Here is a 122,767-nt window from a genome sequence, read left to right on the forward strand (position 1 = left end):
AAACAGCAGAGAGGCTTGTTGATAGGGGAAAACCCCATCCCCACACACCCCAACAAAGCTCTGATGGAATGGGACACCAGCAAGCTTGAGTTTTATTTAGTTCAGCAGGGTTGCTCCCCCTCTCTGCTAAGACATTCTCAGGTTGTTTTGCTGGACCAGGGCTTTAGTGAGGACTCCATTAGGACTATGACCACTCCATGAAAAATACACCTGCCAAGCATATGTAAAGAAGATCCTGTAAGATTGTTTCATGCACTGTGTGATTTGCATATCATTTCTGGTTTATATGGTGCCATGCTGTTTGATCTTGCTGCCTGTTCCACCAGAGCAGTGGTAGTGCAGCTTCCCTGTAACTGGAACAAAATCCAGCTTCAAATCAGTGGGATTAGGATTGTCCCTCGCACTTTTTAGCAACACCACTGAAAAATACCAATTTATTATATTCAATTACACAATGAAACAAAGTTAACTTTTGTTTTCCTGGTGCACTGGAATGTGCTGCATAACTACCAGGTTTTGTACCTTGAAAGCAAGGGTTACTTTCAAGCGGGCAATCTGCATTTAAGAAGGAACATAGGAATTAACGTACCAGATGAGACCTCTGGTTCAAGCATGCTGTATCCCATCAGCACCAAATTCTGCAGGGGAATGTTGGAGAAGCCTCGCAAGAGGCAAATATGAGATATTGAACACCTTACACTTCTGATGTCTTACAAGTAAAATATGTCAACCAGTTCTTTATGATGTGCTTCAAAATTCTGTTTGATTACAGAGGTACAGTTTTCATCAACAGAAACCAATTCAGTAAGATTGTAACAGCATGACCATGCATGCATTCCCTTACTCTGTGAAGATTTTTAAAAATAATTTTTGACCTATTTCTTGGCGTGGCACTCACTGCACAGTAGTTCTTCCTCAGCGGTCTCTTGCATGAGAGCTGCATAAAAAGTGAAATTACTTTTATGTAAGTCCCTACTGATGACAAGTTTTGGTGTATTTGCTTTGTTTTACTGCTTTTTGAGCCCCGCTGAACAGTTCATCCTCCATGTATCCACGGAGCGTAACATCCCTAACAGACATGCTACATTAACTTCAGATTGCCTTATTCTCAAGGAAAAGCTGAAGGAAAGGAAAACTATCTCTGCAGGTAATCTTTAAATAATATTATTTAGATACGCTATGATTTTGATAACGCAAATCTTCCTCTAGAAGAGACATTAACTTGTAGACAAAAAATACCTGACTGCCAAGTGACCAAGGCTAAGGCATGCTGAGTTTCCCTACTATCTTCATCAGAATCCATGGCAGTTTTTCCAACTCAGTCTGAAGCAGCCTTCATTTTATTCCATCAACATCCTTACTAGACTGGCCATGAATAAAAGACTGTGATATTATCATATAAAATGCCTGTCCCCAAGTCACAGCACATGCACCCTTTCAGAACACGTTTCTTTTATTACCTGAAAGAATTGTTAGCACCCAACAGGTCCTGAGTTATGCCAGCTTGGCTGACAAGTCTTAAGTCACTTTGCTGCAGAAAACACAGTGTAAACAAAAACACATCCTCCAACAATTACAATACCAAATTCAGGGCTATTTTGCAGCTTTTTAATTTATCTCTTTTCAGATTGTGCTTTCCAACTTTACTTACAAATAAAATTAGATTAGACTTAAGAGATCAAAGAGAACCTTGTTGCTGGACAGATGTAGGCTAATTGGCAAGGCCTTGACCCCCACAGGGGTCTGCAGTCAGTGTGGTACATAAAGAGCTATTACAGTTAATGGGTTAGTTCTAATTGCACCTTCTTTCCCCCAACAGCACATTAAAAATATGCCCCATGGAGACAGAATTTGCTGCTTGGTCATTCACGCAAGAGTCAGGCACTCAGGAGAACTTGCCGAGTGTTTATAGTAGGGACCAACGTGTACAACTGTGACACTATCTGTTAAAACTGAACGGTAGCAAATACAGGGAAGGGAGCACGATACAAAGGAGCTGACTTAGCTTCTTCCTCTAAACGTTTGCCTTCACAGATGCCACAGATTTCTGGATGGAACCCACCTCCATACAGACAATCACTTTCCCATCATCTCTTTGCTACCATAAAATATTAATTTCCAGAAACTGCATTAAGGAAGTCATCTATTCATAAAAACATCTGAAATGCCAACATCCCTACTTACACCCCTTCTTGCTGCAGTCAGTCATAAGCCAGAGCATGAACTAACCACTAAACACACGGGATGTGAAAACCATTGTCCTTCCCATCACACCAGTCACCACCGCTAGTTGCTTCAATCTTTCCCTGGATCATAAAGTACCAATCAGTGGCAGAAACAGGATTTCACAGGATGAACCACTAGGTTCATCTTGAGGAGGACTCGTTTATTCCTTGTAGATGGACGTGAAGTACCGCAAGAGCAGAACCAAGAGCCCAGATTTATCCCTAATGTAATAAGGCCATGTTTCATACAATTTTCAGCCTGGTCAGAGTACTGGCCTTTTTACAGGCTGCAGAGCAGATGTATTTCTGTTGTGACTTTTTCTAGTGCAAATTTATTTTAAAAGAACTAGAACACAGTCCACTAGCAGGTTGAGGGAGGGGATTCTCCCCCTCTACTCTGCTCCCGTGAGACCCCCCCTGCAGTGCTGTGCTCTGCTCCAGGGCCCCCAACAGAACAAGGACACGGAGCTGCTCGAGCGGGGCCAGAGGAGGCCACAGAGATGCTGGGGGGGCTGGAGCAGCTCCCCTGGGGGGCCGGGCTGAGAGAGTTGGGGGGGTTCAGCCTGGAGAAGAGGCGGCTCCGGGGAGCCCTTCGAGTGGCCTCCCAGGGCTTAAAGGGGGGGACAGGGAAGGTGGGGAGGAACTCTGGGTCAGGGGGTGTAGTATAGGACAAGGGGTAATGGTTTTAAATTGAAAAAGTGTAGATTTAGATGAGCTCCTCTAAGGCAGAAATTGTTCCCTGTGCAGGGGGTGAGGCGCTGGCCCAGGGTGCCCAGAGCAGCTGTGGGTGCCCCCTCCCTGCAAGGGTTCAAGGCCAGGTTGGACGGGGCTGGGAGCCCCCTGGGCTGGGGGAAGGGGGCCCTGCCCGGGGCAGGGGAGTTGGAACTAGTTGATCTTTAAAGTTTCTTCCAACCCAAACCAGTCTGTGATTTCTGACAGCTGTATCAGCCCTAAAGTAACTATCAGAAGTCAGATAGCACAATGCTGTCAAACACTAGGTGTTTACAGCTTGGAGCTAGGAACAAGATTTAGCCTTAAAAATGAAAATTTTCAGGTTATTGGTGATATACTAAAGCACTTTGCACAGATTTTGGGTGTTGTAGGTATTTTCTATGGCAACAAAGCAAGATAAGCAGCTAGCAACCCAAGGACTAGCAAAAATTGAAATATCTAGAAATGCAAAAAATTTTCCTTCCACCAAGTATATCTTTGCCCCTTTAGAGGATGCATATGAACTACTCAAAGTAGTCAATACGGCTGAGAGGGAGGTAATGAGATTAAAATAGATTAGCTTCTTCAGTTTGCACAAGAATACTCAGGGTAGGGTAGCAAGACTTGGACCTTGCCTCTAATTTTCTGCTGAAGTTAAAATACCACAGAACACAACTTTCTCTGACAATATTTTGGCATTCAGACTGTGCTAAAAGTCCTGACATTTGAATACACAGCAACTGGGTTTTTCAGTCAACTTGCTTAGGCAATGAGAAGAGCACATCTTTTTCGCACACCTCCCTATATATTTCTTTTTCAGCAGCAAAAATGCCATATTTCCCTACAACCATAATTTTGCACTTCAAGCTAAAACCTGTTGTAAACAGCTCAAACCCAGAGGCAAAAATTGATACTAAATTTGAAATCTGGTAGCTAAGCTCCTACCATGGGCCCATCCATCTTCCATGATCAAGAGACGCTTCCTACCAGTTTCTCTGTGGGTGGCTGTGAGACAGTATAGGATAGTGACAAGACACGCTATTCTTTTTTCCTCAGGCTTATTTCTGCCATGATTTCAAAAGCAGAAAGCAATCATCCTGTAGGACTCTTCATTAGAAAAAAGCTGACATTTATGTCACATTGCAGATGCTACAGGGCTTTCCCCTCCCCCTACAATAAAAATAAGAAGAATCCCATGAAATTCTATAACATGAATATAGAACTTTTTTCCCCCCATGGCAATTTTAGATTAGCAAATTGCCTTTAATGAAAAAAATGTGAGAGCTATGCACATGTTCCTTTGCAGTTTAACCCCTACAGGCTCCCTGTATCGCATGGGAAGACCAGGTTAAAAACTCAGGGCTGAGGATTCTATTAAGTGAGAGACTAAAAGCGATGACGATCCATTCAGTGAAGTCCCTGTGAACTGTGGCTCTGTTTGCTCCATAAGAAATATCACCTGTGACAATGGTACCGCACCAGGGAAATCCCAGGGCTCACAGAAAACCCAGTTACTACCCGAAACAGTGACAAACGCCACGGCCCTTCTCTGGCATATCTGAGGGAATTCCAAAAAAACAAGCACAACGCTTGGGCACAGCACAGGCAAATGTTTCATCCGCACCAGGCTCAGTTTGAAGGGAGAGGTCCTAAAGAAACACCCGTCCCCAGCAACACGTGCCTTAGGTGACATTTAAAATACAGCTGTTAAATCACTACCTAAAGCAGACATATGTCCAGACACCTCCCCAGAGAGGTTGCTTCCTCCTCTGCAATGCCCACTGCAGGAGGTGGGAATGCAAAGGTGGAACTGCTGCTGCGGGGCGAGGCAGCCAGCACTGCTCCCTACCCCAGCGGGGCTCGCAGCTCTGCGCCCCCCTCGCCAGCCTTGTGCTGCTCCACACACCCACCCAGCTTTTGCTCAAGTCTGTGACAGTCCTCAGGTGTGGAAAGTCAGGTTGCTTTACTCAACGGCTCTATGGCCTTACCTGGCCAAACCATTTTATACAATCCTTAGAAGCCGAAATAACAACTTGTACATGCTAACTTCATAGCAATAAGCCGATCCCAGGCTAAGGCTCAGTGTCTAAAGAGCATAAAGCTTAAAAAATTAGCAATCCTCTGTCACTTTATAACTCCAGAACCAGCTTGACAAATCTGAATCATTTTATATTAAAAAAAAAAAAAAAAAAAAAAAAAAATTTGCACATTTAGCCTGACAACCTGGATATTAAGTTTTATCACTGTGGGATTGCAAATGACTGAACATAAATCTCTCAAATCGGGCAACACAGAAGATGATGGACCCCATCACCACCAACCATTTAGCAGGTCCAATTCCTTGCTGAAGTACCAGAAGAGCACTCAAAGATGGCATGCTTATTGAACAATGCATTTTCTTACTCAACATGCAAGGTTATTCTTAGCAAGTAAAAAATGAAGCAAAATGAACATAATCAGCATAACGTCTTGCCTTTTAAAATATGTAAAATTACAATAGCACTGGAAGGCCATAGTGTGGCAAAACCTCAAAGTCATTAATTGGAATTCAGTACTAGGCAGCTACCTTGCTTAATGATCTGTTTAATACAAACTATAGTTCTTGTCAGGAATGTTCTATTTCATTTATTTGTTTAAATCATAAATCAGACAGAGTGACTGAGGTGATGGCAGCTCTGTAGATAATGTCTTAGCCTCTTGCTCCAGTTTTGCTCCCATCTCCTGCCTTAGAATACAAAAGCTCACAAGAGTAGCTTGTGTTTTAGTTAAATAACAACTGTAATTAGTCAAGATGATATTCTGGGAGCTTGACATGAAACAACTGAAAAAGTTACCTCTTTTTTATTTATTTCCTGTTTGTGATTCCTGGATAAGAGCCATCCCTATCAAACAGATGGGCTGCTGACCTCCTGGATGGATTTCACTAACATGAAAGATCCAGGGTTTTAAATAACTTCCCGGTCCCAAACCTTCATTACAGCCGAGCTGGTGTGAACACACTTAGTGAATAAGTATCTCTTATTTAGAAGAGACTACATGCAAACAAAACATACACAGATATGCAGATGCACACAAGATCATCCTACGTGTTTGGGAACAAAATTCCAGAAGAGTAATGCCAAGGCTAAATTTGGCCCAGAGTCTCCACATACAGTGCTGGAGCCTTCTTCCTTCTTCTGCTAGTAGTTCATTCAAACCTTCCAAGGCTTTATTTTACCGCTGGTATTCAGGGTTCTAAATCAGTCCAGAATAAGTCTTGTGGGTGAGAATTGATCAATACAAGCAAAATGCTGATCTTGTCTTCAGAGCTACCTGTAGAGGAAATGGGTTGTTGCTGGTCATGCAGGTATTTCACTGAGCTGAAAAAATCCTCTGTGAGCCTCTGACTTAACAACCTTTCTCACCTTGCAGTTTCAAAGGAACTAATTTGGCACACCATAAAATGTTAATTTTCCAGGTGTTTCCTTAGAGGGAAGACATGACTCTTCTCTTAATAAAAAAAATTCTCAGGCTCCAAATTGTAACCTTTCCTTTTTTTTTTTTTTTTTTTATAGCAAGCCAGGAGGAAGGGAGGTGTCACTTACAATTAGGCAGCAAAGCCAAAGTCACAGATGGGTGACCTCCACTGTACTAAAACCCTAACACTCACACCAAGCAATAAATGATCGGAGCCCTATGAACTCAGGAAACAGCAATGAAACTGAAGCACAACACCATTTTTCTCACAGCCTCAAGGGTTACAGCAGATTCCTTGCAAATCTGGTATTACACCCTCGGTTGTGCTTCCTTGTTCTGTGATGGCACAACAGCCTCAAGAAGGGCACAGATGCATGGTGAGCCTTCCTACTACAGCCCTGCTCAGTAGCAAAGGCCAATTTATGCCCCTGCTTCATCCCGTGCACATATCAGCTGCAGGCTGGCAGGGGCGAGCCAGCTGTAGGACAGCCTGAGCTTCACCCTTCCAACCCATTTCCCTGTCCCAGCCACAAAAAAGCACACATTCAAAAGGTCCTTCAAATTAAACAAACACAGGTTTCAAACAAACCTCTCCCAAGCATACTTGAGTCGCCACAATCTCCCATCCCACTAACATGTTTCATGTCAAACACCTCCCAAGGGAGTAACGCCTACAGAAATAGCCTGGACACACTCAAAAACTGGAGATTGGACTTTCAGCAGTATGTCCTTGGCACGCGTAAGTCAGTATGGTTCCTTTGGGTCTGTGCCATTTGCCTCAGAAAACAATAAGCTATGTCCAATTTCTACTGTTATTCCTTGTTTTTTAAAAAATAATCACCCCCCAAAAGTCTGGTCTTTAGATTTCAAGGCTGATGTGGCAGGACGAAGCATGCACAAAAATTAAGTTGGAGAGAAGACAGAATAATATGCAGGAGGGAGGGAAAGACTAGTGAAAGAGCATGAAAATCAGCTACTTGATTATGCTTCTGGAGAAACTGCCTGAGTAAGCACAACAGCTCGATGGTACCTATTTGTATCTTATCACATCCATGTCAGCATTGCCTAATTTATTATCTACTTCAATAGCCATATGTGTATTAGTCCCTGCTCCACACTATCAACATTGCTTGCAAAACGCAGGCTACAGCAATTCTCCCATACATCAGCACCACCAATAGCCAGAAAAGAGAAAACAAATTCTGGTTCTGGAGCATACAGTAGGGCTAACAATTTATATACAGTGGAACAAAGACAGCTGGAGTTCACTTCTATTACCTTTCAAGACAAAACGGCAGACCTGGCTTTGTTATTCATCTGGATATGATGGCAGGGATATCACTAAGGAAACAGGAGGAGAATGCTACGAGACACTATCTTACCCTGTTGACTTCTTCCAGGAGGAAACAAAATGAATTGTACTTGCAAAGAGCACAAGCACTTGGATTTGTGCAAAAAGCCTCAGAGTTAGAGGACCTGCTCCCATGCCTCCTGCGCAGCATGGCCAACAAACACTGCAGACACCACACAAAACAGAATCAGGTCCTGAAAGAAATGCCAGCACTGCTGAAAATGAGACACCGGTGAAGGAGAAAGGAAGAGAGAAGTTAAAATCATTGCCACAGCAGGCCTCCAGGTACTAAAGCGTGGCCCAAATGGTAAGCTTAACATAACTGCTCAGCTGGTTGCACCCCACAGAGGAGGCTGGGGGGATCCTAGGCCTCACAGGTTGACAGTCCCCCGTCAAAAACTGACACCAATGAAAAATACCACAAACTGAAGACATTTATTTTTCCGTAAAGATCTAGAGTAGTCTCCAGGTCGTTCCTTTTCTGTTCCACTTAGTTACTAGACAGGCATCCCTGAATCACCAATGCAACATTTAATCTTAATGGTTAATTTTAAATGCTTCAATTATGGATGTGAGTCACTCCCTCAGCTTCTACACAGGAACACTCTCTGGTTTTACGTGGTACTGCTAGAACAAAGATCCAAGAGACACTTAACAAATGCTAACACTGCCTTTGTGGCAGAAAAGGTTGCAAGTGGTCAGGGTTCGGAGACTTGTTCCAGTGGGGCAAGCAATTTCAGGGAGAACTAGATTTTGTAAGTGACCAAGGCTACACTAAGAAGTAATGGGAATGTACAGTCCTTCCTCTAAATTCAACAGAAATGCACAGTAGGCTGCTCTCTCACTCAGAGAAATCCCAGGCCAGCCCCAAGCCAGCCATTTCTGTAAACTCTTGACCCAAAAATCAGTCATCGTGCTTCCCCTCAAGGCCTTACAGAAGCGCCTGTGCTGTCTCTAGCTCCTGGGCTTCCAAGCACTCTTCACTTCTAGATGTGCAAAGAGGGAGGCCCTGCATTTCTTAGACATTCAAAAGTCTCCTTAACCCTGAGGCACTAGCTCCACAACTCCTACCTGTCTTGAAGAACATAAAAGAATTTTTTTTTTTTTTTCTACTGAGCTGAAAAAACTGTTTGATATAATCCCTCTCCAGAGGCTCACTTGCTGGTGGTCATTATCAGCTTTTAACACTGAGCCTCTTGATGTCCCCAGGCAACTGCAGTCACATTAGCTTCATTTTATAGATGGAGAGCAGAGGCAAAGATGCTTACCTCAACATGCGCGGGGAGTCTGACTGAAACAGCCAAGGCACAACATAAATCTCTTGACACCTACCCACACGCTGCTCCCTTCCATGACCACAACCTAATCCCTCTTCATTACAGAGCCATGGAGGGAACAAAATACCACAACACTTTTAAGCCTCTACAGAGGTAAAGGACAAAGACCACTGTGGTTTACTGTGCAATAGTAATCAGTATTGTTTTCCACAGTCCACTTGCAAGAAACCACTTCTGCAACAAATTTAATGTCTCAGATCTGCCTCTGCATTTAAATCAATCACAGAAGCCTGGTTCATGCTGGGAGAATCAGATGATGTTCTCAATTTCACTGCTAATGAGCACTGAGGAAAGGAACAGAGTTTTCAGTGGGTACAAGTGAAAGTGTTAGGCACTGTTTGTGTTCAGTGAAGAACAGTTGCATATTCTTCCCTCCAAGGCAGACACCTGTGTCCAGGAATTACAACACAGGTATCAGCAGGTCTGCTGAATGTTATGATTTCCTGGAGCCAGTTCAGCCATCCCTCCAAATCAGGAGAAGCACCACTGCTGCCAAAGCAGGTACGCTGTTGTAAAAACTACATAGGCAAGATCTAAATGTGAATACTAGGGCTGCCCCAGAATAAAAGCTTTGTGAGGTGAGATGAGAATTAAGCTTCGAAGTGAAGTCAACCACCTTGGGGCATTTGATTCAGCAATGTGCAACTGCAAGATAAAAGTAAGACTTTAAGAACATGTTGGCTTCCTGCTTTTGAAGTGTATTTGTGCATTCAGCTGGCAAAGGTAACGGTAGGCGATTTTAGAAGGTTGCACTTTAATTCCTACTCACGTTTCAAATGCAATTCATTCTAGAAAATATTTTTTCTTAATTTTAACAGGCTCAGAAGGCTTGATCCCAGTCCCATTGATGTCTGAGGAAATTTTGCCAGTCATGTCACAAGAGATTGACTGGAGAGGGGATGGCGGGAAGTTAGACATCTGTAATCCTGACACCTTCCCATGCGACACTGCCCAAGGAAGCACACGGTCTGCAACGTGTAACAGGACACTGTGATACAGCATCCCCTTCACTAGGAAGGGGGCTGCATCCATCAGAGGCAGCGGCGGGTAGCTCCAAAGCCACCACTGATCTGCCTTCACTAGTAGGTTTGTGGGTATAATCTACATGGAGTCACTCCCCAACTAGAAAATTCAGAAAAGCTTGATGCATCCTGGGATATTCTCCTAGACAGCCCATATGTAATTGTATCCTCTCATGTGAGATAGTATGTGAGATATCTGCCCACAGAAAGGGGTCATCTTCGGAACAGAAAGCCAGGACAACTGTGGTCCTTCTTCTATCAAAAGGAAGCCAAGATGCAGGGATGAAGAAACCCATCTGGTCACACAGCAAGCCCATGGAAGATCACAGAGCTGAAAACACGTTTCTTTTGTCCCTCCTAATACCTTAACTTAAAAGCAGCTCAATGGCAGTTTTCAGGAAGAAGGGAAAAAAAATAATCAGACCTGATATCTGTGTCAATTAACACCCATTACTTTTCTTTCTGAAGGTACCAGAAGAAAAATCTTGCTTATAAGAATCTACACCATCTACATCCTTTCCAGTGTAAAATACTATGCACTTTCTTACTCAAAACAGGGAAATGTTCTCTATTCTCGTATGATCGCACAGGCTGAGGGGAAATGCACCATTTGATGTAAATCTTCAGAAGGAAACACAAACGGTCCCCATGGAGAGATAACCCCTTCTTCTATCTGCATCTGTCAAGTCTGACTCATGACAGAATTATGACCCCAAAATAACATTTTAATAAGTGTTTACATGCTACCACTCCCCAAAGACTAGCCTGATAAAATTCTTCCTCAGAACTAATTATGCTTCAAGACAAGGCTACCCTCGGCGGATGCAGCAGTGATAAACAGGACAGAGCTAGACCCTTCTTTGGCAAGCACGGAGCTCCTCCCTGTGGATGTCTCCACAAAACAGAAAAAAGATGAAAGAAACTGAAGTCATGTATCGACATGCCTGGAATTTCCACTACCTACCTTAGCTACATTAAAAATATGTAAACATATTAGCATGTCTTCCCTTCTTTTTCTGCCCTTCTCCCCCGTGGGACAAGGCAGGACACGTCAGCTGGCTGATCTCTGTGGAATTTTTCCTTTCTGGGGGGTTTAGGATTAGAACATGGGAAAAGTAACACCACAGCGGCTGTTTGGCATTGCCATCTTGTGCTATACAGACTGTGAAGTGGACAAGACTAGACGTTGCCTTTTCAGGTGTACAGGTGAGACGAGAAAACACGTGGAGACACAAACCTGAAGATCTGAGGGAGATATAACGTCTTGGCATTCTACATTCCATCCTATGCATTTCAGAGCAGTTTATATCTGCCCCGGACCATAGGAGCAGCAATGAAGCAGCATGAAAATGAATGGATATTTAAAATCTTGCTCTTTTCATCTTAATGTCCAAAAAATAAGAAGGCTTCTACTGCTGACAAAAGCTCTTCAGCTTGGCAGAGGTAAGAGGCAAGATTGAGTCCATGCTGGTATCAATAGAGGTGCAGTTCAACTTTTGAAATCCCCGTACCGAGACTCAGACAATTGCTACCAGTCAATATTCCCACAGCAATCCAGAAAACAGTGGGTGTCTCAAGCACTTCTCTTTGAGCTAGCCAGCACACAACCTTTCCCAAAGCAGTGTGGTTTAGAGCCACAGTATTGTCCACTGTTGCATGATTATTCACTGGACCATCAAAGACTTCAGTTGTATATGTGTTCGAGGAATTAAAAGAGCTGAAGAGATCAGTCCCCCCACAGTCAACCAAGCCATAGAATTAATTCAATAAAAGCATCAGTTAGGTTTCTCCTGCCTGCACTGTGCCTGTCAGAAGTTCATGCAGACCTCCCTGTTATGATGGCAAGACACACTTCCCAGACAGAATGTATGCCTAATGTATGTCCACTTACTTTTTTGCTACCATGGTTCTTCAGCTTCTCCCTCCCTATCTCTCCCTGTCATTGTCAGCCCTTAAATGCTCAGCACCCCAGCCTTCATTTTGCTAGTTAAACAAGAAAAGTTGTCATAGTCTGTTCTTGTACCTTATGGCTCAATAGACCTTGGGCTGTGCTCACACCTGTCCCAGTCTGAGTTTATCTTCCTTAAACATTGGATGACCAGAACACTATCAGAGATATATATATATATCAGGATCAGAGTTTAACTTCTCCAGAGCACTAATTCTTCTCTGTCTTCAGTGGGAATACCCTATCAGAAACATCCTACACTTACTTTTGATACCAGGATGTCATGGCTACATAGATACTGATACATATGTGGTCTTTCCCCAGTCTGCAGTTTCCAATTTGCAAAAGAAGTTCTTGTGCAATATGGTGAATCTGGAACAAACAGCTTCATGTCTCTGGAGCCTGTCCTCACGCAAGTTATGAAATCATTATTTTACAATGTTCATCTGCTACTGTATCAGCAGAAAATTGTTTCTCTTCTGCCATAGGTGAGGTTTATTATTCTGGTTAGCCTTCAACATTCATACTGCATTTAAAGGAATATATTTATTTAACTCACAAATGATCAATCTCATTTTGATCTGTTATAATTAAGAAATAATATTCCCTAACTTCACTAGAAATTTCTGAAATCTACATCACTAATAGTATATTTATGCACTCCAAAGAGATTCTATGTCCTCACCTCTGGAAACTGCCTTGGTAGGATCTGAAGAAACCTCAGGGACAGACTATTGGCCTCAGCAAGCTCCCTTCTGGTACCACCTGTGACATCCACCAGAAGCTCTGACCAGTGTGCCCAGAAATCCATGACAAAGAGATTTCAGTGCAGGCCTGGCCTCTTATTCTTCCAGCTCACACCTTCCAGGAAATCCATATTGTCTGCTTTCAGCACAAGGCCTGGGCTGTAAGACAACGTTTACACTTTCTGGCACATACAATATATCACATTACCATGCCAGAGTTTGAGTATTGGTCTGAAGTGCCTGCCGTTCGTGTTTAGTTCATTTACTTGAACAGAACCAAGACAGTGCTTTGCTCTAAAAAAGCCATGTGAAAAATCATACATCAACCACAGAATGGGCAAAACTGCAACAGTGCTCAGCACAAGGTCACTGTCTCAAACTAAGTTTATGGCTTTAGGGCTGTCAGAGATCATTAGAACTTCAAAAGCGTATTTTCATTAAGAAAGAAAAAAAAAAAAAAAAAGCAGTAACGGTCCTTTTTTTTTTTTAGGATCTTTATTCAAAATTGAAGTCATTACCCTAAGGAACAGTAAGTATAACAGCTGTTCATTGGTGCAGAATGGCCTGTCCTTAGGCCACCTGAGAATGATTAACACGAGCTCTCTAAATAGTTACTTCGTTTCTGAGATGGCTGTATAATCTGCAGTGATAACTTACCTCATCCTACAGGCTCATGAAAATCTTCCACCCTGGCTAAATAACCTGAGCTAAAAAAGACCATTTCATCTGATGATTATAACAAATAAATAAAAAGTTTGCAATAGGAAGGTGAGATCAGGCCTTTCCCCTATGTAATGTTGCCATCTAGTGATCATCTCTAGATGCTACGCAAGAGAAGGACCACCTGGCTGGGCTTAAATCTCTTGGCCTTATCTTGATTCACCAGGAAACTTCACACCTGCAACTCTGTCCTGGCTAAGTCAGTCAAACCGATTTGTAACACTGTTGGAGAGACATATTTTCTATATATGCAGCGTATCTATATCCTGAGGACAAATTGATACAGACCAAATATTGGCTCTCCATTGACCAAAACAAATTCTGTTTAACCTACTTAAGTCTCTAAGTTAATGGTGATCTATAAAGAGAAGGAAGAAATTGCTTGCAAGTCAACAGTGAGGGTAACTACTGGAAAGAGTACTGGAAAGATAAAATCTTCAACAAACACTTATTCCACATCCAGGTTGAAATCTCAGCAGATAATCACTCACTGTGATTAACCTTGGCAGTATTCCACAACAGGAAAAATACAGATACCAAAGACATTAAAGGCGGGGAGGCGGGGGGAAGTGGGCAACAATAGAAGCAATTACTGAGTGGAGAAAAACAACCAGGGAAAGATCTTTAAGTATGAAAGCACAGCAGAATCCACTCAACATGGAGAGCTTTGAAAATTCTGGCAGTGCCAGAACGGGGCAGCCTGAGAAGCAGCAATTGTGTGGTCCTGGCTGTGCGTCTGCATCGCAGGGTATTTTCAGAGTTAGATGATAATGATGATTTTTACCCCCTGGCCTGACAATGTCTGATTCAGATGGTGGCCAATGGAAAAGATCGCTGGCGTTTGGGAGACTCCAAATAGGCCACTCAAAAAATCTGCTGCTAATATAAAACTCTGCTGTACCAGGGCAAACAGCAGGTCTAAACAGATTCACAGGGAGAAAACAAAAGGAATATACCAACTTACATACTGCTCCCTGCCAAACCCTGGGTTGCTGGCACACAGCACTTTCTTTCAACAAAAATAAAATAAAATAAAATAAAATAAAATAAAATAAAATAAAATAAAATAAAATAAAATAAAATAAAATAAAATAAAATAAAATTTAAAAAAAAAAAAAAAGCACATTAGAAGTCATTCAAAAAGTGGAGCGAGAGAAATTTGGACAGTAATGTTTTACTTTTGACCTTTAAACATAGTTTAAAATATGCTGGAAGGAGTCAGAACTAAAAAGGCCAAATCATCAAAAGAACAAAATTAGTGGCAAGTCCAAGTCATCAAAATAAAAAGACTGAGAGAAAAAGGCAGCAAGTGAGCATGATAGTACAGTGACGTAGATAAAACAATGAAAAGTTGTTCACCTGATGTCTCGTTATTCTTGACTATTTGACAAGGCAATTACTGTCAACATTTAGCACTTTCCTATGTGTTCCAGGAGACAAGGTCTATTTTTTCTCCCTTTTGAGGAAGGTCATCACACCAAAATGTCAAGAATAACTAATGAGCTTTTTGTATACACCTGGCAGAAAATCCATTTATAGGGTCAGTTGTGTGTGCATACAGCTCCTTCTATGCAGGCTTCTAATTTGCTATCCTCCCTCCCCATAATTTGAGCACTTACAGTGAGAGCACAAGTATTTGTCAGAAATAAATAAATATAAACAAAAAGCAGAATAACCTGTGGAAGAAAAATGATCATCTGTCTGCCTTTTTAACAAAGATGTACCAAAGAAATCTATAATTATCACCTGAGAAGATGCACGCTGCCTGCAGAAGTCAAGTATTCTGAAGACGACAGCAGAGCAACAGCTGCAGATATTTATGTTTCTCTCTCTTTTCATTCTAAGTATAGATTTCTCACGAAAAATCTTACCCAAGCACAGACCATGAGCTGATGAAAGTGTATTGTCTATTCCCCTAACCTGGGGAAAGAAGTTAATCTAGAACAGACTTAATGAGTTATCCCCCCTTCATACTTTTTTCTGCTCCTCTGAATACCATTCTGTTGCTAGCATTTTGAGTTCAACTTTTTGACGCATTTTGGTGCTATAAGAGAAAGATTCAGAAAACTAGCTAGGGCTATTGGCTGATGGACTAACTCAATATATATTACAAACACTGACTGTATTGTTTCTTACAGCTTATTGTTTCTGAGCACAGAACATAGTAGAACTGTTTTTCAACTGTACTTTAATCATTATTTACTTCCTTTTTAATCCTCATAGCTGAGCGGGCTCTTTCTTTCAAGCTGATTTTTGAGACAAACCAAGTTCATGTTTTGGATTCAACGCTGACTAAAATGCAACCAGAAAATAAAGACCAGAACTTGAGTCTACCTCCTCCCAGCTACATACTTTAACCACTAAAACACAAACACACGCTCTTGGGACAGAACTTTAAAGCTAACATACCATGCTAGGCAGCAACATTACCCCATCTCTAAGTGAGATTAAAAATAAATCAGTCACACGAAACTATTTTGTAGGGAGCCTCCTAGCATAGACCCACTCTGTGAGTACTTGCAGAACCAAGCAACCCATGAGCCAGAGGCAGAAGAACAATTTCATTTTCATTTCTGTGCCTGCAGAGGGTTCAGATGGCATTTAGTACCTGAGCTGCTTTGCTTGTCAAGACAAGGGTAATCTCTAACATGTACAGAGGGACAGTGCAGACGCTTGGGGAACTTCAGTCAAGTAAAGATGCCCCTGTGTAAGTCAAAAACCTTCAGGGTTTAAAACAGTAGCTACACATAGCTCTTTGGGTGGTAATTTAGGATCCTGATTTTACCCTAAATCCAATCTCAAGCACATAAATGCCAATTTGCGCTTGGCCTTGTCCCTACCATCTCTCCGTACAACGAGCCTCGAGCTGTAAGTGTGGTTCCTAAACTCTGCAGGACCACTGACACAGTAACCACCGTCAAAAGTTGCAGTAGGATCAACTCAGAAGGAGATGAAACTGGAACAACCCTGCAGCAACAGGAAAACAAAACCATTCACATGCCAAAGGTACTAATCTACAGCCAAGTCTGCAAAACTGTATGCCTCAAAATTGCCTTTTTTGCTCTAACAAGCCTGCTATGGAGATAGATTGATAGAGAACCTCTGAGCCATCTTATTCTGTATCTGTGGTAGTGCTTTGCAGATTTTATGGCCATCCAACAATACCCTTTTCTTTCTATAATTGGCTCTGCTCAATACTCCACAACCATTTTTGTTCTCTGTCTCTCCAGAGAGTTAAAAGGATTTAGACTTTAACTCAGTAGAGAAATTAAACCACTAATTAGATCAGGTGTGTCTAGGATCGCATTCCCCAGGAAGCCTAAATAATTCCATTTTCATTTTACAAATCTATAAATCATTAGAATGCAAAACCTGTAAATAAGAATCAGTCAGAAGCTTGAAACTGTACTGAAACACCAGGAATGAGCGCATGCTTCTCATGCTGAAAACATCCCATGAAGCATTAAATTCCTGATCCAAAGCTCAGTGGAATTAGTGAAAAGAGACCAATAGGGGTTTGGATCAAACCTGAAACCCTGCAGGCACACAGTGTTTAACCAGATAGAGCTGCCCTGGCTTGACAGAAACAGCCCAAGAGCCGCAGATTAGCTTCCCCAATGAGCTATATGAGCTTCCCAAGGCCTGTGTAGAGGCTTTGCCTAAAGGATGAGAGCATGAATAAAGCTGGACCTGTGGTGCTAAGTGCTTCTGAACAAGAAACAGTCTGCCTGCAGCTCAGAGAAAATTAAAGTGCAAAAGAAGAAACAATTTGCTTAAGGTCACATAGGAGAATCAGAATTACTAGACATGTCATCTGCATCCAGTCCTTGTGGCTCATTTCCTAACCCCAAGCTCTGCCTGCTACATTGGAATGTTTTACGCTTCACCCAGCCTCCCTGGCTAACACTAATGGTGTAGGGAAAAGCAGGTCTTCCCGAGATAAACACACATCAGGCTCACTCTTTGCAAGAAAGAAAAGGTTATCCTGATAGCTCTCCTGAGCAGACAGGTCTGTGGAGAAAGGTTACCCACATGCAAATGAAAAGCCCTCAAAGGACAGGGCCACTCATATCTCAAAGGGTATTTCTGCACTGTTAGTTGAATTGCTTGACTGTCCAAGAAAAAACACCTGCAGAAATCAAGCAAATGGCATTTATGGTTTATCCATGCTAATCTATAAGCATGAAACCTGCTCACGTTGGTCAGTTAAGCATCCACTAATTTTCTCAATCATGGAACAAACGCTGGCATGCCAGTAATTAAAAAAAAAAAAAAAAAAAAGGCCTTTTGAGGCATTCATCAACCTGAACATCTGCCAGGGAATTCAGAAAAGTAATGGCCCATATTAAGGTTATTATACAAGTTGTTTAAAAGGGATACTGTCTCCGTGTTATAGTAGATCTACTAAAAGTTACACACAGACAATAATTACATACAATATACACCTTCAAAAGGGAATTAACTTTTCTAACATTGGTTCGGAGTGTATACAATTTTCCCTAGGACTTGTCTCTACTCAACTTAGTCATAAATCTTCTCCATGGAAAAAGCAGACAGAGCTAGCAGGCATGAAAAACATCAAAGCAAAGAAATACTAAAGAAAGGTGACTTTGAGAATCACGTGGCAGCTAAGGACAAAGCAAATGAGACTTATAATAACCAAAGGAATAGAGTTGAGTAAAATGAGACTTGGATACTAGTATTTTGGACATACTTTGACATATACAAGAAAGAAAATATTGTTAAAAGCCAGTTTTCAGAGTCTATTTCATATTTTGCTACTAATTCAAACAAACGGGAAAACAAATCTCTCATTAAAGACAGATTCCACTTTTCAAGTCTGTAGTAGCCCTCAGCTCTTCTTTATGTGGTAGCTTTAGCTAGTGATACTACATTACCTCAATTTACCTAGTTTTTATTAAATGATACTCAGCATGGAGTCCAAGACTGTAGTCATGATGCAATTCTAAAATTTATTTTTTAGAAAACAGTAATGACTGAAAATTGATAAAAGGTTTTTTATCTGGTTCAATTTTGAAAACAACTCGAAGCAGATATGTTCATTACTATCCACCATCTTCTATGTTAGCCACTGAGATTAGTGCAGATGAAGTACAGCCTCTAGTCCACCTTTCTAGTTTATTATTCACAGGACAGAACCTATTTAATTGAAATTAACAAATTTTTTACCTTTTCGTAAGATAAGAGTAAGACAGTGGTCCGGTTGTATCTAATTATTTTTTTCCTCTCCAGATTACAAATTAAGATTCTGTAATTCAATTCTATCAAACAGGTGTGGGATCCCCCATAAAAGGGGTTCTCAAGACATTTTATATACATATATATGAAGATTTTGCTTTCTAGCAAGAATCTAATTAGAATATTCCACTGCAATTCCAGGCACACACATTTGTAAAGTTAAGATAGACCTTGGGCTGCCTGATCCCCTGAGTCAGAGGACCACGAGGGTGGGAACAGTGACTTTCTGTCTGTGGACACCAAAATTTTAAGGGACCAGCTGTATCAGCAGAATGTTCACAAGTCTGTGAGGCCTGATGGATTCATCCCAGAGTACTGAAAGAGCTGGTGGATGTTACAGCAGGACCTCTCTCAATCATCTGCCAAAGGTCTTGGGAGTATGGGGAGGTCCCTGCTGACTGGAAGCTAGCCAACATCATTCCAATTTACAAGGGTGTGAGGGAAGGACCAGGGAACTACAGACCTGTTAGTCTAAGCTCAGTTCCTAGAAAAATTAAGGAGAAGGTTATACTGGGTACTACTGGAAGTAGCAATCGTCAGGCATGGTCAACGTGGGTTCACAAAGGAAAGTCCTGTTTAATTTGATATCCTTCTATGATAAGGTTACCTGCCTGGTGGTAAGTTTTTCTGGATTCTAGCAAGGCTTTTGATACCATCCCTCACAGCATCCTTCCTGACAACTTGTCCAACTGTGGGATGAACGGGTTCACGGTGCGCTGGGTGAAGAACTGACCAAAGGGCAGAGCTCAAAAGGCTGCAGTGAACAGGGCTACACCCGGTCACCAACGGTGTTCCTCAGGGTTCAATTCTAGGGCCAGTTCTGTTCAGTGTATTTATCAATGATCTGGATGCAGGAGCTGAATGCACCATTAGCAAATTTGCTGTGATGTAAACTGCGAGGTGCCGTTGACAATCTTGAGAGACAAGATGCTCATCGCAGAGGGATCTAGACAGATTGGAGCACTGGGCAATGATCAGTGGGATGAAATTTAGCAAGTCAGAATGTCAGATTCTGCACACAGGATGGAGTAACGCCAGGCACGAGTATAAATTGGGAGAGGAGTGGCCGGTGAGCAGCCCTGCAGAAAGGGGCCTGGGGGTGCTGGTGACAGCAGGCTCAGGGCGAGCCAGCGGTGTGCCCCAGAGGGAAACCGGCGTCCCGGGGCGCATCAAACGCAGCATCAACCAGCCAGGAAAAAGAGGGGATCATCCCGCTGTGTTCAGCGGTGGCGCGGCCTCACCTTGCGTATTGTGTGCAGTTCTGGGCCCCGCGATCTAAAAAGGATACGAAAGGTCCTTGAATGTGTGCCGAGGCAGGCAACAAAGCTGGGGAAGGGGCTGGCGGGTCTGTGCAGTGAGGAGCAGCGGAGGACTCGGGGTTTGTCTAGTTTGGAGCAGAGGAGGCTGAGGGGCGACCTCACTGCTCTCTGCAGCTTCCTGAGGAGGGGACGTGGAGAGGGAGGTGCTGAGCTCTCCTCCCTGGGATCCAGGGACAGGACGCGTGGGAACGGTTCAGATCTGCACCAGGGGAGGGTTAGATTGGACACGAGGAAGCATTTCTTTCCCAAGAGGCGGGTCAAACTCTGGCACAGGCTTCCTGGAGAGGTGGTCGATGCCCCAAGCCTGTCAGTGTTTAAGAGGCATTTGGACAATACCCTCAGTAACATGCTTTAACTTTTGGTCAGCCCTGAACTGGTCAGGCAGCTGGATTAGATGACCACTCTAGTTTTCTTCCAACTGAAATGTTCTGTTCTATTCTAAGATGTCTGCAACACAGGTGCATCATTTTTATTTACAAAATAAATTGATTAATATCTCTATGCAAGCCTGAGATTGTCTGAGGTTATGTGGTGTGGGGTTATGGAACTGGCCCTGTATCTGCCAAGCTCCATCCCAGTGGCCTGCTGAAGTTCCAGTGCAGGACAGCATCACCAAAACTTGGTGTGATATAAACTGAAAGTGTTTCCAATACCAGCATTCCTTAAATTATCTAAATAAAATCACGTACCTATGAAAAAAATAAGTGAGGTGAAAAAGAGAGAAGGTCCGTAGTTTCTTTTCTGGTATTAGCATCTTACAGTATTATTACTGAAGCTCAAACCCATTTGAAGATTTCTATAAATATTTAAGATAGTCATCTAATACCATGAGAGGCAACATCAAAGTCATGATAAAACTGCAGTAACACTAATACAAAGAAAACTCTTTCAAGAATTGACTAGTTGTAACGTACAGCTGCTCATGTAGTATATGTGCTGTTCTTGCATACCACACAAAGCCTCTGGGGAGTACCACGAACACAGCACAAGTGAAGAATTTCAGAGAAGTCACATGGCAGAGCTGTAAGGAGCATCCATAAACCAGCTGCACACCTGAGAAGGGCAGCCACTGGTTTTAAGACTGCTGGCAGCATGCAATATGGTGGATTTTCCACAGAAGGCTGGCAGAGGGTGAACATGTCCTCAAGATATATTCAAGAAAACATATAGAAGAAGTGTTACAACCTACTTGGATCAGGAACACAGCTTGACAAAGTCATGAGGCCAACTTAGCAGGGGCCCACTGGTGGTTCTGTGGCTCTTTGTGTGAAGGTACCTTTAAAAAAAAAACAAAACAAAAACCTCCTTTTACTGTTACAGGCCATTGTGAACTGCCTAGAAAAACTGAACTTTAATATGAATCTATAATCCTTGAATAACTGAGTACTTAAGAAGAAAAATATTCCAAATTCAACCTCCTACACCATTTCACTGTACCACAGAGATGTGACACTCATTTTTTCGATGGTCAGACATCTCTGAGGACTCAGTCGTGTAATGTGCTGATGTAGAAGACACACCACCCACTTCATCTTGCTCAGCACAGTGTATACAAGGAAATAACTATGAATTTGACAGCCTTCTACTAGCACCCCTGTACTGCTGTGTCTTCAAATTACAGTCCACACTGCAGGTAAATAGAGGGAAAGCAAGGACTGACCCTGCAATCAAAATGAAGTTTGCAGCCTGGCATTAGCACTGTGAGAGTTCATTACATCCCACAGAATCCAGAGAAGTATATATTCATATATTCCCCATTCTGTCACAGATATCTTTAAAGGCATAACCAAAATACTTGCTGGTGCTCAATATTTCACATGATGCCAAAAGACAGGAGTACTTCACAAAGCATTTTGAGGTATTTAGAAGTTTTTATGCAGTTCAATAAATACTGGAGTTCAGGTACACTTAATTTCAAAAGGTCACCAAGACTTTTACATTGCTCCAGCAAATTAACTGATCTTTATCTTGTCTGAAAAAAAACATACATCATTCTATGCATGTGACAAAACAAGGTTTCTGTAATCCTTGACATTTGGCAGTACACGTGAAGGCTACGTCAAAACTACATTTGAGTCCCATGCAGTAGGTATCCCTTTAAGCCACAGGAATAGCAAATACTTTCACAAACTTACAAAGCAATTGCATTAGCATTCTGAAGAACCACCTGTATTTGACTTAAGGAAGGACAATTAGAATTATAGAAACAAAAGTAACTGTATCTGATCTTTAGTTCGGCAAACTGTTAGAGGTTAGACTGAAACTTTTATCAGGATGAATGCTCTCCCATAACTCTTGTAAATTCCCCAAAACCTAGAGTAACCTGATCCCAGGTGTAACCATGTAGGGGAAATTCCTATATTTCTGAATGACAGCAAAATAAAAGGTATCTTCTGAAGATAAACGGCAGAAATAGAAGGTTCTGACACCAGGAACATTAAGTCTCATACAGTATTAGATCTCAAGCCAATTTCTTGATAAGATCTGCAGTCAGGAGATAGTTTGTCCTAAATTTCAGCCTGAAATATACTGTACTTTGTGTATTTGGAAGCAGGGTCTTCACTAAAAAAAAAAAAAAAAAAAAAAAAAAAAACAGTATAAGTTGAACTTATTTTATGAGTAGCTAACACAGGGATGATATAATGTAGGGCATGAACTTCTGCTTCCCACTGTGGCATGTAAGTAAGTATGAAAAATCTCACAGAAGGTACATCTTGGCATTTTGTACAGCAGACTGGAGAAAAATATTTTAGAATGATCCTGTTGAAGAAGAAGGAAAGAATGAAGTTGGGTTTGCATGGCAAGGTTTTGGTAGCAGGGGGGCTACAGTGTTGGCTCCTGTGGGAAGCTGCTAGAACCTTCCCCTGTGTATGACAGAGCCAAGACGGACCCATTGCTGGCCAAGGTCGAGCCCATCAGCAACAGTGGCAGCACCTCTGCAATAATATATTTAAGAAGAGGGCGGGGAACACACTGCATAATTGCAGCCAGAGAGAGGAATGAGAATATGTGAGAGAAACAACTCTGCAGACACCAAGGTCGGTGAAGAAGGAGGAGGAAGAGGTGCTCCTGGCACCAGAGTAGAGGTTCCCCTGCAGCCCGCGATGAAGACCATGGTGAGGCAGGCTGTGCCCTGCAGCCCAGGGAGGTCCATGCTGGAGCAGATCTCCACCTGCAGCCCAGGGAGGTCCATGCTGGAGCAGATCTCCACCTGCAGCCCAGGGAGGACCCCAGGCCAGAGCGGGTGGGTGCCCGAAGGAGGTTGTGACTCTGTGGAGAGAGGAGCCCACACTGGAGCGGGTTGGCTGGCAGGACTTGTGACCCTGTGGGGGACCCAAACTGGAGCAGTCAGTTCCTGAAGGACAGCACCCCGTGGAAAGGACCCACGCTGGAGCAGTACGTGAAGAACTGCAGCCCGTGGGAAGGACTCAGGTTGGAGAAGTTCAAGGAGGACTGTCTCCCGTGGGAGGGACCCCACGCTCAAGCCAGGGAAGAGTGTGAGGAGTCCTCTCCCTGAGGAGGAAGGAGCAGCAGAAACAGTGGGTGATGAACTGACCACAATCCTCATTGCCTGCCCCCCTGCGCTGCTGCGAGGGGCAGGAGGTAGAGAAATTGGGAGCGAAGTTAAGCCTGAGAAGAAGTGAAGGGTGGGAGGAAAGCGGTTTTAAGGTTTGGGTTTATTTCTCATTACCTTACTCTGATTTGATTGGTAATAAATTAAACTAAAATCGCCAAGTTGAGCCTGCTTTGCCCGTGACAGCAATTGGTGACTGATCTCTCCCCCATCCTTATGTCGACCCACGAGCCTTTCACTGTATTCTCCCTCCCCTGCCCAGCTGAGGAGGGGAGTGATGGAGCGGCTCCGGTGGGCACCTGGTGTCCAGCCAGGGTCAACCCACCTCATAGTTACCTTGTAGTTTCACCTACAGATCCGAGAGGAGAGCTGACAACTGCTATGCTAAACACTCTGCTGCTGCGGATGTACCTCAGCCTGTGAAACTGGGGGGTGTCCCTCCTCCAGTCACTCTCATTAGTATTCTGTGATGTTCGGTATGAAAGATGCTTATATGAAAATACATATTATTTTACTGTCTTCATGTTTATCAAGTAAGAGAAATTATCAGCCTAGCAATAACCTGCACCAGCAGAGTGGCTCTTGCCAAACCGGGGCCCGAATCTGAACCCTCACTACCAACATGCTTGCTTAGAGTGAGCAATGTTAAAATTCTGGATCTACGTTTCTCAGTTGGTCACATTATCTAAAACAGGACAGACCAATCCCAGATATAAACGTACTCACATTTTAAGGAATTCAACATTTCAACTCTTTTCCTAATCAGGCATCCAGGGCATTGTAATTCAGGTAACATTAAATTACAGGCAAAATGTGCATTTAAAAAACAATGGTATGACTTTGTTTCAATAGCTCAGCAATGTGTGCAGAACATGCAATATTTTCACAGGATATTGCGACGAACAAGAGGCATTCCTCAGCAACAAACCTGCGGCCTTCATCCTGCTGTGGAACACCATCACCGGACCATGAGCAGCAGTGACCACTTCCATCCTGACCCTGCCAGGACAGCTGCAGCCCTCAGGGACAAAGGAGCCCAGAGCAAAGGTGGGAAGGAGAAAAGGCAGTCTCAGCTTTAAAGAGCGCAATCTGTGCGACAATCTCCTGGAGAACTTTGAGGTTCACCCACCTTAGAACCACTCATCTATCTGGAGGGGAATATTTTATCACCATTTGAGACTGAAGAAAGTAGTGGATGAAGGGTGAGACTGATGGACTTCACCCAAACAGTCTCATTATGCAGGGAGAACTCCCATGTGATCTACAGATGACCTTAAATTAAGCCTGTTCTCACATGTTTTTCTGAATAAGTATTGATGTAAACAAGTGTTTTGTCTTAAAGCAGGGGCTTAAGTAGTAGAGAAATCGATAGAAGTGCTTATCAGGAAAAGGTAAAAATCAGTTACTTTTGATTCAGAATGAACACTGTGGGCAAACTAGGTTCAGAGTACATCTTTCTACACAAGCAGCATTAGAATTTGTAGTGAAAAGCTGTGTATTATGACTTTACTTGCTACATCACACCCACTCCCCCACACTCCCCTTTTGTTCTCTCACCTGCCATCTCCTTTTCCTCTTGCTACTCCCTTTAGTTATCCCTTCTGAAGTAGCTGGCTTAAGGTGATTAACAAATCTTTGACACCTGCACATCGCAGCTGTAGGCACATCTCTTCAGCAGGCCTTCCCCAGAGGATCAGAGGCAAGTGGGGTTTGTGGTGTCGAATACATTTCCTGGAAACAACAGTGGGAACAAAATTACATTTTAGAAGCCAAGAGCGTGACATTGATGTTCCCAGGGCTGTTGCATGCCAAGATTTCACATCTGTCACATCTTGGAGCTCTTTAATCTCTTCTCTCCAGAAGAGCTGCAAAGACAGCGCAGGCTAGAAATGACACTGCAAACTAGAGATTACCCACCCATTCTCCTATGCACCAGTGGCAAAGTGCCATCAAAAGCCAACAAACCACCTCTTTTCTTTTCCTGTATTTTCTGTGCTGCTTCACGTGTGTCCAAGTTGACACAGAGCAGGTGGGACAAGGCAGTAGTAAAGCTATACTGTTCTGTCTTACACACGCCAAGAACAGGTATCTTCAGGCAAGGGTTGGGATAGAGCATAGGCAAGTCACACTGGAGGCTGAGAACTACAGGAGGACAGTGGGTTGTACAAGATTTTTTAGCAACTCTCGGATACCTTTTCCAACCGTTCATCTGTCGGAAACTTCACTTTTTCAAACTGCTCCAGCCTCCCTTCTTTGTCATTTATTTCCCAGCAGTCCTGTTGCTTGTTGGAGTTGATGGAGATAGGGTACTGCTGTCATATCCAGCACATGTAGGACAGACAGGCAGAGGAGTTTGCCCAGATGAATGTTACTCTCAGGGCAGAAATTTCCATTTGACCTGGGGATCATATTATTTTCATGCCCATGTATTTTCATTCTCCCTTGTCTAAACCTACCAGAATCAGCAGATGGACATTCCCCAGCCTCCGTGAGGATCTCTGACCTCGTGTCCCTGCCTGACATGCACCCATAGGATTGCTCTCTGCACCAGGCACAGCAGCAGCAGCAGCCATTTCTGTTCAAGAAATACAACACAATGCAGAGTTCAGTAATTAACATACTATTGCAGAATACAAGAGACCAGTAATTTTCTTCCCTCCTCCTCAAGTTTCAGCCCCTCACTTCCCATCTCCCAACAGCACGTACGTTGGCCCAGTCAATGTCATGTTCCCTCTGCCTTGCCCAATTAATTTGGATTGTTTTAAGCCAAGTGCAACAGCTTCAATGGGAGAGTGGCTGAAGTGTCCTTTTAGCACAGTACCCTACAACTTGGCACTTCCATTCTGTCTTGGGAGAAACAGGTTTGATCCCTCCAGCTGCAGAAGGAATTAAAGTTACCATCTCACCATAAGGTTGTCCCATACAGATAAGAAGGGGACACTGGCATCATTGCTCTAGTTAAACAAGCACAGAAAGCCAGTCCCTGCTCCTTTTTTGTTTTGCAGGGTGGGGCGGGGATCAGGGAAGGGGAGGAATCAATGTCTGACCTCAGGGCACCAACACAGAGAAATCCCCTGGGGATCTAACTGAAGGAATCTGATCCAATATTTTAGGGAAAGCAGTGTAAAGAACAAATGAGAAGTCCAGCACATCCTCATACCCTGTAACCACTGACAGTACTTAGATGCTAATGAATTAATTCCCAGGACTATTGCCTTGAGAAAAGTGACAAAATTACATACAGCTAAAGAGGCTTTACTGTCCCTGAGGATTTTCCATGTAACTCAGCATCTCTCTCCTGTAATTGTGCAAAAATACATTGGGCTTTTTGTTTTCAGTGCACAGAGAAATGGGTTGTCATAATACAAACAGTAATCTGACATTTACAGGGCAGGATCATGCCATGTTTTGCTGAAGGGCATTTTGATAGGTCTTTTCATATATTACTTTTGACTGAACCTGGTAAGCAAACAGATAGAATGAAACTAATACTAATGACCAAACCAGTGCCAGCCCCTCGGCAACCCAGCTGCATTCCCATGGCACAAAACAAGAGCACAATATGAATTCCCTCCTGCTCCCCTCAACAGAAAGGGACTTGGAGCATTTTCCAGTACACATGGGAGAGCATTTAAAAGGTCAGACTCATCCCCAGTAGACTGATGCCAATGCCACGACCGCAGCTGTTTCTAAGGACAGCATTTATCTGAGAGCAGAATGTGGCAGTGCTCTTCTCTTATATTTCATTTCAGATAACATTTATGGTCCAAGGAAAGAGAAAATAAGGGCTTTTTCTTTGCTGTAACAATCCCCACCATCCAGCTACACTCTCCAAAGGTAAATACAAGTCTAAACTTTCTCCCCATCCCCAAATTAACTCCTCATTAGAGAATTAATTGTATGATACTTTAATATAAAAACTTTATGGGATAAGCCAGAAAAAGACAGCTATAAAGATGTCAAACATGTATTCCCATAAAATGGTTCACTCATATTTAAGGGGTCAAAAAACCAAATTAATTTTACTGAATATATGGGCAATTATTCACAGCATCAGAATTAACATAATTCAAGTTATAATGGATTTCTTCAAATGGGGACTGTTGTAGTAATTACATAAGGCATTCTAAATGTGAAAGAAGGCCAGTTGCAAACTTCAGATGTTATTTTATGCAAATACTGTAGCTGTAGTGTTCTGAAGACTTTCACAGTGAGCTGAATTGTTCTTTTCTGATGCTATGAATAATTATGTACCCATTTATTTCTAATAACCTATTATTTATGTGCAATTTCTTTTGTCCTTCTAAATGCTATGAAGCCATTTAGAGAAACCACCTACGTGACAACTTACCAATTACCCTCATAAAACCTTGTATTGCTTTGGATTAGTTACACACATAATTAAGTGCCAACTAACTATTTTGTTCATATAAGTTAGCATAAGACTCTGAACCCCAGCAATATAATATTTCATTTAATTCTAAACAACCATTTCTAAAGGGAAGTGATTTATATATAATCACCCCAAAACACAATCAAATTACACTCAGTTTTACCATTAAAAAGATTAGTGAGTGCATGTATCAATATTTAAATGTGCAAATAACAGCCACCATCCCCAAAACAAACTCATTCACTGCTTTGCTTTTGCAGTGCACTGATATTGCAGCCACTTACACACGTGCCCAGCAGTAAGCCCACGAGCAGCCCTGTGGCACCACGCATTTACCCACCATGTTCACCTCGGGATACACTGACATTGCATTTGGCCACTGGGCCACAATTTGGCTCGGGGTTGGCAAGATGGATTATTCAAGCCTGTTACATCCACACTGCAGGACCTGGCTCTCCTCTGGGTGTCGTGGATCAAAGTATTAGCACAGTGATGATTTAACAACAAATCAAAACTTATTAATAACTAATAGTACTTGATCATTAACCAGTTTAAATACATACAAAATAATTCAGGAAAATGTTGTAATTAAAATAGCGACTTATCTACAGATTCTATGATGACAAGACTCACTCTAACTTACTATATGGTATCCTAAATCAATACATATATATATATATATATGTGCACTCATACACAAAGACAAAAACATGCAAACACACAGACACACACAACAAAGTATTTGGATCCAGTAAAATAAATGATATACCCACACACCAATAGGCAGAGAAAGAGGATGAGGAAGAGAAACTAGCTCAAAGTAAAAGTTCCCTCATGGAGTTTAGAGCAAATACTCACAATGCTTTGGCATTCCTCAACAGGTGATAATTGAGACTCAGGTGGGTTGACTTGGCCCTGGCCTTTCGTCAGCTCTGAGAGCAGCCGACACCTTCAGGTTTTTGAAAGTTGAGAGGCGTCCCAGCTCAGGGGAGCTGCTGGTCACAGGCCTGCTGCAATCCAGGAGAGCTCAAAGGGTCTCCCTTGGAGTCACAATTTATAGGGTCTAAGATAACTGACTTCTGTCATTTGTTTTTGCTCGAGCCCAGCTTGAACAATGAACTACTCTGGTATCTTCCAGCGGTTGCACAAGAATTTGATGCAGGTGCAACTGTTCTTGTTCTCATTTGATCCCATCACGGGTACAGGTGTGCCCAGCTTGAACAATGAACTACTCTGGTATCTTCCAGCGGTTGCACAAGAATTTGATGCAGGTGCAACTGTTCTTGTTCTCATTTGATCCCATCACGGGTACAGGTGTGCCAGACCAGACCGTTAGGAGCTGATGGACTGTGATAACCCCTTCCGAGGGAGGGGCAGGGGCCAGGCTCCTTAACGTTCTGATTCATTGCCATTAGCAGTCCTTATCTCTCTAGGTGGGCACACCTCCCGGGGGGGAGATGGGTGGAATCACACTTAGCACCCAGCTGCCCAGGGGGTGAGGATTGCACCACCACACCGGGTCACACTGCTGAGCACCGGTGCTGCTCAAAGGGGCCGGGCTGGGGCTCTGGGCTGGCACACAGGTCTGGGTCCCAGCACGTTCAGCAGCAGTGGGGGAATGGCCGTTCCTCCCGGCACCGTCACGCGAGCCAAGAGGCTGCCACTGTGCCACATACGCTTACTGGCATGGCCTTACTGCCCGGGCAGAGCGAGGCAGCCCACCATTGCCAGCAGCATAGCAGAAGAGCATGACACCATCTGGTATCTCTGCCACCTCTATACTATAGACACTAAGGATGCCCTGGCTTCCTTAACCACAAAAGAGGCAGCTGGCAGCACCCATTTTCAATCTACCGCTTGCTTAAAGGTGGCTCTGGCTACACGGATAAAAAGTATCACCAGGCTGGAGACCTGTTAGATCCACTTCACGGGCACTGGTAAAGGCTGTTGCCATTAGAGTGCATGATTTCCCTACCCCCAGAAAAATCAAGCCCTGTGCTGCTTGGCCAGGCACCTCCTGCCTGCCCCCAGACAGAGATGACAGCACTGTCAGGATACCAGCCTGCAACACAACACACCCCTTGCCAGAGAGCGTGAAGAGCCCAAATGCTTATTCTTTCACAGGCACTAAGAAATTTAGTCAATTTGGGCTTTCACTGAAAACAGAAGCAGTATGAAAAGACTGTGACAGCACTGAAAAGTAGCAAGGAGAAGGCAGACATGGCGTACACCCTCTGGAGCCCAGAGGATAATGCACAAGCTTGTCAGTGCAAGCCAATTCACTCTCCCCGTTCCACAGTGAGTCAGTCAGGGCAGCTTCCTCGGGGAGGGCTGTAACTACAACACCCGGGAGTAAACACACAAGAGCTATTTGCTATGGAGAGCCACTTGTCCCAAAGAAAGATCTAAACAAACCATGCATGTGCTCTGGCAGCCCCCTCGGGGAGAGCAACCTGAGAGCAGCAGATCCACAAACCAAGCAGCTGAGCTTGGCAAGTTGATGTCCCCGCCGTACACTGAATGAGTGTCCTGGGTTGAGTGAGTGGTGGAGTTTTTTGGTGGCAGGGGAGGGGGCTATCGGGGCGGCCCCCTGGGAGAAGCTTCTCGAAGCTCCCCCAGCTCCACGTCAGCTCCACTTCTGTTTGGAAAATTGAGCCCATCGGCTGCACCTCTGTGATAACGTATTTAAGAAGGGACGTGGTGACGAGCAGGGGGACTGGTGAGGAGGAGTTGCTGCAGCTGCGTGAACACCAAGGTCAGTGGAGGAACGGAGGAAGAAAGGAGGGGGGAGGTGTGCCGGAGCAGAGACCCCCCTGTATCCTGTGGGGAGACGGCAGGGCGGCCCCCCCTGCCACCCATGGAGATCTACGGTGGAGAAGACATTGATTTATGGCCTGTTGTTCCTGCTCAGATGATCAAGGTTCTGTGCCCGAAGAAGGCCGGGGTCTCATGGGAAAAGGCAGCCCCGCTGCTGTAATTCAGCGCTGGGAGGATTGCAGCATGCGGGGGAGTCCCACGCCGGAGCAGCTCGGGAAGGGCTGCAGCCGTGGGAGGGAATCCAGTCGGAGGAAGTTAGTGACCCATGACGGAGCAGTGTGGGGAACGCTGCAGCCCGTGGGAGGAATTCATGTCGGAGAAAGTTTGTGGAGGACTGTCTCCTGTGAGAGGGGGACCACGATGGAGCAGGAGGAACAAGTTTCAGACACTCCCCTCTCACAAGATGAAGGAAGTGGCAGCGCTGACTGCACCCCCCATTCCCTGCCCCACTGGGGGAGGAGGTAGAGATATGGGGAGCAGAGCTGAACTCGGGAAGAAGGGAGGGGTGGGGGGAAGGTGTTCTCAAGATGTGGCAATGCTTCTCACTGTCCTACTCTAGTATGTGTTGTTAGTGTCTATAATAAATGTATGTTCTTTTTTTCTTCCCCTAACAAGTCTGCCTTTTGCTCGTGATCATAAAAGGGGGATTTTTTCCCCATCCCAGTCCTATCTCGAACCCCAAGCCTGGCTCATTGTCCCTTCTCATTGCCGGAGGGGAAGGGAGAGAGAGCTGCTGCGTGGTGGTTGGCTGCCGACCAGGCCTAAACCACAACAATGAGAAGCACCCAAGAACAAGGCTTATGGTGCCCCACACGCTGAACAGGAGCGGCAGAGGGAGGGCAGACATCACTGCAGCCAGCTGCTAGAAAAGACTGCAAAATATAGCACATCTGAAAACCCACCTTTCCCCCTCCTCAGCAGAAGGCAGAAACAGGGAGCTGGAATGCAGAGCCTGAAGGCACTTCATAGGCTTTGGAGTCTAACACTCCCTTTAGCCTCCAGCGATTAGTACAGGCTTTTCCTTCAAAACAGTCCCTCTGGCAGATGATTTGTGGTGCTATTGTAAATAAACACATCTCATTTTATGTATACAAATCCTTTCTTAGATACTTTTTGTCAATGTCCACACCGTCTTTTGGAGGTGCAGTGTGCAAGTAGCCCAGTGACTACATCAGCCAATAAACTTGGCCTGTGGCCCTTGCTAATGTGAGTCCTTGAGACTGCATTAATCATGGCTACACAGCTCCCAGGCTAGAGATGACTCCTGCCTGGCCATCATTTCTATGGGTAAACCACACCAAAAAAAAAAAAAAAAAAAAACCAAAAAAACAACATTCAGCGCATCTCAAGTGCCTGTCCTCTAAGCTCACCATAAAATTGCTGTAGTGTGTCAGTAGCCTCCATGCCTGGCATTGCCTCAGGGGACAGCAGGGTGGCTGTGGGGTGCAGCACGACCCACCCAGGAGACGTCCTGCCACGGGCGGGTTATGGAGGCAGCAAGCAGGATTTGGTCCCAAACACTTCCTTGTCTTAAAACAGGACTTCTTGTACATTGATTTACACTTACTCATTTACATGAGTGTAATTGTAATCAGTGGGCCAGTAGGCAAGAGGAGCTCAATTTGCCTGAAGGCATCTCGGCCTAACTTTTGGTTACTTTAGTTTCAACTTGTTCTGTACTTACATTCATTCCTTTGCAATGAGATGCTGCGTTTGGTTTGATTTCCCTCTTTTTCCAACTGAACTGCTCCACGCTCAATGAACTCAATTTGCCATATTGACTCCTTTCGTACGCTTTCCTCGGTGTACCAGCCTTCACCTCCACTTCCGTGTCACTGAAAGACCACAGCATCGCTGTACCCAAGCTAACACTGTCTCATCTCTTCATTTTACCCTCAGTGATTTTGACTTAATTCTGGACTTCGAGCAGTTTTCCTTCAGAAGTAAACTCAGGCTACTTCTGCTATTGTTATTCTGGAGGGTCTGTCATGACAACAAACAGCTTTGTATTTACAGAAGTTAATAACGATACTTATTCCACTGAATTACATAGTTGTCTTTCTATATTAATGCATTTTTCATCTCTTTCAGTGCCCTTGGGCATTCAGCACACAATTCATTTTTGGACGAAGCACATGTATGGCCCTATATCATAAACCATTTAAAATACTGGCAGTGAAAAATGCAACAAGCGAGCCCTAGAGGGCATGTTCTCCACTGCACAGAAACTTTGAAATCACCCATGTATAAAATACACACTCTGCTTCTTGTGCTTCAGGTTGCTTATTTAAAATGGCAATAGTCAGGGCACAGGGGCCGGAGAGGCATCAAATGGCCTGCAAAAGAAATTAAGTGCCACAGAGACATTCACATTTGATAACTGCAGAAGATTGTTTATTGCCCTGTTTACTCCTCCACCAGGAATACTGTGCTCCACAGTATGACAACAAGAGGCCTGAGCAAACCCCAGTGCTCAGGCACATTTGTTGCTCTGCTGAGGGCCTGCAGTACACACACACTTCCCACTGGCATCACTGTGCAGGTGGATTTCCCAAGGCTTTTTGCTCCAAATTATCATCTCCAGCCATACAGAGAACATACTCATCAAACACATACAGCCTTCAGAGCCCCTCTCTTTTCCACACCTGCTTGTTTCGGGCGCTCCTCTTCCTCCACACCCTCCCACGCCATGTTTTTTTCTCTCTGATAAGACCACAGCCAAGCTTTACTTCTGGAAAATCCTCAGGAGGTCGGGATTTAGACAGCATGGGAGACCATGCTTACCACCACCCCGCAACCACTGTTCACCCCAGGCAGACTGGCACAAGAAGCCTGTCGGCCACCGGGACGGGAACTGACTCCCCCATGTATTTGCCCCAGCCCGGTCTGAGAGCGGAACCGTATTTCTCAAACGTGGGAGTACACCTCCTCTCTTTAAAAGCAGGCTGTGTAGCACTGAACAACCCAAGAGAAAAAAAAACCCTGCGGCGGGGGAGCGCCAGGCCGGTGGGCTGTGGCAGCCATGGAAGGCCCCATTTCCCCACCGCTCCTGAGGCGAGGCGAGAGGGGCTTTCCCTCCACAACAACCTCCCCTCAGCGCGGCGGGCCCTGGGCTCACGGCCGACATGGCCCCGCCAGGCCTTTCCACCCGATTTCAGAGGGACTGAGGTGCAGGGAAGCCCAGCCTCGGCTGCTGCTCCGTGTCCTTCTCCGCTTAATGTCCCGTCCTGTCCGAGGCAGGGCCACCCTGTTTAATGGGAAGGCTGTTTAATGGCGCCTTGGTGGGGGCAGCCTACCCCGGGGCCATGCCCCAGCTCCCCCCCGAGCGCAAGCAGACAGGGCCCGCCTCACCCGCTGGCATAAGGTCTCGCCACCTCAAGGCCTCAGCGCATAAATTTTCGATTTACATTCCCTCAGCACCACAACATTAAGGTAACTTTTCTTTGGTGATGCACAAATGGCTGACCATGTCTCCGGTACCACAGCGGCGAGAAAGGTGGGTGTTCAGAAGTTTACGTGTTGACAGTGAAGACAAACGCAAGTGTCTTGCAATGAAAATAAATAAATAAATAAATAAATAAGCAAAAAGAAGAAAAAGAAACAGCTTTCTAAATAAATAACAGTCGGGGGGAAAAAAAAAAAAAAAAAAAAAGATTCCATGCCATCAGGAAAAAACAGGGTGGATTGTGCAGGGAGAGCAGAAAAAAAAAAGATGAAAATTGTAGTCAGCATAGATACTTGCCCAAAGAATGAAAGAAGAGTCTGGTCCAGTCATCTGCAGAAGTTATTCCGATCACTCTCTGTGCCTGCAGAAACTAAATGAAGAAGAAGAAAGAATATAAGCACTCCACTTTTAGTTGTTTGTTGTCTCTTTTTTTTCTTTTTACATTTCTTGGGACATATGTCTAATGCCCCAGATTATCTTGTATTTAATTTTTTTCTCTGAATATAAATACATTGCCTATGCATATACCACGAATACACAATAATGAAACTATGACTTATTTACCTGCTAGGGGAAAGCTAATAAGTGTTCTAGTAATGAAAACTGCTTCACTGGCTTGCAAAATGCAAAACAGCAGGGAACTCACTGGAGATCACACACGCATATGTCAATAAACTTACGTTATTCACAAACACACAAGTCTCCCAAGAGAACAGTTTCCCAGCCTCCTTTCATTTCCTGACTGCCTCACATTTTGAGCAAAGTCAGAGACTAATTTTCTATCTATCTTCCTCAAGCCTCTAAAGTTTATGCACAAGCCATATGATGATATGAAAAACTTTCCATTCAGATGCAAACTGAATATTTTATCAGCTAATACTTCATATTTTCCAATCTACAAGTATTAATACATATGATGGCAATACAGGACAATTGTATGCATAACCATAAACATCTGAACATAAATAACATTTTACCAGAGTGCTCTAGCAATGCACTCAGGCACAGCACGGATACAGTATACTCTCATTCATAATGATGTTCTCTATTTCTCTCCTTTGCATCAATCCTGACAATATTAACATCCGTAGCAATCACTGACCAGTCTCATGTCAACACTTCCAGTGTACATCGCCAAGCTCTGCAGTGTGTTAAGAGTAACAGCTAAGGTGCTAATCCCCACCAAAGGTGATCGTTCAGCCAAAATTCAGATCAAAGTGTTAAGACTTTAACAAAAAAAAAACAAAACAAAACAAAAAAAAATTAGACTACAAGTCCAGACATATCCTGTCATAACAAGATTGAAATGACTGTATTTCATGTCCCCCTTCATTATAAATCCATTTGCCATCCTTTCTAATAGCCAGCCTACCCTCAGAAAAAAATTATTTGATGTTCCTGTGGATGTCATATGCGCCCTGTGCTTGTATAGCACTTCTATGTAATTCAACATTAATTATCTTTCCAATTAATGTACTGCATAATGTTGCAATATGAAATGCTTGCATTTTGTAAATGAGAAAATTGAGCTCAGTTCTGTCTGCTTTGATCCCATTTTACTTTTATTATAATTCAGTACCAGAATTCTTTTCCTTTTTGGTTGGGTTATTGACACCCTGAACACACACAAGGGAGCCATCCCTTGCATACAAAAGATACATTTATGCTTCTCTTTTCTGAGAAGACCTCCAATTTCTCTTTTTCAATATCGTTTCAATATACTTTCCTGCCTTATGATTATTACTGAACAGATCATAAGGGAAATGGAGGTGACAGAAGTACTAATAGAGCCACATTTACCAGCTACCATAAATGTAGACATCATAAATACCTACAACTGGTGGAAAATGGTAAGTGTGAAGCAGGTCAGAAATATAGAAAAAATTAAATCAAAACTGTGGTTGAGGAGTGGAAAAAAAACAATTCTTTAGCAGCTGAATGATCCAACATATTCCTTAAACGTTCCGTGTCAAAAATACCATTTAAAGTTTTACTGCTGACTATCATAATAAAAAGTATAAAAGCAAAAACATATATAAAGTATAAAATATAGAAATGGAAATTACATAACCAAAATTGCTCCTTATATGCATGGCTGAAGGAATATATGACTGGTGATTTTCCACAATGAGGAGTTTAATTTTTCCGCTGGGTTTGAAACTTTTGTTTAGTTTAGCTGCTGTCAATAGCTGCAATCACTGTGGGCTGCTGGATTTGACATTCAATGCCACCAACTCAAAGCACTTCACAGCGCTTTTTCGTCATGAATGCGCTTTGGTGCTTGAGGAAGGTACAAATTCTCCCTTTCTCCGGTGACATCATGTCTCGCTTTCTTCCCTGTTACCCCACCACATAATTTTTAACAGAACCGAACCTACAACACACAGAAAGCTGCAAAAAAAATCAGTCCCCCCTCACACTCACTAGTCTTATACTCGATGTTCTTTAATGTCCATCATTAGCTGGCAAATACTGAGTATGTGAATACACACTGAGAAGAAGGTGCAGATCAGATGAAAGGAATTTAAGAATGTCACCTACAAAATATTCCCTCAGTTAGCTAAACAACCTCAGCTTGGATAACCTTACTGGTCAAAAGGTGTAAAAATTTAAGAGTAGCCTATTTAGCATCTTGAGATAGGATTTCTTCTTGAACTGCCCTGGAATACTTCACTGTAATCTTGAACTGAGAAATACGGCAGTCTAAATGGACAGGCTGGCTATTATTGATCTGTCAGTAATTCGGGCAGCCTACTTTAATGGGAAATAGTGCTCCTGGTTCAACATTATCCTCAAGCAAAGTCTTTTGAACTTCCTTTTATTAATTGCTTAGCAATCATCTTGACCTACTGCTGCAGCAGGTACTGCTGAGGCACATAGCCATAGAATGCTGCTGTTTTTTCTAGCACCTGTGTAAAGCTTATAAGGAACGTCAGATTTGTTTGTTATAGCTTTAGCAACCTGAAACTTTCATTTCCTTGGTATTAAGTCACTTCGTTCTGATAGAGCTTGGTTTTGTGTGTTCTGTATTGCTCTTCAGTCCTCACCAGTACCCCACTTTTGGTTTACTTATTTTAAATGTTCATTATTACAGCTGTTAACTTTGAACGCAAATTCACTTTTGCATCCATCCGTTCTTCCCACCATGTGAATGCCAGTCTTTGGGACACTGGCATCTTAGCTAGTCAACCTGAAAGACCAACAGCTGGAGAGTTTTTGTGCCCTCGGTGAGCTGTATGAAGTTTTCATTGCTACAGCAAACATTACTAGAACAGGACAAGAAAATTAAAAGAGGAATATGCCAGGAAAGACAGAAAAAAAAAAAAAGATTTTGTAGAGATCTGACTAAAAAATGACAAGACATTCTTAACTATGCATTGAAGTTAATTCCTTTGTCACTGGCAGACTTTTAGAAAGGGCTTCTTATTAGCACTGAGTGACTGGGAGTTTGTTGTGCTTACCATCAGCTAACAAAGTGTGCAGCAGAAGGTCCCACGGAGTCCATCTATGTCAACACCTCCAGCACCCAGTAGTTGAGTTTTCAGCCTGGCTAAGCTATATTCTTTACCCAACACTGCTGGAACAAAACAGTCCTTCTGGCAAGTGATCTACCACGTTTAAGACAATTATTTATTAGACAGAAGCTGACAAACTATGAAGAGGAAGACTGTAACCTCCCCTACTGGCTAAATTAACAACAGTGTGCCCATTACCCATATATTCCTTTGCTGAGCACTTTTTCCTTTGTATTCCTTCTCTTTGGAGATGAAGAGATGCCTCAGGTGGAGAAAACAACCAAAGGCTGGTGTTTAACCAGCCTCCCCAGGGAAAACTGCAGCCTAAAAAGGAAGCACCATTCATGAGACCATTCAATGTTCAACCATCTTGTGCCCACAGGTCTTCTGGCACCACCAAAGGACAGTCATTCTGTTCTGGCCAGTGGCACTTCAAAGTTCCCAGACAGACGTCCAGAACAAATCCACATCCTGGCTCTGAGATCGTATGTACTACTGTTAGGCATAAAGTAACCCAGGCAAACCCAGGCAGAGGCTCCATTTCCAGGGTTATACAAGTCGCACGCTTCCTTCCCTAATGTCTAAAACATCCTTTCTTCCAGGCAAGTCAACCAGATGGTTACCAACACCCTTGCCCTGATACCATAAAGTGGCTTCCCCCACTCCTGCCCAGGCAGGAGCATCTCCATTCACTTCCTCAACATCCAAAGCAGGGTGGGTGCTCAGGAGTCCAAATCATCACGTGGACAAAACCCAGTGTCAACATAGGTCTCCAATTTCCCCCACGAGTAACCCTGTGTTGAGGTTAAGTGACAAAGCATGCCACCATCCGGAGGGGGACTCCAACCTCCATAAGGAATTCCTTCAATGTCCAAGGCAATTCCTTCAATTGCTCGGAAGGAAATCTCACGCTACCAAAGGAAAGAAAAATACTCATGCCAAAAGGGGAAGAAAATTTCCACCACTGAGTTCCTTTGCTTTTTTCTCACATTTATCAGTACACAGAAAGTAGCAAAATACAACTACAACCAGACCTGTTGAAAGCTCATTTTACAATACAAACTTAGAAATTAAAATTATATGTGAATACTATGAACTTAGAAATTAAGAATCAAAATGACACTTTGTGATTGTTTTAAAAAATCCCTTGGAAAATCACTTCCAACATACTAAATGCATTTCTAGTGATTTCAGCAGGATTAAGTACTGCATATATATTCCACACAGGATTCTACCAGGTAACATGAAACCATTGCTAAAAATCAGTGTTAAAAAACAAGTGAGGCCAAAGAACTACAGGTCATTTAAAAGAATCCAGTGAAGTCAGTTACATTAACTGTACAAGCAAGAAATGCTTGTGTAAGTTAAACTGGCAGAAACAGGTTTGCAAATTGCAAAGATTTTCAAAATTTTAAATCAGATATTGTTGTGGTTTCTCTTTTAGTTCATAAAAGTGAAAGAAAAGCAGCCTGAATATGAGTTTTTTCAGTAAAGGAGGTTCAGGCCTTGCAGTACACATCGTATTTTAACTTCGCTCCCAGCTTAGTTCCTTCTAAGCACACTTTGAATTTGGCATCCATTTCCTGGTTCTGAGCTTCAGAGAAAAGATTTTTCCAGTCTCCAACAACACCTGGAATATAAAGAAAATTAAAGTATTACTCTTGCCTGTAAGGACTAAGGAGTATGATTTAAAGCAAAAAACTACTTCGTCTCTCTTATTATATTTCAGGATAATCCCTTCTTTTTTTTTTTTTTTTTTCCTTCCTGCAAGAAAATAGTCTTTGACCCAAGAATACACCCTTATGTTTGGTGTCCTCAATAGAATGTGAACATAAAGTAAACATAGGAAGCCACTGGTCTGCCTTCACAGCTTTGGCATGTACCTTGTACAGCTGCAGAAGACCAGAAGAGATAACCAGCAGTTGTGAAACCAACTCAGAAAGTTAAAAAATTTGGCTTTTAACTGCAAGAGCTTTGTGCACTGCAACCAGACACTGACCTAAACTGCAGTCTACCCTTAATCTAGATTTTGGAGAGCCCACACTCTCAAGTTGTCTGTCTACAGCTCTAGCTTGATCCACGACTAAAAGACACAGCTCAAACTGTGGAGTTTCTGGATTCCACGTGTCGCCTGAAGTTCCTAAGCAATCGCTAGGGTTATTTGGAAAACCCAAGAGGAAACATCTGTGGAGGCACTCTGCAGATCGAGTGCCAGGCTATCCCCAGTATTCACAGAAGCCAAAATAAAACTTTTGTTTTAATTGGTGCTTACTGCATACCCTGACTGAAGGGAGTGCTACTTGTAGAGCACTTCTGCTAATCGCATTACACAGGGCTTTACCAAATGGTACTGGCCATTGTGATGAAATCAAGTGACAGCGTCTTGAAGCACGATCAGTGATTCTTAAACAACTCCCAACCTTGAAAATTATACAGAAAGATTAACCACCTACTGATCCAAATTCCTGTCTGCCCAAGCCACGGTGCTACCACTCACCACACCAGCAAAATACAAATTTACCTCTGCGGAAAAGAATTGAGCCAACAGCACCGTGGGTCTCCTCAGCCTTATCCTTCACTGCCTGGAAAGTGGCCCTGTGTGCAATGGCCTGGATCTGCTCTGCCGTTGGGGAGAATCCAAAGAATTCAGCTCTCTGCTTTACACTGGCAGGCAGGTCCTGAAAGCAATACAGTGAAAGGGAGACGTACAATATGTTTCCTCCAGAAAAGGAGTTACCCACTTGGGGTGTGCATTGCCATCAGCTATTAACAATATGTATTTTCCTTCACAGTATGCTTTCTGCATTACACTGGAGGTCAGCTTTTATATAGCCAGACTCAACTTGTTTCTCAAATCAACTTGATTTCGCTCCTTCAGAAACTTGTGCCTTTTGATGTTAATTTCAGCAGATTTCAAGGAGCGGGCTCAGATGTATTTTGCCTGTCAGTACACAGCGTCTGCTTTACCTCTTTCAGGTCTTCATATATTATGATCATAGTATTCTCATCTGCAATGTGTTTGTTCCAGGTGACTGCATGATCAAAATAGGATCCCCAGCCGACTGTAAAGAAGGTCAGCAAACATCAGTGTGACCTTCTTTTCTTACCAAGCACTTATTTCTCTCTGACTGAAGAACTGCCTTCTGTTGCTTACCAGTTCCATTGATGAAAACAAACAGAACAGCCTGTCCTTTCCACAGTACCGTGCTGTACAACAGAGGAACAGAGGCTTCCTCTGGGCTTTTGTAGGTAAATGGTTTCCCCACGGAAATATGAATTTCACTATGTGCTTCCCCTCTGTTACTATCTTGTCATTTAAACATCTCTTAAAAGCCAAAGCCAAGACATCAGTCTAAATCTAGGATTTGGGTTGCTAATGAGGTGTGCAAAACCAGTAAAGACAACAAACTGTCACTTCATTACCATTTCAGATCTGTAGCATTTCCTCCATCACTAGCTGCAGAATTTTGACCCAATGCCATTGTCAAGCTGCCATGCAACCCACTCACCCTGGCCTGGAAGAGCAAAATACCCAGAAGCAAAGCATCTTTTGGATATTCTGGCATTCAGCTGCCTCCTTTATCATGATGTATGACCATCAGTAAACTAATTATGACACAGCTGTTTTCCCAGTGGCCCCATTTAGTGGTTTTTAAGTATTTTAATTTTTCTGTTACTTATTCAGCTACATTCAGTAACTGTAACAATACCTTTCCCATTCATGAACTCTGAGAAGAACTCAACCCAGGAGCTGTCACTGGGGACGCTTGACACATTGTTGTGGAAATGGAAAAAAGAAACAGCTGTATCTTTAGGGTTTTGAAACAGCACTAGTATCTGGAGTGGGAGAAAGAGGTCAACAATGTTACATCACTTATTTCCCCTGGCAACCAAAATATGAGTATAACCAAACATTCTGCAATCAATAACATACCGGGGGCTATAAAACATTTTATTACTTAAAGCACAGAGAACAAATTTATAACGTGATCATAATAAAGATCTTGTTACCACTTCTAAGATTTGCTTATGTCATGAATCAATTGTAGAAAGAAGCAACTGGAAAAACTGCAATATTTTCATTGAATACTATCCCATAACTACCCAAGACTTGGGAAATTATTAGGAACCATTTGCCAAACCCCTGCTAGGAAAAGCTCAGTTCGATTCTGCTTCAGGAAACCACAGCTGTTACAATCATCTCCCATTTTTCAAAGCATGGCAATAATGTACTTGAAATCCTAAGAGACTGTAATTCTCAGAGAAGCATAAACACTTCTGAAAACAAGTTATACACATTTTTTTTTTTGTTATACACGTTACATTTTTTCCTACCTCATACAGGAAAAAATACCAATGAAACATGGAAAAAAATCCTCATCCCTTCATCAATTATTCCTTCATCTGTGGTACATCTCCTAAGTGCTATGTATCTGCTATTGTTCAGCGACTGAGTACCAGAAATATTAAAGTTTTAACACTGTGACTCTTTGCAAGGAGACAGCCAACGTCCCAGAGACACTGCTGCCACATTCATCCCCACCACGGTTGTGCACAGAAAAGAGTAGCATAAAAAAGTGTGACACTCCAGCCATTTCTGAGCACTGCAACAGCCTCTGGATCTGTTCTTGTTTATGCCAGCTGCAGCATCCCTAAGGCTGCCGTAAATTGTAGGGGGTGCTAAGCCAGCCCAGGTGTCATGAGACTCCCACTGCCTGCAAGTTGCTCTCCCCCAGTGCCACTTGCTTGGGTGCAAGAAAAGGATGTGGCCCCAGAATTACTCTCGCACGCTGGTACTGTCAGAGAGATGAGGCTTGTTCTTAGAAAAAGAAAAAAGCCCACCTTGGCTTTATTCTTGAAAATAGACTTGGGAAGGCAATCGTAATTCAGATGTGTTGCCAAAATCCTTGGAGATGGAATCTGCTTCATCCTCTTTAGAAATAAACAGAACCATAAGTACAGGTTTATTACATGGGTGCAACAATGATCTGTGAGAGACGCCTATGGGAAACCACCCCTAATCGAAATGCATTAGTCATTCAAGAATATCTCTTTTCCCCTCTCAGGAGAAATATCTTTACTTGCTGCATGACTTCATTTTAATAACTTGTGTGCGTGGGTGCAGGAGAGAGAAAACAACAAGTGGTCCACTAGTTTCTTTTCACTAACCTGATACTTATCTGGAACTCCACATTCAATAAATGGTAGTTCTGCGCTTACAGGTTTACTCTGGACAGTTGTAAATATGAAATCACTTGAAATCTGGATAAGCCAGTTGACACCTGCAGCAAGAAACCCAGAGAACAAAATAAAATGTATCAGAGGTTTACATAAGATCTCAGAGCCTTCTCATTACATGGCTTAATTCAGCATAATAGGGAGTCATCAGATAACAAATAACACTAAAGTTCTCAAATGATTATAAACAAAACAATGCTTTCCATTCATGAGATCCTCAATAGCTTCTTAACTATGATCTTCTTGGCTCATTCAAAATTGGTATGTGGAAAGCCCTGGGGGGCAGACCTGACTCAACGATGCGCTTAACATCTTTTTAATATATTCATAAAATGGTCAGTGACAGACAATAAAGTGAGCTTTCCTGGCTTTTACAGAGAAACACCTGGGAAGGGTCTGGACAGCAGAAGGAAGGAACGAGCAAGGAGCTTCAGTCATTCTGCCGAGGAAAGTGGGTGCCTCTCTCCACTGCCCTGGGTCAAGAACAAAACGGAGTCATCTATTCAATGTCACTGCCAGTGCTTGTCCTCAGCCGTGCCTGTTGCTGTCTCCATAAAGCTCACGCCAGAACAAGTGCTAGAAGAGCTGTTACCCACTGGACACCTGCACCCCTCCCCACCCCTCACCCTTTGGAAGGGATCTTGCAGCAAAGCCTCCCCCCCGTAGAGCAACCTGCTCCCGCGTGAGCCCGTGGCCAGCTCCTCGAGCTGCGCCGTGGTGCCTGCTTCCTCAGGGTTTCCAGGAATCATCTTTTCTCCGCTGATACCCTGCTGACTGTCGGCGGGACAGAGCGAGGGAACAGCACGTTCACCCTGGCCCCCCAGCACCCTTCTCGCATCTTTGTGGGGAGGCGCTTGGGAGTCGTCCCACCGGGCCCACGGAGATGGAGCTGCGAGTCCCCTGTGAACGCAGCTGCCAGAGGCACTACCAGAGAGCGCACAATGCAGACAGCTTTACCCTCTCACGCCTTCAGTGGAAAGTTATTCCCTTGAAAGGAGTAACTTCCACCCTACGTTACATAAAGTGCCTCAGGATGCCCGGATGGAAGCAGCTGATACATGTCGTATTTATCCAATAACGTGTATACAAGGCTTACACATCATACAACGTCTTGCAATGCACACATATAGCACAATGCTGTGTACTCCCTCTCCTGCTGACAACCGGCAGTGGTCTTCCACAAAACTGTCCCCTGATGACCTACCGCACACTGCCCAATATTAACAGTGTGAGATCTCTTTCTTTATCTACCGATCCCCTCTCCCTGAGCAGGAGAGGTTTACTGTGTTACTAAACCTCAGAGGCAATCAGCATCACAACCCCAGGTCTGAACTCTTCCAAACTCTGTGAGAAATCAAAGCCCGTGCCAAGTTATCACAATGACCTTTTAGGTCTTTATAGGGTCCAACAGAACTCTGGACCCAAACCCAATGGAATTACAGACTCCTTAAAATAAAGATGCACGTTTCACATTTTGTGCCAGCTCCCTCCTTTCGTATTTATCCTCTCTTCTCTTGGTTCAGTGTCCTGTCTCACAGCTGCTGTAAATTCACCCTAAACACTACAGGCATACTTCTTATGCCCCTAAATACACTAGTTTCTTTCTAGATCAAAACTCACCAACCGAATGGAATTCTACGTACTGAGAACTTGACCTAGGACACCCTAGTTAGAGCCAACTTGACCGTACCCACTACCATGCTAGTACAATGAAATCCTTCCCCAAACCCATGTTTTCTCTGACAACCCTAAGCTTCTGCTGCTTGGGTCTCAAAGAAGCAGCATATGCTTGGATAGGATATTCTAGATTAGCGAAAACCCATCCCTTCCTTGTAAGCATCCATGTCACAACTGACATTTAATAAAACTGATCAAAATAAACTAACTGATTGTCTGGGTTGTTTTTCACTGCCTGTTGCATCTTTCCCCCTTCCTGCAAACCGCTGACTAAAAGATTTGAATTTCAGTATGTCTTAGTCAATATCGGTTTTTAGTGAGAAAACAAAACAATGCTGATACTGAACAGTGCCAAGAAACAGCTTATACTTTTGCAAGTAAAGATGCTGTACCATGCCACTTTCTACACCTTTGCATAACTTTATTGCTTTTGTACACACTACATTACTAACATGTTTTTCAGAATACAGTTTATCATACTAGCAGTTACCTTGTCCCACCGACATATAAAAACCTGTATTCTCAGTTCTTCAGCCAAAAATATCTTTGAACACTAAAACTTCATTTCCTTTCAGAAACACGTATCATATTAAAAAGCAGTGTAACAGACTGTTTAATTAAGATAAAGTGAGACAAAAGCCTGCTGCCTCTGGCTGTAATAGAAATGCCCAATATCCTCACACAACATACCACCACAGTCAGTTGGTTTTCCTTCTTATCGTGTCAGCTAGTCACAGTACTGTAAACTACAGCAAACAATTTATATAGTATTCACCACATTTGGTGTAGGACACCAGCACCATATCATCTCTTCTGGCTTCCAGGTTCTCCAGGGCTTGGAATGTTTCCACGCTGCACACTGTGACAGGATACGGGGTCCCGTGGTAGGAGAACAGCAGATCCTTCAAGGTAAGCCCCTCAGACTTTGCCAATGCTTTATTTATCTCATCAACAAAGGTTTTTTTATCCTCAGCCATATTTACCACCTTTGGGGTGTGGAACTGTTAGTTCAATGCAGTGCCTTTAAACTGACATTTTTAAGCGGTGGAGTAGAAATCCTTGGCATTACTTCTGCCCTCCCCCAAATTTGATACGCTTCTTTTTCTACTCCCTTCTCACCTTTCTGGAAATGGAAGCTGGGTTGATCCTGTCCGCTTACAAACTACAGAGCAGGGATTACTTTAGTAAGAAATCCCACTGAGAGCAACTAATACTTGCAAACTCAGCCACCTGGGAAAACAGAATCGGAAAAGGAATCGCCCTATAAGAATGAGCAGCAAAATATGTATCTAATCTTATATAGCATTAATAGGAAAAAAAGCATCTCACAAAGAAAATAAAGTCCCCAATAAAAAAAAAAAAAAAAGAAGAGATTTTGGCAATAAAGTCAGACCCATACAATGAGTTATGAGAGATAGTGAATAATAGAAAACAATTAAATCAAAACCATAAAACGGGAAGAACAATACTGAGAGGGAAGGGATGCTGCCATTTTAGGTTCTAAATACCCCCCGTGGGAGGCAGTCTGCACTAATGCTCTCTCTCATAATAAAAAGACAATTAAACACTGAGATCTTGCATGGCGTGTTTTTTTCAACACCCTCATCGTAGAGCTAGGATCCCTTTCTAACGGCCACACGCCCTACGGCTCTGGCAGTTTTCTCCTAGCAGGAGATGGGTGCTGGCTGCCCGGCCGGGCTCCCCCAGCAGATGAAGCAGGAGGAGAGGAACGCGGCCCTGAGGCGCGGGCCTCGCCCTTCGCCAAGCAGCGGGCACCCAGCCTGGGGCGACCCAACCAACGCGGGGAGGCCAGGCCCGGCCCCTGAGCTGTTGAAGCCGAGAACTGCCTTCCCTCTTGGCGGTGGTGGGCGCGCACGCTGCCAGCTCGCAGCTGAAAGGGCGAAGCGAAGCGAGGGGGAACCCCGGGGGAGCAGCAGGGAGAGGCGGTGGCGAGCGGGACCCGCTGCCGGCGGGCACCCAGAGCGACGCGAGCCCGGCCCTGGGGCGGCCATTACGGGAGCGGGCGGCCGCCAGCGGGAGGCGTGCGCATGCGCGGCCCGCCTGTGGGGAGGGGAAAGGCGGGCTCACCGCCCGCGGGCCGCCGGTAACGGAAGGGCCGCGCGGCCCGGGCATGGCGCGGAGCGCCGTGAAGGGGCTGCTGCTGCTGGAGGCGGCGGGGCTGCTCGGCGCCCTCCTGCTCTACCGCGCCATGGACCGCAGCCAAGGTGCGGGGAGGGGAGGGGGGAGCGAGGGCGGCCGGGGTCGCACTCCGCCGGGGGGTGAGTGAGGGGAGGTGGGGGGGGGGGTGGGGGGGGTGGCTGCCGGTGCCGCCACGGCGCGGGCGGCTTTTTGAAGAAAACCATCGTTCGGCTTGTGTTCGTGCTGGGTACGCAGGAGGCGCTTGCTACGCGGGTCCTCAAGGCCAAGCGGGCCGTTTTTTTTTAGTTTTCGAAACCCAGAACTGGTGGGGAGGCTTTTGAAAGGCAGCACGCGAGCACCAGGAGCAAAGCTGAATCTTGGGCGTTTTAATAGTAACAGCATCGGCCCAGATAGGGACATAAAAAGGGAGAGGCTGGCTGCAAATGAGGCAGCAATTGATCAATCCTGTTTCAGGAGCCTGGTGCTCAGCCATGGGTGGAAGCGCTCCCCTGGCTTGCGGCAGGTCTCGCTGGCTCTGTGATGTGACATTTCCCTGGCAGGAGGCAGCCCAGGTCATCTTCCAAACGATTTAGCTCCCAGTCCCTCAGATCCCTCGGACTTGTGATTCAGTGCCCGAGTAAAGCAAAACTAAGCCAAGCACCAACTTAGTTACTGCAAATAGATGGGCTCTGCCCAGCAGCGGCCTTCCTTTGCGTTCAGGGCTCTGCAAGGTGCGGTGCCGGTTTCCCAGACCTGTGCCCCTGCAGCCGGTCCTGCTGCCCACAGGGTCCCTGCGAGCCCAAAGGCACGAGCCCACCCGTTTCAGCAGTAGCGGGGGTCTGAGACCGAGGACTTCAAGCTGAACTTCACCCACACTATGTCAGTTTGCATTTGTTCTCCCAGGTTCAGATGGGCGCAGGCTGTTACAGGTCAGCTATCTTTCTTTGCCTTATTAAAGAATAAGTAACCAAAACACGGCAAATAGATGCATCAGCCTATCTCGGTAATGTGGTGCTGAGCATTCATGGCTTCTCAATTTCTCCACTTTTTCACTTCTAGGCCCTAGTTCTTATATAGCTTTGCAGAAGATCTTCTTAAGCTGTAGTTTGCGTGGTTCCCTCATCTGACAGCTCAAGGCTCTTACTGCTTTCTCTGTGCCAGTACTAGCATTGATAAGATCCTTCTAGGAGCTGCTGTATATCATTAAAATGGCATAAAGCTATCATTACATGATTTTCTACTGCGTTGCCAGAGCGGCCCACAGCAGGATTCAGTGAAACACCTAAAGCTGCATAAGGAAACAAGGGAGTTTTACCAATTTTCATTTGCGTGTCAGTCTACAAGAGGCATTCAGCTTCCTGTGAATCTGCAGCTTGTATTTGGTTATCACAAGTGTGAGGAAGCTCAGAAAGCACTATGATGATAGGGCTGCATATGAGTAACCCGAATACAGTCTACGATACAATTAAAAGTAAATTAAGATCACATTATTTAATGGTGGCTACAATTAAGGAGCTCAGATAAATTTAGGTAAACCTAATCTAGTTAGAAAAATAGTGCATTTAAATATTCATCTGAAAATATGTTGGGTAAAGTAACTGTGATTTATCTTTCTTGTCAGATTTCAGATATACAATGCAGAAGAGGTTTCCATCAGTTCTAGAAGGTAGGTTTGTAGTTGTTGGCTTCATCAGAAGGATGGCTGAAGCTTCTGTTGCATCTTACATATAAAACTGATTTTGTTATTGCTTAGAACTTGCAGAAGTGTTTATTGTTATGCATAGGTGTGGCTGGAGTGTCAGACTGCTGGATAGTCCTCAGAACTGGAGGACTATACATCCAACAAAACTAGCTCCAACGCGGCTCACCTTCAGACATGCCTAACTTACAGCTGATGGGGATTTTCCTTTTTTTCAGCGTATTACAAATCCAATGAGTGGTCTGGAATTCACGGCATAAGGGAGAATGACCAAATGACATGGTTAAGCAGCAAGAACTGAAGTAAGAAAGACGTGTGATTACTTAAAAAAATATTTTAAAATAATTACTGTAGAAATGTCCACAATAAAATGTCCAGTTTATCTTTTTGATTTCTTGCTTTTGTACTTGTTTTTCAGCCCTCTGTGCCTGAACTGTTTCTTCTTTTTGATGATGCTTTTCACATCCCTATTGTGAAGCCACTTGTCACGCTCTATTTCCCATTGGATCTGTTTGACATCTGTAAGAGGAAAGGTGAGAAATAAGGAGCTGATGGATACCTCTGAACATGTTGTGGAATCACGTAAAAGTTAAAACTTGGCTGCTGTATTTATAAACGTTAATAAAGTACAAGATGCCAGTTTTTATTGACACCAGAGAAAGTATTGTTTTTTCCATTTCAGGACACATATGCTACCATCTCAGAATCTCCCAGTTTAAGACCACTCTTGCCATTGCTTTGTCTTTTACTAATGCTAGGCACGCCTGTGCTAGGAGGACACAGGGTTTGAATGCTGCTGTTAACATTTTTCAGGTGATGTCAGCAAGACTTGTAAAAGCTCTACCAAGGGCTCATTATTCAATCAGTATATACACATGTAATTCATTAGATCTCTGGGAAACTGCTGCTTCACCAATACTGCAAGGAAACACTCCAGTAGGTAAAGACAGCCATGCCTTACGCCTTCCCTTCACAAGAATCCAGGGGACACTTTATCAGAGCAAACTTCACATGAATGCTTGACAAACACTATAGTGCCTGTCCACATTTACAGTGCGAAAGGGCCTCTTCCTCTTTTCTGAGGCCTTACTCACTCCAGTAGTCACAGTTAAGATTAGCACAGGGCATCTCATAACTGAAGAAAACCAAGTCATGTCTTGCTGACATGGAGCTACCATCCCCTACTGTGTGATTTCTGACCATGTGTGTATTTCAGTTAAAGAAGGTACATCTTTTTAGGTACAGGATCTGAAGAGGAAGTAGTAAAACAGCAGTACAACTCTCTGCTACTTCTGGCATTTACTTACTTGCATTATCCCGGTTGGCCATGGCATTCATTCCAATATTGTCAAACTTAGATCCAGCATTTTCATCCAGCAGATAGCCAAACTTTAAAGAGAGAAATTTTAGTATTTTATTACTAAGAAACATGTAAAATGCTGAATCGCTTTTTGCTAGGCTCTGATCAAACTCACCTCTTCTGCAGATGCGAGTATATTGGCATCTTTGCGTCTTCTCTTCTTTCTTTGGTTGGATCCTTCAAACAAAAAGTATTATTCTTATGAGACAGAATTCCAAGTTCACAAAGACACTAAAACAGTGTTACCATGTTTTGTTTTACTTTGGTTTTTAAATATTTATTTAATGACATCATCTAAAACAGCTGTGTTAGAAACCTCTATTCCCCACCTTCCCTGAAAAAAAAGGAAAAAAGTTTCCAACCAAGAACTAAATAGCACAAATTGTGCATCAGGTGTTACTAATAGATGCACAAGCCACCACTACAACTCCATCCTTCCTTCAACAGTCCCTCCATCGATTCCCAGTCCTTCAACAGCAGACTGTCACTCTGAATTAGTGCGTGCTGGCTGGAGAACAACCTCCTTTTCATTTATGGTTTACTAAATCTGGACCTAGATCCAAAAGTGTAGATGATCTATGGTACTAAAACCCTCTGATTCCAGAGTTTTTCAGACTCTCTATTTGTATTAAGCCTTCTCAAATGGAAATCATGGCAGCATTTCCTTACCTTCAAGTGATCCCACAAAATTCTTATCTTTCTTTCTCTTTTTACTGACAGACTTCAATTGCTTGTCACTGTTCAGGTCTGAAAGGAAAAAAAAAAAAAAAAAAAAAAACATCAATCCCTCATTCTCACACCATGTGCATGTATTTAAAGCACAACAGAGACTAAAATTTCTTTTTAGGCACATTTGTCATAATGGTCCATAATGTTTTAAACTTTAAAAAAGTTTAAAACAAAGTGCACACAACCGAATCTGGGATTTCTTCAACCCAGACAAAACTTGGTCACTGGGTGCATTCTTTATGCTTTTTTTTCCATAGCACCAGAAAGGAATGAAATAGGATACTAAGACACATAAAACATGAAAGCTAAAAGCAGGTGTTATGTAAACCTCGAATGTTTACTTGGTAAATCTGGTGAAATAATAATCTCATGAAAGATTAATATGTTAACAGTTATATGAATAGTTCACCTCCTCTACCTTCAATCACCTTCCTGTGACCTTAAGTTCTTAGTTGAAATATTCCATTAATCTGTGATTGGCAGCCACATAAAATGTATACTGTGTAAACTGTGCTTTTCAGTTGAAAAGATAATAAACCCATCAGGTGCAACCATTAGTTATTCTTACAGCAGTAGTAAAAATTTGGGTGCATAGCTGTATTAAGAGAGTAAGCTGTTACTTATGAGACAGCAATTTAAATAAAAGCCACCTCATCTAAAAAAAAACCCAAACCAAAACAAAACCAAAAATCAACATTAACTAGGTCTAAAGAAATAAAAAACTTACCAAGTACCAGAATTTTATTTTTCTTTTTGATATTTTATTCATATTTCTGCCTACTGTAGCCAGTTATTTGTGTATAAAGCTACTTCTGTTACTGCCAATGTTTTCAGAATGAAAGCAACATGTCTTGTTTGCAAGTTTTTATACCCAGATGCCTAATTTCCACTCTCACCTATGAGACTGTGCCAAGAAATGTTTCTCTTAAGACTTCATTATCCAGAGAAGGACTTCTTGTTACTACTTCTTTACTTAAAAACCAAACCTCCTACCCAGGTAACGAAATCTGAATTTATGTATGTAATTACATATTAGATAACCTACTTTTGAAGTTTTTTCTTCTTGTTTTTCAATAATAAATGGTATTTTACCTAGGCTGTTCCCATCGTCAGACACATCCATAAATACACCTCCCTCTTCATCCATATCCTCTCCAAAGTCTTCCTCCATACTTCCTAAGGAGACTTCCTCATCATCCAGATCACTGAATTCATCTTCATCATCAGAATCCTCCCAGTCAGCACTGGATTCCTCACTTCTTTGGCCTTTCTTATCGCCTTTGGTTTTCTTTTTTATATTACTAAAAAAAAAAACATAACAAGCTTACCACTCCATCTGGCAAAATACTGTTTGCATTCAGATAACATCTACCAGCAAACGCTATGTTAGAAAAGTTCAACATCACTGCAAACTATTGTAAATGTAGGCTGTGACCTAAGAAACATGTATTATGCACTCAGGTATGTTTTCAACATCACCATATGGAACTGTACTATAAAAGTCAACCATTTTAAGAAGTTCCGGAGAGAATCCTATTCTGAAATCAAAATACTGAAGCCAACATTTCTGTTATCTCCTGTGTGCCTTTGCTCCTTTTCAGAAAGTCTTTTCTGTAAAACACAAACTGCTGGTATCCCTAGCAACTTGACTAAATGGAGAAATAAGGGGTTTTTTTCCCTTAAGAAAGGCAACGTGGTTCTTCATGGACTAGATGGTTACTTGTTTTTTGTCTCCTCTTTGCTATTTTTCATTCACACTAGGCTGGATCACAAAAACGTTCTGGTTTCACACGAACTTTAAGCTTTAATTCTCCTTTCATCTCAAGAAAAAAAAGAAAGTTTCTGTGTAGATTCAAAAGCTGGATTGCAGATACTTTAAGTAAAATAGAGGCTACTTAAACATTCATGGTTGGACTCTATGATCTTAAAAGTCTTTTCTTTTGATTCTATTCTTAAGTGATTCTATGATTCCACGATTACTGAAACTGCTGACTTCCTGAGAATTCAGCTCTGTGATTCTGGATTCCACACAAAGTTAATTTACTGCATTAGGTCCAGTTATAACCAGTCCTTACAGCAGCAGTACCATTACGCCTCATTCCACTTACTTTTGTACTTGTTAATTCTCAATCAGAAACCAGAGACAATGAAAAACAAGTAAGATTTTACCTTGCTTAGTGGGTCACTGCATTGTATAAATAAATACCACAGGTCTCACGTGTCAAGCCAGCAGGCTGTAAGCACCATAGGATCAGCATGCTTCATTATGGGCCATGCAGAAAAGCAGCATTACCCAGCATTCAGCTGCTACTGCCTTTTTTGCAAGGTGATATTCTGAGTCTTTTTGAAAAAGGTCTATCCAATTTTACAGAGTAAAACCCTATGTAGGTATTAAAAACAAGAGATGAAAGAACCAATTTAAAGTCTTACCCAGCAAAATCAAGGTCATCCTGGCCAAGATCAAGAGCATTATCAGCAGCTTCAAATGTATCTAGAGGGAAAAAGTTGTTTATTACTACAAAACAAAGTCAAACAAAGAAATACAAAGTCATTGCAAAACGTATTATTTTCAGGTATCAGCTTCCTGAACCATTTATATGATCTGCATCAGGAACAAAGAGCCCAGATACTAAAGGGTTCATACTCCTGTAGAAAAACACTCCACAAAACACTTACCTAAAGCCAGCTGGGCTTTTTCCAGGGTGTAATTTCTGGCCAGAATTAGATGGTGTGGGAGGCAGAGACACAAATGGACACACGGTTACCCAGTGATTCAACTTAGTTGGCAGGTGGGATATCACAGGTCGCAAACACTTGCTCCAAGTCAGACAGAACTCAAGAGATGCCAAGCAAGTGTCCTGCCAGCTAACCTGTATGTTACTTTTCAGATTTAAAATATTCACTGTAATTTTTGACAGACTTTGTGGTTTTTTGTTTGTTTGTGGTTTTTTTGTTTGGTTTTTTTTTTTTTTTTTTTTTGACAGCAAGCAGACTAGAGGGTGAGCTCCTATCATCAGATTCACTTAGGAACAAATTGGTATATAAAATATCAGGTAAAAACAAAATCTGAAAAATTACAACTGTTCCTGTTTCAGAGAGTAAAAGCTAACATTAGAGAAGGTCCTTAAGTTAAGATTCTGAATTTATGGAGCAAATTCTCAGAGACAGTTAACTTACTAGAGATACTAACAACAAAATGGCAAACACAATTAGTAACAGATTCTTGTCATAACTGAGACCATACTAATCGTGTCAGTAAGGAAGAATCCTACTATGGGAGTCTAGAATATTGTACAAAACAGTTATGGACAGCTAACTGGATTTTTTTTTTCTTTTATATGCATATATTAAAGTAAAATATGAATTCATAAAATAACGGACATTTTATGGTACACTAACAAATTTAAATTCTGGAACAAATCACACACTGATTTCAAAGCAAACAATGTATATGCTACAGGAGAGGCAAGACTACTGCAGAAGTTTGCCAAGGACCTAAATGAACAAATAATCTCATGAAAGTTGTTAGAAACGATGAGAGAAACTGTAAGGAAGATTGAAAAAGGCCAAGCAGTAAAGAAAAAATAGAAGCATGTTACATGCTGTTACAGAAAGTTATTTAACACTCAGACTATGCTAGGAAAAAGAACAAAAAGGCTTGAACTGCCACTCATGAGCTTATGTTCAAAATCAGACAATTTCCAACCGTTCGAAGAAGCTGAATGCTACTGGAGTGGTGAGAGCAAGACCTCTTTTATGAGATGTCCAACCGCCTGGCCTATGCGATGGACAGCACGAACCGCAGGCTGTAGTAGCATAGAGTGGGAACTGCAAAGCCTGTATCTGGTTCTCTTATACAACAAACTATTAAAAGGATAAATTAATGATTTGCAAAAGCAGAAAATACTGGGATAGTTACAGCAAGGAAAACCACAACCTTACCCAATGCTCTTTCAAATTCATCATCATCTACATCTTCCACGCTTTCTTCATCATCCTGACGCTTTTGTTTCTCTCTCCTCTTATCAAACTTTGAATAAAATCTGAAATAATATATTGCTCTCAAACACAAAATTACAGGTGATGATCTTTATGACTTTAAAAAAAAACCAAAAAACAAAAAACAACCCCAAACAACTTGCAGATTGTTTCAGGTATGTTTTGCCAGTTGAAAATTGCAAGTAATGGTTTCACACATATCCCAAATCAGAGATTTGCATTTTTTTTTTTTTCAAAGAATAAGCAACTACTGCAAGATTTAAAACAAAGAAATTTCTCAGCCAGAGGTGCCACAAATTATTTTGAAGATAGTGAATTTACAAAAGGGCACAAGAAAGATGTGAAAATCTGCCTTATACTGACAAGGAATAAAGGATCAAGTTCAACTTGAATCTGAGAAAGGGTAAAAAAAAAAAAAAAGGGAAAAAAAAAAAGAGTCAACCATTAACTCCTGTTAAATTTTCCCCTGTAGCCCTCTTCTGCTGTATGCTTAGTTTTACCTTCCATCAGTCATTTTAAACCTCTTTTTCTCCTTCATTCCATATTAAAGAACCACCAAACACAGGAGGCAAATTTGATCATAAACAAGATCAAAGCAGTATAGCACTTTGTACGTAAGACTTTAAACGTGTAATCTCAGTTTCAGTCATCTTCACTAGAAGAATACTGTTAACTTTTCAGACAGGGGCTCATTTTTAAGCTGCTCTTCTTTAATCTCAAAATTAATATCACCTTTTTATTTATTAATATTATGCTATCAATATTATAATATCAAATAAAATTAATATATTCCATTCACCTGAAACTTCAAATATTTTTAAAAGCCCCAACAGTAATGAATATATTAAACAAAAAATCCAAAGTGAATTAAACAAAATAAATAAACACTGATCTCCTGAGGAGACATTCACTGGTAACCAGTATTTTGATTTAGTAAGAACAAACCTTTGCCAAACATGTACCACTTCAATTTTAGTATTACAGCTGCATTTGGAAAGAACAATGACCAATAAAAAAAGAAATACCCAGAAAACTAGCTCCCCTGACTTTTTTTTTAACATCGTTCCATTCTAATAAGCTTTGATGCTAATAACTTAAGCAAGGTATATTCCAGGTTTTTTCAAATACACTGCTAATGCGTACAACCCACAAGATATTCATCATCACCCACTGTTTAAGGCCTCTTTATTATAATGTCACTTACTTGTTGATTGTAGACTACAAGCACTGATTGCCTTTGCTCATAAGTGACATTCTCGCTTAGGCACTTTAGACAAATGTTGAAATTATGTTCCAAGGAAAGTACTATTGTCGCAAGTCACTCAAATTAATCAAATTCTGCAAACGCTTGGAATACCAGAGAATACTTATGAAATGTAATGGGTTTTAATGGCACTGCATTAAAAAACACTTTAAATGAATGTTCACAAGTATTTCATTACCTGTGAAAAAACACTTCGTCCACTGGGATTTTGCTTTCATCTTTGGCACGGAATTCCTTACTGTTGACTGCAAAAACAAAAAAAGAACTACCTCAAGCTGAAGTGGTTGTTGTTCTTTTAAAAGGTTAGACAGCACACACAACAGAAATATGCAGATACCTAGTGTTATCCATTAAATAAAGCAGAGCTCATCTCAAAACTACTTCAAACCAACCGTTCTCAGGGTATGTACTGATACTTAGATGTGAGCAGGCTCTGTGGAAAAACTTAAGGGCATAGCCCTAACCAGGTTCTAACCTACATATCAGCAAGGGAGATTTTGCAATCACCTACAGCAGGAATGCATATTAAAAAAAAAAAAAAGGTAGGAAATGGTAAGGTCACTGTCATGCACTAAAAACTGCTTCTGCCCAGCGCTCCTGCAGTAGGAGGAATGCTCAGCAGCAGCTGCAAGACAGGACCATGCACCAGCGGAGCACATTGAAGGGATCGAGCCCCACCCTGCCTCCATTTCTGAGGAACTGAGACAAAATGTGTCACTCTTCAACAGCAGATCCACAAAGGTATTGATCAGGTTCCCTAGAGAGAAGCTTTTTACCCTCATACATTCCCCTCTGCTCCTCCACCTGAGAAGTAAATCAAAGGAGAAAGAGCTACTGATTACCTCGGTGGGCACAGACTATAATATTTTCTACGTGGCAAGGGTCCAAGTTTCTGAAACCAGATCTGCATATTCACAGAAGGATTCTTCAAATGAATAGTAGAAGGTACCAGATGATCTGCAATCTCAGTTCCGTGAGCCTCAGCAGATCCTAGCTACGTGCAACAAGTGCAGATTTTCACATCTATATTAATATATCCATATTTTGTATATTGGATGCCTCATTTGTAGAACACTTAACTTCCTCATTCCAGTGCCAAATGCTCAGTCTGCTCCTTCAGCTCAAACTAAAGAATGCGATAAACTGTAACTTCAAATGCATTCTAGGTAAAAAGTTCTACTTTAAGCATTTATAACCATAAACCCCTGCATCAGTAAAGGCACATCAGCTAATCTGTATAACTAAAACCTCTGTGCAACACAACAGGCCCAAAGTCAGAGGAAAGCATAGCCCTGGGAACGTTACAGAGATTCTACCACAGGAGATGGTACCTCTTCTGTCCTCAAGCAGCATATTTTACTGATGGTTTATCCTGATTTTTTAACAGCTGGTTCTTACTACTGAATTTTGCCCTTAATTGTTGGAAACTGTGGGATCAGACAAAAGGCAGCCTCCTTCTGGAGGCAGGGAGATTCGTCAGAAAACAACAGTGCCAAAGCTACCTTACACTAATCCTAACAATAGCTGCAGGTGTGGCATTGTATGGAGTAATCCATATCATTTAATGAAAGCCCTTAACATGATTTAATTCATTATATAAATCAATTTTCTGAGATTTGAAGTCATTTTTCAATCACAATAAGCGGAATAAAAGTGGTTATATGATAACTTGGAAACAAATAAAAACATTAACTAATGAATACTACTATATTAACTACTGCTAGATCAGCATACGTTTTAAATATCGTTATATAATTTTTGATATGTTTAAGAACTTTAAAAAAACACTGTTCATAAAACTAGGATGCCAGACATAAGAATGGCATGTCTGTGAGCAGAAAAATTAGTATCTTATAAATTCATGTCCCTCTGATGTTCGTACCCTAACAGATTGCTCTTCTAACTAGAAATATCATTAGTCCTTTTTTTCCCCCCCCAAGGGGTCACACTGCCAGCTACAAGGAAATTTTAACAATGTTCTAAACTTCTTATACAAGATGGGAAATCTACTCTTTACCCAGCAGGTGTGGTGCCTTTTAAGAGGATGCAGGAAAAACGTAGCTTAGCATAAGAGAAGGTATAGGAAGCATATGCAAGTCATAGCAAAAAAAAAAGCACAGAAAACAAGGCATGCAGTTTTCAATAACTCTGTTTTTTGCTGTGATACATTTCTTAAAGGGATGGCTAAACAGACGGTATGATCTTCATCATGCATTACCTAAGAAAAAAGGGGTTACTACAACAGAAAGTAACTTACAATTAGGGGGAAAAAGAAGAGAGAAGAGAAAGGTCTTAAAAAAATTTGGTGTGTAAAGCCAAGTGCTACAGTAGAAGATAAAGCATCTTCCTCCTCAAGAGGCTAACACTTGAAGTAGTTGACTCGCTCTATGTCATTTGTTCTTAAAGTAATTCAGTGGATCCAAAATTTCAGCTGTGGAGATTCCATGCACCCTTACAAGATCAGACCTGATCCTGAACATCAGATACCATCACTGCACTCCTGACAGACAGGCCTTCCTTCTACTGCTAACCGAAATAGCACAAAAAACGCAGATGACACATGTCTAAAACATCCAGCCAAGAATTCTTTAGCCACCATAATCTTAACTGAAAATGGGCTGGCTTACCTGCAAGATTCTGCATCTCCTTCATAAATTGCTTCTTCTTTGGCTGCATTACCACACTGCTGGTGTTTTCTGTAGCAGAACACAAATCAGAAACAAATTACTTTTTGCAATTTTGTAGCAATAGTAATAGAGTGGCTGATACACCAGAGGGTTTTGCCGCCATCCGTAAGGACCTCTAGGGTGGAGAAATGGGCTGATGGGAACCTCAAGCAGTTCAAAGAGAGGAAATGCAAAGTCCTGCACCTGGGGAGGAACATCCCCACGCACCAGTATGTGCTGGGGGCTGCCCAGCTGGAAAGAGGCTTGGCAGAAAAGACCCTGAGAGCCTGCTGGGCACCAAACTGACCGTGAGCCAGCAGTGGCCCCTGTGCAGAGAAGGCTGGTGGTGTCCTGGGCTGCACGAGGAGGAGCTTTGCCAGGGAGTGGAGGGAGGTGATCCTTCCTCTAATCAGCACTGGTGAGGCCACACCTGGAGAGCTGTGCCCAGGTCTGGGCTCCCCAGTACAAGGGAGACATGGGCATACTGGAAAGAGTCCAGCAAAGGGCGACTAAGATGATGAAAGAACTGGAGCACCTCTCCTGTGAGGAAACACTGAGAAAACTGGGGCTGTTCAGCCTGGAGGAGAGAAGGCTCGGGGGGATCCCATCAGTGCCCAGAACACCTGAAGGGAGCGGGTAACGACAACAGAGCCAGGCACTTCCCAGGGGTGCCCAGTGACGGGACCGGGGGCACTGGGCACAAACTGAAACACAGGAGGTTCCGTTTGAACATAAGGAAACACTTTTCCACTGAGAAGGTGACTGCACTGGCAAAGGTTGCCCAGAGAGGCTGTGGAATCTCCAGTCTTGGAGACATTCAAAAGCCATCTGGACAGCGTGGGCAATCTGTTCTAGGCGGCCCTGCTCGAGCAGATGATCTCCAGAGGTCCTTTCCAACCTCAACCATTCTGTAGTCTTTATGTTCCCTTATCACTTTGCTTATTCCTGCTAGGTTAGCAATTTCTGCCCTGCAAATGCGAGATGCAGCAGTACGTGACTGTCAGCTGGTTCCAAGTTGCAGACATTGCTCTCGGAGCCCTGAACATCGATCCCACTCCTCCGTTGTACCACATGCACCTCAAATACTTGACAAGCACAACGGGTTCCTTGGCAATCTGAGAGAGGAAGAGTTTAGTCACCATCAATAATCAAGACCACATGCTGGTATGTACAGAAAAGTTTGTACCTTTGCCTTTATGGGATTTGGGATTTCTGTACACAAAGCGATCCAAGAATCTCATTAACGTGAAATCCTGCAAAGGGTCACCAGAGTACTGAATGTGATTTCCCTGAAAGAAGAAAAAAGCCAAAAATCATTAAGGTCTTCGTTTTAGAAAGACAGCAACTAAACACAGAGGGCTCAAACAGTCCAAGAACAAGACTTGGGGATACATCATCACATAAGCCTGACCAGTTAATACACTCCTGTACAGGTTCTTATTTTTGGAATTTCAGTATTTTCTTCCCTAAAGAACACCTCCTTCACTTTGTTTCAGTGATGAACTGCCTTGCAATGTACTGTGCTAACAGCAGTTAATACTCAGCACTATTTGGACACCACATATTCAAATTAAAATATTTTAAATATATACTTGTGTAGATTTGAGTATTTTGGGCACAATACCACAACAGTATTAAAAACAAAGTTGTTACAACAGCAGGGTTCCCCACATAAGAAACTCACACTAAATAAACTCACCAAAACTCTAAACAAAACTTTAAGAATCATGGAATACCCACATTTCTACCAAGTTAATTACATCTGTGAGCAGTCTCCCTTACATAAACCACTTTAATTCCATGAAAAGCTTTGCATTTCAGTGTATGTTACAGTGCTGCAGAGCTGCTAGTTACCTGAAGAATGGAAGGAGGCTTTATAATGTATTTTTTCAAATGGCAAAAGACAGCTAACATAAAAATCAAGCTTCAGAGCTACAGATTAGTAAAAGCACTTACTTCTAGAATTGTTTTTGCGAATAGTGCCACAGATGGATGAAAATGTTCAGAAAGCTGAAAAACATAAATCACTTATTTCTACCTTAAAAACAAAAGCAACCATTACTCATGTTGAGGTATCAGACTCCTGACAACACCACTATGTTATAAGGCCACTCTGTAACTCACCAAATAACACGCACAGGCAGGCACCAGCGCAAGGCTGATGTGCTCTGCCCTTGAACAAGTGGAGAACTTCAAGTTCTAATCTTTCGTTTGTATTAAATAAATACATGCTCACTTACAATTTTATTTAATTCAACACTAAAAAGCTTTAGTGATACAAAGCTAAGGTGCAAAAGTCCAAAAATATTAATATTGTCCAAATCTCCACTTAAAAATCCCTACTCCCTACTCTGGAATATCAGCATTGTTTGTAACATATACCAGCTTAAAGCTGAACACTGTGTCAGCTTTAACCTTTCTGTTACGTTACCCAGGTAACTACTCCAAGAACAACCAAGTTAATTTTCTTCTCTCAATAGAAGAGCAATGCTAAGAAGCACAGTAATCAGAAACATGAGAATGCCTTACCTTCTTCAGTTCCCAAAGGCTTGTACCTTCAGCACCACAGTATAAAGGACTTCGGTGCATAGGATCATACAAAGCTCCACTCCTCCTGCCTGAGGGGTGGAGGAGATGAAAACAACTCAAAAATTTCCTCAGGCAGCTTTACAAGAATATTATTTTCATTTCACCATGAGAGTAATGCTGCTCATCATCCTTAGCTGGACAGGCACAGATTCCTACAGTAGCACATACGGGTTATTTTCAGCTGCCCTTTCCCAATGTATGATCAGGTGCACCGATGAGTTCCTACGTGCTTCCAAAGAAGCTCCTGAAAACCCCTGCTCTGCTGCAAAACCACCTCAGGAAAGAGTGAAACTAGAAGCAGGTTCAAAACTTGACAAACTGTTCTGGCAAGCTTCACAAGCAAATGAGGAGTTACATGTCCTAGCCTTGGCTACGTTGCTCTGAGGGTGTTTGAACATTGAAGCAAAAAATCCTGAGCGTGTTTGCTTACGCAGTTTATCGCATTTGTGCCTAGAGTGAAATACACCAGCAGATTCATACAGTCTCTTCATCACTGCTGAGTAAACAGCTAAAGAAAAATTATTCTGACCAATTGCTTTGAATCAAAATTCAATTTGAAAAACTGAAATGTTTTAATCACTTAATTTTACATCAAGTCTTGATCAACACGTCATTGTTACAGAATGTTAGAAATTAAAGGAATTATGTATTCTTGCTAATTTACCTCCCCTATTCAGATGATGCACCCAGGAGGCTGTTGAACTTGAATTGTTTGTTTTAGCAGAATTTTCTGTTGTGCGCCTCTCTTCACCTTCTACTTCTTTGTCAGCATCCACAAATTTTTCTTCATCTTCTTCACCCTCTCCTTGATCCTTAAAGCACTCTTCATCATCAGACTCCTAAACAATAAAACATGTTAGCCAACAGCTTTTGCAATTTTATTCTGATTTATTAGAAAAATGCATATGTAGTTCTTAAAAAGCTACTTACAAAAGTATAAAAAAATGATGGCCAGTGTTTAAGCATTACAGACTTTTGGCCTTGATACAGGACTTAAAATTGAACTTTACAGTTTACACCACACAAGTGTAATGGTCTCTCCCTGCCTGAAGAAAAAAAGAAAAAAAATCCAGTCCTGCCTAGCTATTCTTCAGAGATAGCAGATAGAAGAAATAAACAGGCCATGTTTTGACAAAGCTTTTGGGAGAAGAATGTTCACCTGCTTACTTATACAGCATTTTAATCCTTTCTCCATGAATAAAGTCCACAAGACCCACCAGAATGCTTAAAACACCTCCGTCTATGCAGGTTTTTAACGCAGTTGTAATTGTTTGAGTGCTTTCTCCCACAATGTTACATATTACCAGACCCTCGGGTTAGTAATAAACAGGTTTGGGAAAGGTGCTTATGAAATTAGCTCTCATTGAAAAAACAATGAGATAAGGAAATCATCTTATACCATATGATCCTGCAACTGGACCCTTAACTCTGGTTTTACTTTCAGAAGCTCAGACAGAAGGTACAGGGTTCCACAAATGAAGGGTGGCATTTGTCCACAAGTAACTTGAAGTAACCTCTTCACAAAGGCCTTCACACGCCGTAACACTACATCTGCCTTCAGAGATTTATAGACAAGATTAAGAAACATGGATGGCTTTGAGCAGGTTGCCAAAGCAGGATCTAGAAGCTTCCTGTAGAACACAGAGGGGAAAAATATTGCTGAATGTCATAATACACATAGGAGAATAACTGCTATTAAAAACAAACATCTACATTTTTCAGATTGCCATCTAAAAGACCGGTGACAGCTTGTTTCCCAATACTCAAAAGGATTATGATCAACCCCGAGCAGTCAACAGCTGTGTAATATTTCTGTATCTATATGAGACATGAGATTAAAAACAAAAAGACAAACATGCACAAGTAAACAAAAAAAAACTGTAAGGAAATATCAAGAAACTGAGTTCAACTGAAAACAGTTTCAACATTTGAGATATTCAAAGTGAGAAACCAATCCGATCTATTCAGATGTTCAAAAAAACAGAAAGAACATGGTTAGCAATTAGCATGCTTCACAATCAGACCAGACATATGTTTTGGCAAGTTCATTTTCTACTCTGCTTTTTTTTTTTCAGACTGCCAGGCACAGGAAGACCCCTAAATACACTGCACATTCTGGGGAAACTTGAATTCCTTTTTAAAAAATCAGCAACTTCCCTTTGGTCAACTAAACAGAAGCCTGTAAAGATCCCACAAAGAGTCTAAACAATCAGCTGGGACAAGAAAAAGGGATACTTTCATAGCATAAGGCTTTCCAACCATGCAAAATAAATCACTTAAAGAATCTGTTAACATAATGTTTCCCCACCCCCCATCTGAAAAAAAAGCAGCAAGGTTTTAGGCTATTACATGACTAAACCACAGGACCTGTAGAAGCGATTTCAGAAGTAGTAGTTATCTAGTAGTTTCAAATAATATCTGGAATTAAAACATGCCACCAGAAAACACTGCAAAGGATGAAATGCATATGTTGTGTTCTCAGGACCTATCATTACCGTTTATTTTATTCCCCACATTAATCCAAAGAAAACACATGCATTTTCTTCTAGCTCATGCAAAACATCAGAAATTTTTAGCCAATGAGACACAAAACTCACAAGATCTTAAAATAAGTGTTTCTACAATCTTAAATTAACGGTGACTACGTCATAAAATGAAATTTATATAAAAAAATGCAAGCCTGTCACTTACTTGTACAGTGCTGCATAGTACCTATCCGATACAGTCTGCTGAGAGTCCATCACTTGAAACAGCAACATCAGGGCCTGGATGCTGGTACTGAAGTTCACAAGATGCAGAACTTTAAACAACGTGTCCATTTGTTCCTTCACTTTCTCATCACCAGTCTCAGCGTAAGGGTAAGCTCTGTTTACCCCGCAAAGAAGAGCGCTGAGCATTTTGGATTCAATGTCTTTTTTCTTAATGCAGTTCCGAAAAAAGCATAAGTACAAAGTTACCAGCTTGTTAGCCAACGCACTTTCCTCATGACTGAGGACTATCTGATTTAAAAAGCAAATGGCGTAATATTGAGTTTTCACATTAATGTTTGACCGGTACAAAAGCCTCTCCACCTCACTGCACACTACTCCCTTCATATTTGGATGCTTGTGAAGTAACGTCTCTAAAAGATATGAGGCTTTGGTGGCGATTTTGTTCTGAGGGTCTCCCAGTTTATTTACCAGCTGAACAAGCAGAACCTTCTCCTGCTCAGGCTTGTGACAGAGAAGCTCGTGGGCAACTGCCAGCGCTCGGGATTTCGCTGCTGTTAGAGAATCGTGACTCAGTGTTTCTAACACCTGCACAAACTCTGCCACCTGCAGTTTCAGGTGATGCTCAAAGTACCACAGTACCAACCGTCTGTCTCTCGAATCCCTGTTGCCGCTTGACATCTTCTCTATGTCGTTCAATGGTCGCTGCGAGAAAGACCATAATTTTCGATTGTCTGGTAAGAGATCTGAAACGAGAAGCTCCTTGAAAGTATCCAAAGCCATGAGGCTCTGATGCCTGCTGCCCTTTTTCTTTATGAGGTTTACCAAGTTCTCAACAAACTGGAGGCTGTGGACAGCACTGTCCTGAATGAGAAGGGTCATCGCTGCCATCCTGTCAGCCAAGGTACCCGACGACACAACAGTTTTCATCCACGCTGAAGAAGCTCCCTTCTGATAATCCGTCTTATTCTTATACAGGTCTGTCTCATGTTGGTACAGCTTTTGGGCCAAGGCCTTATACTTGGACAGAAGCGTCTGATTTTGTGGCTCTGAAGAGAATTCGTTGGTGTATTCTAGATCATACCATCTGCCCCCTGGTTTGACCAGTATCACTTGCCTGGCATGAAATTCAAAATCTTCCTCTGGCCTCTCTTTCTGAGCTGAAAGGCGCTGGTCCCGATCACTGCCAGCTTGCTTCTTCTTGCTGTTTTTCACGCCACTTGCCTTTTCCTTGGCTTTTTTTTCCCTTTTCCCTTCTAACGAAGGAGAGTTAGTTTCCTTCTTGTTTTTCTGTTTCTTTCGGGGCTTCTCTTTCTCCTCGCTCCCGCCGTCGTCCTCCTCCTCCTCCCCCTCCACCACCAGGCAACTCCTCGCATACCGGCCGAGCCCCAGGGAGCTGACGAACGCCTCCAGCTCCCCTTCCTTCAGGTCGTCGATCGCGTCCTTCTTGCCGCCGTCAACCATCTCCTCCGCCTCGTCCACGGCGCACAGCATCAGGTAATCCCGCTGCGGGCGGCACCGCGCGGCACGGCCGTTACAAGCCGGGCCCGCCTCGAGGCCGCGCGCTCCCAACGGACACCCCCCAGCCCCCCCGCCGCCGCCATCCCGCGCGCCCCGCAAGGGCCCGGCGGCCGCGGCCTCCACGTGCTCCCGCTCCCTCCCTTCCTCCCCGCCCTCACCTTGGTGCCGCCGAGGCGCAGCACCTCGTCCAGCGTGAACCCTTCTGCATCTCCTTCTTCATCGTCGTCGTCCTCCTCCTCCTCCTCGACGCTGTGGCCACCCGCCCTCTTCGGGCCCCTCACGCCCAACTCCCACAGCGCCGCCATGGCCGCCATCGCCGGAAGCTGCTCCTGATGCGCGTGGCGCGCGCTTCCGGCCCCGCCGGGGCCGCGAGGTCCTGCAAGGGCGGGCGGGCGCGTCTCAGGCAAATCTCATCATCTGCCGCCGCTCCCCTCAGCGGCGTCTGGCCGGTGAACCCGTCCTCACGCAAGCGGCCAGGACCCGGGGAGGAAGAGGAAAAGGAAAAGGAAAAGGAGGAGGAAGAAGAGGAGGAACGGGCGCCGGCGCCGCTGCCATGGCCGCGCGCCGCGCGCTCCTCGCCGCTGCTCTGGGCCTCGCCGGCCGCCCTCACCTTCCCCGTCACCATGGTAACAACCCCCCCACACCCCGGGCGGCGGGAGCGCAGGCCGCCCCGCTGAGCCCCCCCCGCTTCCCCGTCTCCTCTCCCCGCAGCTCCGGCGCGGCCCTGCGCGGGCGCGGGGGACCGGGCGGAGGCCGAAGGGCGCAGCGCCATGCTGCGGCACCTGCTGCTCAAGGTGCGGGCCACCGGGCCGGTGACGGTGGCCGAGTACATGCGGGAGGCGCTCACCAACCCCGGCCAGGTGCGGGCGGGGCCGGCGGGCCCGGGGCGCTGGGCCTGAGCTCCCGGAGCCCGGAGGGACGCGGCCGGCCCGACAGCGGCCCCGCCGCGCCGCTCACCGGGGCCCCGCTCCTCTCCATCCCCCGCAGGGGTACTACACGCGCCGCGGCGGCATCGGCGAAAGCGGGGATTTCATCACTTCGCCTGAAATAAGTCAGGTGTTTGGAGAGGTAATGCATAGTTCCTTACGTTGTAATGAACTCCTTCTCTTCCTTAAGTTGCGGCTCAGGTGGTTTTGGAGGAGGAAGGGGTGCCTCGTTTTTCTGAGACATCAGGGAGACCTTTCTCATGTTACAATCTGTGCTTAGTAACGCATACTTTTCTGTACAACCTGTTTCAAAATAAAAAGAGCTAGGGTAGTTTCACGGGGTGAAAACTCTACTCAAAAATACTTGTCATATTTTTCGTCTGGTTCACTCTGGTTTGCGTATCGTTTCCGGTACCCAAAACTGGCCAAACTGCTGCACTTGGTCACACTTTGATGCACACGTGGTCATGAAGAAGAGTTCAGAGGCAGCTGGGCAGTGACCTGCCTTTAAGCTTTAAGTAAAAGTTCCTGCTCCAGCCAGAAGAGAGTCCCACACATTCACTGATGGGAGAGTCGCTTCTGCTGGGCTGACAGCAAACAATTGCAATTTCAATAATTAAAAGAGAACGAAGCTAAGTATCGTAATGATTTTTCCATAACTTTAAAACACGGAGAGAAAATACTGCACAGTATCTTAGTTATTATCAGACAAAAGGCAGATACCACTTTCCACAAGTTCTCGAGTTCTGCTGTAACTCCTTCTTTGTGTTGTTTCTCCCTGTCAGTTAATAGGAATATGGTACATAAGCGAATGGATAGCCACGGGCAAACCTAAAGCATTCCAGCTGGTGGAACTGGGCCCAGGGAGAGGCACGCTTGCTCATGATATATTACGGGTAGGTGAAGACTGATATTCATCTTCTTTACTTCTGCCTTTATTCCATGACTGCTCTGAAACCTGAAGGAATGATGTTTTGCTGTGAGGGTTTAACCTTCCCTAGTAACCAAATCATTTCAGTCAGGAGATGTGCACCTTAGGCTAATTAACATATACACACATTTCTGAGACCAGGTATTTTAGTTGAAGGCAGAACACGGGCCAGTGTGTGCATACTGCGCAGACACCTGTGGAATCTTTCAAACCCTCGACAGAAGGGGAGGGCAGGAATATTCCGTTACAAATCCTTTCTGTATAGGAAAGCATTATCCAGACTGAAATCCATTTAGGATAGTGCTGCTGGGGAGGGAGGCCTCAGCGCAAGCAGTGGGAGGAAGAGGGGAGGACAGCAAAACAGGAGTGAAGTTTTGTTGGTTCCTTGGGGGATTTCAGGGGCTTATTTCTTCTGAGTTAACCCTTTCTGTACAATCAGAAGAACTTTTATTCTATTTATATACATTAATGAAAAAGAATTCCAATAATCACAGTGGAATGTAGGCTGTTGGGCATTTTTTGTTTAGGGTGTCTGGGAAAACTGAACCGTTTTTCTCCTAGTACCAAACCCGCTGCAGGCATCAGAGAAGTTACTCTAAGGCTATTACTATTCCAAATTAGCATTTTATGTTGTTCTTACAACTATCTAATTTGTGCTGCAATTTGCCAGCTTTATTAGAAGCATAGCAGGATTTATTAAAATGGATGAAGAAATTCCCTTTCTTTTCCTTCTAGAGGAGCAAAATGCAGTCTCTTTCACCGAGACTGTTTTGTTAAATGAAAGCCAACTAGATCTTTTATCTTGAATATAAATAATGAGATTAAAGGTTAGTTCTTAAGCCTTTAACCTGTACAGCACGTGACTGTGCCTAATAGAATTCATCTGCCTTTATAGGTCTTCAACCAGCTTGCCTCTTTACTTAGTAAATGTGATGTCTCTATTCATCTGGTAGAAGTGAGTCCCAAGCTCAGCGAGATCCAAGCGCTGATGCTGACAGGAGGGAAGCTGCAGTCAAGCCCCAAGGATAAGTCTGCTTACATGAAAGGTGTTAGCAAGACTGGAATTCCCATTTTCTGGTACAGAGACATTCAAGATGTGCCACAAGGTAAGGAGCTCGAGCGTCATGTTACAGGGATGGTGTCCTTCCTCTATTTGCAGTTTTTAATAGCAGAGGACATCCCTGCTATTAAAATAGAAAAGTAGTTAATGCACATATTTGTTCTTACTTCTTGTATGAGTCTGAGGCAGGATCTTGACTTGTTCTCATAACTGCTACCTATTCTGACTACCTTCATTTGGGGATAGCTACCCCATTTCATGTATTTTGACTTTTTCTTTTCAATGGGAAACCGTTTACTTGCTTTGCCTGAATCTCCTTTCGTGACATACCGATCTAAAAATTCATGGACTGGAAGCTAGAGCTAGCTGTAGAAATGCTGCCTTTGATGTATCTAAGCTGGAAGTAATGGTAATTATTTCACAGCCACATTAACTAGTTTAATTCATAAAAACATTTTAATTTTCACCTGGAAGCTGCTCGGGAAGCATTAATAATCTAATGCATTCTTCTTCACCTTCCCCCAGGTTACAGCTTTTACTTAGCACATGAGTTTTTTGACGCCCTGCCAATACATAAGTTTCAGGTATAGTAAGAAGATTATTGTAATTGTGACCATCTACTTAAATGCCTTTCCTCTTTGAAGAATAGAATTATGGTGCCAAAGTAGACGCATGCATTGTTTACGGTGATAAAATATTTCTAATGGAAGTTGGGCAAATAAGGCTTAATTCAAGTGGTAGCTGTAAAATTAATAATTATTCTTGAATGGAAAAACTTGCAGAAAGCTAAAGATCTCTTTTTGCTTAAAGTTTTTTTTCTTCTTATGCTATAAGTTTTTAATTTCAACATTATTTTATGTACTACTACTAACAAAGACGATGCCTTGAGGGGCTTTTATTTGAATAGTAATGAGAACAGCAAAATAAAGGCTAGTTAGGATTCAGAAGACACTTTCAACTTCAATTTGGTAATTAGTTTATGAAAATCAGTGGTATAATAAATCATTTTATCTTGACAAGTTAAACATTGCACTGCCAGTAGAAGAGGCAGCATTTTTATCAAGATTCATTCCTTTCAAGTGTAATTAAACCTCTAATTGTTGACTGTACAGACCGGTCTCTGCCACAGACGTTTTCCAAGGCAGTTACTAGACTTAAAGAGGAGTGAATAATTGTTGTTAACAGCATATAATGTTCTCCAAACGACACATCAGTTCAATTCAAAACCCAAGATGCTGTGTCCACCCACTAGAGCGTAAAATGAGTAACTCTGGGTTCATTAAACAGAGAACAGAGAAAGGCTGGCGTGAAGTATTGGTTGATATAGATCCAGAAGTCCCTGACCAGCTGCGGTTTGTCCTGTCACCCTCCAGTACCCCTGCAACAGAAAACTTTATTCAGGTAAGGTTATGCCTACCAGAGCTGCCACTTACATCTTTACTCCCTCTTTCAAGTCCATTTACTGCTTTTCAGTTACTCTGACAGCAAGAAGAGGGCTCCTCTCAGTCTAGAAATGAGCAAATGCACCTTACCACTTCCATTCTGCAAAACTTCCACAAGCGTTTAAACGCGTATGCTGTGAAAATACAGCACAAAGATAAACCAAATGAGAGCCTAAACAGACGAAACACTTCAGAGAACAAACCGAGGCAGCAAGTGCCAAGAAGTTCTGCGTGGTGTGTGTGTCACCTCCCCGTCGCGACAGCCCGGCTCGGTGCGGCTGCGCTGCTACGCTCACCTGTAATGGAAAGTGTCTATGATGGTTTTTTTGCTGAAGTGTGCTAGATTCTTAAAGTTACCAAATGAAGTAGTTGGGATGAAAACCAACTACAGAGTCTCACGCAGAACGGCCTTTTTGAAGGGTGTGCACAGCTGAAGAACTGTTTTCGTTCTTACAGTAATGCAGCTTCCCCTGCAGCAGGCATTTTGTTAGAAAAATTAGCTTTTCAGTTCACTGTAGCTTATAGAAGAGATGACTGAAATCCAGCACTCAGAACCCATGAATTGAAAAGGAATGTTGGCAAAAACTAGCTCGAGGCACCTCGGAATACATCCCTGGGCCTCTGCCCCACTGAAGTGACAGCAATTCCCAGACATGCACTGTGAAGAGCTCTCGCCCTGTACTTGTTTGCTAATGCAGGTGTTTTGATCTTTGAATTCCATACTAGCCTGAAGAAACGAGAGATCATGTGGAAGTGTGTCCTGAGGCTGGTGTCATCATCCAGAGGCTTGCCTGTCGCGTAGAAGAGGATGGTGGGGCCGCACTGGTTGCTGATTATGGGCATGATGGAACCAAAACTGACACTTTCCGGGCAAGTCATTTATCCTGAAATAATAAGCCAAAATACTCTTATATTTGTCACCTGGGTTCTTGGAAGAGAAAGGTCTTGGGTGGATGTAATAGCAAAAAATGCATTATGCTGCAATCATAAACCCAAGTAATTGAGTTCCTATTTAATCGGTATCCATAAGGGTTTCTGTCAGAAAGGAGAATCTGAGCCCTTGCTGCCTTTATTTCAAAGTTTCAAGGTATAATTTGCTATTCTCACACACACAACTTTGCCAGCCTTTGCTAGCCCCAGCTGGGGCTGCTCAGGGTACACCTACGTATAATCCTCCAATTTCATTTTTCAGGGTTTTCAGAATCACAAACTTCACGATGTGCTGAGAGCTCCAGGTACAGCAGACCTGACAGCAGATGTTGATTTCAGCTATCTTCGGAAGATGGCACAGGGAAGAACAGCCACATTAGGCCCCATAAAACAGCGGGAGTTTTTAAAAAACATGGGCATTGACCTCCGATTGCAGGTAGGGTAGTGCTGACGGGCACTTAAACTCTCCTAATCCACAAGTGATACTCTGAAGCAGCGAGAGAGCTTTCTTTTAAAAATCAGATTTTCATAAAAGTTTTTCAAAACAACATGTAGGCGTGAGTTCAAAGAGTTGCTTCTCCTAGACATAAGTTACTCTCGATCCCTCAAAGCGATTATGTTTAGGAGTATGTAACGCAAAGCTTTGCTGCATACATCAGTGTGTGAGCTCTACCGGGGATTTCAGCTGTTCCACTCGCCGCTGTGGCGCAGTGACATTGGTGTAAGCAGGAAGGATGCAGCAAGAGCTTGCAGGTATGAGGGAATTTACAGGAATGCACGAAGGGCTGTAACCTACATTCTTTTCTTTTAGGTGCTCTTGCAGCATTCACGTGACCCAGCAACTCGTGAGCAGTTACTTCACAGCTATGAGATGCTGATGAATCCCAAGAAGATGGGGGACTGTTTTAACTTTTTTGCCCTGCTGCCTCACCACAGACTTGTACACCCTGACAAGAACCATCGGCCAGACTCCGAGCCTCCCCTTCCACCTGTCGCTGGATTTGGTGAACTCCGACTGAAGTAATTTCAAATACTGCAGCAAAATATCTGATAGTAGAAGCTTTCAATAGCAACTTGTTAAATACATAAATAAATGAAAGCAAAAGGAATAGAGTCCTGTATTTTATGGTTTCACATAGTAAATGTTTTGCAGTAATCGGCTAATGTAATAGAGCTACGTATGCAGTAGAGGAAGAACTAAACATTTTGATTTATCTTTGACCTGAGAAGGCACATGAACCTTATTTCTCCGGGCACTTTTCTCACAGCATTCTACGCCGCAGGACCTGGCCCCACTGGGGTAGGGAGTGCTATTTCAGAGTAAAGCCAGTGCAGCACACTAAACCTCTTGACCGACCTACTCAAAGCAGTATGAGTAGAAAGCAAATGCTGCACCTACAGAAACGAGTGTGCCCAGAACAGAGAATGAAGGATGTTTCAGGGGTCTTACGAAAGTGTTTGCTAGGAAAATCATGTTAAAACTTGTCAGTAAAACACAGCTGTGCTAAGGAGGCTTTAAATGTACTCAGCTTTGGTCCCTGCTTAAAACACAGGCTGCCTTGACCTTTTCAAAGATACTTTTGTAAAGAGAATGGTGACAGGAGCCACGCAAAAAGAGCTTTTAGTTCCAAAGCACCTGCTAACAGAATTCCCAGAGCAGGGCATATCTAATGACAAATCCACAAACAAGGAACTATAAAGAGCAATTTACTTCTAATAACATTCGAAAGGAGAATGTCTGTAAATAAAAAGAACAAGTCTGATAGGGAAATAAATTTTATTTTCAAGCTTATCAGAGGATATTTACAAACAATAGGATGTATAAAAATATAAAAGTACTTGACAGTGTCCTTTTGAGGCTATAAATTTTACATGAGCTTTTTTTCTAGCATCATCATAGCACTATTTCTTGAATGAACGCAACTTAATTCATCTAGGGGTAAGGATATTAAACACTGTAGCCTACTGCTGTCAAAATCTGCAGTAAATGTAGGAAAAAGGAATAAAAAACTCAGCTATTTTTACTACTCTGAAGGAATTTTACTCCTCAGGTATGTCTGATTTTTTTTGGTTCCTCAACTATTAGCTGCTTGTGGCTTCTGTTGTCTGGCCCCGTAAGTCTGCATATATGGTCAGGCAATCTCCTCCAAAAGCCAACATTTTTTTTTATTTTTTAATACAACTTGAAGAATAAATAGCTCACCTAATATTTTGGAGCAGAGCAGACTTCATGGGGGGAGACATCAGCCAGGCCTCCCACTACTTCATTGTTGTCCCCCTCCTTCCTCCATTCCTATTGTGCTTTTTCAAGTGTCTGAGCTGGCTTTATTTCCTCCCTTAAAATGAAGTGACAGCTCAAGCATAAAATCTGAAGTTTAAAACCAGACTACATCCATGTTATTACAGTTAGGATAAAGAGAGCAGTGGCTTCACTGACGTTTGGTCACACTTGAGCAGTGGAAGTTGAAAAAAGCACTGCTTCCCTTGCCAAATACCAGACCACCAACTCCACAGGTGATTGTGCTGGTTCCAAAGCTGACGAACAGTGCCCCTCTCTAAAGAATCAGGCCCAAAGCCCTGCCTTAACAGGACGGCAAGGTTAAGGGACAAGTTCTGGCCCCTCTGCGCTGCCTTGAGGGCGTAGAAGGGGGGGAGGATGACCCCCCCAGTGTAGGAGGGGCACAGACCTGAGAAAAATACCTGCTGGGAGAGAGGGCGCAGGGCGGTGGGAAGGGCGAGCCGCTGGCCCCGCCGCCGCCCGCCCTTGGCACAGAGTTTGGTAGAGCCCCAGAGGGAAGCCAGAGCTCAGCCCCTGCCGACTCAGACACCTACCAAACGCAGTGGCAGGCAGATGAAGGGCGAGAGGAAAAGAAAAGGTGGGTTAAAGACCCAAACCTACCTGCGGGTACACACTTCTGTGACTGCCGCTGACTCTGCTGCCAGGTCGCTCTCACTGCAAGCAGCTGCCAGCCCTGAAATAACCTTGTAAAATTTTATGTATCTCTAACAACTTAGGAAAGGTCTGCTCACCTGCTTCCTTACCTGAATAACAACAGTAGAAAAAAAAAAACCAAAAAACTTATCTACACACACACGCACACAAAAAAAAAAAATATTTGTAGGAGAGAGAGGAGATACTCCAAAGCCTCTCATTGACTTTGCAGTTCAAGCCTGTATCAGTATTTTAGAAGTACTTCAAACCAAGCTCCAGCTAAGCAGCCTGGCACATGAGGGATATGTACAGCCACTCAGCACCTTCCAGCAGCGCAGTGCTGTTATCCCACTGGAAAGGAAATATTACACCTTTTCCATTTTTTAAAATAGGACAAAAAACCCCCCCTCTTCCATTTACATTTAGCGTTCATGGCCTCAAACGTCTCTGCAATGCCATGAGTTTTAACTGTTGCACTGTCCTCTGAGGGAGCATTTCCCAAAGAACACTGCTGTTTCCTCTCTATTGTGCCACACGTCCAATAAGTAGCTGGGAATCCACCAACTGAGGCATCTGCGTAAAAAACTGAATCAGGAATTGGTTTTGGATTCTTCATTCAGCTCAAACACCACCACTGAGCACAGTAAAGAGGACGGGAGGGGCTGCAGGTTAAGGTCAGAAGGCAAAGCCCTTTTTCCTACAATCCAGCTGCCCTGGCAGGAGCAACGGGGGATTTGATATCCACAGTTACTCCGAGGTTTTGAGTAGAGCTAAGATACAAGCTAGCAGGCTACAAACTACTCCTGATGTAAGTCCAGGGAACCTTAAAACACATTAGAAAATTATTAGAAAAATTTAAAAATCTAATTACTCAAAACAGAAGAAAGCTGCATGTATTTTTTTTCCCCCTATTCTTCCACATCCTTCTGCTAGAAGCTGTTTTTCCAGAGTGAAAGGATATGCTGCTACATGAAGTCTTGTGTGCTCTCTGTGCATTACTTGTGTAGTTTGAAGGCAAAATGCCTTTGGTGTGTATCAATGACATGTGCCAGCCTTGCACAGCAATGCGCTGTTGTGGCTTATTGCTCCGTTTTAACAGACAAAATAAAGGACTAGAAGAGCTCTGATTGTCATCTCGTTAGATTGTCAGCCAGCATTTCAAGAGGAATGTAAGGAGTTACGGGGTTTTCTTTTCTCTTTTGGGTATCTGGAAGAAGTTCAATTAGGGCAAAGACACATATTTAACTGTCTTAACAGCAGCAAATTATTCCTTCATCTATGAAGCTGTATTCGACCTAAACCACCACGTTTTGCTATTAGCCAAGGTATTCCACACTGATTTCTTTTTACAGTCTCTTTTCACCGTGCACAGTTTAGGAAACGGGAGATGTATCTAAGTAAGAGAAAACAGTCCTCTATGGCCTAGTAAATAGGGATTAGAAAACCATTACAAAATTCTTATTGTGTAGGCTATGAAAAAAAAACAAAACAAAACACCAAAACCACAAACAAAAACCTACCTTGAAAATCACACAAACCATTCAACGTGTACGCATTACACCTCAGTAATGGCTTTGCAGCCACACAGCTCGGTGAAATGTTACCCAACGGGGCTTATCCCACTGCCCAGTAACTACTCATAGTTTAAGTCAGAGATGGAGAAAAGCTTGTCAGACGACAGCCTATTCCCATGTCAATGAAGGATCCTTTGGGGCTTTGTACGCTGAACTAGGCACACAGCATTCACAAAGAGCAACAGTTCCTCCAAAACTTATCTTCAGTTTCTGTCTGGAGTATCCTTCTTCGCTGCCATTTGGCATGATGAATAAATCAAGGGTCTTCTTCCATGTCATCCGGGTTAGGAGCCATAATAAAATGCTGGGGGTACTCAAGGTTGTGTTCATAAGCATGTTCTTTCCAGCGTGCGTCATCACTCTCGTGGGTAATGTAACGCTCTCCAATGCGTGTTTCAAATTCTCTGAGGTCAAGCCAAGTTTGATAATCCTAAGGAGTAAAACAGATTTAAGGAAGCAGTTTAAGAAACAGCAGAACTATATTCTCCCAGATCAATTCTGCAGTTTGTCTCTGCTTTTAGTATAAATGGCCACAAGATATAATCAACAAGATCTGTTAGAAAGGAAAACAAAAAGCACACGCATCACACACGCACACACGCTGCAAAAATACCCCAGTGTCCACAAAGAATGGTTCAAAATTAAATAGGCTGGTATCTAAAGTTGTAACACTGTAAATCATGAAAATTTTTTGTAACAAGACAGCTATGTTAGCTTTGTTATAAAATTTACTGTATATATACACATACACGAAATTATACTCATTCCAATATTGTTTGTACTCAAAATTATTTGGATTTTCCCCTTAACGTCTTTTAAGTTATTTGCACACGTGGATATGTTTGCAGTATTGTGAAACCATTGTGAAAGGAACCTGCATCAAAGCAGCGGATAAATTTCATTCCAAACAACTCTGTTCTCACGCAATTACATGCTACAGCGCACACCAGCCTGCGTGTCCGCTTCAGCACCGAACAAATAACGTTTGTCTTTATCCTAATTTCAGTGGGGCTCCATGCACCCGTCACTGCCTGCCAGGAGAGTACAACTCTGTGCTGGTGTCGAGCCAAGTCAGGGGCAGGACAGACAGCAAGACAAAATTTTCCTTGAGGAAAGAAGCCATCAACAGATGGGTAGAATCCTGGAGCACGTAAAATGTAAAGCTAAAACCAGAAATACTCAAGCCCCCATGAGTGCTTGTAAACTGACTTTGATAGTAGCAGTTTTAATAAGCCTCTGAAGGATTTAATAAAAAAAAAAAAAAAAAATCATTCATCACCCATTATAAACACAGTGAAAAAGGCAGCTGGGTTTACCTGTAACCACGGGTGACTAAGGGATTTGTCAACACTGAAACGTTTTCTCATCTTCACTTGAAGCAAATTGTTTATTAAATCAATGGCTGACAAAGAAGAACAGAACAAAAAATACATGGTTTAAATACTTATCACCTCTATCATCATTCACATGCTGCAGTGAGAGAGAATTTTTTTATATATATATATGTCTGTGTGTGTGTGTGTGTGCATCCTACTGAACTCTCTTAAACTTAATCAAGCTCTTGTATTTTATATTTAGCTTTGCTCATGTTAAATGAGGCTACAAAACAGGTATGGAGTAAGCTTTCCCCCAACTTGGATGGAAACACTAAAAGCTTTACTGTATTACTCAATCTTTTTCCCTACTGATTTTAGTGATTTTTCAGAAGTGTCTAAATAACTGGAGCGTAATCCTGTTTTCCAAAATGATGTAGGTACTTCCACTATTGTATACTTTTATGTGTGTCCTTCCACATCTACCTGTGTGTTAATCATATATACGTTACTAATAACAAAGCTGGCATTGGAGAGCTCCAGAGACCAACCTTGTAAACTTCTAGATTGTTCCGACCTGACATTTAGATCCAGGTTTTGTTTCACTTGCTAATGTACAGAACTAAAATTCTAGATTCAACTTTGAACCATTTCTGTAATTACAGCTCAGATAAATTATGTTTTGAGATCAGTATTCAACAAATACTCACACAAAAATTTAACTTTTCATTGGAAATTCTGGGAAGGTTCAGGTTATTCATCCCACTCCTCATGCATGCAATTAATTTTTCTTGCTAAAGCTATTGGCTCCTCCTCCCCTGAAAATTATCTAAAACATTGTATTTGACAATTTACCTTTCACAAGTATATACCAGCTCATATTTATCCATTTTGGCACAGTCTACCAAACTCAAACTATCAATAATTCTCACACTCCCATCTGAATGAACCTTGAGTTGAATGCGTTACCTACATACAAAGGCATTCTAATAGAGAAAATCAATTTCTTTACCTTCACTAGAAATTTCCTTCCAGGGATTTGGTGGGTACATAAACGCTGCATTTTGAATCTGATCATTTATATCCTCATCTTCATTAAATGGGAATGTACCACTAAGGCTCACGTAGACAATAACTCCTACTGACCACATGTCTAGGGAGCGGTTGTAACCTTTACTCCTGAGCACTTCGGGGGCAAGGTAAGCAGGTGTCCCCACCACAGAGCGCCTGAAAGATTTTTCACCAATGATACGTGCAAAGCCAAAATCACACAGTTTCACCTGCAAAAGAAACATATTTTAAACTGAGAAATCTCTGCTTGATCTCCGAAGCATGCTACTGCCCGAGACCAGAGGGGCACTTGGTACCCTTCCTGCCATCGTTTAAACACTGCGTGCACTGAAACAGAGACAAAACATTGCATAAGCAAGTCAGTTAAGGTTTTAGCTTGCTGGCTTTGCAGTTTGCAGATCAACCGTATTTCAGACCGAGACCTGAACTGGCCTTGCACAGACTCAGGTCTGAGTCAGCCTGTGTAGTACATGGGCACAAGTGGGCAAAGAAGGACAAAAAACTTGCTTCCAAACTCAGCTCATTTTCAGAGGCAAATCCGCACCCTCACAAGGCAGGGAACCAACATTTTAAAAGCACGTGAATCCCACCCAGATCACATTCCTCTTAATCAGATCCCTCAAACTGGCGGCTTCAGCTGCACACAAATCAAATGATGAGTTTCAGCTAGAACTCAGACCAAGCCAGCTCTAGACAGAACAGTCCAATACTCATCCAGGTAAAAACCATCACCAGCTGGTGCCTGCACAAATGCTCAAATCTTCACGGTTCTGGGATGGTTCCTTAACTTGAACACAGCAGGCACTTGTAGGGATGAAAGGATCCAGATCAAGCCCAACGCTAATCCTAAATTACTAAGCCCCCCTCAGGGTATAAGGAAGAGCAGTGCACTGAAGGCATACAAGTGACTCTCCAGAAGTCCACTCCACTTCGCATTAATATCACAGGACTGCAAGCAATTCTCTGATGCTGCCTAGCAGCTTTTAATTTCTGTACATCCTCCACAAAATCCGTACTATCCAAGGTATCTAAGGTAACAGGTACTAGCTGACTGGGTAAGTGCTGACAGTACCAAAATACTAATATGACCGAACAGCATTTCTTTCACAGAAATTAGCTATTTAGTTTATATTACAATGCAGTCTCACACATACTGATGATGAAGATCCCTGAGCAAGACCAGTCACAAACGAGCCGGTCCCTTTTTCACAACAGCTCATAAACAATACAGACAAGAGCAAGGAAGGGAAGGAGCTGCACAACAGGGAAGAAATTGTTTCCCAGGGTCAAACAGCACTGGGACAGAGACGAGGACTGGTCTGGAAGCTTCTAGTCCTGTGCCTTTTCCACTGAAATATTCTCACTAATCCAGAATATCAACCTCCACGCGATCTTCACAAGCATAAAACCAGATGCAGTCTCCACAGCCTTTCGCTAAGTGCTGGCAACAGTTGTACTTCTCAGGCTCCTCGGAACAAAGAGCGCTGGTGCACGGCATTGTTGTGAGACATGATTCACGTCTGAGGGGAGAGAAACTGTAACAGACCACTGAGCATAAAGCCAGGCTAAGAGTTAGAAGGAAAAAAAGAAAAGGCAATTACAATACGTGTAGTTCAAGTAGTTCTAGACTAAGTCAGTTGAACGATCCCCACAAGAGGTCACGTTTTAAGCCGCAATGCCTGTATTTCTTTAAAACAAGAACAATTAAAAATGATGAAAGAAGTACGTTTGAATCTTCACTCACTTGAGGGAACGGCTCTGCTGATGCTAGTAGTACGTTTTCTGGTTTCAAATCACAGTGCACAATATTCTTGAAGTGTAAATTCCTCAAAGCAACAAGTATCTACAATAGGGAAAGAACATTTCCAGAACTATTCAAGCAGATCAGACATGTCAAAGGCCCCACACACTAATCAATACAGTAATTTGTATCAACACAGTCTTCAGAAATTAACGTGTATATATTGTGCAAGTACTGTTTTTCCAGCCTATCAAGTCTTAGAACTGATGAGGGGGGTGGTTGTTTTTTTTGCTTTTTTTCCCCTCCTCCCTCCCTGTCTTTTTGAACGGTTACCGTTTTGACATGCATCTTTGAATGTCCATAGTGTTTTATCTTGGGAAAGAAGGGCGAAAAGATTAACATAATTAACATGCAAAATTATTTTCAAGTTTATTCAACTTTCATTAGATGTGCAGTCTTCCGTGCTGTCTACTTTAAATAACAATACAGAAAACCCCTTCTCCAAACTCCATTCTCACATAATTACAAAAGACCAATCTAGCCTTTCCTCTCAGAGTAGAGAGCCTGAATGCTGACCTGAGTGACCATGAACTTAGTTATTCGTTCTGGAAGTCGACTTTTCTCACTGGAAAGAATCATCTCTAGCATATCCCCATGCAGCTTTTCCATCACAACAAAGACCCGTTCCGGGGTTTCAAACATACATTCCAGGTTCACAATCCCAGGGTGGTGCAAATTCTAAAATAAAGTAGTATAGGTACATCACTAAAATAAAAGAGTACGAAATATCCCAAATTACACAGAAATGTATCACAAATCAAAAAGCAGTGAAGTTAGAGAGTCAGAGATGAACAAACAAAACATCGGAGGCAAGAAACTAGCTTGAAACAAACACTAACCCATGAAACACGCCAATTATCACTACTAGGGCTAATTTGTTTTAACACAAATTATCTATAAAGATTAATTTTACAGTTGATACACTCAGTAGCTTGAGTACAGAACATGCAAGAATAGCACTCAGATTGAGGAGCCGGTAGTGGAAAACAGCAGAAAATAATACAGAGTTTCCTGATACCTGAGGGAGACAACACGGAGCCGAAGTATATGTCTTCAGTAGATCCCCTATAAGGGGTAGATACCGCCCCCAAGTTATCAACTCTATCAAATACTCAGGAATTCCCTTTCTTCCAAGACTCCCTCTTACAAAAATACTCAGAAATTACACGTACAGATTTAGAAATCAATTCAGAACATTTACACACATTACAAAAATCTCATTAATGGCTTCTTTGAGAGAAAACTCCAATGTGATCCAAAAATACTTTTGTACCTGGAGAATGGCTACTTCATTACGAAGCTGACTTTCCTGTTTTGTTGGAAACCTCATCTTGTCAATGACTTTGATAGCCACATCTCTTCCAGTCTTCCTGTGTTTTCCTAAACAGAAAGTCAATGTCAGCCATCAACAGGTAGAAGCAGTTCATAGCTATAAAATACTACATCAGAAATTCCTTTTTGAGGAAACGTGTACGCTCGGTACAAGTGTATTTATATTTACAATTGAAACTGGTATATGAGTAAAAAGAAGAAATCAGCTTTAACAGGAGGGCTGTAGATAAACTTAAACTAGTTACTACTCTACTGTCAGGTATGCACATTGACGTTAGATGTATTAGGTGAAGTTTTTGCTTGTGCAAGGGACTTGCACATGAGCAAGTAATACCTACTCCCACAGAATACTGTGTCTTCTCTAAAAAAATCTACAAGTCTTCTCCGGTTGTTTCGTACTTTCATGGGCTCCACACGCACAGGAAATTATAAACCTAATACTCTGTGGGAACACGTGCCATGGAGAACACCACGTTAACACCCACGGGCAGTCTGTGGTGATCAAAAAGCTCTGAAAGGTTGTAGTAAGAAAACATGCTGATAGCACCAAATGTGATTCTCCTTGCTGCGACCTGCATCAGCTACAGGAGCAGCACTCTGCCATACGGAGATAGGATGCTTCGTGGGCTGAGTAAATGCTTACCTAGCATCTCCAAAACTGCTAGAACTGACTTCCACTGTATTCGCATCAGGGAGGTTTAACGGGATCACACACTGCAAGACCTTGACAGCCTAAGACATGTAATACTAAACTAATATAGAACACTAAGCGTGCAGCAAAGCAGCAGTCATTAGCTGCTCAGTGAAGGGTCTGGAGGCTGTTTTAGGGAAAGGGATGATACACACAGCTACAGGGCAAGCTAGGGGCACTGCTACGGCTCTGCAGTCAGTACTGGTGGCCAGGGCTCAGGCAGGGCACGGGAACTGCTCCGGAGGCTGCTGCACCAAGCAGCTAATGCACCTCCCTTAAACACCCATCATGAGTAAAGGGTCAAAACGGGGCTGATCTCCACCAGATGAAGGCATGCAGTTAATGGAGACGTCACCCAAGGTCCAAAAGAGTTTACAAGGTTACCAAACAGAACTAACAGTTGAGAGCAAAAAAATAAATTTTAAAACGACGACATTAGCAGAAATACCATCAATTACGAATTAGATGCAAAACCCAGATAACTAATGCTAGGCTGCCAAGAGAACATAAAGCAAAACCACCAAACCAACAAAACACTTAATGAGAGAAGCTAGAGTAGAGCCAAAAATTGACCGTGAAGAGAGATTAACAGAAAAGCAGCTTGAAAATCCTTTTCCTAAGTAAAACACAACTACCCAGGTTTCAGTGCAAGTTTTACATCACTAAGAAACTGTCAAGAATCTTTTTTTTTTCCTGTCTCAATTTTTCAGACCCTTCTCACTGAAACTCACTGAAACAGAAAAAGGAGAGAGGAACTGTTCTCACTGAAAGGAGGAGCTGGATATCAATATCCTGTAACTTCTTGATTTACCGTATATAAATGTTTGTCAAGAATAGAGGACACCAAAGGAGAAAAAAAAAAAAAAAACACACCACAAGAAAAACAACAAACCAAGAAACCCCACAACAATGGAAGCAACTTGATTTTACCTTGATTTGTTTAAAAAAAAGGTTTTGTTACCATTATTTCTGTAAGCCTACATAAATGGGGAGAAGCCAATATCAGAAGTTACCAGATCTAGTCTCCCCAAATACCAGCAACAATTAAGCAGTTTGCAGAGCCAGCAAAAGAATATTCTTTTATATTCACTTTTTTTGCTCTTTCAGCTTGTGATTTTATCTGAAGAAACTGAGAATGCATATCTTATATGTTTCAAGGCATCATTAAGTGAAAAAAAAATAATAAAAGCCTTTTATAAGCATTTATTATGTTTATGAGCATTTATAAGCATTGAATCATGCAAAATACCAATCTGAGATTTATCTAAAAGGCCATTTAGGACAGTATATATTGAAATAAAATCAAAACATTAAAATACTGCCTACATTTGTGCATGTTCCATTCATAAGAGAGGGAGAACACTGATTCACGCTATGCTTTAAGACACAGAGGGGAAAAAATATAGGCTGCTCTCAAGAGTGATGTAAAATCAGACCATCAAACTGCATTTCCATCAAGCAGTTCAGAAGTAAGAGAGAAAACTATTTAGCTACACAACTGGCATACAGAAAAACCATAGACACAATACTTCCTGACTAGAAAGACAACCTGACAGAAGCAGAAAGATTATCACTTTCAAGTCATTATGTATCACTTTTTCTTTTTCTCCAGATTTATGGTCTGTAGTTTTCTCAACACTTGAGATTTAGCACATGGGATTAAAAAAAAAAAAAAAGAAAGAAAAAAATAGAAACAGAGTTCATATGATGCATTTCTAGTATCTCTTTTTGCGATTACACACTGTGAACAAGTTATATGCTGCAATATAGATTTTTAAAAACTGTAAGTCATAAAACTCCATTTGAAACATAAAACTGAGACCTCCTGACAAAGAATTACTCCCTTTGTCCTACTGACAAAAATCTGTAGTGAAACTGTTTGCATAAAATGTCAATAATACGTTTGCATAAATACTGTCAAACCATAAACTAAAATATACTTTTCTATTTGCTTTTGGCCATGTCTCAGACATCATTAAAAGCAGGTATAACTGACAGCTTCCTTGAAGACATGACTTCTAATACTGTATAATACCGACAGCAGTGTTAGAATTTGCAATTAAAAAACCCAAACCATTAACCAAGGCCAAGTTCAGACTAGAGATTGCTTTGTATTTAACTATGCTCAAAAGGTTATGCATATCCTAAACCAATTTTGATGCCCATGCAAAACTTTAAATGCAAAATTAACTGTAAGAAATACTGTACATAAAACTGCAGAGAGAAACAGTAAAGTAGCCCAAACAAAACTTTTAACAAGATAAACTTCACCTAGACATTCTAGATACAGCTAAGTAAATATGAAAAGGCCAATTATATCATGCAGACGTTCTATCTTGAATGCGTAATGGCATCTAATGTAACTTACCTCCATATACAATACCAAACTGACCAGAACCCAGCACTTCATCAGCAAATATTTGGTACACAGAGCTGATATCCTAACGCAGGAAAAAAAGAAATCACAAATATCAGAAGTAATCAGAATGTTCATGAGAGCATATTAGTTAGTACTGACTAAGCTGTACTACATTTGATGTTAATCAAACTCTGTTAAAGGTGCCATCATTACCCTGAATGGAGTGAAAAAGCACAACAAACTTTTCCTGAAGAGAATCCGTTCAGCTGCATTGTAAGGACATACATTCATACCTGGCACAGCTGTTAGTTTGCAAATTGGTTACTTCCTACATCTAACACAGACTTCTCTAGCTACAAGACCCTGGTGTTGCTTTCTCATCCAGGCACTGTTACTATCAAGTACTTTGTAATACCCAAGTAAATAAACACCATTATTATACGATGCACGTGACTCACCACGTTCTCCTGGACCTGGCAATTTGAAACAGAGATGCTCAGAGATAGCTCTTCTGCAATAAAGAAGATAGAACTGAGTCAGTAAATAGCAAGTGCAGGCTTTTTCTAGTAAAAAGGGAAAAACAAAACCAAAAACCCTTTACTGACTTCTAATGCAGTCACGGTGAAAAGATTTTTATTGATGTTCTCTAGAAACATCATACCCCAGAACTCAGATTTCACAGACTGATTAGATAAACAACCCTGGGAGTTTTGCTGGGATTATTTATCTATTTTGTCATATTGCTGATTACAAAAATAGTAGAACAGTTCAAGTGTGTACATAATAGAGAGCTGGAAAACCAAAAGCAACAGTTATGTGGCAATTGTATCAGAGTTCATTACTAAGAATTTCTGGTAGTAGTACAGAAAAATGCAGGGCAGAGGATGAGGTTGACCCCTTGTAGTCAAATGAATGTAGTTACTAATTTTCTGTGGCATCAAGATACAAAGAATTATCACATAAGCAAAGCAAGTAACAGAAGATCTGATAATTAAAAAAGCAATAAAACCCATAATATAAACAATCTTTGTTTCATGGGTAAACTACAGAAGTGTATAAATCTTAGGGATACAAGAGCACATCTAGAAAGTGTAATTTGCAAGTAAAAGCATCACGCAAAGCTACAGAATTTTTCAGCCTGCAGCAGATGTCGATGTGAAGTTTTCATTACAGGAATAACATTATGATGCACGGACAAGAAGAGATACATCAAGGAAAGCAGAAAACACCCTTCTCCTTTGGCTTCCAAGAATCTCAGGTGAAGCATCTCAGACAAATGGACACCTATAGTAACTTCCAAAAAAAAAAAAAAAGTAGAACAAATGAAGATATACTACAGATTTAATAGGACTTTGAAAAGAGCCTTTATCGCCCTAAGAAAAGGCTTGAAACAAAAAAAAATAAATTCAGAGAAGAAAGAAAATGTCCCTATCTGACTTTTGCCACCTGTGCTTTTCCTCAAAGAAGGAATTTGCAGACTTAAGATAGCAACAAATACAAGTTCTCAAAGACCATCTGAATACTGCATCTGAAATACAAACTGGAATTACAGCCTTCCATGTGTCTACTGGTTACTGACTGTGGTAAGTCTGCATTGGAATAACAGTACAGAACACAAGGAAAAAACAAGAAAAGCAGCAGACTAGAAGGTTGCTAATGCCAACAAAAACTGCAGTAAGGTTGAAACAAGGTAACTAGAAAATGAAGATACAGTTTTTTAAACTGTTTAATGAGAATACAACCAACCCTTCTCCACAGATGCCTATAGAGCCCAAAATATCTGGTAGGTAGAGATGGAGTTACTCCTCACAAATACATCTATTTTTCCAGTGTCTGAAAAGCGTAAGAATAAGGGCTGACAAATTGTCACTTCTGAAGAAATCAGCAATGTCAGGATTCAATACGTAATCTATACCAGGTAGCAGTTTACTAAACTCTCTCATTTCCACTCAGAAACACACCACCCCAACCACTAGGTACAACGTCAGAAAAGACTCTTTCCCATGGGTCAGACTGGAAGAACATCCTCATTTCTAGCTCCCTTCTGGCCAGAATGTGTTATGAATTAACTAGCTAGTGCCTTGGGGACATTTTGACACTACAAATTCCCAGCTGCTGGTACCTTATACTGGCTTTCCAGTACCTAAAGGAGGCCTACAGGAAAGATGGGGAGAGACTCTTTGTCAGGGGGTGTAGTGATAGGGAAAGGGGCAATGGTTTTAAACTGAAAAAGGGTAGATTTAGATTACATAGAAGGCAGAAATTCTTTACTGTGTGGGGGGTGAGGCGCCGGCCCAGGGTGCCCAGATCAGCTGTGGCTGCCCCCTCCCTGGAAGGGTTCCAGGCCAGGTTGGACGGGGCTGGGAGCACCCTGGGCTGGGGGAAGGGGGCCCTGCCCGGGGCAGGGGGGGTGGGACTGGGTGATCTTTAAGGTCCCTTCCAACCCAAACCATTCGATGATGATAAATATATTTGTAACTAAGAACTTCATATCAAAAGCAGCATTTTCTATACACACAAGGCCAGTTATGAGGTACCACCTTATAGGTATGTTTCTTCATTGTAATGAAATACACATACCAGTACTGGCATTTCACAGTTTAGCATTTCAGACCATGGTTGCCTTCTCAGAAGGTGCCTTTACCTCAAACTAGCATTTACATGTTCTTAGCTGTTGATGATGCAGAGTATCCAGATATCGGAGACAGAGCAACTAATCTCAATCTCCTGCAAAAGAAAATTTCACTAAAAGAAGATTAAGGAGCAGCTGCAAGATGAAAGGAAACTAAAGATTGAAGGCATAAAATCTCAGTACAGAATGTGAATGAATGTCATTGCAAAGGACAAGATGTCTGAAGAGAAAGAACACAGTATATAGTTTAGTGGAGCCTTGATAATGAATATGCCCCTGTGGCAGAGAAGGAAAGGGAGGGCAGGTGCATAAAAAGGAAGAACAGGGTACTTTTTATCTCTACCCACAGCTCAGCAAAAGTCCTTTCCATCACTGGCAGTATTTACATTGCATCACTAAGTCTTTTTCTTCTCCTTAGCTACTGACATCTCACGGATTTAAGAAAAAAAAATATATATATATATATATGCAGGGGTTAACATCAAAAAGCATCCAAATTTCGTTCTTTCAGAGTATACGTACATAACATGACTATATTCATTTATTCATTAAAGCACATCAGAAATATCTAAACTATGGCCCCTTTTTACATCCAGCAACTACGTGCGAGTTCTTAATGCTCCTACAATAAAGCTCCACAATATGCATTCATATCCTTAACCACTATTCCCTGCTACAACAGATTCAAGGATTTGCCCACCCTCCACAAACCCAAATGTCACTTTCTAGAGACGTGGGGAAAATTATGGACCCAATTTAGCAGAGACTAGACAGACAATACTTCATTCTAAATAAGCGCTTTTCTGAAAGGAATCTCTACCGTTAACAGCTTCAGAATATGAATAATAGTGCCTTGTCTGCCTGCTTACTGTGATCTTTTCCTTGTCCTGCAGCAGTGCAAACGCTAGCTTGAGGAGTGACTGGCATCAAAGCCTGACGAATGGCTTTCTCCCAGCCCTGAGCTACGTCAAGTCCAACTCCGGTGGCAGCAAGAACAGGACTGTGATGACTGCTGCCATTGTTTTCGCCAACAAAGTACACCATCGTGTCAGTGATGATCTCAAAACAGTATGGGTTGCTGCCCTGCACCACGTTTGAAAAATCTCGAGGCTGAGTCACCTGGAGAATTTCTGAAAGTGGAATCTCCTGAAGAAAAATATTAAAGGTTAAAAAAAATGAAAACACACATAATATTTCAATATGCTGATACTCAAAACTTAATGTGTTTGCAAAGAAATCAAAGCAAATATACCAAAATACCAACACCAAAATACCCAGCTTCATAACTAACGTCAAACTGTGCATGACTACTGCCCACCCAGTTTTCTGAATTCCTCTATACAAGCCTAGAGAGACTTCCAGCCCCATCACAGTTCTCTCTACACAACTATTATTTTCTGTTCAGACAAACTGCACTCATACTCAGCATGAGACACACCCCCACCGCATACAAATGATGCACAACTATAGAATGACTGTCTTCCCCCTGTAGTTTAGCTAGAGAAGAACATGACAGGGGAAAAAAGTGAAACGACAACATTTAGAAGGGGATGTGGTTATATAAGCTAGTCAGTAAAGTACTGCTTCATGCATCGGAATTGTTTTGGGTAGAGATTCCCTTTCATTCAGATATTAACAATTTCTACTGACTCCTCTACCTTGTCAGTTTAAGATCATGGTACAAGCAGTACTAGAGAACAGATCTTAAGAAAGAAACGGTTGCAAGTTCACACTAGCTGGAGGAGGACATTCCACATACATGGGAAGGTGTACAGGTGCACATCACTTGCAAGAGTAGTGAACAAGCAGGTGAACACCAGGCTGGCACTAGGGGGCTATGAGACAGTAGCTGATTAAGATGAAGAGCAAATAAATGCGAAGGCAAAAACTGTGAATGATTCTAACAGCAAAGACAAATAACCTGAGATTTAAGCAGTTAAAAAAAAAAAAAAAAAAAAAAAAAGAGTGCAAAGGGGCAAGTCAAAAGACTAAAAGCAGTGACATAACGGAGCAACAAGCAAGGAATATATTTTACCAGCTGTGTTTTGAATGCACAGGGCAATACAAGTATCAGAGAGGTCTGAGAAGAGACTGCATTGGTCAAGATAGGGATGAAAAGGATCTGGGCAAGTTTAGCTGGGTTTACAGAGAAAAGACTTGATCTTAGAGATGTTATAAAGGAAGAAGCTGCAAGATTTGGACCCCCACCTGAAGGTATAAGACAAGAAAGGGAAAAATCCTGTTTATACATTCAAACACATTTTCTGAATATTCCACCACTGAACACATTACTATATCAACAATGTGCTAAACTTATTGCTAAGCTTCATTTATATAAACACCAGGCTGCATAGTAATTTTTTCCTCTAAATCTTGCTTGCAACTTTCAGTTGTACAGTTGGAAATAATTTAATTTTGGGAACCTCAAAATAAAAGACATAAGCATGCAAACTTTCAGTCACTACTTAAAGAACACAAAATTCCTAGCCTTCATTAGACTGGCAGCCAAAGAAATTCTCTGGTAAATGTGAAGAAAGTTTAATATGCTAGGTAATTCAGGAGAACAGTACATGTAAAATGTAAGGAGAGACATACTCAAGGGGATTAGAACAGGAGCTGCAAGCAACTTCTCAGAGTTAATCTTGGTCCATCTCACTTATAAGCTTTGGCCAACAATTAACCTGGTCACAGTTTTGATTAAAAAAGATGGGTAAATGGAGATAATGCTTATACTGCTCACAAGTAGCTTTCAGTTCTATAAAGCACTGAGTAAATCAAGTGCAGCATAATTATTACTCATCGTTAATTACCTTGTAATATTTTGTTCCAGATTCATTTTGAAATAGTGTGAGGCATTTGCTGTCCAGTCTCCAGTAATGTCTTTTTCTCTACAAAATGCACAGTACAATAACATAAGGAATAAGTCACTGGTATGGCCTTTGTTATCCAATGATTTAAATGAGAAATGCTTTAAATCACTAAGATAATCAATCAATGTTAATCTACAGTTGCACCTTAAACTAGATACATGAGAAAATGCATTTTGGGGATAAAGATTTAAAAAAATAAAAATAAAAATAAATCAAGAAGCGGCTCAAAAACTATTTCCACAAACCAGAAAAAAAAAAAATCACTTACCTTACAGTAATAGCAGTAACAACAGCAGTTATCTCCTACAGGAAAAACACTTACCTACATAGGTTTCATTCCAGGTGCATATGCTCACAAAATCTGAATTATTTTAATTAAGTAACAATTGTGGGAGTCATGTTTTCTCCCTCTGTGCCCTCACACCAACATTGCAAGGGTTCAAGGACTGAGCAGGTGTAGTAAGTCCTTAATTCTTTTATCATCACAGAATTCTAGAAGGTCAAAAGCACACAGTGGTGGGACAGACAGATTATGAGATTCAAGTGGACAAAATATCTTGGGGGAAAAGGGGGGGTGGAAATCAAGACAGACTAAATAGTAATTTTTCTGCAAGTCTCCACCAATGAGAAATATCTTCACCAAAAAGTAATAAGCCGTTGCACATAACTGTCTTGTAATTTTAAGCAGAAGAGCATTCCTCAAAATAAAGAAGATTTTAGGAAGTGAATATAGCTGTAAAAATCTAACTTTCTTTGCTTACACCATGCTCATATAGTCAGAAATTAATTTTCATTTTTCTGTGACAAAAATCCAAGACACTTAACTCTGGCCTAGGATGACAAAGTTCAAAACATAATACTGTAGAGTTTAAATCACTTAAATCATGAGGAAGCTAAGACTACCTGTAGGAGTTAGACAAAGAAAGCTAGGTCATGAATGGATTTAACTAAATGGAATTCGCAGGCAGCACTGAATGGAAACTGAGTTAAAGCATAGAGGTGAAAACCTGTCCTTTGGACATATATGCAGTTTATTAAATCATGAATAAGGGAACATTTTTGGGGGCAGGAAAGGGCAGGGAATTATGGAACAGGTTGGTAACCTGCTCAGGAATTCAAAATTTGCCCATACCCCCATTCTCAGAAAGGATGGGCTCAGAGTGAGGAAGAGAATACAGACGATGATACAGAAACTTCTTGTAAAAGGTGAAATATCTTGTTATCCAGGGTCAGCAAGAAGCTGAAGATACTGCTGTTAAAATGAACCTCTCTGGAACTGATAGAAAGCCCAAGTTGTATCAGGAATAGGAAACAGCAATCTGACATTGCTGAGAGCAGAGCAGTCAAGGGAAATAATATGGAAGTCTCATCCCATTAGGGAGCTCTACGAGGTCTTGTTTTGGGGCAAAATACTCCACTTAATTTGAATGGCCTTTTTCAGTACAGGTCATCTAGGTAGCAGCCAGACTGACAGATGAAGAAAATCCATCTAAGCCAAGGTGTACAGTCTGATCACTGTTCTACGAGGAGGTTCAAAAAAGTCCATGGCAAAAAATGTATTGGCTGCAGTGAAAGATTAAATCAGAGCCCAATACAAGGTCTGCCCTGAACGGTTCTGCTAGAGCTATTCATCTTTGTCTGCTACCTGGCCTTAGTTTTTCCATAGCCAGCTGATGATAGTTGTATCTTAAGCAGCCTTGGCTGGAGTCTCATCTGAAATATGCTAGACACTTATTTCGGTTTGTGATAAATACATCTAGGTATTAGAAATCTGTACTTTAAAGACATGTTTTGTAAGACAGCTTCTGGCAGACCACTTGCAGTGGTCTGTTTAGTTGACAGTCATAAAAAGTAAAAATACTACAGTAACCTGAGCTGACTAGTATCACTCCTCAGCTTGATTTCAGCAGAACTTAAATAACTTTTAAGTTAAATAACTAAATTCCTGAAGTCCCTTTCAATCAGACTCCTGTGTAGAGTCAAAGAATGGAGAAGTATTTACATGGCCTTTCATGAACAGTCTCAATATGACACACTGTGCTTCACAAGATCTGGGAACTTTTTGACTTCATTCTTTTCATTCATCTACCAAAAGACAAGAGGATTCACTCCTTCCCATCAGACAGCTCTAGGGAACCCAGTTATTCTTCATTATCTTCCTCCTCAGTACACAATACCAAGGAGCTTGCCTAAGAAGGTTCTATTAAGAGATCATTACTGGTAGCACTGGGAACAAACAATGTAGTCTTTTTGGAGGATGCTTGCATACCTAAGGACATACAGTCAAGCCACAACCCTTTATTCCATCGACATCAAGAGGAATAGTGAGCTTGAGGAAGATGGTGTTCAATAACATCTTACATTTAGATAGAGTGAATTGCTAAAGGAATGAAGGGCTGCTATATCTACACACAAATATTTATTATTCTAATGATCTAGGTGTTTGTAGTGTCAATCATTTCAATACTCATCATTTTATAACGATTTCCACCATTTCATGTAGTAGAACAAAAACACTGATACAAATATTTAGTTCAACTGCTAAACAGAAAGAAGATACACGCAAGTTATTCCAAACTATCATCTCAGGAAACTTGAAATCTTCAACATGCAATTCATGCAACAGAAGAAGGACATGGATCTGTTGAAGCAAGCCCAGAGGAGGGTCTGTGAAGATGATGAGGGGGCTGGAGCAGCTCCCCTGGGAGGCCAGGCTGAGAGAGTTGGGGGGGTTCAGCCTGGAGAAGAGAAGGCTCCGGGGAGCCCTTCGAGCGGCCTCCCAGGGCTTAAAGGGGGGGCAGGAGTGGGGGGGGGGGGGTGGACTCTGGATCAGGGGGTGGGGGTAGGATGAGGAGGAATGGTTTTAAACTGAAAGAGGTTTTAAAGTGAAATTTAGATGAGCTCTAAGGCAGAAATTCTTCCCTGTGCGGGGGGGGAGGCGCTGGCCCAGGGTGCCCAGAGCAGCTGTGGCTGCCCCCTCCCTGGAAGGGTTCAAGGCCAGGTTGGACGGGGCTGGGAGCCCCCTGGGCTGGGGGAAGGGGGCCCTGCCCGGGGCAGGGGGGGTTGGAGCTAGTTGATCTTTAAGGTCCCTTCCAACCCAAACCATTCTATGACTCTATGATTATTTGAGACAATTTAGAAATGCTTCTCCTCTTTAAAAGGGAGAAGGAAAAGTACTGTTATGTATCACCACATGAAGAACTTGAATAAACTACAGTTTCTCCTTTGTACCAGATGTCTTTATAATGAACATCACAGTGAAGTTCTTTCAAATGATACTGTAAATCAGAACATCTAAATAAGAGAAATTGAATACACTGGTTTAGAGAAATAATTCAATTTAACGTAGGAAGAAGCTAAAGTTACTGACCAGATTGTCTCTACTAGTATAGTGGACCATCCATCCTTCCTTCACCATTGTACTGCTCTTCCTCTTTGTGTGCTTGATTGACTGTACAACTCTCATGAGAGGAATATTATTGCTTGTTGAAGGACTAAAAAGAGACAGAACAGTCAATATTTAACAAGGTAAAATACAACAGTACTGAATTATACTGGTACTCCACCTTTAGCCTGTAATTTTCAGGAATACGCACCTTTTCTTCCCATGCTAATTTCATTGACAGATTAAACTGATAAGGTATCTGAGCTCCAACTAGCTCTCCTACTGCATGTATTGCAGTACTTAAATTACTCTACAGAACAGAGAAGAAACACCTGAATGAGGACATCTACAGAAGTCATCCTCACTCAAAACATTTATCTGAGACTGCTGGTCTTAATCCAGTATAAAAATATAATTAACATCAGCATCACTATTATTTCTTCTTGTCTGTGTAAGCTGATTTAGCTACTTCTTAATATTGTTATTACACTAATGAAGGTCCTTATCTAAGCATACTTTTAATTTATGAAAATATAAACAGGGATGTGTTAAATCATACCTGCACTAGAAAATGTTATCAATGCTCAGGGATATTAATGGTTCTGCAGACAAGAATTTGAGATTCTATTATCCTGACAGTCATTAGTTAACCGAACAGGTTTTAATAGCACTGATGGAGGAGTCAATCACTCTGCTTAACACCAGAGCTCGTACATGTGGCACTAAGGGAAACATTTGTAAATGCAAAAAATCATAAGGTAGGTTCAAAAACAAAAATGTAATGATTCTTTAACACAGCACACAGGTACATTGTGTTACAGCTGCCACAAGATGCTGTACATGCCAAGAACTTTAACTGCTTTGAATCCAATTAGAAATAAACAGAAAAATCCTACCTAGAGGTGGAACACAAAAAGGATGCTGCTTCTAATTCAGGAAGTCCTTGAGCTATAAATCACTGAAAGTTGGGAAAGTATCACTATATGCTCTTCCTCACGTATTTGCTATTAAGCCATGAGTTAAAATGACCTTTAGTTTGACCCAATACAACTGCTCTTATGTTATTAAGAATGACTTAAGAAAATCAGGATGACACTTTTCAGAATAATACAGAAAGTAGAAAAATCAAACTTGATCAAAAGGAACTATGTAACAGTTATTGGATAGAAGACTTCAGAAAAATCACATTCAAGATAAGGCAAACTTCTCCCTAAAATGCACATAAACTATGATGTGAATATTAAAATATCTCAAGTAATTCATTTTGAATCAACACGTGTAACTAAATTAGGTTAAAGTCAAAAGACCTTAGTCATGTTTTAGCCATGTTAAGCCATAAATTTTACTATGTTTTGATAATTTGATTTTATTTATTTGATAAGTCATAGCACAGCCCTTTTTCCAATGAGAAGACTATATTACGTTAATTTATATATGTTTCAGATTTTCTTGAGACAGTATAACTTTACAAAGCATTTTCAAGTTAAAAAAAAAAAAAAAAAAACCAAACAAAAAAACATCATTGTAAGCAGTAAAACGGGGCTAATAAGAAATGTTTTACTCACAATTTTGAAGAAAGTACTTCCAGAGCGAAGAAATCTACCTTATGACTTACCTGATGGTTTTGACAGCTTCCTCATCTTTGTCTGCATCAAGGTCAGATGGATCCATAAAGAAGATTTTGTCCTCTGGAGGAGAAGGCTCTTCAACATCATCAAGACCTCGACTACCATCACTGTTCATTTCACTGCTATCAACTTCCATTGGCATGTCCAAGTCCTGGCCTGGGCTAGCAGGTTCTGGAAGCAACACAGGATTCAGGTATTATTTCAAATACAATTTAAAAAAAAACAAAGAAAACCCCCAAAACCCACAAAATTTCTTTTTCAGTTCACACTTATGCAAGTAAACATAAAAGTACAATCAGAATATATAAAATCCTCAAGTTTTTGCTAAATGATGCAGAGTATGCTAATGAACATTAGCAATTTGGTTTTGCTAAATGCCAAGGTAAGAGAGACCCGACTAAAACAAGAATCATATTGAAAGAAACAGAGCGAAAAAGCTTAAGTTCTAAACCTGTATCTCATTAAGTAATTCTGTTCCACAAGTAATCAGTACAAAGTAACTGGCTAGAGATGACCCGGAGAATTATTTCTGTGCAAATTAAATTCGCCTTGTGGCCCGTAATAGCAAAAGTAAGAGAGAAAAGGGAGGCTGTGGTATTGCAGGAAAAGAGAAAAGGAGAGCAGATCGTATGTGCATCTGACTCTTTGATGGCAGAATTTTAAAGTTTCCAAAAGCTGTACAACTTGCACTGTGGAAAACTAAGAATTAAGACACACAAATACCTTCACCTGTAGCCTTCCTTTTGGTTCTGTGTTTTTTGGTGTGGGGTTTTGTTTGGTTGGGGTTTTTTTTGTTTGTTTGTTGGTTTGTTTTGGTTTTTTTTTTTGGTCTTAGGAGAGCTCAATTTAAGGGTGGGAGAAAAAAAAACAAAACATAAATGACTCCTTACGTCCACAGAACAGTTGTATGAAATTGTAGTGCCCAAACCATGTGCCCTAGCACCTTAGCGTGGTGAAAGGAGGCTGCAGCAACATGTTGCACGCTACTGTTCATGGCCACCAATCTCCAGACCAAGACAAGAGCTTTGGAGTTGGAGAGGGCAGGTTTGAATGGATGGGATACATCATGCAATGGCAAGCAACAGACCCACTGGGTAACAAGGCTGCTGCCCAGGCCTCTGAATCAGGTTGTACAGTTTGGTGTGATTTGCTGCGTGTCATCAATTTTACTTCCCTCAAAAATACGTGTGCCAAGGATCAAGCTTTTGGGCAACACAATCACAGAATGGATGAAGTTGGAAGGGACCTCTGGAAGTCATCTGGTCCAACAACTCCTGTGAACCCATTTCTCCAGCCTGCCAATGTCCCTCTGGATGGCAGCACAACCCTCTGGAGTATCAGCCAGTCCTTCCCAGTCAGCAGCAAACTTGCTGAGGGTACCCTCTGCTCCATCATCCAGATCATTAATAAAGATGTTGAACAGGACCGGACCCAGGATTGGCCCTTGGGGTACATCACTAGGTACCAGCTTCCAACCAGACTTCAGGCCACTGACCACCACCCTCCAAGGCCCATCTGTTCAACCAGCTTCCAACCCACCACACTGCTCATCCTTCCCATATTTTAGCAGCTTAACACTGATCTAAAACTTATAAGAATAAGACTCAAACTTTCTTCCGCCTACCGTTCCCCTTTCAACTCTGTAAGGTCCATTCAGAAAACAGCCCTACTGAATTGAGGTTTCAGACAAATTAGAGTGGGGGGTTTTGTTTTGTTTTGGCTTGTTTTCTTCCTTTCTCTTCTACCTGATAAGCTCCTGGGCTAATTCTGACCATTAAAAATCACGGATATGAGAAAGTCAGAAAAAGCAGCACTTTTCTCCAGATATTAACATTAAAAATATATATTTTGTGGTGAACAATGAGCAGACTGATCATGACAGATGTTTAATTTTTGTACACTGAGAAGGCTTCCTGATTTTTTTATTTCCCTTGAGCAGTCTCAAGCAAAGCATACTATACTTGCCAAGACTGATCAAGTAGAATTGAAGTCACCAGACTATAAGTTTCACAGTGAACGTTTTTAACTGTCAGCGATTTCAGGTGAAAAAACTGGGAAGATAAAATAAAAAGACATAAAATATTCAAAGATGAGGGAACCAAAAATTAACGCACGTTTTTAAGCCTCCAAACGTCTGTCAGTATTTGAAAGCACGTTTCTCATCTTACCTCCATTGAAAATCACCTCTCCAAGACAGTCTCTAGGTACTTTAGATGCACAGCGTTTGTGACAGTTGAATCTGCAATCTAAAATAGAAGATAAATAAGCCCACAATACCAGAATTTTACCCCTACTCAGACGCTAACGTTCTATCATTCACTGCTACCACCGCAACCTTCAGTTCAGATTCATACATTCGTACATAACTGAAGACAGCACCAATGAGGTCACCTCCAGAAGGAAATCAACAATCTTGTCCTGATGTCACATGCTGATTTGCCCCACCACTGTTTATTGTGTCAGCACTTCCCCTTCCAGTGCAAAACAGTTTTCTACTTCTCTAGCTTTCTCTGTAGTTATTTTTTCCATCCTGATGTAATTTTTCCCATCCTCTCATCTGTTCCACATCCTTTTTTTCCATTGCTATATGATTTAAATGCCTCATTTCTATCATTTTTTCCCACCTGCTGCCTGAGACTTGCAGCCATCAAAGTCTCACGGATCACACACCTATATCACAGAGCAAATATGCTCTGCAGTAAATCCCCAGGTCCAGTTCCCCTATCGTTCAGGTCACAGACTTGGCTGAACACTGAAGCTCCATTTCTGCATGCTGACACAGGGCAGACAGAATAACTTTATGTTCAGATTTGGCCTGACGTGGAGAGGGAATCTAACCTGATGTGTGCCATTTCTGCACCTGAGGTAGCAGAGTCCAGCATACAGCATTAGTGGTATTAACAGGACTCTTTTTTTATTAGCAGCATCGCTGTAATTTTCAACTATGTATCAACATAATGAATTTCAAACCTCCCTACTGTCCCCACAACGGTTTTCAAACTGATAATTTAGCCCCTTTCTGCTATCCAAAGAAAGCTCATTGTGCTTTCCTTTTAAGCCCAGACAAGAGAAAAGTCATTATCTCCCCATTTTTAGTAGCAGAGAAGCTAAACCCTGGAGCAAAATACAATCTTGTTCAGCTTCTGAGTGCCTACAAAGAAGCATCCTAGGAAACCAAAGAACTGTCCTTTCTACAGCGGTGTTTTCAGTCCATATTATGGAATATGGTTACTTCATTAGTTTGAAGGTGATTGGAAGAAACAGAGACATTTCAAATCCTACCAGGAAACTAGAAAGACTAAGAGCAAGTCAATCCTAATAAATTAAACTACATACAGAGATATTCTTGGGTACTCCAACGTAATTCTCTAGTCTCATAAACAGTTAGAAACATCCCCTAGCATGCTTTTGGCCCACAGCATCACCACAATCCCAAACAGATCCCAGGTCAAGTTCATAAATGAGAGTATCCCATGAAATTGTTCCCAACAGGCAGTTTGCATACAGCCACCCAGGCTGGGATGCTAAGAAAACTTGTTCATGAGCACAGGTTATCTTGTCCCAGTTGATCTCAGTGTCCAGGAATGTTCCTGGGCACATTTAATTTATTACCACAAATATAGCCTTAGCATCCCAAAGATCATCCTCAGAGTCCAAGTAGAAGCCTGGATGAATTCAAGAAATCCAGGGCTCTTACGGGTACTCAGGAACATGGGACTGCTGAAAGACCCCAAGCTTTGGGAATGTGCACAAGGAAGTCGGTGGGAAACCTTAAGAATCTGTAGGAGAAAGCAGTATGAAAATATTTTGATTGTTTGATAGCAATTCCTGATATATATATAAATACGTATAGGATCATACTGCACAAATTGTGGCCTATTAATATACTTATTTCTGTCCTGGGAGTATACATAACACTTCTCTAGGCTTGTTTTCCATACATAAGTGCTGTTTTTATCCAGTGTCATTCACTTCCCTGAAACTGATGTGGTAGCCCCATTTGTTCAGCTGGATATAGTGTCACAACAACTGTATATGGTCAGTAGCATCTATATGTTAAAATTGCAAAGCATCTTTTTCAGGCTTCATTATTTATGTATTACATGTATCCAAGACAGACACTGACTGGAAAAAAAAAAAAAAAAAAATCAAAAACGGTTCAGGATGCAGACTTCAGACTACAAAGACTGCAAATTAGTAAGAACAGAAATGAAAGATAAAACTACTTCCTTACTTACATGAGCCAGTAGTATTTTTAGTCAAAAGGAAGTTAACACAGCTATAAGCCTACAAATTTTGCTCTCCTCCACTAAAGACAATTGAAAATGTATTCAAGCAACCTCTTTCAAAACGCTGACCTTTGGTACTCACGTTTGACAAACTCAAATGAGAGAAATGGAAAGTCCTTTCCATATTAATGTTTATGATTCATCACTACAGTTTTCTTTCCTGCAACGAAGCTGACAGATCTGCACTATCCACCAATAAAGATCCAGAAGACCACAATGTCATAGTTATGCCCTGGGAACTTCATAAAAGAGTCTGAGAACTGAAGTCATGCATCTTAACATATGCTAAATAAAAACCACGCAGCTAATGAAGCCTAAACTAGTTCAGGAAAGGCACCTACATGTATAAAATTTTTCAAAAAGTAATAACCAGTATTCTGTACTAGAATAATATAATGAAAACTTACAACTTCTTTAGTGATGAGTCTAGAAGACAGAGATTGAACAAAGGGAAGTAATTCCCGTTTTTATTAATTTAGAATTATCCTTCTAGAATTAAGGTATTCCCAATCTACATGTGATTAAATCTTATTTTTCAGAAAAGTGTACAATACACCGTCTACTAAAATGAAAAGGACAGCTGCTGCAATCCTCTCAATAATATGCAATTTTTCAAAAATTCTGGTGCCCCATTTCGCAGTATACAACCTTCTGGCAAACAAAACATACATTGAAATCACTTTTAAATACACCACCTTCACTGAAATCTATTGCTGCAGCAGAAAATTACATGTTTACCTTTACACTGCATTCCTTGGCGAAAAAGGCCCTTGAGCAGCCGTTTGCAATACTGGCATATGGTGGGACGAGTGTAAGAGTGAACAGCAAAGGTGTGTGGAACCTTCACTCTGCAAAGCACCATCTTTTCCATCCAGATGGGACGGCCACTCCAGGAGGGAATCCTCTTACTAGGTTCTGGGCAGCAGCGCTGGAATAAAGAAGGTATACATGATTTGCACCAAAACAGGTCTACTGCCACAACTTTGAAATGTCACAACAGTCAGGTGAAGACCCTGGTTACTGGAAAAAGGCAAACACTACACCCATATTAAAAAAGGGTAGAAATGGGGACCCTGGGAACTACCGACCTGCCAGCCTCACCTCCGTGCCTGGGGAGATCACCGAACAGATCCTCCTCGAAGCTGTGCTAAGGCACATGGAGGACAGGGAGGTGATTTGAGACAGCCAGCGTGGCTTCACCAAAGGCAAGTCCTGCCTCACCAACCTAGTGGCCTTCTATGACGGAGCAACTACATCAGTGGACAAGGGAAGAGCTACGCATGTCATCCATCTGGACTTCTATAAGGCCTTTGACAAGGTCCCTCACAACAACCTTCTCTCTCAGTTGGAGAGAGGGATTTGATGGGTGGACTGTTCAGCAGATGAGGAATTGGTTGGATGGTGCCATCCAGAGGGTAGTGGTCAACAGCTCAACGTCCAGATGGAGACCGGTGACAAGCGGTGTCCCTGAGGGGTCTGTATTGGGACCAGTACCATTTAGTATCTTCACCAGCGACACAGACAGCGGGATCAAGTGCACCCTCAGCAAGTTTGCAGATGACACCAAGCTGAGTGGCGTGGTTGGCACACCTGAGGGATGTGATGACATGCAGAGGGACCTGGTCAAGCTCCAGAAGCGGGCCCGTGCAAACCTCAACAAGGTCAAGTGCACCTCGCCTCCACCTGGGTCAGGACAACCCCCAGTATCAATACAGGCTGGGGGATGAAGGGATTTAGAGCAGCCCTGCCAGGAGAGACCTGGAGGTATTAGTGGATGAAAACCTGGACATGAACCGGCAACATAGGCTCACAGCCCAGAAATCCAACCGTATCCCAGGCTGCATCAAGAGAAGTGTGGGCAGCAGGTCGAGGGAGGGGATTCTCCCTCTCTACTCTGCTCTGGTGAGACCCCACCTGCAGTGCTGGGTCCAGCTCTGGGGTCCTCAACACACAAGACATGGACCTGTAGGAGCGAGTCCAGAGGAGGAACACAAAAATGACCGGAGGAACGGAACACCTCTCCTGAGAAGAAAGGCTGACAGAGTTGGGGTTGTTCGGCCTGGAGAAGAGAAGGCTCTGGGGAGACCTTATTTCAGCCTTTCAGTAGTTAAAGGGGGCTTATAAGAAAAACGGGGACAAACTTTTTAGCAGGGCCTGTTGCAATAAGACAGGAGGTAATGGTTTTAAAGTAAAAGAGGGTAGATTTAGACTAGCTGGAAGGAAGAAATTTTTTACAATGATGGCGGTGAAACACTGGAACAGGGTATCCAAAGGGGTGGTAGAAGATGCCCCATCTCTGGAACCATTCAAGGTCAGGCTAGATGAGGCTCTTCACAATCTGATCTAGTAGAAGATGTCCCTGCTCATTGCAGGGGAGGTTGGACTAGACGACCTTTAAAGGTCCCTTCCAATCCAAACTATTTTATGATTCTACTTTAGAAGGGGAAAAAAAAAAAAAAAAAAAAAAAAAAATCAGTGAGCTAGGAGGGAGGTGTGGGCCCAGAAAGCAACCTGGCCAAGAAGCTTTAAAGAGGACATTCTAGTATGATAAAACAAAACCAAAAAAACACCAGACGGAAAAGCCTTGCAGAGAACAGGAAAGTACATAGGAATCTTTATTTCCACAGAAGCTAAAATGCTAAAAATTCACTCTTCTGACTTTTTTGTTTTAAGCAACCTGGCAAGGTTCACAGGCAGCACATACAGACCTCCATAGAGAGGATAAAATGGAAAAAGCTGGAGGTAGGCAAACCAAAATCCAATCACTACCTCAAGCTACCAGTTTTAAAAAGCAAAGTATGGCATGCCTGGATAGTTTACTAAGTTATGCAAAATATTTAGAAAATTAAAAAATAACTTTGGAAATTAACCCTCCCCACCAAAATCTTTGAAATTAAGTTAAAACAAAAACTTAAGCAATTAAAGCAAAAAAGGCATTGAGTATCATACTGAACATTCAGCATGATAAACTTAGTTACCCACATCTACAGAAAAATGTAAAGGAACGTGGCCTTGTACATCTGACCTAAAGCATTTTAAGAGTGCTGAAAGATGAACTGCAAATATGATAATATATCACCGATCATCTAAGCCAAGTACTCAAAATCAGACAGCAAAGGTGTCAGAGGTACTAAGCATGCATGTAGAAGTCAAAGTTAAATTCTGTGATAGGAGAAATGGTTTCAGTTCTATGTTCACTGAATAAATCTTACCAACAGTTATAAACATCAAAATAAATATTCTTCATGACTCAAGACTAGGCTTCGTAGCCTTTAGCTAAAAAAAAAATATGTTATTGTACTAGTCAACCTATACAGTTTATATTTTAAACTTTGATGAGAATTGTTACACTGCAAGGTGATAGCTAAGTAGGAAAGACCAAGTGTTAAAAGCACTGCTTTTATCCCACTGTGAAAGCTGCAATGAAACAAATGGATCTAATCACTGCCTGTCCTGTCTAATGATCCCAATATAGCTGTAGTAAAATCTATAACCTCTCAGCAATCATCACAAACATTATAACAAAGAACTATTATGGATGATGGTTTTCACTGTCAGCTTTTCATCCCTCACACTCTCCTCAACAAGGCTTGGGTTTTTTCTAGATTAACTCTGTGAAAATTTTAACAGCGTATCAGGAACACTCTCTCCTCTCCCAGCATAAAAGCTTACAATTTGTACAAGTGGCTATTCTATACTGACACGGTAATTACAGAATGAATCTGTATTACAAACAAAGCAAGGTGTTTTATCATTCCTGAAACCAAAGTTCTCGGAGTTCATATAACCATAAGTGACAGGCTTTAACAAAATTACACATAAAAGTTGTAACTTACTTCCCATTTCAGTTCTCACCGCAATAACAGTTATCACTAAGTGTCACAGTCTAAGACTCACCAGATTTAAAAATGAAGTAAAACCAATCATCATGGTTAAGCTCAACTCCCTCATACTCACTATGAGCCACTTGCAACACTATTGGGTTCCCCACAGGTTAAAGGATTTAAAACCAGAAATTGTCTCCCCTTTCATATAACATACTTCTTCAGAGGCAGAGGATGTGTATTCAGCTTGTACTGGTCTTGGAACTGACAGCCCTGCTCCTGGTAAAGACACGTTAGACAGCCGCCTCTTCCTCACTCCACTGCAGTTATTTGGAATCTTGAAGGCACATCGCTTATGGTAGTTTAACCCACAACCTGAAAGAAAAGGGGTTTTTTTTAGACAAAAAATCTCCCAACATTCAAAGAAACACAAATACTACTACTATTTTGATAAAGCAGTTAATATGATCCAGGAAAATGGTAAAGGCAGGAATATACCCTTCTGTTAAATTCTCTTATTTTCCTGTTCTTGCTGCGATTTACAGAAACAGGATTTTTGCCCTACTTGCTGTAATACTGGTCTCCAGTAAGCCCAGTTCAAGAAACAAGGTCTAAGACTCCGAAGCAGCTGGTTGCCCTCCTCAGTTCTCCCCCCTGCCAGGAGGCTTTCATCACTCCCTCACGTCGGAGCACAAGAGCCAAGGAGAAGCCAGCGAGCAGGCAGCGTCAGTACCTGACAGCAGGCTGCAGAGCGCTCCGCAGCCAGCTGGACAAAGGCCATCAGCAAAGGGATTCCCCTTTGGGAGTCTCGCCGAAGCATGCACTCCTTGCGCAAAGAACACACACTTATAAGCTAACTATTTTTTTTTTTTTGTTTGTTTCACAAAGTGGGAAACAAGAACACTTTTGAAGTCATTTGCCTGAGGTCACGCACAGTTTGTGTTAATGCCAGGATCAGAACTTGGGTTTCCTGATGCACAGCCCTTTCCAACTCTACGAAATACTACATTTATCACATGCTAACATATCAAACAAGATACAATTTCTTCCTCCTCGTCTTATATAGATATACACACACAAAAGTACACTAAAAACCACAGACTTACCTTCACATTTTAATCCTTGTCGTACCAAACCCCAAAGCATCTCTCCGCAGTAGTCACAAAAAGTAGGAGCCTTGTAGGAATGCACGTAAAGTGCATGAGGACGAATCTGGAAATCTTCAACTGTAGCCAAAGCTTTTAAAAAATTGCAGTAAGTTATGGTTCTCGCCACAGGATCAACAAGGATTTATGGAAAGAATACGTTGTTTTAAAAAATGACAGATTCAAAGAACACTGTTTAGACATCGGCATCTTACTGTGTACCATTTAGATATGCATTTAGAAGATATGCAAGCTTTTTTATTGAGGAAAAAAATCCATTGGATTCTGTAGGCTAATGGCCACAACTAATCAACAGTATGAGTCACAGTGTTGAAAACCTCACTAAGTTGAGGAGGCAAATACAACAAGCTTTTCTAAAATTAACTTAACAGTAAACATTTCAAAGAGCAACTTAATTTTCAAGCTGTTTTGTAACCTTCAAAATCTTCAAATGAAGGACAGTTCTACAGGTTAGATTTTTATCTTCTAAAGGGCTTTTTCAGTAGCAGCTTATTAGATTGAACTTTGCATGTATGAAAACAGAACTGTGGATAAAGTTTCCATGGAACACTGGAAACTTCACTAGTAATGTTCTTTTTCTTCAACAGCCACAAATATATTTAAATGAATCTTCTGTCCTGTTTTTTTCAAATATTGAAAAAAAAAAAAGTGGTATTTTACACCAACATTACCTTGCCCTGATAGCTACTATTCTTTCATCAAATATGTACTAGCACTTCAGATGCAGATTCTCATGTCTCAGTTTTAAAAGAGATTTATATGTCATCAAAATGCCTCGGTTTCTGGTAGTCTGTCTGTTTATAAGGAAGCTGTCAGAGATTATCAAGAAGAGGCACACACAACAAATTTTCCAAATATGCCGTTCACCAGAAGCAGTGAAAATCTCAAACCAAGATGATCGACTACTGAACACCCTAGACACGCCTAGAACAGTAGGTCCTGAAACGCAGCCAAGGAACTCAGCCTTATGACTCTGAAAATCATACTTTATTTATCCAATTTCCAAATCTAATCCCATGACAGCCAAGAGCTCTCTGTCTCTAGAACATAACCTCAGTTTGGCACACGGTCCTTAAAGCCTGAAAGAACTGCTCGATACTAGTCCAGCTTTCATTTGTAGTTTAACTACAGCTGGCTTTTGATTAAACTTGACAGGGTATTGATGAAACACATACAATTCAAATCAGTTAGTGTTTGGGGTTTTTTTTTTGTCCTTGTTATTGAAGAGTACTAAAGGTTAATAACCACAACTAAGAACTTTATTGTTTAAAAGAAACTGTTTTCAAGCACTACTATAACCCTGAAAAGCCTGTCCTTAGAGGTATGAATCATCAACTACATTTATATGAAGTCTTTTAGCAGCATAAACCATCAACGGCAAAAGCTACAGAAGAAAAAGACAGGTCTAAGCAAAAGAAAGCCAGCAACAGGGTTGGAAGAGCAAATTCTGAATCCTACCCGCACTTCAGCTTCAGCAATTATAATAATAAACTTATATTATAAATTCATATTCCTATAATTCAGATTTATTTATAACAATAAACCTGAAGAAGATTGAAACACGATAATGAAACGATAACAAAATAAGTACTGATGCATGAGTACCGCTCGGATTTTCTTGGCAACATCTACCCAAGACACAGACCCACTATGAGACTTTAGTCAAAGAGCTCAAGACAAGCATGATAATAATGTTCCATAAAGTCCTATTTTTTTTATTTTTTAATTTACTGAATAAAGCACTGTCCCACTGTTACAACAATACCTACCAGAGAGTACAACCTCAACAAGATCTCCCTCATGTATCTCTTCTGCTGATGTAATTCGTTGCAAAATATTATCTGAGTTCAGGTCATGACGGAAGAGGAGAATTTTGTCATACATGCCAAAGAAACCACACTCTGGAAACTGTAATAGAAAGGAAACTCTAAATTAACACACGGTCTTTGATAATCCTACCCATAAATGTTTCTAATAGCAGCTACTGAACTTAAGTGTTTTAAGTGTTCCATTGAGACAAGATTGATCTGCTTATTTTTGAGGAACACCAGAACAAAACAAATAAAACCCATCAATACCAACTTCTTCCCTGTTCCCCTCCCCACCAACAGTGACGCTTTTTCCAAACCTGAAAACAAAAAAACGTTACAGGTTTTTGTTTCTTTAGATTTTCAGTCTCTCAGATGCGCATAATCAGTCTGGCACGTTAAAGCCAATTTCTCAGATACCACAACCTGGTAACCTTATTTCACAGACATTCTGGTCAGGATGGTATTCAGCTCAAGACACTCCAGCAGCACCTGCCACACTTTTCTTGAGGGGCAACCCAAGAGAGGCTCCATGTCATTATTTTACAACAGTTTATTTCTGCAGATGCAAGAAAAGGAAAACTCAATTCCCCGTGAAGACAAAAGATAATATTGTAAATGCATATAGGGAATAGATACACTAAGTAACACACCGTTTTTCCATGATAGTCCACTGAAAATAGCTTTCTTATTCTATATTTTCCCTACTCTTGAAAATATTATCAAATGTGAGTTCGACTTTAAAATGAAAACCTTAAAAGTAAACAGATTTCGCAGAGAAAAAGGGCAGGAATAAACCCTGAAGATGAACGAATACCAATCAAACAGCTCCTCTGGCCTTTTTGTTTAAATCAGAACTCAGACGCAAGGTAGTAACACACACAAAGTGCTCCACAGGAGAAAAGAGGAAGATTGTGGGAAAAAAAATATGGAAAAGCACACAACAAACTTTCAATTAATTAGGTAACAGACTACAGTTTGGTAATTTAGATCTTGCACAGTCAATAAGTGTATTAATTGTCCTTATCTAAATTAGTCAAAGATTTGTTTCTACCAAATCAAAGACATAATGAAGGTATGTCACACCCATTGTTTTCACACTCCCTTCCCATTCAGAGAGAAAATAATTTCCTCTTTCCAGTAGCAATTTTATCTGAAATATTAAGTTGGCCTCCTCTGTTTCGGTGTGCACACCCGACACGTTTACATTACACACAATACTGAAGAATCCCCATGCTCTGGAAAGCCTGCTATCCACTTGAACAGTCTCCAAGAGAGGCAGAATTTGTGCCATTTAACCCATGCAAAAGCAAAAGACAGACCTGACAATTATACTGACACCAGCAGATATTTAAACCGCAACACCAAGAAACTGATTTACTGGGCTGATGCCAAAGCAGCAGGCTGCTTCCTCTGTCTCTCATCCCTCTCTTAGTCTCCCTACATAAATCTGATATTCTCTTGTTACTCTGTACAGTAGCCATGATGGTACAGATATGACAGTAGCATTAAATTCCCCTAAACCAGATGCTTTTTAAACCTTTATATAATAAGATGTTATTGCTTAAAATCCCTTAGGTCATCTGGAATTACCCATAAGAACTCCTTGTTTACCAGACTTTATTTCAATCTACTCATCCGCTGATTCTCTTGATAAACAGAAAATATCCCTGTATATTCTGAAAACTATGTTTTTCCAATCTCCCCAAAATTATTTGAATTATGAAAGCAAATAAAACGTTGAGAATTAGCCGTGCTGCCCAAATATGTGTCTCAGTATCTCTCACAAGTATACACAGGACTTCACTTTATATTCAGAATATGCAGACACAGCACACTAGTAAGTCTTCCCAGGGAACCGACAGCTCTTCATTCCTGAAACAGTGCATAAACCTGCTTTAAGCTCTAATTCAAAATTTCACTGTGCCTCAATTAACAAGAAAACAAGTTACATTTATATGCTTTTAATAGGTGCTATACAGTTTTATTCCTTGATACTATATACACTCTTCAGCCAGGTATCACATCTTAATGCCAGTATCAACTAGAGGAAGCTACCACATCAATGCTACAATCAATTGTAGACTCAAGATAACTTCTATTTATAGCACATCAATTGCATCAAGCTGCTGAAAAACTTAATTCTGACAAAGCGGAGAGAAAAATCAATGTGAATATGGTATGTACTTACCTGAAGATAAACACGACACATTTTATTAATGCTGCTATTAATTTCAGCTGGCGATTCAGAGAATCAGTGTGAATCAGCCTTTTTATATTAAGTTCACAGAACCACCTACAAACCACGGATTTTACGGATCCTCAAAGATATTTCACAGGTTTAAGCCTCCTTCTTTTGATAAAGATACTTTTTTTTTTTTCATTCTTTGACAGCATAAATCTATCATGCAGCTGCCAGAACATTCCTAAACACAATCCCTCACCCCAGTAACCAGAGGTCACATAATCACATACCAAGAAGCACTTATTTTAAATGCTGTGACCACGTGTATTCTGCATGTGCAACATTTACCCATTCCTATGCACAAATCTTGGATTAAAATGTTTTAAATATACCACATTAACTTCAGTGACTAAAAAGCATTAATTGACACAATAAACAAAAGTTACAGATGAATACTCAAACCCCCTTCGTGACAGCAAGTGTAATCATTAAAAAGATGAGACATTACATTCCTGTAAGCATCAGCATTAATTCCAAAGTTGGTAAATAACAGTATGATGCCTACCATTAAGATTTGGTTTTCAAATAAATTCCAGACAAAAACTAAGTTAATTTCTACTGTAAAAAAATACTGTATTGTAAAAAAACCAAAATCATCTATTACAGATTGTTAGAAATGTTAGCATCAATGTCCCCATTTGGTTCTATGTTAATTAAATTGACCTTTTAAGCTGTGTATCATGAATGCTTATGATACTGTAGTGAATTGTTTTACTTCCCTCTTCTCTCAAAACAAATACACATAACACAGGGATGAAATGACTATGAAAGGTTGTCTGGTTTTGTAACTGAAATATTTAACCTCAAACCAGATAATTCCTCTATTTACAAGCTTCAGCTTGATCAGCAGCTTCTAGACCAAGATGCAGAATCACAAGCCCAGGCCCAACAAGACTAACAACAGTCTGTGCTAGGATTTATTGCAAGAAATCTCTCATTAAAGTCAGACTCTGTAGGCAGTTTCTATAGATACATGTGACAGACTTCACCCAGGACACCTTTTTCTATGCATTGTGCATGCCTAACCTTCATCTCTGAAACAATCACTCCAAAAACTAGAAGGGTTATGACAGAGATAACCTGTTCATTGGTACTACAGGGATGCAGTTGCTGCAAGGTTTTTCTGAATCCACAACGGAGGCAGGCATAGCTGAGGAACCTTGCAACAGCCCCCCTGAACTATCCTGCCTGCCCGGTGAGGTGCTGGTCTGCGTGTCCACAAACGAGCAGAGAGGAACGATGCAAGTGGGGCAGCTCATAAACACCCTGCCCGGCTCCTCCCAGGCCCATCAGCCCACCAAAGGCGTGTCGGAGGAGCACGGAGGCAAAAGGGCAGGTGGGGAACCCAAACTAAGGACTCCAAGGAAAAGCTGCCCTGTCCAGGTCCCTCCCAGGGCTGTCACAGAAGAGCCTCAGCCCCGGTTCCCAGCCATAAAACCCAGCAAGATAAGTCAACGCTAGAGCATCTTTTGGACTGAGGGGGGTTGCCACCCTGTGGTATGGGACACATTGTAAGATGCCGGGGAATTGGCATTGTACAAGACTTATTTTAGGATGTTTATGCAAGGAACGAGGTGATTCAGGGAAGAAAAAAACGTGGGGAAAAAACAGAGGACTAAGAAGATAAAAAAAAGCTGGTCCCAACAATTGTCTGGCTATGACCAGTGCCTGATCAGCACCATCTGTCCTATCTTTTCACGAAAAAACATTTCTAACTATTTTCCTGGATGATGGGTTCTCATTCTGAGCGCATGTGTGCGCATCTGAGTGCCAGCAACCAGAGCCAGACCACAGGTCAGAGGACCCGCACGTGGTGCCAGTGACCAGGGAGGCCGCAGGGAGTGAAATAAAGAGCTTGAATATTCAAATGCCAGCAACAGGCTAGACCAAGATCCAGACAGAGAGTGCCTGAGTCCAGCTGATGGAGGCATCCACTTTTGTTGGGTTTGGGGTGGGAGGGGGGGTGAGTGGAATGTTGTACACACGTATCTGAGTGTGCCTACTGGGAATACGCGGTAAATCTTGCTACTGGTTGGACCTGGGGCACGGAGCTGCAGCAGCCTCGCCTCTGCCAGGAGGCTGTCGGATTCCATTGTCCATAAGAAAACTTTTCAGGTTTTATAAACAAGCCCTTCCCCTTCCTTGCGCACACACCTCACCCCCCCCCCCCCCTCCCCGCTTCCATAATTCCCGTTATCAAAGAACAGACCCTAACACCAAGATGCCTCTCTGACAGCTCCTTCCCACACGCTTCAGCTCGGATTCCTCTCCTCTGCCCCCGCTGCAGCGCTGTGTGCCCGAGCAATGGAAGGGCTGGCTGGCTGCCCCCTGCGTGGCCAGCCCTGATGAGCTGCAGGTGGCCCGTCAGAGCCGGCGTCTAAGGCCCTTGGCCAGGCTTCCACGCGGGGAGCTCTGCAAGCAGCTTGGCTCCTTACAGATGTGCGGCGCCCTGCTCTCTCCTCCACTCCCCAGCACGCTCGGGAAGCCAGCATTCCTTACTAGCACCTTAGCCAGAAGGCTGTGTGCAGACTGCTGGCCAAGAATAACCTCATCGATTAACGAGGATTTTATTTCAAGTGGTATCTTTTAGCAGAATTTTTACGCAAAGCTTAAACTATGTTCAAGTTGTACACGACCAAATTCTTCTCTCTCGTACTGCAGCAAAGTACAGCTTTTACAGCCTTCCTTATGCTCAATTACATGAAACCGTTAGGGAAGAACACTAGCCAGTTCCTCTGAAGTGTTAAGAGCTCGTAATGTAAACTTGAAAACAAAACTCAAAGCGGAATTTTTTAAAGCCTGATTTATCTTATGGGATTATGCAGCTATAACTCTCCTGCATAAAAGCCCAAAGTGTCTGCACAGTGACTCAGAATGTATAAACTGCTAATCCCAGAATATGCTTCCTAAAAGCAAAAAGGAGACCGTTCTGTGTTAACAGCTCCAAAAGAGCATCTAACTACAGGAAATCACTTGCAGGAAGTCTACGTATGCAAGAGATTGTGCCAAAATTAATCTCTGGTGCACCAATATCATCAACTTACGTAAAGAACATATGCAATCCTTTGTAGTTGGGTGGTACTAGCATAAGCAACTCTACTAGTGCATTATTGTAGTTACTCCAAGGAAAAACAACTGGTGTTCTCTAGAATGCTTATACTGTAAGTATTACAGTATGTCTAGTTTAATTGATAGTGCATTACACCGTTCTTTTTATCCAGAAACACTCAATATACAGCAGCTAGTGTTGCTGGAGCAAAACACAACTCAGACAGACTCCTTTCTCTCTTGGCAGTAACTGAAAAAATCCATCCACTTCAAGTTCCAGGACTTACTTTACAAAGTTCTGGACCAGTCGCCAAAAATTCACACTAGGGAAAAGCGTAGGCGGATATTGTTTCAAGGTCCAATATCTCATGACCCATCATAACTCAAAACAAATGCTTCAAACCACTGAAAGTTAATTCCAAAGTCTAATAGTGCAAAACAGGCATTACCTTGGAAGGTCTTCGTTCACTGAAATCACTCCAATCTATTATCCGGCATCCCTACCCAGCTATTCACTCCCACTCTTTCGAATCATGTGCCAAATCACATTATCACACAGACAGTCAGCTTCAAACATGTTGCATGAGATCTTTCCTTCACCAGATGCCTCAGTGCAGACATACTTGGACTACTGCTTGGCTAGATTTTCCAGCGTACAAACCTATTACCATGCTGGAGATGTTCATCTGCCCCGCATATACCAGCTCCGTGTCCCCACTACTCCCAGCTCCCATCTTCTCCCAGGCGTGTGTGTTTCTCATGCCTCAACTCTCTCTTACTCTGATGCCTTATTTAGCTCGTACGAAGAAAGCAGATGACAAGTCAAGAAGGCAGACGAACAGGGGGGAAAAAAGATTTAAACACAGCTGATGAACACAAAACATGATTTGCATTAATTTTAGAGCCATTCAAAAACGAACACCACGAACTATTACAAGCTTAACCTGCAGGAAAACCCAGAAGGATGATTGCAGTACTGTTACCTATTTATTACACCAAGTTGTTACTGCAAGAGTTGTAGAGAACCACTTGTAATATGATCCTTTTACTTCTCAATATTTTATTAGTAAAACATCTGTTAACGCTTGAGAAATCATATTAAGCTTCAAGTCAACACCTCTGCCACAATTTGGTTAGATAGCTATTACCATGACAATGTCCAAACCTTCAGAAGACCGTTTATATTTATTCCACATTTTGGTCTTTTCACAACATGACAATCTAAAGTATTTTAAAATAAACACTTTTTTCCCCTTCAGCAGCCCTCACTGAAGAGCTGGCTCTCCAAACTACTTTAATTCAGCCCCATTAAAACGTGAATTTTTAGGTATACGAATAATACAGGTACACAGATAATTGTCCCTTGGTTAGAAAATTCTACAGACATATTTGTGTGTTCTTCACGTCAGGCTTTTTTTCCCCCCGATTAACAAAGCAAAAATGTTTGAACATATCTCCTCATTTCCCTCCCTCCTCCCCTCACACCCCCTTCTCTTTCACCCCCCACGCCCCAGTCTGCTTCATCTTCAGAGGCAACTGGTTAGTTTTCCAAACAATCCAGGGACTTCAGTCTATTCCAGTTAACACAAGCTGAATCCTACCTAGTCTAATTAAAATAATAGGCAGGACTATCAAAAAAGTACATACATACTGATAGGATCACATGCAATTCAGACTATTTAAATTACTGACCAGGGAATGAAATGTACCAGACTATAACATTTATAAAAACAGTGAAAGTATGAAACTACAGAAACAGTAGAAAGACTCACAAGCAGGTGTAATATGCAAAATTTAACGCCTTTTCAACACAGTTATACTTCCAGTGATTGTGTTCTCAACACTTTGCACAGTTCAGAGTCTTAAAGGAATAAATAAGACCATGTACATGTTAACTACCTGTGTAAGTAGCCATTAACAGATGTAGACTTGAATTCAGGCAAGTCAAAACAGCATAACGTGGTGAGAACCAATCAGGGAATTACCACTAGTAAGCAAGCGTAAGTACTGTTGGGAGAGTAGTCAACATTTAAGGTAAATAATGACAACTTACGAACTCTGCCTACAGAGAGAAAGACGATCAAAAACCCCAATATGGAAAAAATAGCCAAAAAATAAGATGAAACAACAAAGAAGCACAAAGAAAGTCAGTAATCCAGTAGAAATGAGATTATACACAATCATTAATTTGCTGTTGAGGACAGACAATTACATGTGCAGTTGGAAGAGTGATCGTGTTAGGATGAAGAAAAATTAAGACAATAAAAATATTACTGCTAGCAAAGACACCAAGCACAAGAGTTACAGGAGTTAAGATGAAAGCAACAGGTGCTAGATAAGGGTTTCAAGCCTATATGTAAGCAAGACAGTTTTGAAACTGCTTTGAAGAAAGAAATGAAAAAAATGTACTACATATGTAAGAGTTCAGCAATAGCAGAATTGTAAACATTGTTGGTGGAAAAGGTTTAAGAACAAACCTGAAACAGGCAGGCCATGGAATAAAAACTACTTTTGGAGATGAACTAAGACCCAAGGTAAACCAAAAAACTATTAGGCTAGATCAAGTTTGATAAGAAAAAGATAAGACAGACAGGAAACAAGTTCAGGAAACATGAATGAAAGACTAGAAATATATGATGGCAGGGAAAGAAGAGGAAGAGAGTTTGAAAGTAAGATTGGTTTTGTTTGCCCCCTTTTTTTAGTTTTTAAATTTAAGACATATGAGAGCACCATGTTATGAAAATACAGAAGAAAAATGAGGGAAGTTTGTTAATCAATAAGACTTAAGAAATACCCGTTTGACTTTGCTAAGTCAAGACCATTTGGGTGGGTTCAGTGAAGTGGAAAAAGAAAAACTAGTTTGTAAGATTAAAAAACAGACTGTATGGGTAAACAATGTATCGGTACTCAAGTCAAAAAGAAGCCAATGGTTAGAAAGGACCAGGAGAATTTCAGGCAAACACCCTAAGGTAGAAAGGCAATTGGCCTATTTCAGATCAAAATGCAGCAAAACCATTGGAGGAGAAGAACGTAAAGAAGAAGGATGCTCAGTATGACTGAAAATGAAAAGGATGAAGGACGGGTTTGTAGATGAAAAAGGTAGATAAGGGAAGTTTCAGAATCATGGAAGTAGAGTCATCAATTTAAGGAAAAAGTTATATTAAATCTTGCAGGTGCTGATACTATACAAGTAATAGCACAGAACAATCAAATGTTTTTCATTTATAGATATTAGTTTAACTAAAACAAAAATAAGCAAGCTAGAATAAAGCCTTTACAGCAGAATTTTCAGTTTGCAGGCAGTGGAGCATCACCATATGTGAATTTCTAGTTCTAAGCTAGTAAACCCTACTTTATATCCTCTCATGTGAGGAATAACAAAATAGTATTTAAACGCAAAAGAGGATTAAAAACTTGCTTCTGTAATATCTGATCGTTGTGCAAGGACACACTGTCCATCTGCAATTTATGCTACACATTTTTCTGCTTCTAAATACACTCCCTCTATTCCAGCAGTTCATGCTTTGGTTCTTCAGACTCCCCCTGAGACTGTATGTCAGGTACTTTCATATACAGCAATCTAGGTAAGAGATGAACAGAGAAGACAGATCGAGATTATAACCAAGAATCTTTTGAAGCATCCCTACAAAGTCTACAGTTTGTTTTTGCTCAGGACTCCTATTAAGTATTCCAATATACAATACCCCTAACATAGCGCTCCCTGAATTTAACTTTAAACTTGGAAAACAGCTTTGGCTCCTCTCCTGGTGTTTAGAAAATTTGTAACAGAGCTAAGAGACACATCAAATATTTGCATTACTCATCTCGCTCTCCTTGCAGACACGTCTCTGGAGTTTCAGTTCTGCTGATGCTACTTTTAATTACCCTTTTGCAAAACCTGAACAAGCTACACCGACCAGCAACACCCAAAGCAGGAAGCACAGTTGACCATCAACAACACAGCAAGACTGGCAATACAGAAAGTGCCTTAGGTAAACACAGTACTTATTTCCTAACTAAACTGCTCTCCAGACAGAGGCTTTTGCAGGATTGTTTTCCACCCAGCTGATTAATTTCCCCTGGAAGAAATAAAGGTAAGGCATAAGTTATTTTTCTGACAACTTCTGAGGACGGTGTAATTACTTTTATAAAGGTTAAAATGCAGCCTCCTCAGAGATCTGCTGTAAATCCTAATCAACAGTTTGAAATAGTTATGCAGTTTAAGCTCCCAAGCAAAAGAATACCTGAAACTTTTTTTTTTTTTTTGTTCCAGACAGGCAGAGAAATACAAAGCTGAAACGTGATTTTAAAAGCACTATTAAAAATAAGTAAGGAAACTCCCATTGAGTTCTAGTAAAGATACCATCCAAATTAAAAAAAAAAAAAAAAAAAAAAAAAAGCAAAGCTATAAAATGATTCCAAGTAAAATAAGGTATTTTTCTTTTTTCATTAAAGTAGTGTAACAGTAAACAGATAGTGTTAACTACAAAAGTATCACAAGAACAAACTATACAGTACCCTGAAGTTGAGAGCCAGGAAATGGTGAAGACAGTTTAAGCAGGCTGTGGAATACCAAAAAAAAGGGAAGCTTTAACACTGCTGAACCTCAAAGGCATACCCAGTAACTTCAAAGTTTTCAAGTGGAAAAAACAGGTAGCCATATGCATGCCCATACACAGAAAAACAGTTTACAATTTTTACACAAATTCAGAATTATCTATATATCAATACTAGAATATTTAATATGCTTGCAACAGTCACCAGATCTAAGAGAAAAAAAAAAAAGTCACACCAGGACATACTGCTGTCAAATAAGGATATTGCCACTTGTGCACTGGCTGCAAAACTACTTATGGAAGATGAATCCACCACACATAAGGTTGGTTCCTCATCAGTCTGCTGCCTGCAAACATGCTCTCACTGAGCAGTCATTTACTGGTAGCATCAGCTGCAGGAGAACATAAACTGAATCAAAGCCAGACAAAAGCAGAAAACGGATCTTGAAATCATCAACAGTTTTGCAGTAGATTAGGCTCAGCACATAAGAAGTTTCTTGAGCTATAACAAGAACTGGAGCTAAGTTTTTAGCTGAGCCTGCCAAAAGAACAGAAAGGAAAAAGAAAAAACAGTGTAAATGTATTTGTTTTCATCTTTAAGACAGAAGACAGGAAATATACAGATGAAAAGAAGAGTTGATACAGAAAGAAAAAGCAGCCCCTAAAATGGCTGCGAAAAAGTGCACCTAACATGCATGGTACAAAAAAAAAAAAATGTTGACCCAAATAACTTGTCTCTTCAGGAAGGAACTAGCATGCTGAACTACATTTTAGTAACCCATAAAATTTTTATGAAATCAGCTTGCTTGCCAACTCTTTCATAAAATTATGGAAGATGCAGTAAACTGTGAGATGAGGACAAAAGATACACAAGCAATGAGAGTTCATATAATATTTGCATTTACTTTCTTTCAAGCTATTAAGTGAAAAAGAACCATCTAATAAAACTAATCAACCACAAATACCAAACACAACAAGGAAAGACATGGAGAACACAGTTTCATACAAAACAATCTACCTTCAACTCCCTCCCTCTCATCCACCCCTGGCCTTGAAGGAAAAAAGCAATTATTTCTTCCTTATTTTATGAAACGTTAACTCCCTTTCAGGTTGCTCAGTAGGATCTAACCTACATAACCTAAATAAAGATAAAACTTGGATACAAAACCAGCAAGATCAATGTTATTTCCTTCCTCGAATCAGAACTTGCAACAACTTAACCAAGACAAATTTTAAAAGTATGCTAAGAATTTTTTTATTTCTTTATCAACCCTCTCAATAGAAATTATGTTGATAATAGTCCTCTTATAAAAAAAGTACCACAGGTATTCTTTACTTGGGATAACAACACTAGGACAATATTAGCTGTTTGGTGGGGGTTTTAATTACTAACTAGAAACAAAAGGAAAAGCTAGCATCATGCAAGTCTGCAGGCCTGCAGTGCATTCCTGTAATCACAACTGGTCCCTCCATTACAGCCCGCTATACTGTTCCAAGAATACTGCTTAATAGTAGCAAGCATAAACTAGTAAAAACCTAAGATGTTAGCGACAATCACTGAAAGGAAGAAACCATATTCTTCGTGTTATGAAAACTAATTCTTGCACAACGTTTACTACTACATCTTCTTTAACTAGACTTCATGAGGAAGAAAGCAACAGGAAGGTTTACTCCTTTTAAATTAAAAGCTATCTTGGGAATTAGCAAAATGCCTTTGTGCATAACCGCAACTATTTAACATGGATCTTTGTCACTATAGCAAACTTCTTGGCATATTCTAGTCACGCGTTGCTATTACTAAGCAGTCTGTTACAAAACAACTGTTGCCATCAGCAGAACACGGTCCTGTTATACCATACCTTCTGGTAAACTATAGAGCAGACGAGGTCTTTAACAGCAGAGAGGGACAGGTCCTGAGCTTCAATGGTGACAGTCTCTCGGGTGAGACCGATCTGCAGAAGGAAGGAGACCCCATGCATAGAGCCCCGGGAGTTGGTGAGGCTCTGGGTACTGAAACTGCCATTGGAGAGTCGACTGGAGAGCCCCGACTGGGGACTTGAAGACAAAGTTGGGGTTTGTGGTGCAGCAGCATGACACGTAGGTGGGGAAAACTTCTGTAAGGATGGGGGAGAGGAGTCGTTTGCTGACATCTGACTTGCTTTACTCTGCCGAGATCTCCCTAGTAGTCAAATTCTAAGAAAAATATGTTGTCAGTTCTTGGTGTGAAATGAAAACAAGGATAATGTAACTTTCCCTTTCTTCGTTCAGTAAAACGCCCCTGACCAGTAAAACTCAGTTTTCCCTTTCATTCTGTGCAAGCCGAGCAGTAAAATAATTTCAACCGTAAGTTACTTTAAATTAAAGGTTCTCTTTCCACAGTTACAATCAGCTGATCAAAAGCAGATTGCCTGTCCTTTAGCACCACGTCCAGACAACAGAGGCTTACATCAAGGCCTCACAGAAATACATCAGCTCTGCTGTTTTATACTTGTCCTTCATTTTTAGGCATTAAAAAAAAAAAATAGCTGGAAACACAAATGGAAATAAACGTTGGTAACTCATTAAAAGTATCCTCATTCACCTAATTCCACAGATCGTATCTCAAATGCAAAGTCATCTTCATGTAGATAGCCCTTTAGAATGACAAAAAAAAAAGGTATCCTTGAGCAACAACAGAAGTCCGTGCATGAGATCAATCTATTCCTCCTTCAGAAAGTCTTCTCTGAATTCACAGGACACAGTTAACTGGGAGATCAGTGAAGGTATCTGATTTCATTTTTATGAAATATTTTAGCTCATGAAGTGCAGGAGCAGAATGTCTGAAGACACAATCACATTAAATGTAATCTCTAGCTTCACCCAGATAATCTCCAGCATTTTGAAACGTTGTACTCTGCCTGTAGGGGAAAAGATAAAGTTGTTATTTCATGTGAAATGCATAAAAGCGCATAGCAACGTCATAACCACGCTACTCTAAAGCAGCAGGATCACCAATTCCTTGTACTCAAATATGTTGTTAGAAACATGTTGTGCTTATAACTTGGACTGTTTTCCCATTGTATGACACACAAGACAAATCAGACCTAACACTGCCCAATACGTTAACACATCTTTTAATTAAGAGTAATTTAGCAGAGTGAAGCACTTAACAGTTAAGAGATTTAAAAAAAAAAAATATATATATATAAAAAAAAAGGGGAGGGAGTAGACCACAGCTCTGTTTTGTAGGTATATACCAAGAAGCTGGTGGGTAGGGAAGGAAATTTATTAAATACACCGAAATGTTCAAAAAAACATAATGTCAAAACTCAAAAAAAAACTCTATCTAGCATGTACTCAGGATATCGTTTTAATACTTTTATTCCAGACAGCTGAAGAACATCTTGTACAAACTCTAAATGTAGGAAAATGGGCGTAGCATACAACTGAGCATTGGTCCCTTTGGAAAAAAAAAATAAAAATCATTTAATACTCACTTGTCAGATTGAAAAAGCAAGTCTGCTACAACCTTTTAAAATAAACCATTTCATGAGCACCGGCTCAAAATACTTGTTACAAGGTGCTGTGCTACCTGATTTGATACTTCAAGCATTTCACAAGAAACTGAAATGCTCAAAAAGAATAATTTTTAGATTCCCCAAGCAACTTCTGCCACAGAAAAAGTTAGCTGTGAATGCAAAAGTGGTTCAAATACATAGATACTACATATTGCTAACAGTTTTTAAAGGAGGACAGATCCATACACGACACCAAAATCAATAAGCTACCATATTTTTCCCTTCCCTTACGTACAAAAAAAAAAACCACCAAAACTCCAAAACTCAGAAAGGGTATTATTAAGATTAAATAAAATTGTCAAAAAAAAAAAAAAAGCCACATTTTATCACACACAATATAAACTGCCCTTGCTACAAATAAGGGTGATAGGTGGTAAAACAGTCCACTTAATAGATTCCACACTCCTGGTATTTACCAGTGTGATAACTCAAAAAACCCCACTGCCACTGCATTCTGAAAGGTAGAAAATGAAAAAGGGGTACATGAATTACAGTACTGGAAGGAAAATAAGCTCTTGATTCTGTGATAAAAATTCCTAGAAGGGGCTCCAGGAAAGAGAACAAATTGATACCTTCTGGATCCTCAGCACAGGTGTCTACAAACTGTTCTCAAATACTCAAGAGTTGCTGGACATTTACCAACAACACCTGAAAAGACAACTTCTGCCTTAGGGAACACACTGAACGTGACACAGATGAAGGTCATAAATAGGAAGAATAAGGGCAGCGACAGTAACATTTCAGAACCTTTCTCAAGAAAGCAGCTTCACAGTGCCTTCAACTTTGTTTGAAGATGACTTATTCCTGATTTCTGCATATTGCTTTTCTCTTCCTCACTTCTCACAGATACCAGAGACAGCAAATACTAAGCCTTAGGGGTGGATCTGAATGAAAAAACAATAATGCCTAACCAACATAAGAGAAAACGGAAAAGTCATATGATGTGAAAGAATTAATACGTCTACGAAGCAAGTTTAATTTAGATAGTGAAAACACAGTGTGAAAGCTCACCCACGGCTGCCTAATTAGAATGTTAATTACATTTACTTAAAGCATGCTTTATTTGCATTTACAAAGCCTTTTCATACTAAGTGTATGTGCAAATAAGCCTTTAATGAAGTTTATTTTTGCCACCTGGTAGAAAAGAACGGATCTTTTTAAGAAAGGAAAACCAGAGAAACTGCTCACATTATAGTCAGGATAAGCCGAGTCTGAACACCAAATAAAGTAGGTGCCTATTGAAATTTATATTCGGTCCTACGATTATATATTTTATATATATATATATATGAAAACGCCCTACGCCTCAATAGGCAGAGAGGCACCAGGGCTCCGTGGGGAGCCCACCCGGCCCTTTCCCCGCCGCACAGCTCGCAGCCCACCTGCCAGCCAGCTCCCGCCGCGGAGGCGCCGACCCCCCCCCCCCCATTTTCCTCTGGGGGGCTGCTCCCAACCCGAGCCCCTTTCAGGCTTCTCCGACACCCCCTTTCCCCCAGCCAGGCGCGGCACCAGGCTTCGAGCCCCGCTCCCAGCGGCAACTCCCGCTCCCCCCCCCCCCCCCCCCAAGCAAAGGGGGGAGCTGGTGGCTGCCCCGGTTCCCGGGGAGGGGGGGGGGGGCAGGGGCTGGCAGAAGCCGGCGCGGCGCCGTCCCTCCCAGGTTTAAATCCCCGCTGGGCGACCCGCCCCTCCCGGCACCGCTTCCCCGCCGCGCCGCTCTCCGGAGATGATGTGGCCTCGGCCCCTCACCCCCCTACCCCGGGGCACCCACCCTCAGCGCCAGGGCGGAGCTGCCGCCGCGACGGCGCTTCCCCCTCAACACACTGCTGAGGCGGGGGGGGGGGGAACCCACCCTCACGGCCCCCGGGCAGGAGCTCTCGCCGGAGTCGGCGGCGGCGTCGCCGCTCCCGCCGCGGCAGGAACTTTCCGAGTCCGCCCCCGCCCTTCCCCGGCGCGACGGGCCCGGTCCGCCCCCCCCAATTCCGCCCGGACCCCCCCCCCCCAACCCCGGCGGCGCGCCCCCCTCCCCTCCCCTCCCCTCCCGACGCACCCACCTGCGGCCCCGCCAGGTGCCGGCTGCCCCCGCGCCGGAGCCGCCCCGCGCGCATCTCACCCGCCGCGCAGCCCCGCGGCTCCCCGCACACACACACACACACCAGAGCCGCCCGGGACGGGCTGCGGCGCGGGGGCTGCCGGGAGCTGTAGTCCCGCAGCCCCGCTCTGGCCCGAGGCGCCGCGACAGAGTCAACTACAAGCCCCGGCGTGCCCCGAGGGATCGAGACGGGAGGGGGGAGGGGGGAAAGAGAGCGCTCAGCGAGGCGGCGCGCATGCGCGGGCCTGCCCGAAAGAGTTTCCGTTAGTTTTGTTGCCTGTGGCGGCCGCTGCCCTGAACCGCTAACGGGGCGGCGGGACGGCGCCGTCAGCCGTGCCCTGCGCTCGTTGCTGCCGCTGTCCCGTCCCGCCCCGCCTCGCCGGCCCCCGCCGCCTCCGGTCGTGCCAAAACCTGGGTCGGCGCCAGCTCTCGCACCCGCTCGCTGCCGCGCCGGCGCCGGCCTCGAGTTTCGACAGCTCCTCCGCTCCCCCCCCCCCCCCCCCCCCCCGCTCCGCCTCAGGGAGCGCCCTGGGCCTTCCTGCTCCCCGGCCCAGCCGGGGCTGCCGCAGCCCTCCTCTCCATCTGCACCGCTTTCAGTTCACCTTTTCCGGGGCGGGGGTGGCCCAGCGCAGCCCCCACGGAGATCTCCCCCCGGGCCTCGGACGAGGCCCTTCATCTCTGCAAAGGAAATACTTGACCTAGTGGGTCGCTGAATCACGCCGCTCTTTTTCGTGGCCGCTCTGACCTGGCAGCTCAAACGGGCTTTCTGCAAACAGTGCGCCGGACATGGCTGTCCCCATCTGCCACTATGCCTCAACAACCCCCCCACACACACACACACTAATACTCTGATTCACCCAAATCCCATCTTCCTGCTCTGCATTAATGATGTTAATGATGCCGCTCTCGCATCATCAGCAAATCTCTGCACGCAAGATACTTAGCCAACGCGTTTAGCAAAAGTACTAAATAAAACTGGTCACAAGGCAAAACTGCGTTTGTAACTTCCCTCCAGCCCAAAAGCTCCCTGTTAAAAGACAACCCATAATCTTCCTTCTTGAATTTGGATTCAACTTCTATGTATGAGTCCTAAAATAATATCCACTACCATAAGAGGTTACTGAAGTTTAAATTATATACCCAACTGAAAACGCTTGGAGAAGACAAACTGTCAACACAAATTCAAAGGCTTCTAATTCTCAGCGAGACACAGAGGGAGCAGCAGATTAGTGCTTTGTCATTTATAGCACTGTTTGTAACGTACTCTTCTCATTTCCTTCATCTTATACTCCCGAGGCCTGGCCTGAAACCCACTGAAGCTGAGTGGAGCCTTTCCGCTTACTTCACCCTATTTTGCATCAAACCTTCACACAGTGCAGCTGATAGAGAGTGTAACCACGTCCGCATTCTGACTGGAGCCAGTTTATTTGATAAATAATTAGCCTGCAGCTTCTCGTCGAAATCTGGAACTACTTTAAACTAAAACTGCAGCAGTTAATGGTTGATTCTGCTTTTAACTGGTTTTGAATGCTAAAAAACACACTGGGACGTTTTAATGAAGGCTATTCCATGAATAGAGGATGTTCTTGCCAAAGCTCTGCACCAGATAACTGAGCAATCTTCGTTTCCTTTTTCCTCTAAAGTGGGACTCCCACACGCCACCACTGTAAACATAGAGCTTGCCTCCATAAACATGATTTTTGATGTTTAGCACAGCAAGGAGTCATACTGTAGAGCATTTAAAGTGCAGCGAGCTTCTCACGTTCTGAGTAACAGCCTTAAAAACAGCTGCTTATGGACAATACCAGATGGATATTAGGTATTACCGCAGTCACTGGGCAACGATTATACTTCTTCGTAAAGAAGCTCAGCTTTATACCA

The 122,767-nt window shown here is 42.0% G+C and overlaps 4 protein-coding genes and 1 long non-coding RNA gene across 10 annotated transcripts; 2 read left to right on the forward strand and 3 right to left on the reverse strand.

Annotated features, from left to right (window-relative positions):
• Positions 1 to 38,807: 38,807 nt before the first annotated feature.
• On the reverse strand, positions 38,808 to 45,741 carry SULT6B1 (sulfotransferase family 6B member 1). The gene is made up of 7 exons (XM_033011009.2): positions 45,529 to 45,741; positions 43,008 to 43,120; positions 42,681 to 42,770; positions 41,549 to 41,675; positions 40,806 to 40,900; positions 40,360 to 40,516; positions 38,808 to 39,468 (listed from the first exon to the last, which is right to left on the reverse strand). Exons 1-7 carry the CDS (start codon positions 45,728 to 45,730, stop codon positions 39,338 to 39,340), a joined length of 915 nt encoding a protein of 304 aa, XP_032866900.2. The 5' UTR covers positions 45,731 to 45,741; the 3' UTR covers positions 38,808 to 39,337.
• A 1,065-nt stretch (positions 45,742 to 46,806) lies between these two features.
• LOC116965858 lies at positions 46,807 to 49,241 on the forward strand. Its single transcript, XR_006165044.1, has 4 exons — positions 46,807 to 46,978; positions 48,514 to 48,558; positions 48,810 to 48,893; positions 49,010 to 49,241. It is a non-coding gene; the product is annotated as an uncharacterized LOC116965858 (long non-coding RNA).
• On the reverse strand, positions 48,638 to 65,741 carry CEBPZ (CCAAT enhancer binding protein zeta). Of its 2 annotated transcripts, none has more exons than XM_033011079.2 (16): positions 65,586 to 65,741; positions 63,890 to 65,412; positions 62,598 to 62,829; positions 61,863 to 62,037; positions 61,139 to 61,227; positions 60,566 to 60,619; positions 59,796 to 59,898; positions 58,571 to 58,639; positions 56,122 to 56,188; positions 54,623 to 54,723; positions 53,111 to 53,171; positions 51,773 to 51,981; positions 50,621 to 50,698; positions 50,067 to 50,128; positions 49,899 to 49,980; positions 48,638 to 49,110 (listed from the first exon to the last, which is right to left on the reverse strand). In XM_033011079.2, the coding sequence occupies exons 1-16, from the start codon at positions 65,739 to 65,741 to the stop codon at positions 48,971 to 48,973; spliced, it is 3,201 nt and encodes a 1,066-aa protein (XP_032866970.2). In that variant the 3' UTR covers positions 48,638 to 48,970. The 2 variants fall into 2 exon arrangements, with proteins under 2 accessions (XP_032866970.2, XP_042645653.1); XM_042789719.1 differs by lacking the exon at positions 65,586 to 65,741 and adding an exon at positions 65,501 to 65,544 and having other exon boundaries at positions 63,890 to 65,449.
• An 18-nt stretch (positions 65,742 to 65,759) lies between these two features.
• Positions 65,760 to 71,825, forward strand: NDUFAF7 (NADH:ubiquinone oxidoreductase complex assembly factor 7). Of its 2 annotated transcripts, XM_042789721.1 has the most exons (10): positions 65,851 to 66,053; positions 66,139 to 66,287; positions 66,415 to 66,495; positions 67,139 to 67,249; positions 68,180 to 68,390; positions 68,870 to 68,928; positions 69,632 to 69,745; positions 70,513 to 70,656; positions 70,979 to 71,152; positions 71,528 to 71,825. In XM_042789721.1, the coding sequence occupies exons 1-10, from the start codon at positions 65,981 to 65,983 to the stop codon at positions 71,738 to 71,740; spliced, it is 1,329 nt and encodes a 442-aa protein (XP_042645655.1). In that variant the 5' UTR covers positions 65,851 to 65,980; the 3' UTR covers positions 71,741 to 71,825. The 2 variants fall into 2 exon arrangements, with proteins under 2 accessions (XP_032866976.2, XP_042645655.1); XM_033011085.2 differs by lacking the exon at positions 66,139 to 66,287 and having other exon boundaries at positions 65,760 to 66,053.
• A 651-nt stretch (positions 71,826 to 72,476) lies between these two features.
• On the reverse strand, positions 72,477 to 121,662 carry PRKD3 (protein kinase D3). Of its 4 annotated transcripts, none has more exons than XM_033011081.2 (19): positions 121,585 to 121,662; positions 117,100 to 118,137; positions 105,353 to 105,491; positions 103,524 to 103,655; positions 102,635 to 102,792; positions 99,332 to 99,521; positions 96,473 to 96,550; positions 94,292 to 94,475; positions 92,662 to 92,785; positions 89,232 to 89,309; positions 87,291 to 87,567; positions 84,248 to 84,300; positions 83,799 to 83,871; positions 80,681 to 80,787; positions 79,924 to 80,085; positions 79,351 to 79,449; positions 77,548 to 77,815; positions 76,539 to 76,624; positions 72,477 to 75,652 (listed from the first exon to the last, which is right to left on the reverse strand). In XM_033011081.2, the coding sequence occupies exons 2-19, from the start codon at positions 117,388 to 117,390 to the stop codon at positions 75,479 to 75,481; spliced, it is 2,673 nt and encodes an 890-aa protein (XP_032866972.1). In that variant the 5' UTR covers positions 117,391 to 118,137; positions 121,585 to 121,662; the 3' UTR covers positions 72,477 to 75,478. The 4 variants fall into 4 exon arrangements, with proteins under 4 accessions (XP_032866972.1, XP_032866971.1, XP_042645654.1 ...); XM_033011080.2 differs by having other exon boundaries at positions 121,489 to 121,655; XM_042789720.1 differs by lacking the exon at positions 121,585 to 121,662 and adding an exon at positions 120,849 to 120,915.
• Positions 121,663 to 122,767: the final 1,105 nt, after the last annotated feature.

Source organism: Tyto alba, unplaced genomic scaffold (genome assembly GCF_018691265.1).
Source record: "Tyto alba isolate M040663 unplaced genomic scaffold, T.alba_DEE_v4.0 Super-Scaffold_16, whole genome shotgun sequence".
Classification (NCBI taxonomy): Eukaryota; Metazoa; Chordata; class Aves; order Strigiformes; family Tytonidae; genus Tyto; species Tyto alba.

Excerpts from the sequence above, each read along its gene's own strand:
- PRKD3 (XM_033011081.2), bottom strand. The coding sequence starts at position 117,390 with ATGTCAGCAAACGACTCCTCTCCCCCATCCTTACAGAAGTTTTCCCCA. Across the intron at positions 105,492-117,099 it reads GCTCTATAGTTTACCAGAAG|TTTCCAGAGTGTGGTTTCTT; the intron begins GTATGGTATAAC and ends TTTCTATTACAG. Across the intron at positions 102,793-103,523 it reads ACAAGGATTAAAATGTGAAG|GTTGTGGGTTAAACTACCAT; the intron begins GTAAGTCTGTGG and ends CTTTTCTTTCAG.
- SULT6B1 (XM_033011009.2), bottom strand. The coding sequence starts at position 45,730 with ATGGCTGAGGATAAAAAAACCTTTGTTGATGAGATAAATAAAGCATTG. Across the intron at positions 43,121-45,528 it reads GGTGTCCTACACCAAATGTG|GTGTCAACTGGCTTATCCAG; the intron begins GTGAATACTATA and ends TTCTTGCTGCAG. Across the intron at positions 40,517-40,805 it reads TATATGAAGACCTGAAAGAG|GACCTGCCTGCCAGTGTAAA; the intron begins GTAAAGCAGACG and ends TATTGCTTTCAG.
- NDUFAF7 (XM_033011085.2), top strand. The coding sequence starts at position 65,760 with ATGCGCGTGGCGCGCGCTTCCGGCCCCGCCGGGGCCGCGAGGTCCTGC. Across the intron at positions 67,250-68,179 it reads TTGCTCATGATATATTACGG|GTCTTCAACCAGCTTGCCTC; the intron begins GTAGGTGAAGAC and ends CTGCCTTTATAG. Across the intron at positions 69,746-70,512 it reads CAACAGAAAACTTTATTCAG|CCTGAAGAAACGAGAGATCA; the intron begins GTAAGGTTATGC and ends ATTCCATACTAG.
- CEBPZ (XM_033011079.2), bottom strand. The coding sequence starts at position 65,741 with ATGGCGGCCATGGCGGCGCTGTGGGAGTTGGGCGTGAGGGGCCCGAAG. Across the intron at positions 51,982-53,110 it reads GATGACCTTGATTTTGCTGG|TAATATAAAAAAGAAAACCA; the intron begins GTAAGACTTTAA and ends TTTTTTTTTTAG. Across the intron at positions 49,981-50,066 it reads TACTCGCATCTGCAGAAGAG|TTTGGCTATCTGCTGGATGA; the intron begins GTGAGTTTGATC and ends CTCTCTTTAAAG.